A 125,525-nucleotide genomic window follows, 5' to 3' on the forward strand; every position below is an offset into this window, starting at 1 on the left:
CAGCCCTTCCCTGCACGCTATGAAGGACCAGGTCATTGTGTTGGAACTGCAGATCATTTCCTTCCCAAACCTGAGACAGGAAACAGGAGCACAAGGAAACAAAAGAAGAAAGAAAAGTCCAGAGATAGTTCCATTATAATCACATGACATTGCAAAATATTTCTCTTCCTCCATAAAAACATCTAAATTAAACTAACCTATCAACCTGGACAAGAAGTGGTCTTCAGCATTACTTGAAGTAGGCCTCTTTTACTTCTTGTTCAAACTTTTGTCATACGAGTGGTATTACTTTTCTCCTTTCCTGCCCAGTTAAGACTGAAGTCCCTGAGTATCCAGCCAGGATAAAAACATAGAGAGGCTGGTAAGTTACAAAAAAAACCTCCTGATTTTTTTCCCTCTCATTTAAAAGGGGATTGAACTGATTTATTAATTAAAAATATAGTTGTTTTTTAAATTGCTTTTCCTTTTTTTCCCCTGAGCAAAGCATTTGTGCTCATTCTTTTCCTGGAAAGATATCCACCCAAGTGTAGCAACTTAAGATTAATAAGTCACTGTTACTGCTTAACCAAAGGCACTGGAAGAATGCTTGCACTCCAAGTGTCCATTGACTCCAGTAGGCTTCTTTGTACTGAGGCCTCCAGGGGAAACATAATATGAGAGTAAACAGGTTTTCCAGTAATCTCATGTATTCATTCCTGGTGCAATAAGACAGAGCAAAGATCACTCATTTCTATCAAGAGCCTTTCCAGATCTCCAAATATATTTTCCCCAGTTAAATCCATATATAAACAGCTTGAGGATACAGTTCAATCATTCCCCCAGTATTAATCATCAAAACACATACCAAAACAAATTAATTCACATATCAAATGAAATAGTTAAATGTTGAAATTGAAAAAGGATCTTTCCATAACAGGACTAGAAGTATTAGCTCTGGGCTAATGCATGTAGTAAAGGAAGTTGAAAGAGACTGCACAGCAAAAGTAAAAGTAGAGCTGAAGTCAATTGCAAATTCCTCTAAACTGCAGTAAGACAAGACCAAGCCCTGGCAGCCTGGATTCACTACAGAGCCCAGAGGGATTTTAAAATATATAGAATAAAATAAGGAAAAAAACCCAATTATTAATACTAGGAATTTAGAAATTACACCTATTAATATTTAAAATAACTTTCCAAATGTGTATTTTAATTTGTTTCTAGATTTATTATGCATGTTACTAATACTAAGGAGGGATCTATTTTCTTAGTGTAATTGGTTCTTTTTTTCTTTCCAGTATACAAGCAACATAAATGTGTTCATATTTGCATTTATCTTTACCATGTGTGCCTGAGGAGAGGGAAGAACCTTACTTACATGTGCAGGAAACAGAAAATGTTCCATTTTCCAAGCTTATATTTGCCTTCAAATCATTGCAATGCCAGATTTTATCAGGAACCTTGTTTTAAAAAAATTAAAGGGAATTTTAGTTCCAGATGGAGTCTACAGTGATGCTACAAAGATAATATAAGGAACAGAAAGTGGAAACAGATGTGTCATTTTTGCAGAGATGGATTACATTAGTGTAAAACTCTCCAAATGTTATGTGAGTTGTGACATCTGCAGCAATATTTTCAGCCCTGGGTAGATCTCTCCTCCTTCCCCTGCAGATTTTCTGATTTTGAGGGTCATTTTGTTTCTTTACAGCTTCGTAGATTGTAAGGGACCATCTAGCCCATCCCTCTCACAGACTGCAGAGATGCCCAGAATTAATTATCAAAACAAGCTTGCCTCGAATTGCAGAAGTGGATAACCCATGATTTTACTTGCTCACCATATTAAAGAGTTTTCTGTTGCTCGTCTGAAAAGCATGGACCAGACTTCTCAGAATACCCATCCTCTGAGCCTCCTCACAGGATTGCCACTGTTTTTGTGCAGTCATCAGGTCCTCTACTGCATTGCTGTAACTTAGTTTTCTTGGATGAATTATCTTCCTGTAAGAAAATAAATTATTTGCTTTCATACTATATCAGTACTCTCTGAGCCCATTTTGTATGGTTTCCTTCACACCCAGTCTTGGTGTCCTCTGAAAACCCTATCAGAAATAATTTTCATATTGTATTTTGCATCAGTGATGAAAATGTTACCCATGTCATGGCTAAAAACCACCTGTCTGTTTCTTAGTAGCAACTCCCTGAGATGCTTATAATTTGAGACCTCATGCTGAGATTTTAATCTGTGTTATATCATTGATTGTCCCTTTCATGTCTTGACCAGAATTCTAAATGCCAAAGCACTTTGGTGCCCTTGTATTTATCAGCCAATCTTACATCATTTTTAAAAACATATAAGATAATACAATCTGTTTTGTTTGAACTTATGTCAGTTGATGCTGACACTAGAACATTCCCTTCATTCTTGATGTAAAAGTTCTTCAGCACCTTCCCACAATGCCCCCAGCTATTGGGGTCATCCTCTTGATCTTCTAAAATATTGCTATGGGATTATTTTTCCCCATCTCTAGATGAAAACAAATACTTAGAGGAAGGATTATCAAGGTAGCTGATTTTGTGTGAAAGTGATAGTGTGAATGTGATCTGTTCTATGTCCTTCTTAAATACTGGATGCCTAGTGTTGAAAATATCTCTTGGCTCTTCCTCTGTATTCAGGACATGACTACTTACTGAGCAGTTCTGGCCATTTGTGTCAGTACAGACAATTCTACTACATTCTTTTAGCAATGGAACAATGCAACTGCAGGATTTCTTAAGATACTTTAAAACCTCTTACACTATAGAAACTACATGGAGTTCTGTCTGTGCTTTTTTTTTCCACCTTAGCAAGTGATGAATAATTCCTATCTTCTGACTCATATCACAATCAAGTTTACCTTTCCTCCACTTTTATATAAATCTGGATTGTTACTGTTGTGAATTTTGTGTGTGTGTTTTTCATATCTGCTTCCACTTTCCCTTTGAGCCAGGGTTTTGTTTTGTTTGGGTGGTATTTTTTTTATTTTTAACCAATATGGCCTTCTTCCTCAATTGTGGCTTTTGGAAAATTTGGTAAAATATTCCCAAGCAGCTCCCAATTATCTATTCACATTTTTCTGTTTAAATTCTGTCTCCCAAATGATTTGGCTCTTAATTGTTTTCAGCTTGGAGAAACTGTTATTTCAAAGTACTAAGAGAGTGGGTGTGTGAAATTTTTTGTACAATTTTTCCTAGTTTGAACACAGCTTTGTACTTATGTCCCTACTGTAATAGATATAATAGCCAAGAATTTCAGATTTCCTGTCACCTACCAAGGTGAAGTGCAGTAGCAGGCTTGATCTTCCAGAAACATTTTCAGAACTAAGAATTGGGTAAAAAGAAAATCCTACAACTTTCATAACTTTGAAAGGAGGTGTTTAAAGCACTAATCATCTTGGTCTATCCTGTCTCCTGGTGCTGCAGTATTCTGCCAAGAAGAGCAAAATTTGATTTAGAATTTGTTACCAGATATATAGAAAAATCTACTTCCTGCAAGACTAGTCAGATCTTTTTCAGCATACACTCATCTGCCATGCCTCTGACATTTTCCTCAAGTATCTTGACTTCTGCTTATTTAATTTTCTTGACTTTTGCTGGACTCTTAATGAAAGGGCAGGCTGGTTTTCCATGGTTTTCCATGGTTGTCCAAAGGAGGGCAACCAGGCTGGTGAAGGGACTCGAGTACATATCCTATGAGGAGAGGCTGAGAGGGCTGGAGCTGTTCAGCCTGGAGAAGAAAAGGCTCCGAGGAGACCTCATCACTCTCTACAACTCCCTGAAAGGAGGTTGGAGCCAAGTGGGGGTTGGTCTCTTTTCCCAGGCAACTCTCAGCAAGACAAGAGGACACGGTCTTAAGTTGTGCTGGGGGAGGTTTAGGTTGGATATTAGAAAGAATTTCTTTACGGAGAGGGTGATGAGACATTGGAATGGGCTGCCCAGGGATTCTCCATCCCTGGAGATATTTAAAAAGAGACTGGATGTGGCACTGAGTGCCATGGTCTGGTAACTGCAATGGTAGTGGATCAAGGGTTGGACTTGATGATCTCTGAGGTCCCTTCCAACCCAGTCAATTCTATGAGTCTAAAATTCTATGATTCTATGATTCTAACTGATCTCTGTAGGTAGCTGAGGGGAATGGAGTTTGAGAAAGCAATGATACATCATTTTCTATATTCAAAAGCCATAAAGTTTACACATGAAAAAGACAATAAAAAGTTTGACTTTTCAAATGCACTGGATGCTTGACTGCATCTGATCAGCAGGTTAATAGTTAAGTTGTGTCACCAGGCTGAGCTGACAGATGCTTCAGTTTGCTCAGAAAAAATTACAACTGGATGACAGGGGTTTTGTGTAGAATTCATCTAGTCCCAAATTTTAAATCAATTTAGTGGCAATAGGAGGAAAAATTAAAAACACTGAAAAATAATAACATCCTTCTTTGTGCCTGTAGTCAAAGTTAAATACATTTGAAACTGATATTCACTGCTGACCTGCTGAAAGAAGAATAGTAATTTCTCCCAAGTGTTGCATAATTTAATTATGAACTTTGTTTAATGATTCAGAGCACACTTCAGATCATTTTTCCAGTGAGCTCCTTAACTAAATAATCACTGTTCTCCTCTTAACAGGATTAAAAGTTATGCAGTAACACATGAACTACAAGAGAATTAGTTGAAGTAGCCACTTCAAGAGATCCAGTGTGGAATAGGCAGAAGTAATTTGGATGCCAAGATCAGTTTCCTTATTATGATAAGGGAGCTGGTGCTTCTGAAAGTAATGACATTGAACTGAAAGATTGTGAGAATGATACTGCCAAATAGTTTAAATAAGTTAGCTGGAAGAAGTGAGGGATGGTCACTTGTGGCAGATGTGCCAAAACAAGGAGCCCTCAGTTTTAGTGACATATCAAAAGTGTTTCCAGACAAATTTTAGGTATGAAGTTTGGATCCCTCTTTTGACATTATCAACTGCATAATCAACAGTGCTGGTGTGTTTTCTCCATGCCTGGTCAGTAACGATGCTCAGGAGGGAACCTGGGCAGCTGGGGGAGGGAGAACAGCTTGTTATACAGCATAGGCACACAGATATCCATTCTTACACACATTGACACACCAACCACTTTTCAGAATGTTCCCAGTCAAGAACTATTTCAAGAATAAGAGCAGAATTATTCTGGTCAGCCACTTCCATTTTGTCTCGCAGAAGAAAGACAAGAAATCTTTCAAAGTAATAAATTTTTCAAGTTTCACTTCTCATGAAAAGAAATGAATGATTTAAACAGGTAAGCAGAAAAGGATGGTTTTTTTCAGTTTGATGACTGATTTGAAGGGGAAAAAGTGGTGTGGAGTGGAGTGGAGTGGTTAGAAATCAAAATACTCCTTTGCATGAAAGAAAAAAGAAAAAAAAAGGCTTTTAAAGCAATGTATCACAGACTGAAAGAAATGTTCATCTCAAGTGACTGAGAATGCCTTTTTGCCAGCCATCACTGGCAGCTGTTCCATCAGGTATGCCCAGGGGCTGGGTCAGATTTCGAGCTCTCCCTCTCTTACATGTGTACCAAAATTGCATCTTACTTACCACTGGAAATATTACCTGCCAAGCATTTATCTAAACCTTTGCAGGTAAATGAAGCAAATTACCAGTTCTGCATAGACAGATGTGTAAAGACAGACCCAGTAAAACCATGCACTATTCTCCCAGGCTTCTGCTGGATTTCCACACACCAGCTGTCCACTGGAGCTCCAGCTTAAGCTCAGCCTCTCCACTACTAAGGCCAGACTGAAAACAGAATGAAGATTCAAAGAAATGGTAGTGGAAAAGAAAAACAAACAAACAAACAAACAACATTATAAAAAAAAAACAAAACAAAAATCCAAAAAAACCCCAGACCAACAGGAGACCCTTTAACCAATAACATTATAGAAGTAAAAAAAAAAAAACAAACCGAACAAAACAAAACAAAACAAAACAACGAACCAAACAAGGAAACAAAAAGAAAAACCTGTCTTGAATTAAAACCTTCTGTTTAGAAAATGCTTTTTTCAGGGAGAAAAAATGACATCATGAAGCTATTTTTATTTCCTTTAAATGTTACAAGTGTTTTCTTCAATTTTTTAAATTTTACAAAAAAATAGTATTGTCAAAGGAGTAAGATTTTTCTGCTGATGCAGAAGAAATTACTTAGCTCCACTAAAGTAGCTGGCAAAACTGGTTATGGCCATTTCCATACAGGAATGCCATCCATGAATTTAAAAAAAGCAGAACATTTCTAACCTGATGATACCACCAAAACTTGGGAATTTATAACCGAAGGGGAAAAAATATAACAGATTAAATTAGAAGCTCCTGATGGATTCTGTCAGATTTCCTTCTCTTAAGCTTTGGCTGCGGTGTGATTCTGAAGCTGATGTGGATAGAGTAATAATGATTAGGAGAAAATACAGAGCACATGCCCTTCTCATTTCATACTCATTTGTGTATTGTTGTATGAGTCAGTTGCTCCCAAACAAATTAGGCAGTGGGAGAGATTTAAGAGAAGCAGGAACTCATCTGAATGGAAGCAGTTTTCCAGAATAGAGAGAAAAATGCATTTTATTTACAAAAACTCAGCTGCTTCAAAGTGGCAGAAAATGTCTGCAAGAAAAAAACATCTATGGTGAATATAGTTAAGAGATTGAAGCTTTACAATTGAAAAAGCCTCCCCTCTAAATGAGTAAGACATATAGGAGATCTCTTTCCTCCTCTGGTAATGGGCACAGACATCAATGCAGTGTCAGAGCTGCCCCTTCCCTGTGCCAGTGACAGCAGAGATGCTGATGATGAAAATGAGATTTCCTGGGGTGTACATAATGTCTGAAAACCAAATAGGAGAGGACAGTGTCAATGAGGTTTTTAATAATCACAGAAATGCTGAGAAAGTTGTCAGGGAAATGGGAGTTGTAGGGACACAGGCTGCTTTGAAGACTGAAGGTGATGTCTTGAAATTCTGGAGTCACAGGCTCAGTGAATGCAAAATTTATTAAAGGGACCAAATAATTTCCACGTCAGGAAGAATTACGTCAAAAACAGCTGTCCCGGATAAACCTGCTATGATGATTTAAAAGCAAATCTTCTCATTGCTTGCAAAAGCTGATGTAAATGAAGCTTAAAATCACCATGAGAAAGAAGCTTCTGAAATTATGGGATGTTTGATATGGCAGCATGTTAAGTGCTGACAGGAGTCATAAGATTTCTCCCAAAGCTGAATAATTTGAAATTAATTGCAGAGTACAACAGAGGTATGTCAATTCTGATATGTCAAAGGAGTGACTGTAGAAGAATTCCCTATGCACCCAGGGACAAATGTGGATGAGGGTCTTCCTATGATCTAACACAATTTAATAACATATCTGTAGCTGACCTTGGTCAGAATAAATACATTAAGCATCCTTCTTTACCTAAGAACAGGAGCAAAGCTACCGCTAAAATAAAATTTGTGAGAAGGCAGTTAGGAACACTAGCAACCCAGAAGAGAATTAGGCTGGATGAAAACTTACATCCCAGTTTCCAAAAGCTAAAATCTAAAAGCTAAAGTCAGCTTCTTTTCTCTCCACTCATTTTCCTCTGCTGAAAAGTGACAGTGATTGATGTCTTCTCCCACCCAAAGTATGCTGCGGTTATTGCTCCTTATGGTTGGAATTAAGCTAACAGCCCAGCTCAAACACTCACCCGTTTAGATGAAGTATTTATTAGCCCCAAATCCCTCTGTTCTTACACCACCTCAAAGTTCTTCTGTACGTCACTGAGGAACACAAAGGGAAGGACTCTGGTGTTCTGTCGGAGGCTCCAGCATCAAACCCTCTAACAAGGCAAGCAGGCATGGAACTGCTCTGAAGGTCCAGATGTTTAAACCATATGAAGCAGCAGAAGAAAATAAAGAGCAGCTGAATTACAAAGGAGGGAAGGATACAATGTTTGTCTATGGTTAAACTACTGTAAACTTTGAAATCTGTATTATGGAATCCATTAGAAAACCCATAACTTTGATTTTAAAGCAATAGTCATAAGATTCTTACTCTGCCATTATTTATGGCATAATAAGAAGGTAACTTACTAGAATCACACAAAGTGAAGAGATGGATTTCATTAAAACTGTCCTGATGAAAAATAAAATTGAAGGGAAAAGGAAATAACAATTTTTATTTGATGCCAATTTATTTTCATAGAGTGCTTTGCACAGCAGAAACCTAAGAAGATGAAAAGACAGGGAAACCTTTTCCTTTTCTTCCATAGCTTAGTGGAGCTTTTTAATGGTATTTGAAGGGCGGAAATGACCTACTTCCAGTTGCTTCTATATTAAGAATCTGGCTACATATCCAAGACTTGCCTGAAGAATCAAAGCAATGTACAAATTCAGATCAGGATTGATTTGTCAACACATTGGTTAAATAGAAAATTTGTTGCTAAGAATGTGCTGTAAAACTGAGTACTTGAAAGTCTGCCCTGGTAGGGTCCTTCAGGGACATACCTCAGATGCTTGCCTTGCTTCCTTCCCTGTTCTCTTCTGCTCACCCCTCCTCTCTCCACCCTCATGGCTGTCCTGGGGAAGCAGATATCACAAGACCATTGTAGTCTTATGCCCCTCTTGAAGGTTGGCTGTTTGCTCTAAAGGGCCCACAAACCAAGTCTGTGGAAAGAGGAACCAGGACTGCCGTGGACACTTTACTTTTTTGCAGGGATCTCTCCCCCTGCAGGGCTCAAAAGAGCCCCACAAGTCCACCCACTCACCCCGTCCCTAAACTGCTCCTGCCAGAGTGGTTTCTCACAGGACAGAGCTCTTATAGGAAAGCCACCATCACCACAGCACAGAGGATGTCCTATCTTACAGATTCAACTACAAAATGAGCATTGGCTAAAGTCTTCTAGACTGGCAGAAGCCCAGAGATCCTCCTTTCTTGTTGGTAAACTAGCACCACGCCAATGCCTGCCCAAGGCTTCTCTTCCCCCCCTCCTCCACAAGGATATTACATGGTGGTTTGTAGTCTTGTTATGGAGATGGATGGTATGTCTGTCATCTAGCATCATCTCTGGGATCCCCAGAGTGCAGCTGGGAGAAGAATGAATGTCCAGCATTTGCACATGACTGTCTCATGGAGGCATAGGAGGTCACAGGCTCTCCTGAACTGTTAACTCCTCCTTTGTGTTACAATTAAGGACATGGAATAACCTATAGTCAGTTTTACAGCAAATAGAAGGGGTTCTGACCCCAAACTTCATTTCTCTAATTTCCAGCTCAAATTACTGCTTCCCCCCTCCTAGTTCTGTGTTGCCACTTTCCTGACCCTTATATCATGCTTCTGGCATGCTACAGCTTCCCTAGGCATGTTTGAGCTTTCTTACTTCCAAACCACACTCACCATCTCCCAAGGCAAAGAAGCTTTCCATGCAAATACTCATCCAGCCTCAGGTCAGAGGTGCTGAAGCTCTTCTGGCTTCACTGGGAGCAACTTCTCTGTTTTATTCTAAGTCAATCTTAGATATTTGAACTACAGATTATATCACCAGCTCATTAGTAACCAATATAACTCAAGTTTTCTTCTCTGCTGCCTGCCAATGCACTTCTGGCATCCTGTTCCCCAGTATGAGCCTTTTCATTTCAGTTCGATACATAAATCCCCTTTGGAGCCCTCATGCTCATCCACCTTCACAGTACTACACTCCAGTTCTCACCCACATCAGCCACATCTCCCAAATCTGTGTCACCCAATCTTTACATAAGGGCCTCCTTACATGTTGTGCTGAGATCTACAGCCCAGTGGAAGATGAAGTCTGCAAACTAACCACATCTCACTGAATACCTGCAAAATTAAATATTTCTCTTTGCAGCTTTTCATTGTGAAGTTGAATACACTGGGGTGCACATGTGCTCCTCAGATGTACCCTCTGCACACGCAGAGTTGGAAGATTAAAAGACTAGGCTTTAAAACTCCTCTGTCATTTTGACAATTTCACACTCTCAGCTATTAAACTACTGTCCTGAGCAGCTGAATTTTTGGGGGATGACATGTTCTCAGACAGACTGTAGATTCCACTTATGAAGAAACTGATGCTTCTATTCCTTGTTCCTATTCTAATGCTTTAAACTGTTGATGATGATTTAGTAGGAGTCAGATAATCATTGCAAGAAAATTAAAGCCATGAAGTTCTTTTCACTCATTTCTTTTTAAATCTACAGACTTTTCAACCATCACTGCCTTACAGTGACACCTTCTGGAAAAAGCTACAAGATGGGAAAGTCCACTCCATAGAGGAATATGTGTGGGATGAGCATGAATCAGCACAGATCAGCTTTGGAGCGTTCATTCCTGGCAGACTTCCAGCGTTAAGGTATCTACACAGTACTATTATAGCCATCCTATGGCTTCAGCTTTTTGGAAGAGAATTAACCTATTGCTAAGTAATTGATCTGGTCATATTTGCTTTCTTCCATAAAAGAGTACTCAAAGGTAGGATGGCAGCTGTATCATGCTCTGGTTAATATTTCAGAGGTAAAAGAAAAAGAAAACCAGAATAATGTCCATTTGCTGGATAAAATTTTCTGCTGCTTCAAATCCTCTCTAAAAATAATACCAGAAGTTAATACCAGAAGTCTTTAAGGAAGAATAGTAGTCAGCGTGCACAGACTTCTAGCTTGATCAGGCAGGCAAAACAACAGGGAAAAAAAAACCTCAAAATCCACTAGAGGAGAATAGCAAATGATGTGAAAACACATTTTCCATTTCTAGAGAGCAGTTCAGCTGCTGACAATCCACTGTCATGGCACTGCTCCCAATTTCATCTGCTGCTCCCTGAGTGTTTAACTCAGAAAGGAGTTATGGCAGCATCCTTGGCAGTTTCTGGGGCCACTCACAGCACCCTGTCCCAAAAGTGGCTCTGCTGTGTCTCACTAGGCTTACAAATGAGAAGGGCTCAAATGTTGGTTGCCATTTAAGAAAATGCAGGTTTTTACAAGTCATGTCTGGGGCTGACCACATTTGGTTCCTTAGCAACACTAGGCTGAAGAATTGCTTGTGCAGGAATGGTGTAGGAGTCAAGAGAGTTTACTACAAAAAAGCTGATATCTGACTGAAAGCAGAGCCCTAGGCCCCCACAAAGAGTACAGCGGGGTGATTTTCCGGATTCTCAGCTATGGACGTCATGAGTAGGAACTCCAGAATGTCTCAACATCCTTACTCATGTTGTTGCTGATGACCCGAGTGCCAGGAGTCTCCATCCATTTGTGCAACAGTGCTTGCTGTAAATTTCCAGCTCATTAGTTAGTAGACGTAAGCATGAAATCAGCACAGCCATCCTGATTTAAACCAGATGAGGGTCTGACCTTTAGTTTGGACACCGGACCATGTGGGAAAGGAAATCAAAGCATTAGTCAGGTGAGCTTGGCTGTACTCAAAGGGACTGAAACTTACGCCCAAGCCCACTGGGCTGGCACTGACTTGAGCCAAAGCACAACACACTGAGTGCTGCTGCCACCAAGTCCTCACCACAGGCAGATGGGGTGGCAGGCTGGCACCACAGGGTAGAAAACCCAGATCTGCCATCTGTACAGATTGGTTGTGCCACTCCCTGACATGGTGACATCCCAAATTTCAAATCTCCAGAGCAGTTCAGGCTGCACTATTGGCCCATCTGGTCCCAACGTGGAACCACTGCATGACCAAAAACCTTCATTCATTCTCAAGAAACTGAAAATCTTCCCAGTGGTTCCAGCAAGAGAGGACTTCAGTTTTCAAGAGTTTGCTAGATACACAACAGATCTTCTTACCGATGACGATCAGAGCATTTACTAACTTATTTCCAAAAGTTTCTTTTATCCTCTGTGTTTTGGTAGTTCACTTTTCTGATTCCATCCAAAAGAGAACTCTACCAGTCCCTTGAAAAAATTGTGCTTATTTCACAAAAAGGAGTTGGAGAGACTTTGTTAAGCAGACACACTTTCCAGAAGGCAAGAGGAGAAAAATCCTAGGGGCAAAAAAAGAGGCTTCATATATTGACAGATTTAGTCTAAAACCTCTGACATTTACAGATTTGTGATTTGCATCCTTTAGAACTGATTTAGTTAAGTCCTCCAATCCCACCCAGAAAGTGAGGTCTTCAGGTGGCAAACCCCCAGCAGCTGGGGCTTTCAGAAATACCAAATTGTGTCTGATTTCCAGTAAAGCAAAAACCGGGAAACCCTGATTTTATTTCTATATAAATCTAATCTCATTACGTCTTCATTGTTATTCTCAAGGCTCTGCCCTCTTGTAGCAATTCACTGCGAAGAAGGTGACAAGGCTGGGTGTCACAGGGGTGTTATGGAGAGTGTCAGGTGGAACGAGGATCAGTATGTGCTCACTTGAACTCATAGGAGCAAAAAAGGAAAGAAGCAGAAGTAGCAGGAATGATCTGAGACTAGTGAGGAGAAACTAGCACAGTGATTTAAAGGAAAGGGCCTTAGAGCTGGAATGCAAGCAGAAGGCTATCTTAGAATTAGTTTCTTTTTTAATAAAAATGATAATCAGATTTGTCAGTAAGCTCAGGCCATTTTTTTGAGACTTGCAATAGTGCCCTTGCTGAGACTCTAGAAACACTACGGCAGTGGAAGGTTAGAGAAACTGAAAGAAAAAAGGGGTTTTGTCAGAACAGATTCTGACAGTGACAATGAGGCTTTCTTTTTTCCTTGAGATCTGCTGAGCTTCAAGCAAAAATCATGCAAGCTACAAGAGGTATATACAGTTTTCACTGGCAACTATGGGAGCCACATGGCTCTAACAAGAAGTTTGTTTCTGCCTACATGTAAACCACTGGTCCTGAATCCCCAACATTAGAAAGAGAGGGAGACTAAGACACAAAGAGAAGGAGAGAGAATATGTTTATTTGCAAGAGGACATAATGTGCTGGCTGTTGTCAGCAAAGGACCGGGAGCCTTCTATACTTTATATGTAGTTATGAGAAACTGCCCCTCATACAATATTTGAATGCAAGTTTCTTTTCAATTCAAGTAGCCATCTTCAAAAAGGATCCTTCTACTGTACTGGTAATCTATATTAATTTATTACAACAATAACAGAAATCAGTTTACCAGTTGATGGTTTCCTTTATTACAACGCTTGAAATGGAAACTGTGGCCTTGATGAAAACTGTAAAATTCCAGTAAAAGGAATTACTCATCCTTTTGTGTGCCCCAGTTCCACATATCAAATAACAAGCAGTGACACTCTCAGCTACCAAGTGGAAGCAAACATACTTCAAAAAGGGGAAAAAAAGCCACACAGAGGATGAGTAACATTTGACATTTTGATGTCCGGAATTTCTGTAAATGTCTCTCTCCCAGAGGAGAAATATCTTCCAAAATATTTAGTTCATTGTGGTATTTCTCTTTGATAGAGCACTGTGAAATCGGGAAGGGGGGGCTGGAGGGGAGGAATACCCTTAATGAAAACATCTTCATATTTAATTAACTCTTTGCAGTCTGGGACAGTTTAAAGCATTTAAAATCGAGACTAGTGCAGCAGAGGGAAAAGGGGAATGGATTTCCATCTAAAAGATTCCTGACAGTTGTGAACAACCTCACTGCCTGCTCTCTCCCTATCCAATGGTGCCTGAGAGAGTTAATTTCATCCTCAAGAGGCAAATTTCATCGAACAAGAAGCTATTAATCACCCAAATACCATATGCCTAATCACTTTGGTTATGATGGCATATGACAACCTATAGAAATGGATTAGTATTTCCATCCTAAAGCCCAACGTCCCCAGGGGAAAGCCTGTATGTCCATTTTCTGCACATGTTGGTGTCACAGTATATTGAGCCACAGCCTGATGCATTCTGCCACTTGTGCAATCCCTAGCAAGGCAAATGGATGGAAAAGTTGGCCTACATAAGTTTCTGAGTTAACTGTCTGTTGTTATTGAGGAAAACCTGCAACTTCCATAAGATTTCAGCATACTGAATGGATCTTAAACAGATTTCTAGTGCAAACATACTGCCAAGCATGTTATAGAACAGAGTTTTATTATTATGATCTGTGGTCAAATTACAGGACAATAAAAATGCATTTTTAAAATGTAGTTAAAAATTTCATCAATTGGCTCAAAATGAAATCAACTGTAGCAAACTCAAACCCTTGTGAATGCTTAGTGCTTTTGTTATTCTAACTTCGTGCCATGGATCAGAAATAAAAATTGCAACATAATACCTCACTAACATGAGTTGAATCCTCACGAACACTGGTAACTATACAGTACTGAAAACATCCTCAGTTATTTCTCTCCATCTTGCAAGAAAACCATACTCCATCCACAGCAATCTCCTTCTTTAGCCTGACGAGGGGCCTGGTCTGCTCCCAGAAACTGAACCCTGGATGCCTTCTCTTGACAGTATTGGTAAAAAAGCCAGAATGGGAGAGCTCTAAACTCCAGGATACACATGGCCCATTTCTAAGTGGACAATTGAACTTCAGAGAGTGGTACCTCCTGTGATGGTAGTATACAGCCATAAAGGAGTAGTAAGACATTCAGACATCCCACTCTGACCAACTAGCCCAACAGAACGTTGTTCAGGTCAGAAATGGACTAAAGCCCTCATAAAAACTGTCATATATGTTTCTCCAGGGCACCTTCAGCCATGGCAACAAGTTTGCACCTCAAAATGCTTTGTTCTAGATAATGATCACAGAATGGAGACAATATTGTCCTTGTAGCTGATATAGACATTAGTTGCACTGCATTTCTAGGAGGAAGGATTAAAATATATTTTGCTTTTTGAGATGAAAGGGAGAATCCATACTACATAATGAAGTAATTCTTTGCAAATTCCATAAAAACATTTTGTGGGCATCAGGTTGACATCCTCAATACATCACTGTTTGGTTTTCACAGCTTTATGTCCTCTCTTCCAAAGAAGCAATAAGCTAAATTATGAAAATTAGGTATCCTTCACTGCATTCTCTCACAGATCGTGTCAGACAGTGCCTGTGGATAAAAAGACAGCTCACAGAGGCTGGTCAAGGTATTTTATACAACAGTAGGAACAGCCTGTTTTCTCTAGACTCACAGTAATTACAGCAGAGAGGGGAGAGAGAACACACATGTGCTGCACAAAGCTCAGCAAACCCAAGAGGGGCTGCAAGCAGAACTGGCAGTGATGCCAGCAGAAAATCCCAAACACCCTCAGAGTTCTCCTTTTAAGCTACAGCTGGCTGCCAACTGTTCAACAGTTGCAGAGAAGAGGAGGAGGAACAAGGGAAACTTTATAATTTAACAGTATATAACTTCAGTTGGAATAATTTCAAGGATAAATACAGGAAGTAAGAAAATACACGAAACATATTGCCCTCCTCCTCTATTTTTAAAGGAAAAATGAAACGGCCACTTACAAAAATCAGGTTTCTGTACCAACTGAAAGACCAACAAGAACAGAACAACACAGACTATACTGTTTGCTAGGCAGGACAAGTACCAGACTTTAAGTGCCCTATAAAAATCCAAAGGACACTCTTCAAAGTCCACCAAATACAAACACACAAACCCTGAAATGTTGACATTTAAAGAAAGCAAAAGCATATGACTAAGGACACCTGAATCAGAGAATGATTACCAAAAGTGACACAAGACCCATTGGTACACTGCCTTAGCATCCGCTGACAGAAGATGCATCACCAGTTAAGCTAAATTAAGATACACAGAGGAAAAGTGGCTTCTAGAAAAGAATTTCCAGTAAAGCCACACTGGCTTGAGTAGCAAAGACCTTGTAGTCTGACAAAGACCAGAGCCACCACAGAATAAAAATTTTTGTCAGAGCTTCATGGCTCCCCAGGCAGCCTGCTAAAGGAGGCCAATAGGTATGCCACAGAAAAGAAAACCCGGAGCAGCACGTTGCTGCTTTTCTAAACATACTGATGTGGGAGATTTAAACTCATATGCTGATAATTTCCTCATTAGAACAGCACTATTGCTCTATTTGCAGACTAAGTTACTGCTCAACATGTGCACCGTGTCCCTAATCTGGCCCTTAATAGGAACATACACACTCCACCACATGGAATCCATTAGATATTAAATATAAAAGTTGTTTTTGTTTTTAGAAATCTATGTAACTTCACACACACACACAAAAATATCCCCTAGTCTATATATTAATCATGTTTACTGATCTCTGGAGAGTATTAGTACGCTTTGAAGAAAGTCTACTGTGCCAAGCCTCTGTCAGCTGAAGGTATAAATTTTCTTCTTTGCTCCTTGTGTAACTTTTTCTTTCTCTCCCCATCCCCCAGTGAAACGAGGTTAGTATGGAACTAGATGTGCTTTCATATTAGCCTGCAAGTGCTTACTAGATATGTAAATGGATGACTTCACTTGGAAGACAAGTGTTCTGGTACCCAAGCCATCTTTTCCACCCATTAAACTTTTCATACAGGCATCTTTTTTGAATGTTTCTGTAACAGAATGAAAAATTCTCAGTCTAACTCTACCCTTAGCACATCTTTAGATAGCCAAGCTTCAAACCTAGGGCTGCAAATTCCCTTCCTAAAGCAGCGATTATAAATAAAGCATCTGAGATATGGTCTCCCCCTACACTGTGAGGCACAGTAATAACACATCTTCACCTGAATAGATGTTTTGCATCAGAATATGAAAAACTACGAGTTCCAGTTGAAAAAAGCCTGTCTGCTAGAACATAATGAAAAAACATGCTGGTAAAACTGAGCAGTCATACATGAGGAAGCATTTCCTTCCTTAAGACACAATGCCATCTACCAGTGGCAGAAGGGTTATGCTTCAGCCATCAGCCAGTTTAGGTCTTCAAGGACATGGCATCAGCATGGACATGGCATCAGCCTGCCAGCTAATGGCCAATATTCCCAGCATCTTTCTGCAAAGTAGGAATACCTCTTGGCAGTCTCTTAGAAAGAGTAACTGAGAATTCTTAGAAATGTTGTATATGAAAGCACTTACTGGATGTCAACAGTATAAGCACTGCTCTTAATAAGAGTAGTTAAGTAAAGTCAGTCTAAAGTATAAGTTGCAAACACTAACACCATTTACAGCAGAGGAAAGTAGTAAATTCAATACTACAAAATACATAATCCTGTTCCTTCACTCAGAAAGAAGCACACACAGCCCAGAAAATAGTAAGGCACACAGAAATCTCAGCTGCAGCTACCATACAAGTTGAAGTTATGGAAGCAAGATAGATTTTCCTTGCAGTCACACCAACATAAATGATTATTTGTGGTTATGCGTTGTTATTATCTACATCCATCTGCAATGCTTTTAAACTTAATATTCTGATTTTGACCCTCTGAACTGTACTGAAGCAGTAGCCTGAAATCAGTGATTTTTGATCAGCATATTTTTCATAGCAAAGAATTACTTCAGTCACTAGTTGCCATTTAAATAAAGTTGTTTAAGATCAAAGACAGCTATCTCAGTTGGAAAGGACAACAATCAAATGGCCTTGATAAAGAATATTGAGTCTGTTTTGGAAGAGTTTTCTCTGCCTTCCAAAAAAAATAAAACAAACCAACACCATCCAAGCTTCAGCTAATCAACAAAAATTTTAAAAGTACACAGAAAGCCAAAGTGCCTCTGAAGCAAAATAGCAAAACTGGCAAAACACACTAAAGTATTTCAAACATATTTACAGTTAACTTTATATATTTGATTATTTATTTTGGGGTGAAGAGGTATTTCTTTGCAGAGCTAGTGGCAAAAGTCAACCTGCAATAAGTCTTGCTGACTGACCTTTCTCCTTCATGATGGACCCAGACCACCAAGCAGAGGAAAGAAGAGCCAACCCTCTGGATGAGGCAGTCATTAAGGGGCTCATACTTGCCACACAATATCTTCTCTACACAGCCATGGTGGGAAACTGCTCAAACACTACTTTTCTCAACTGCTAGTAGGTTGGGAATGTATAACAGACAAGAACCGAGCATAATTGGGGCATTTAGGACAGGGATGTGATTGCCTCCTCAGTCCCAGGAAACTATCATTAATTCAACAATACCTGGAAAGTCATTGGTCTGACTCACCAGTGGGCAAGTAAATGTTTTTTATCTGACCATGCAACCAAATAAATATGGTCTTTCTGAGCACCTGATATGTGATACCTTGCCAAGACCTGTGTTGGCTCTCAGAAAGAACATATTTTAAAGGTATTTCTCTCCATTGCCTTGGAGCTGCCTGTGCTGTGGCTGTAAGCATTGTGCCAAAATATTACCCCAGTATTGGATCCTCACCAGTTTCTACTTTGCTTTTTTCCGCCATTTTCTGGTGGAGCCTGATTGTTAAATTCTTATAATAATTGTTAAATTATTAAAGAACAATGTTACTTTTTTTTTTTTTTAATTCTGAATCAACCTTAAGACTTTCTATCTCACTGTCTTCCTACTATAACCTAATGGCACACACACAAGGAGCACACCCATAAAATGTCTTAGTAGGTCAGACTATTCGGAGTTGCACAATTGTGTTGTGAAAGGTCCTGCTGTCAAAACAAGGGAGTTATTGACACGGGAGTATTAATAAGGTAACAGCAAGCCACCTGAACTCTAAATTCCCATTTTTCAAATTTACACCAGACACTTAAGCTAATGGGAGCACAATTTAGTGCAGTAAACAGAACAGCTTCTTGGAAAAACACACCCACAAGCACGCTTGTTGCTGCATCAACACAAGCTCTTTCTCCCTATTCTTAGCACAACCCGGATAGAGATAAAAGATCAGAAATCCTTTTGAAGGCTTTAGAATTTGTTTCTACTTTGAACAGGTCACTTATCACTGCTATGACTCAATTCAGAGGTCTTTATCTCATGCAGCTGAAGTGGCCGCTCTCCTGGGCTGCCAAAGGATGTTACTTAAAGGCTCCATTAGTCACCAAAGCATTTTTCTCTTAAATGTGCAAGATTTTGACCTTGGAGGTCAGCAAAAGACCATGCATCTGCTGTTGGTTGGTTTTCCTGAAGACTCACATCTAAGTGGCCAATATTCTCCTAATTACATTTCCTTTCTACAACAGCTTGGCACAGCCCCACACAAGAAAGGGTTCATCCAGCCTGGAAGTGCTTCTTAAGGCACTCAGGACAGACTAACCAGAAGGATCCATTCAGAACAGGGGACAGAAAAAAGACCACAAGACTAAAATACAATTAGATATCCAACAACAGGGCCCAGTCATCATGTGCCAGGCCAGAGGTGAGATTGCATTTGCACTCAGCTCCAGGCAGGGAGTTTCCAGCATATGAGAAATGATATAAGAAAAAGGAATGACAAATTTCTATCAAAATCAACCAAAACTGCAAGAAAAAAAAAAAGAATTTTTTTTCCTAAATAATTCAAACAAAGGGAGTAAAACTACAAAGAAAAAAAATTGTCTTTAAGAGTCTCTCTTCTGGCAAAAGTCAATACAGGAAGCAAGCAGTGTGATGCATCAAGGTTATTGATGGTAAGTGTTATTTCCAGTAACTATTTTGATCTAAAATGTGTGTTTCAGATGGCCTAAATAAAAAGAAAAAAATAAATAAAAAGAATTACTGAAAACACTTCTAACAAATTCAAAGAGAAGCAATTTGGGATTTTTTCCTTGCTTTTTTTCTCTCATGTTTCTTGAATTGTCCTTTTTTTGTGTGTGTGCATATTTCAAAGCAAATACCTTTAAATATCTATTTGTATTCACTAAGTTGTGATACACAAGGAAAGCAAAACACTGAGTATCCTGTATGTATTTTCCACAGGTATTTAAGATCCAATGCTTTACAGTGCACATCTCAGTGCAAAGTCCTACAATTGGGCTAAAATGGCTCAGTTTCTGTTCACCAGCTGAGCATATCATTAGTAGAGAAGACAATGCCTGAAATCACTCAGGATTTCATCATGTTAAAAGCAGTTCCACAATGAACAGAAAGCAGTTTTCCCCGACCATTTTGGAGATGACAGATACAACACATGGATTAATATTTCAAATCAAAACCTGATATTTCATAGTTCCTTTCTATAAAAAAGAAAAAGAAAAAAAAAAAAGAAAAGAGAAAAAAAGAAAAAAAAAATCCAGCTGTACTTCATTTCCTGTTGTCATCTCCTTAAGCCCTGCCAGGGAAAATGTCACTCAGGAACCACATTAAATGCACACACTACCCCTATGTGCACACTTGAGCATAAAACAAGTTTATACAGACACAGAATGAGAAACTTTTCAAAGCGGTCATTAAAAAGAACTCACACAGCTTTTATGAGAAATAACATAATTATTTTAAAAACAGGCTGTGATATGATGCATATCACCTTGGAGCAGGAGTTTGCCAAATAGCAAGCCTTTTACCAGTAGCATAAATAGAGTCTGTTATTCAAAGTCCAAGAATTTCAGGCTTGAAATCCAAGGAAAATATATTTATTTCTTAAAGCTACTCTTTTTACACTTTATAGTATAGCTGTAGAAGCTGTAAATTAATTTGGTAGAGGGTTGTAGAAATTTGCTAATTCTTCCTTATTCACTAGGTGGCACGATTAGTCCATCGGTCTTAGGCTAATGAATTTAAAGTAGTTTCTCCCATAGCTGCTGCACACAACAGTCTGAAAAGAAATGTTATGTTTTTAAGCCTTTCATAAGAGCTCTTCTGGGTTTTAACTTGACATGTTTTTTCATCTTGAGCAGGAGAGCAATTTTTCAAAAAGACTGTAGAAATTAAAGCCACAAAATGCAGCATGCACATATATCACTTTATAGTTATACCCTTCCGAATAGAGATTTAACCACATAAAGCAAAAGATCCAGCACAGGTGGTGGAAAGGAATGACTAAAGTGCGTCTGAAGCTTCACTTTAAGTGGTTATACTTTGAAGAAAATATTTGAAGAAGGGAAAAAAACCAACTCTGAGGCAGCAGAAAATGTTATCCATCTCTAAGTGATCCTTTGTGGAGCCTTAGCTATATTAATAGTAATATATCATATTTTTTTTCTGTTTGTAGTCATCTGGTTATTGATTACTAAACTAAACTCAAAGCATTGGGCCATGTAGTAGAGATTTTCTGACCTTTATTGAGAAAAGCATGTGAAAATGAGGGAAACTTAGGTTAGAATTTGACTTTCCTCAGTCTGAAGTGTTCATAATGCAGGACACAGTACCCAGTACAGGGGCTCATACACTAACAGGGAGGGCAGAGGCAGCTGTGCCAGCCCAAGGGTTTCTCACTAAAGAGTGCAGGAAAACTGAGCATGCAGTAAAACACTGTGAAAGCTAGTTTGAGCTCAAAGATTGGTTTGGTCAGTAAGTCAACAACTGATTAGAAGGAGAAAGGTGGAAAGAAAAAGCTGATTTTACTTTGATGGCAAAGGAAGACAGCAGCCCCTGCTGTTTGCCTGTCCTGTTTCTTCAGTACATTTGGTGGGTTCCTTTTCCTGGGTTCCTGTTCCTTTTCCCTGCAGCTTGTCCACTGGCTGTGAACATGGTGGGCATAGCCAGGAGCTGGTTTGTCTCCAGGACCAGCCCAAAGAGAAGGAAAAAGCAAGAAAAGCCCCCCCCCAAAAAAATAGTTGGAGCACTGTTCAGTCCAAGTGAAGACACAGTGGTTGGCTGCTAAAGAGCAGTGCCTGGTCTTTTTAAGAATCATCTCCTAGATGGAAAAGTCACAGACAGGTTCTGCTGGAGAGCGTCTTTCCATTTCCACAGAAGAAAGAGGCTTTACACACAAGGAATAGTTTTTCAGTGGTCTGTGGTCTAGCCACCAAGTAGAGCTAATGCCAGAGTCTGCTGTAGGTGAGACCTGAAGAGGAGAGGCCAGAGTGCCAGTGTCGATCTGATGGGTATCCTGTACCTAGGGAAGAGGTGCATAAGTTCTTGCAAGGGCCTATGAAGGCCACAATTCATGTCTAACTGGTGTGTCACAGAAAAAAAAGGTCCATTCACACAGGTGTCCCAGACCTCCCACAGGACAAACTCCAGCCTTGCTCAGAGAGTAAATCACACACCAAGTTTCCAAATGACCAAGAGGCCTTGAGGATCATGTTTTCAGAGACACTTAGTAGTTTGGCTACTGCTGAAAACCTGGATCTCAGGTGATGAAAAAGGAGATGATATAAACCTGACTGTTAGAAGGTGTCAGAATCATAAATATTAGAGATTAAAATCCCTGTTAAATCACCCTTTCCTTCTTCCATGTAGTTCTGGAGGATTTTTTTAAAAAACATGTATCAATATTCTCAGGAACGGGTGCTTCCGAGTAATTCCTGAGGTCCTTTAAAAGTATTTCTTTGAATGTTCTTCTTCTTCCAGTTTGTCACTTACTCACATATCACAAGTTTAGAAAAAGTCACAGAGCACCACTGTGCTCAGAACCAGCTCCCTGAATAGTCCCTCTGCAGCTGTAACTCAGCAGGAAAGCCAAGCTGCTTGGATGTGTTAATTAGCTGGCAGCTCTCCTCAAATTTTCAGCAGCAATGCTTAGTGTTATAGGCCTGTCTGCAGGCATACACTTTGATTTCACTGTTTCACCAAGAAAACCCTGTGAAAGAAAGAAGCAGTGCCAAGTTTCATAGGAGTTAACGTATCACTTTGCAAGTTCTTCATGGTGGAGAGTCTGAAGTCTTCTTTTTGGTGATGTAACTGAGACAGCTGCAGAACCCTGGTGATGACCTGCCCTGGATGAATCACTTGGCTCACTCCAATTCCCAGCAGATAAATAATGTCAGATATATCTACCTTTCAGCTATTTGGCCCAGCCTTGGAAGGAAACCCTCATCCTGCTGAAGCTGCACATAAGCAACTGTGGTTGCAAACTGTGAGCAAAGCTTGAGGTTAACCCTGCAACAGAGACCCTGCAGCCACAGTGGCACTGGTGGTCCCTGTCACACAACCAGCCACAGAGCTGTAACAGCCTCTGGCACAGCACTCAATCCATTAAACACGGAAACTTTCCAACTTTTCTTCTGTTTGGTGCTGTTAGGGCCTCATTGCATCATCTCAGCCAAATCTATAATCACCTAAAACTGTAAGATGGCAATTTTTGTTTTCTTTTGTTTATTATTTCAAAGTAGTATCAGCAATGAGCATTAGCAACTATCTTCATTTGCTTATTTGATACATTTACTGCATTAGTTTTAACACATTTGAGAGTATCATGCTCAATCACTTCAACACTGAGGGACTTTCCCAACAGCTCATTGCCCCTACAGCTTCCTCATGTTCTGTGCACTGGAGGAGCTCATCTATGTTTTCAGAAAAAAATTCTGACATAACCAGAGTCACCTCTGAGCACAGGAAGGGACCAGTTTCCAAAAGTTTGGGATTTGACATTTTCTCCATTCCATCAATAAACAGTTAGTAATTAGCACCCTCAGTATTATTTCTTCCTCTGTTTTCTGGACTCCATCAATAAAGTACACACCAGAAAGGTTTCTTTCATAAGTTGGTTTTCTTCTGCATCTTGTCATTACTGCAGGCCAACATTATAAGAGAACTTCAATTAATTGTATGTTGTAGACACAGGCTTAGTTCACTTGAGATGGTGTATTATAACCTAAAATAATATATAATTATTTTTACTAGTGCAAAATAAATGGGTGAGGTAAAAATAAAATTCAATGCCCTAGCATATTTAGAGGTCAGATAAGGTAAACAAAGTCTACCTAGAATTGTTTGGACAATACAGAATTTACTCACTTCTCATATGCTTAGAATAAGTGGGTTTATTCTCAGTTTGAATGTATGTCTATGCAACTTCCATATAACCTGTCTGTTTTTCCTTTATGGTTGAAAACATCAGTCTTCATAAATAATTTTGCATTACGACGGCACAGCAGAAGTGGATGGCAGAAAACAGCTGACAGTAAGAATGAAAGAATTTATGTTTTCATGCAAATTGTGCAAAAAAGTGCAAAGTGCCAAACATGTTGCTTAACTCTGTTATTAGTTTTCCAGGGGACAGAGCACAGTCACAGCCTGAACAAGCAAACCCATGATGTGGCCAAGGCAGAGGCAGCCACACAGCCAGAGGACCTGCAAGGGACTTTCCACCCACAGTGGTTCCAGCCAAGCAGCTTTGAAAAGTATCTCTTGAAAATTATTAGGGATATAGTTTGTTTATAAAATACAGTGTCATAAGGTTGTTAGCCTCACTTTCTTCAGACTGACTGCTAAATAAATGCCAGCTGTTAAATATATGTCTTTAAAGAGTATCTTCAGTAGGAGAGTAAACGTGGCATTGCTTACTCCACTGGAAAAATACAGGACTACCTGATCAGAGAAGTGATTCAGTTCTGCTATTGTACCTTCCACTTTTTAAGGAAGTCACCTTTGGTTTGGAGTTCAATAGGACTGCGACAGTTTACCCATACAGCCATACTTTAAATATTGAGAGATTATCACAGTGCTTAAAACAATATTTGCTAAGCGTTTTGAAGCATTAATTGAGAATCTAAAATGAAATTCTGAAAACAAAGTCTTACTGGTAAACATCCGTGTTGTTCACCATTGTATTATCCAAGAGACAATTTAAAGAGATCCAATATGAAATATTTGTCCTCATCCCCACAGGAATATTTGAAGCACTGCAATCCTTTTTCATTTTTTAAGGTGGAAATGACAGCTCTAACTGGTTGCACTTCCCACACCTATAAATTCTTACCATCTTTAAACTGTTCATGTATGCTCCTCTGTATTCTAGGGCATTCCAGGGGGGGAGCAGAGTTGACTAAAGGCCACGAACACCACACCCTCGCTGTGAATGCAGCAAGCTCCCTTTGCTCCCATCCCCAGAATATCATGGACTTGTCATGGGAACTCAGTTTGTGACCAGCCATGCAGCTGACTAGCACATAGCTGAAAGAGAAGGTATTAATACCTAACATTGCCTTATATCTGTTAAAAAAATAAATTAAATTAAGCCCTCAATTACAATGCATCCCACTGAGGTCAGTTTCCAGAATCAATCCAGAAGGTGGCAATCTTGTTTCATGTTTGTGCCATTTCCAGGCAGACTCCTGCAGTGGGGACTATGACCTGTGGCCCACAGAATAAAGAAAAAAGAATTCTATTTTAAACTGACAGTTACAGGCGTATTATAGGCACAAATCAAAAAAGTAAAGGGAAAAAAATCCCTCTTATCTCTGCAGATAAAAATCTTAAGGTTGAGCATTTTTACTGAAAATAATATAATTTTAAAACTGTTCTTCTTGGTACATAGAATTATTTGCAAATGTCCTTTTCCTTATAACAACTTCTTAGCATTAAGAAACTGATCACAGGCCTATTTTTACAGACACAACTTTTTTAATGGGATTGCGTGCAAAACAAAGCTTTTGTTTCTTTACTGGAGGTGTGATTTGCCTGCCTCACAAGATGAGCACATCACTCTGAGCTCCATAAAGGATCACCAGTGGCACATTCAGTCCCATTGTGCTTTGACAGGAGAAGAATTATGCCAAGTCTTGGAGCAGATGACCTCCTGTATTGGAGTGAGATAGCTGTCCCTAATACTTTAAGCATCCATATTTTAAAGGAAATAAGAGAACACAAAAGTAAAATATTTTAGTTCTTTGAGTTGTCGTTTATTCGAGCCATGCTGTGGCTGCTGAGCCACAGAGGTTCTCATCCCTCTGGCCCTGGAAATGCTGCATTAATTGCTGACATGCAGAGGACATGCTCGTGTCAGTGTCTGCAAGAACATCAATCTCTCCCATCCCCTGTGCCTGGCTGTTGCTCTGGGCATCAGTACAGCACAGTAACTCTAATGGACAGAAAGAAAGAATTAAGACAATGGATTATATGTTCCAAAGCACAGAAATCATTATCTTGTGCACAGACATTTGCAGTTAGCTTAATGAAGTGAGAGTGAAGGCCCCAAGACCAAAGGGTGTGGAAACATTCAATCTCCTGCAGACACGTAAGAGTAGCAACAACCCAAGTCAACATAAGGCAAAAATAAATCACTAAGATAAGAGGAAATTTCTACAGGAGACTGAAAAATATTGCAACATCTGGAGGGGAAAAAAATAGTTGAATATGTGTTTTGGATGCTTTGTAGGAAAAATATCTGCAAAAGACTGTCTTGTCTTTAACCACTGAACATTGAGACCCAGGATGTTTCCTGGGGATTAATAACTACCAAGGAGAGTTAATGACCCAGAGAAAAGCTGAGGGTCATTAAAACCAGTCAGTCAACAGCTCATTGGGAAATGTCCTTTGCTGAAGTTTGTTATGGTTGTTGCTAACACCCTTCCTTCTTGATAAATATAAGAAAAGAAAAAAAAAAAGTGGCAGCGTAACTTCTTCCTGCATAGCCAGAAAGCCCTGCAGCCATCCATGCCTCTGTGAGGGGAAGTGCTGGGGGGCATCTTCAACCTGTTAAGCATTTCCAAAAAAAAAAAAATAAATATTCACCCTTTGAATTTAAATTACGCAACACAGACAAATAATGTTTCGATGTCTCACTTAATAAACAGGTTGGCACTTTAACAATAATGAGGGACAGAGGCACAGACTTTCCTTCCCGTTAGGAAAGTCACAGGCTACAAGGAAGGGATGGTGAAAAATTCCTGCCAGTTTTCTCTGTGTCCTTGAAAGTGAATGCAGCACAACTCTAACTATAGAGGAGGTAGAAATGGACTACATAAATGTTTCTAGACCTGAAAACAGCTCCTCCTTTGCTTATTTTTCTTTTGCAAGCCCCTGCCTCATTCACACTTCAAAGAACTCCCTGTGTTTAGGTGTGCTGCCCATCAGCCCATGTATGAGGGATCAAAGGGACTCTCAAAGCCCAGGTCACCCCCACTGGCTCCATCTCACCTCAGGATTACAGAACATGTGTGACCTGCCAGGGCACAGCGGGTACAGCACAGGCTGGGGCATCTCCAGGAATGCATCCAGCCCCCAGCAGAGCCTTAGGAAAAGCAGCAAGAAGGAAGAGTAAAAGCATGATGTCAAATTTATGGTGGCAGTGTACATTGCTTGCAAAAAAATGTGTATTCATTGCTTTCTTCTCAGTTGCATTTACTCTGAAGTGTGGAGATCTATGAGAGGAAAGGTAACATAACAGAGTGAGAGAGAGAACACTCCAAGTGAGGCACCAGGCAAATGTCTGCAAAATCAAGTATTTAATCTATAAAATGAGGTATGTGTTGTTATTAAGGCATTTGCTAGCTTGCAGATTGGGATACATTCAGAATCTGCACATTTCAAAAATGAAAATTTGTATTGTTATAGCCTATTTCAGTGCCCTTGGATTCAGTATAGTTGCTTCTGGAAAGCCTCAGACATCTTTCAGTAAATGCTAGATATCTCTTAGGTTAAGTATTACTTATTTAAGAGGTTCATTATATAAAATATTAACTTTATTAATAAGTGCACTTAAAGTTACAAATAGCACTTTTAGCTGAACAAGGACAGAACAGGTTTTTGTCTTAAGGCACAAAAATATTATCAGTTACTTGAACTGTCTGATTTGGCAATGAACTTGTGGGAGAAACTTGCTTATCTGAACATTTCATTTGTCTGAGAGTTTGCCAGCAACAAAGGGAAGTACAAGACAGGCAGCAACTACAGTCCTAAGTACAATCCTACCTTAGTGATATGCCATGATACTGCTGCAGGACCCAGTAGCCAAAAGCAAAGCCATGGTTGCTCTGGAAAAGGCTTTCTTTCAGGGAAATCTGCATGTGTGTTTAAGTTAAGGTAGCTGACTATAAAAACTTAGGGCAGCAAGGTTTCCTTTAACAAGTATATCTTGTAGCAAAGCCTGCCTAATCTAAAAATGCATTCTTATAAAACCTGAACAGCAAGAGGCAAGGCAGATGTTTAACAAGAGAGCTTGGAGAAATAGAAGTTATCAGGTAGAGCCATCAAAAGACCTCAAATAGCATTTTTAATTTTCAGCCATACAGAAAGATCCAAGTGGGCATAGAGGGTCGAGGCAGGCACTACATGACTGAGGTTCTCATTGTTGTTAAGGCAGGTAGTAGGGCAAGAACAAACAGGGACTGCCAGGCCCTCTCCTTCCGCAGCAGCAATGTCAAATAATTTTCAGAGAATCCCAGAATTATTTAGGTTTTAAAAGATCCTCAAGATAATTGAGTCACACCATTAACTTGACACTGCCAAGCCCACCACTAAACCATGTCCCTAAGCACCACATCTACTTGCCTTTTAAATATCTCTGGCAATGATGACTCCACTGCCTCCCTAGACAACCTGTTCTAGTGCCTGACAACACTTTTATCCTAATATGCAATCTAAACCTCCCCTGGGATTGGGAGGGGAATGACCCTGAGGCCATTTCTTCTTATCATTTGGTATTTGGGAAAACAGACCAACACCCACCTGGCTACCAACCTCCTTTCACGTAGCTTTAGATAGCAATAAGGTCCTCCTTTTCTCCAGACTAAACAACCTCAGTTCCCTCAGCTGGTCCTCAGAGGACTTGCCCTTTAAGCTCTCACCAGCTTCATTGCTCTTCTTTTGCTGCATGGTAGAAGGTCTGCTGCATTCTTCCTCCACCATGCCAGGGTGGGCAGTGGGACTATGTATGAGGAATTTAAGAAAGACAGGGCAAGAGTTGTTCATCTCAGACACAAACATTTATATACTCACTACCCATTATGGTATCTATGAAGTAGGGACCTTCTGGTACAGAGAGGCAATTCTTTTAGAAGTCTCATTTTATGGATTTATTTGGGTGAACTATTCAGAGATGATAAAATAAATCTCTGCTCTGTACAGAATCTTGCCGCACTTTCAACTGGGAAACCTTACTTCTCTTGACTGAACATTTGGCTCCACTCAAGGCAAGCGTTCCACCAAATTTCTCTTCCTCCCCATCCCTCACAGGAAAAGGATGCACCACTTCTCCTTGCAGACTTTGTTTGAATGTTACTCATGACTTTTCAAGATGTGCTGGGGCTGAAATACACAGGATAGCAACTTCCCTTTTACTGCAGGAGAGGGAGAAGACCTATTTTTAAGTAGTCCTACTTTTGAGCCAAGTGCTCATTTAGGAAAATCAGGAGACAGAAGGCTCTTGGGAAGTTCAATCCAGCCTACTCTCACAAGCTGGAGATATATTTCCCCAGTGTTTACTTCCCTTCAAAGCTTCATTTTATTTTCTGTCTCAGTGTGGTCATCTTGGGCAGCTGCATCCTTCATCACAGTGACAGGAAGAGAAATTCTGCAGCCTCCACAGCTGAACTCTCACATGCTGGAGTTTTACCCGACCTTTCTGTCATGAGTAGACAGATGAGGAAGATTATTTGCCCTATCAGCCCTGTTTTAACAGAGCAGGGTTCAATGTAAGGCTTAAAATAAACATGGGAAAAGCGAGGCAAGGGAAAAGAAAGACTTCCAGCATATCAGAATTCTCTTCAAAAATTTTATACAAACTTTTCACTCTCTGAATTTAGGAGGAAATCTGTCAAAACATGGCCTTACTGTCCACACATTTTTTGACTCAAAATAGTGCCAGTCAGAATGAGATACAGCAAATAAATGTAAATAAACAAACAAACAATAAATAGCCAAATTATTAGTTCTCTTCTGGTAAACCTGCAAGACTAGGAGAGAGGAAAAAGAATATATGGAAATTCAAAACAAAGATGGAAAACAGAAAAGCCTCCAATTTCCCTGGTATAACCTTGTCAAGTATCAGAGGCTACATGGAAAGCCAATGTTAGCAAAATGAACCTTTAGAAACCAAGAAGTCCATGTGCTCTGAAAACAGCTACTTTCAGAAATCAGAAAATTATAACAGCCGAATTTAAAAATATGGTCTTTGAGACATCACTCTGGAGAGGTAAGCTCACACTTGCCAAGGCTAGAGAAAAAAGAATCCTGCACTGTATGACAGTGATAGCCTTGATATGCCTTAAGTTTCAAGTTTTAAGCAGTAACCGGATGTGACAGGAGTGACTCTTCTAAAAATTCTTGTCATCATATACAAGCAGAGTCTTACTAAATATCAAAACCTGAAGACTGAGATGTTTTTTTTTCTTCTCAAATATCCATTCTACATCCATGAAATACATGCAGAGTGAGGGTAACATTTTAGTGAATGTCTGTTCTTTTGCCCCTCAGAAGCTTTTACAGATACATGGAAGCAAGAGACTAACAGGGAAGGCTAACAGAGAACAATCTGCTGAAGCTAAGTTGGCTATAAGGCCATCCTTAATACAAACAGGCAATCGTTTGGGGTTAGGGAAAATAAGAAAGAGTTTCTAGAGCTTTCTTACATGGTCCCTGTGAGATGGCAGGGCTGAGCACGGATCTTTGCCCTTTCCACCTGCAAGATCTTGTGCCTGATGCCTGCTCTGACAATATTTGCAACCACAGACTGTGTTGACCAAAATTGCTTCTAAATTAAATGTTTTTTCCATTTTTCCCCAAGAAGCCACAAAAAAACTAATAGATTTCTTCGTGCAGCTCCTCGGTGTCCTGGTTTTGGCTGGGATAGAGCTAATTTTCTTTATTAGCAGCCATTTTCTTAAATATGCTTTAAATCTAAATTATTATTCAGAGACAACTGTTAACATATTCACTCTCAGGAAAAAATTATGGAGAGAAAAAGAAGTATCATTTAACATAGGTAATTATTACTATAAGGGCTTTTCTAATTAAAACAGCAAAACTTGAAAGCAGCAGTCATATTCTCACAACAAAAAAAGCAAATTATTAATAGCAATGTTGAGTTTTGCAAGACAATTAGGTTATAAAGATAGAAATACTCTGAGCTGACCCATTTCAGTCAGATCTGGTAACTCAAGTTAGCTTCTTTAGAGCAAATTAAAGTCTATTTAATAATTTGTACCATCACATACAAACACTGAGATTTTTAGAAATTCTCAGAGCTGACAGGAGACAAGAAACACTTGCTCAGAAAGAACAGTGCTGGGCAATTTTCCTTTTTCTTGACCTGGAACACTGAGATCCTCTACAAAGAGAAGCTCTGGAGATAACACTGGCATCTGTATCACGCAAATTCATAATCTTTCAGTCTGTCTGTTAATTTTGCCAGACATCCATGCCTCTTAATTTTGAAGATAGCTGTTCTGGAGAGAAAGGATTAAGCTATCACAGCCTGAGGTCCAAGAAATTCAAATTGCTACTTCATTGAATGTCACTTTGGGACTGCCTTAAACTTTTCTGGGGCACGGGGGTGGGATGTTGGATTTCTCAAGCCCTGCTGCTTTTTTCTGTGCTTGCACATGGGAGGGAAAGATAACGCAGCCCTTACCCGTGACACACTCGCAGTGCAACTACCAGGCACCCTACCCTTCTGCAAATACCATTAGGAACTTTTCTGTTGAAAAAAACAAGCTTAAATCAACATTAGCACCATAATTACTGCAAAGCCGCTGAATGGGTCACTCTGTTACCTAAAGTCCATTATAATCCCAAAACAACATAGTTAGGATGGGAATGACTTCTTAAAGGTATTTGAAATATGCATATTCCATTTCAGATTCAGGGAATCAAATTACCAGCCTGCAAGTGAGATAAGGCAGGGAGAGAGGAGCGAGGCCCCGGGCGGCTGTTCAGCTCAGTCCCTGGGCAGGGCAAAGCCCCAGGTCACACCAGCTGCAACTTGTGCACTGCAGCCCCGGACAGCTGGGAGGAGAAAAGCCCAGTCACAAATTAAATTAAGAGGTGTAATATGCTGTGAGAAGAAAAACAAATTGAGATTGTGAAAACAGGTGCCAACTGACATTTACTCAGTACTCAGTCACACTTTCCTTTCTCTATATGTGATTAGCAGCTAAGCTGAATTAGGATAGATTTCATGCTTTGGTGACCTTCCAGAATCCCCCTATGGAAAAAGAAAAACACCTGTAGCTCGAAGAGTTTTTTTAATTGTGGGGGTAAACTTGCCCAACTACAGTAGAGCTGGGTTGGCCAGACTGATAACACTAAAATGTGAGTATGTTGTGTAACTATCAGATTAATTTTTTTTCTTTTAATTTTGTAATTAGTCCAGCTAAGTAGTGCTGAAGACAGGGCTTTAAAGCAGCACCAGACTGGCAAACTAATGGCTTTAGTTATCTGCATCACTGAAGGCTGTATTAATAGTTGTCTGAAAAATAAGCTAAAAGAGGTGGGGACTATCCTGGATCTTCTGAAATTAAGTGCAGTATATGGCTTCCTCAAGAGGGGATGAGACAGTACTGGTACTGATTTCTTCACTCCTGTGATTGAAGACAGGACTCAGGGAAATGGTAGAAAGCTGAATCAGGGGAGGTTTAGGTTAGGTATTGGGAAAAGGTTTTTCACTCAGAGAGCAGCTGAGCAGTGGAACAAGCTCCCCAGGGAAGTGGTCACAGCACCCAGGCTGCCTGAGTTCAAGAAGAGTTTGGATGATGCTGTCAGGCCCATAGTGTGATTCTGGGGCTGCCCTACACAGGGGCAGGAGTTGGACTGGATGATCCTTATGGGTCCCTTCCAACTTGGCATATTCTATGATTCTATACTATGCAGTGAGCCCAGTTGTTTCCCACAGTGACTTAACGCTGTCTCTGTGCCTCTGAGCTTGTATCAGCTCCTTTTGGGGGTCCTTGAAAGAGAGGGTTTAGCTGGGAGGATGCAGGAGATACCCCCAATGTCACTACACCAGACCATTCCTCCACTGGAGCTATAGCTGGTCATACCTCATGTTAGGACACAAAACTCTTCTTCCAGTGCCTGGACAGCCTCTCCTGCTTGAGCACAGAGGCTCCTTTGGGCTCAGTACTTAGCCCAGAAGCTCTTGGCTGGAGGGCTCAGGGGAAGTTTTCTCAAGGCTTCATCTGGTTCCATCCAGGCTCCACGCAAATGAGTCCTCCTCTGAGCTTCTCTCCTAGCAGGAAAGCTACTACAGATTTTCAGCAAATTGACCTGCCAACAAACTGGTCATTTGTTTTGAGCATGTTCAGGTGCCAAGGTCTCTGACATGAATGAAACCTTCTGGTAAGGGAATGTTAAGTGTCAGGTCTAACTGCTAAATCCAAGACAACCTTCTTGTACGTTCCCAGCCCCAATAACCACAGAGAAGCCTTGTTTGAGAGAAAAGAATCTGCAGGTCTATTGAGTAGGGTCTGTAGCCACAGAGCAGGCATTTCTGTTCTTACCCAAGCCACCAGAATTAGCAGAAAAAATTATTTTGGTGTTGCATACAACCAGTTCTGTAAGGATATACCCATCCTGATCATGCTTGGCTGCAACAAATATGCAGCCTGTCTTGGGGGCTCAGAAACACTCCTGTCCCCCCAAGCCTAACTGCAAACCACAAACCACTCTCAAACCCCCCCAAACATGCTATGATGAAGGATCCAAATGCTACAGGGGAAAGTGCTTCAAGCTACACCTTCCACTCATTTTTAAGCTTAGGGACTTTATGTGATAAATTGAAACTTTGGGTCTCTGAGAAAAAAATGTTAATTCAACGCTGCTGTGTTTAACAAAACCCTCCCCAGCTGAACAGATGATGGCAAGCGTGTACCATAAGACAACTTGATGAAAATGTCAGGGGCCTTAGAAATAGTTCACATTCTCTGGCCTTCAGTTTCATGATCATTATCATAATAAAATGTTTTTGCTTATTCCTTGCACACCTGCTGTGTGTCAGTTTTCCCCCACTGCAGCTCCCTTCCTGCATGCACTGCTCATACTGACATACACAATCCCTTTCTTTATACCAACCAGATCTGAAGCAATATTGGCCCATCACATGCTGATAAAAAGCACGGCACATAACTGCTTTGTAAAGAGAGAGGAATGTAGACCGGGAACGTGGTTCAGGGTTAGATTAAATGCGAACAGAGTTCTGGAACCTGCTGTCATTACGTTTTGGATCAAAATTCACAGAAGTTTCTGAATTATTTGTTTTCATCTCATATGACCAACTATCCTTGTAAAAAATTCAGCAGCAAATCAAGCCAAGAGGTGGACTCCTTGAATTTTGAAGCCATAAACCATAACCAAAACACTCCACAGGGAGCGGGAAGGATGGATGAAAAGGGTAGAGATCCAAGAACTCCACTGCCTGACTTCTTTTTAACCTCTATAATTCAAAGGTGTGTGTGTGGGAGGGGTGTTTCACATTTGGCATCTCAGCTCCTCTACCCCTTCTTTCTAATTGCTCAGTAACCTCCTTTCCAGTCCACAAGTACCTTATCACACGTGTCATTCAGGGTGCATTTGCAGCATGCAATCTCCTTCAAAATGAATTTTAGAGGCATACTACTCTGGTTGTGGGATTCCAATCCAAGGAATAAAAATTGGATAAATACCGACTATATAATTGAAACAGATCATGTTTTAAACAGTGTTTTATCTGGTTTAAATCTAATTGGAACTGGGTTAGATTTTTCATAAGTTTAGTTAGTTTAATAAAAAACAGCCTCTCATTCCTACACTGAGTAAACAGTAACTGCTGCAGCAAAACCTACAAAGCACAAACATAACCAGAAGTGTCTGGTTTGCTTCAAACACATTAAAAAAAAAATAGCAGATTTTTTTTTAAACTTGACATACACTAAGCAAATGTTGAAAAACTCACGTAGTTATCCTTACAAGATTCTCTTCTTAGGTGTTGTGAATTGAAATGACCTAAAAGATGCAGGAGGCTATTAGTATTAAGCAAAGGAATTTATCTTGCATGTGGAATTGTTACTAGTAAAGAGAAGTTTTGTTTTATTTAAATTATTCCAGGCCCATAAGAGAGAGGCCTAGAAATAAAAGTCCTAAATGCAATTTCTTTCTCAATTAACTAAAGAAAATGCTGCTATGTAGAATGCAAAGCATACATAGTTGAAAAGCTCACAGTGAACTTAATTGATTTAGCACTTGTTATCAGCTTTTGTTAGCCATGAGTTCATTCTGTGTCCTCACCTGTATTTATACTGAAACAGCATTTTTAACAGCTTGGGTATTTCCATGTTCTAAACATCCACAATTCAATATTTCAAGAGCAACTTCATGAAAAACATTCCAAGTATCAGAAAATACTCAGTGTCACTGAAAAAGACATGGGAATGTATACCAGTCTTTTTTAGCCACTTCTGATGTAAGAGCTAGTTGCAAATATGCTGAGATTTAAAAAAAAACACTTAAGAAAGCAATCGCCCCCAAAGGTCTTTCAAACAGACATGAACATTGTCCTGTTTATTTTTAAATGAAAAACATAAAAAGCATAAATGTTTGCCCATATTTAATTTTTAAATTTCAAAGTTCCTCAAAACAGGACTAAAGGATCTGTTTGTACTTAATACTTTGCATTGCAAAGTATTTGTATTACATATAAAATATGTATTTTTCTTAATATGAAGTATAGAAGACCGAATTTTATAAGAAGTGCTATGGGGTGCATATTTTGGAACTTCTTGTTTTACTTTTCATTGGAAATAGGAAGATGGGACTTGCTGAATGGGGAAAAAAAAAAGTATTAATGGAAAACTGTAGTTACCTTAGGCAATTTTTTGTTTTTAAACAAAAAGACAACTATTAACGGGTTGATTTACCAAAATAAATGTAAATAATTTTTTTTACGTGGACAACAAAAGCAGTTTATAAAGACTATGCAATTTATTTGGAGAGTAATTCTGTGGCAATACAGTTTATGGGAAAAGAAGATAACTTCTTGTGAAATAGTATTTCTCTGATATCAAATGCTTAATGTGAAATGTTTGTACCAGAACACACACACATTAAGCATTAGAGATGCACACAAGTATAATAATTACTAGACCAGGAAAGAAACTGCCAAGAAGAGCCTGCAGAGTTTAATTATTTACAATCTAATTGGAGTAAACAGTGTTAAAGCTTGAAGAGTTGCAGTGGGAAGGGAAGCTGATGGATTTTTTTTAAGCTTCCAAACGAATTCCGTAGTTGAGGGTTATTTCTAACCCATCTTAATTTTTCTACTACAGTGCTTTCTCTTCAGTTTATTCAATTCTCTAAGTTAAGGAAAACACTGAGAATATTGTACTTCACATGCTGTTACAAAATAGATGGGTCTGAAGAAACTGGTTAATGGACCTGTTATGAGGGCACAGCTCTTTCAGTTCAGTAAGCTACCACTTGACTCAGCATAAAGTAAATCATCAGCACAATACCTTTCCATTAAAATAATTTTAAACTTTAAAAGGTAGTTTCCTATGGATTAACTCTCAGCCACAATACTAGAAGAAAGGTGTTATGGTGGCCACAGAAGTGCACATTTTTATTATATGCATTGATGGAACTCAGGTGAAGGATTTCTTCTCAAAATGGATTGCTGAAGTTGTAACACTCATTTCAGGACTAGAGGAAATGTCTTGAAGTTGCACCAGGAGATGTTTAGGCTGGATTTTAGGAAGAATTTCTTCACTGAAAGAGTAGTCATGCACTGGAATGGGCTGCCCAAGGTGGTGCAGTCAGCATCCCTGGAAGTGTAGACGTGGAACTTCAGGACATGCTCTAGTGGGCATGGTAATTTTTTTTCTGGGTTGACAGCTGGACTCTGATCTAAGAAGCCTTTGGTTTATTTGTAAAGAAGACCACAAAATATCCTCATCACCCATGAATTTTACTTCTGTCCCTAATACTGTCAAGCCAAAAGAGCCCACCTACGCAAAGAGCTGGCTACTGAATGTTACTACACTTCACGTGGCTCAGGACTACACATTCTCTCAAGACTACATCTTTGGAAACATCAGTAAAATTGGAAAAAATAAATAAGACAGATTCTAAAGCAGTGAAATAGCACAAATGTTTATATGTGGAATAACTTTGGGTAATTCAGTAAATTCTTTCACTGGTGAGAGCCTGTGTCTTGATTCTAAATAACACTCGTCAATCAAACCCACACTGTTGCAGGCTACATTTATCTTATTAGCAGAATAAATGGGCTACAGCACGTTTAAAGACATTTAGCACAACTGTTAACTGGCAGCCTCAGTAGCACTTAGAACTTAGACATAAGAAAAACAGGAAAACCTTGAGCTATGTTACTGCTACATGGCACTGCACAAAGTCAGCAAAATTCATGAGTTCCCAATTCCATGACACTCCAGGTTCTCTTTGCACTGATATGATTACCCGAGACAATAGAATATTGAATTAAGCTTCTATTTATTTTGTCCTCAAAGAACATCTTATTTTTTAAAATTAGGTCTTGTTTGTTTGCAAAAAAATGTAGGGATTGCTGGCAAGGCAGTGATTCAAAAGAACAAACAATAAAAATTTGAGCAGGTAAAATGAAAAAATACTTCTTTTTAAACAGACTACAAAGGAACATTTTGCACAGATTCCTTGAAAACAAAAAAAAGGAGAACTTTGCCTTAGACAAACCAAAAAATAAGACACAAGCTACAATAACTTTAGCTTGTTAACATGACATGACTTGTGCATAGAAATTTTTGTAAGTGCCACAGTACTGGGGAAAATAAAAAAAATTAAGAAATCTTTTTAAGTAACAATTTCTTTCAAATTTTAGCTATTCTGTGCATGGTAACTTGCACTAACATCTTCCACATTCTAAATAAAGAACATTCCCAGTTCTGGCAATTTTATCAGGAAATCTTGCCTAAAACTCCAGTCAACTGGTATCTGAAAATTCCCTAATCAGCTCTCGACTTGATTCAGAATTAGTTTGGTTTCACAATTGGTTTGGGTTTGGATCTTAAGCTGAAAAAATTCAGAACACAGACTCAGACTACCTGGGACTTGCTTTGAAACTCTTATGGAAAGAAAGGGCAAGCCTGATTTTGAAACCTACACTCCCTACTCCCCATAAGTAGCTCTTGATTGCCAACAAATTCAATATAATCTATTGTCATACTTAAGCCCACCCTCAAAATTAATTTATATAAAACATCAAACAAGAATTCTACAGCAGGTATGAAAATAACTGAACTGACACATGCACATTACCCCAACCCCAACATGCCCCAGTAATACAAGAGAGACATGGCATGGGAAAAAGTTATTTGAGACACTTAAATACAAAAGTATTCAAACATATTGCTGTATGCATGGCAGGGAAACTGCAGTGGCACAGATGTTTCAAAGTGTAAAATAAAGCTTAATTTCTTCAGAAATACTTTACAAAAACGAACTCATTGCTTCAATTCTATGATTACCTTTCTTTTGAAACATAAACCATTATATTTGTGGTTATATAAATTATTGCAGAGTGATGCTGTTCTATTGAAATTTAGAGAAGCTTTAACAATCCTCATGTATCCATTAGAGATCAAAACAAATGCAAGCCAGGTAATGTAATAGACTGGAGAGTTAAATAAACCACAGGCACGTAATTACTCTCACTTAGCAAATGGCAGGTATTTGAATTTCTAAAAATGTTTATAGCTGAATCTCTCTCCATGAAATTATCCAAGGATAACAACCTCAACAAATAAGAACTTGCAATCAGCTAGTGAAATTCCTGAGATGTGTCTATATCCTGTAGCAAAAGTGTGTAATTTAGTGAAAGTGCTAAACACTTTACCCTAGGGTCAAAGAACCAACAGCTCTATAGCTCAGGACATCTTTTTGATGAATGTGAAACAGCTGGAATAAATATATCAAGGGTAACAATTGTGCTCCCATGGTAGATCCAGCTGCTGCAAAAATAAACCCAGGGGTGAAAAAATGAGAGTAAAAAGAACTCAAAAATATAGAAAAACCTCCCACACCATACACCAGCACAGCTTTTGCATATGTCCTTTTAAAATGTAAGATACTCCACATTGTTAAAAACAAATCCAGTTCATAAACTGTTTAAAAATCAAGGAACGACTGATGTTTTAAATAGCACTTGAGTATTATTTTCTTAGTGATTTATTTCCAGACTTGAGGAACATGTGCACCTGATAATGAGAAAGTTATTTGAAAAATAAACAGTTGAAGACTCGTAATAATCCTGTTAATACTTTATTAGTGTAATTTTTTTTTTAGCCTTCTATTGGACAGAACATAAATGCAAACTCCAAAAAAAAAAAAATATTCAGAGTCCTCTGCCATTGAGTAGAAGTGGCCATGGCAGCCTGCTTCATGTTCATTCTTTGTTAGGGGAACGAGAGAGAGGAGGGGGAGGGGTGGGAAAAAGCATCAATAGAACAATTAGGCACACAGCTGACACTTCTGTACAATGATATGCACAAGGAATTTATAACAGCTATATTCATGAGATGTGCTCTTCAGATTTGTCCCTTGCAATATATGAGCTTTGCTCAGATGAGCAAGGATCATTGAGAACAAGGGAATTAACAAAGGATTAACAAAGAAGACTTTTAAAACAAGTCCTTAAATAAACTAATGCGACAACAGAATGCAAAACTGTTCAGCTGAGAAGACGTTTTTAACCTAGACTTCAAAACATTAAAAATTCATTTATTTTACAGTTATTCAAATACACATGCATTAAATGAAAATATTGCACAAAATTAAAATTTAGATTGTGGAATTCGTATCTTATTTTGGTACACATTCTGGTAGCACTTAAATTTACTTTTTAGTTCTAGCAAACACCAGCAGCACAAGCTTGAGGATGAACCAAATAAAAAATTCAATTGCTATTTCTCTCTTAAAAATAATTAAGGCTAAAACAAGTGCATTTGTTGACAATGGCACAATTTTCAGCGGCCAGTCACAGCACCCAAAGGCCAGAAGATACACCCAGACACATAAGTGCTGTATATTAACAACATTCAGTTTTGGAGACTTTTTAGAATAGGCTGCACGGATTGACAGGGCGGGTATTTTAAATTATCAACAGGAAAACCATTTAAATAAAGATACACACAAATGCTTTTTAACAAAAAGTATTATTTTCTGATGATTTTTGCCAGTCAACAGGCACCACTGAATTAGGAAGCCACATTCTGCAATTAAATACAGAAGACAAAATTTCAATACATATATACATATGCACACAAAATATATAAGTGTGTGTATAGGTATATATATATATATTTAATAAATTCATGAAGTAAAATGACTAATAAACGTGGTGTATTATGTTCAGTTCACATTCCTAGAGATATTATTTTATTTTAGTACAGAAATGTACCAGATAATTAAAAAAAACAAACAAACCCCAAATTTGCAAATGATCATTATTATCTTGAAATTTTTCATGGTACCTACAGATAGATAAAAGGTTCCACAGGTCTGACAAAACAGTATTTGAACTTCCCACTTTCATACTGAGTAACAAATTCAGTGATTTAAAAGACATAAAAGAGATTTGCTAGGATCAATGATATATTTACTGTATCACCAAGAACAATTGCTGAACTATCTTTCATCAGTCAGATGCCAAGTATGCTTGAGCACCCTGACATCAGAGGAAGATACAAGCATGTAAACAATAGGAGCTGGCTATGTTGATTACTTCACACAGACTCAAGAATTTTGTTATATTCAACAGCACTTAAATCATCACGGCTTCTACAGAACCTGCAGAGAGGAAGGGGGAAGGGTTTTTACATATTTACCAACTTGCCTTCCTAGGGATTACAAAAGAAAGGGATTTCATTTACAGTATTTAGTTCTGCAATAAAGAAAAAACAAGTGCACTTGAGCCCATGCATACTGTATGAGAATGTTAACAGTACAATATGATCATCATTAAATAGTATGATAAAAGGCTACATTGCATTAATAGAGTCCATGAGAAAAAATGATCTATATAGAGGCTTCAGTCAATTTAAATAGGTCCTCTGAGAGCCTTCTATCTTCTCTTAAAACCCTTTCATAAACGGTCTGTGTTCCGCCCTCACGTAAAAGGATCATTTGTTCCCATTAATACACAAATTACTATAAGGATCCTCGATAATAGCTGCATCTTAAACTGTGTTTATAGTTCAGAAAAAAATGGACTCTATACAATTACTTTCTGTTCACCTGGATAATGGTGTTTAAAACAGTTGGGGACTATGAAAAAGAAAGCACAAACTGAAATATGCTGTGGCCAAACAGGACTAATCAGTTGTTACTTTTTTTTTATTTGAAAATAAATTCTTCAATGAAATTAAGCAGATGGATGTGGGGCCTTGGCGTCAAATTTTTATTAAAATTTTACACTATGCAAAAAATAAAAAAAATATTTAAAAAAATATTGTTGTTTTATCTCCTTTTTATTTTCATATATACAATGAGATGCATTCAGGAATTTCCAAGTGTTTGCATGTGACTAATGAAATCCTTTACCGGTGAGGAACCAACTGATTCTTAATATTTTTTCACATGAGGCTTACACACTTAAAAGATAAGGAATCTTTCAATTTAGTTAGACATAGTCTTTTACACCGAAAAAAGTTTCAAATTTTAATGGGGAGTTGTGTGTAAACTGTGTCTTAGTGCAATTTCCTCATCTCCTAACATGTTTTCTGTCCTCTTCAAAACATGTACCCCCTTCCTCCTACAACTATCAACTTGACATATGTTCAAATACACCAAATGAACATAAATATGATGCCCTCCCTCCACTGAAGTTATATGCAATATGTATGCCAGATGCTATAAGAGCAGATTATGGCCCTTAAAGCTACAGAATAATCAGAATAAAGGGTTTCTTTTTACTGCACCTCTGCCTTTACTAAAACTCCCCTTCAGATCTAATGTTAGTTTATTTTTCAAACCATGAAAGGTGAAGTAAGTATGGCATAAAAGCCACATTACTTCAAGTTTCCTTTAATAAATGTACTTTATGCTGGGGCTGTATTTCTCCCCGCTCCTATGAACTTGCTGTTCTTTGGACTGCTTTTCCTATTAGCTCAGCCTTTACAGGAATGTTAAGAGAGCCCTACAGAGCCTCAACACTCATAACATAGAACAATTCCACCTGATTATCACACATCTCCCAGTGCCAAAACATCTTTTTCTTCCGTTGATTCACAATAGTTGTGCTTTACTTGAACAGTCTGGCACTTTTCATTGCTGCCAAAACATTGACTCAGGAACAGAAGGAATCAGCATTCTGATATATTGGGCCAGTATTCTTCTCAATGTTGCATGAAGACGCACCAAATCATTTAAGACACACAAACCCTTCTGGTAGTGGTTGAATTACAACTGAAGATGAGAAGATCCACAGGTCTTACAGATGCATTATTAACCTAATATGTGACACTAGAGGACTGGTGCAGAAATAACAGCATGTGAGTTTGAAGCCCCAGAGAATCTGCCCAAGTAATTAGTCCTGGACAAACATACACCAGCATAATAGGTTTGAAGTGTCACCTTTTCTGCTAGGAAGGCGCTTGAGTAGAATGTAGTCTCTGCTTATACCTCTGCATCTGCTTTGACCGTGAATGCAGTTTGTTGAAGAGCTCATGGAACTTATTTTGTGGAAATAAGGTTTCTAGGAAGCTCTCCAGAAACACATACACCATTCTCTTATTCAGTTGAGTGTGCTGGAACATTTCAAAGACACGAAGAATACCTTTCCGTGTTGTCTCAGCGCCTAAGATGTGCTTCAGCTCGTCTACCAAATGAAAGTTAGAGAGATTTAAGCAGATAGAATTTCTGAAAATTAATTCATTTTTGCACTATATATATAAAGGGAACTGAAATTTCATGTGAAATCGTGGTATATTGGAATATTGGAGTATTTCATGCACTAAGCTGAATGAAACTAACGAAACTAAACATGGGGTTGGGTAGAGTTGCAAAGTCACAGTACATGTGAAAATGCTCAGTGCTTTAATAATTTTAAATTATTTATTTAAATACATTTCATATATAACTTTTTCTTTTTAACATTTAAATTATTAACAAGAATACCAACATTAATTACAGTAACAACATATAGTAAGGAATATTATTAGACTTTAACCCCAGACTCACTTGGCATTACCTCCAGCAATTTGGTCTTCCCTGCCACTCTTGTTCTCATTCTAATAGCTTTGTCCCTCCGTGGAGCAGCTTCTGCTAAAATGCCATTGGGCCAAAAAGCATCTCTGTAACAAAAGCAAATCTGTCAAAATACATTAAAATTTTATCAAGTGAAAGGCTCTTTTTAAACCTTCAAAGCTACCTCATTAAATAAATACAAGAAAGTAATTTGCACACAACCTAACACCAACTTCAAATATTGGAAAAAGTAAAAAAAGAAATCAAAAGCAAAAAGTGCAGCATATTCAACCTACTAGAAGCTGCCATTTGCATTTTCTAGCGCAAGAAGAGATGGAAAAAAATTTAAGAAAATAGTGCACACCAAAAACATTCAAATACCACATAACTGTTACATAAAATATACCAAAGATTTGCTTTTACCAATGAGTCTCTATTGCCAATGAGAGACTCGAGGTCTAGGGCTCCTAATTGCTTCATTAGATCTGTGACAGTAGTTAACCTATCAATAAGCTAAAGCCGAGATGAAATATCCATTGGTATAAAGCCCAATGCAAAAGATGTGTCTCTCTTAAAAAGTATTCTGCCTTAGTAAATTACATTCTTTTTCTGAGTAAAAAGCACATATTCCGACTTTGTTTAATTGAAATAACAGGGCATCTATAAAGTATGACCTTTTGGCTAAAACTTTATCCTACTTTATATCTTTCAGCCCATAAAAAAAAAAAAAAAAAAAGCATGAAGAAGCGTGGCTGTCATTCAACAGCACTGCAGCAGTCATTGAGATTGTAAGACTTAAGGAAACAGAATGACAGAGCCTTCGATAATTTCGCACTGAGACTTCAGTTACATTGTACCTGCCCACATATTAGTTTAGAAACAGGATTTTTTTAGTAATTATTGTTTGCATTTTAAGGCAAGGCCTGCACATGCCTTCATTAAGGTAAACAAGTTAATTCATCCAGTAATATGAAATTCTTAAGTACACTTATACTCTAGCTCTTCTATACTGTTTAACACAGAACTTCTAAGGCAGAAGAGAAAACTCAAATATTCTTCTTTATGACAACTACTTTCTCTCACCTAACACATATAAAAAGGCTCCAACTGGAATTCTATACAGTAATAATTTCCTCTCAAAAAATATGAAGGATACACAGACATTAGACATCAATTGGCAAATGCTCCATATTTAACATCTAGCATAAAAGACATACCTGAAGCGTTTCACTGCATCTGCTACTTGCTCGGGAGATGTCATCCAATCAACATGATCAACTATTTTTCTAAAATCAAAGCAACAAATCTCATTTAATTTTTAAAAGATAAACCAAATATATATATTGTTTCAGAGAGCGACCTGGTGCAAAACAAACGCAATTTCAGCTTTCTCCAATGCCATAAGTAGGTTCTATAAAACTGCATACTTGGAAAGTGAATTCTGATTCTGAAGATAAAATCTAAACTCACTAAACACTCCTAAAACTGAAGCCTTTTCCTATTTGTGTAAAAGTGCAATGGCCAGGCAGGCTGGAAAATTTATGTTGTATCTCCCATCAGTATTAGATAGATGTTCTGCTCTTCTTCATTAGGCACCCTTCAAGTTCTGCTTCTGAACACAAAGGACATACTTAAAATCTCAAATTACCATACTTATGTATGAATTTACTTCATAATCATTAACATGAGATGCAGATTGATCATAAACTTTACTGCTATTCATCAACACATACACATAGCTAAACATCCAATACATTTATAGAAATTATATACATATCTGTATTTCACCATAATCCCAGGATTATTTCCCTAAACATAATTTGGATTTCCTAAGAAATAGAAAAATATGATTTATCTGCAGATTGCCATTAAACCCCAATAATCTGCTAGGACATGGTATTACTGCTGAATCAGAGGGAGCTGCGTGTATCTGGAATAGCTTCCAATGTAGAAGCAAAATAATTCTGCACGTCTACAGTAAGAAAGCAGCAGCCTGTGCACAAACTCAGCTACTGACAGTACAATCTCAAAATAGCAAGCAGTATTCAGAGTTGTTAAACAGGCAAGCATGTTTTTGGAAGCACAGGTCTCAAGTAAGGATACAGTGAGGAATGTCCCAGTAAAGTAACAGGAAACTACTTATCACCTGCCAGAAATTGTACTTTTCATTCACATGGCACTAATCCAGAGTGACAGTTTAATGCGAGTCTTGTTTCTAGAAATTTTTTTTTTCTGTATTTTCGTTTACATGTCAGAAACAAATTATTAGAAGGGAAATCTTAAAACCCACAGATTCCTTAAAACTCCTAAGAATCCTAAGATTTCTTACCCTAAGCTGAGGGTAAGAAACACTACTTATTCAGTACTTAGTAATATGCTTTGCATTTATATGAAAACAAAAAGTATGTGAATTACAGACAATATGGGGGAGTATGGGTAGAACAAACCCTCCAAGTCCTTTCCCTTCTCTCTTCCTCTACCTTTAAAGTGTAAGGGTGAAAAATGAACATAGTATCTTGGTGCAGTCAAACATAATTTGATAATGCCAGTGTATTATTTGTGCCAAAGAGATGAAAACAGAAATAGTACAAAAAGTAATAAATAGCATTAACTAGAAGTATAGTGTAAAACAACAAGAAAAAATCAGACTGAGTTAGTCCCAGGTGTGAATTTTTTTGATATGTCAAAACTCTTTTGGACATTTTCTGGCATGTAAGAGTTACCAGAATTTGTGTTTCAGTAATGTTTTGTGTTTATCTTCATTTTACACATTCATGGTTTATTGATCCTCCTCAAACAGGAATGCATGCAGATCTTATCAACAATAATTTAGTAATACCAAAGAGGATTTACAGACACAGTCTACATCATCTGACTCACGTGATTGCTCTATGTAAGAAAAGTAGTACCTATTAATTGTGTCACCATATGTTGCTCTAATAAGTTGCTGAAGCAGATTTTTTATATTTCTTCTTAACCACTGATTTCTTTCCTTTAAATCAAAAACTTCATCCATAAGGAGGAGCATTACCCTCAACGGAATATTGTCATCCACCTGATCAAGAAAGCAAAAGTATTAGCATTAAATTTTTATTTCTGTGCAAGAAAGCTACAGTTCTAGTAGCTTCTTCACATGTCAAATGCTTTATTATAAGCAGAAAAATAGCAAACACTTTGCTCTGTATTTTACTTTAATAAAGATTATTCCATAAATAACATCACTAACAGCAAAGAAAGATTTAATACCAAAGGTAAAGATTAAAGATCTAATCCTAAACTAGGATTAGATAAATTGAATTTTTAAAATAAAACTCAAAAAGAAGTGCTATTTCACCCAAGTTAATACAAGTAAACATGTCCTAAAGAAAAAGCTTCTTTCTGGCTTCTTTCTATTGTAGCTCTGCTGCCAGCTGCATTAACATCAGAACTCTGGAAGGGGCCTTTCTTTGGCATCTTTTTCTTGTGGATACACTGCACCAAACTTAGAACCTCTTAAGAACTATGACACTTCACTGCAATGAACTGCCTTTTATTTAGATATTGTTCTAACATGCATGGATATTAAGTACTTTTACACTTGCAGATTGAGGAAAGAATAATTTTACTCTTTAAGAGAAGATGTTATGTAGACCGGCTTACAAAAAAACAACTATGAAAATTCTAAAACAGAGGATTCAATAACTGAAAGTTTTGGGAGATAGATGGCATGCACTTACAGGAACTACCCACACTTTTTGCAATATTCAATCAGTTATGTTAACATTTTTGGTGAACTACAACAGCACTTCCGTGTACACAACTGAACACAGTGGATTCATAAACCTCAGTCTTTGCCTCACTTTTACAGTACTGCTTCTCCACATGAAATTCAGAATGGACTGAGTGACTAAGTTGTGAATAATGCATTTTAAAAGAACAGCTGAGAGGTTTTAAAATATCAGAGATCAGCCTTTCAGAAACATTTGGTATGTTAACTTAGAAGCTATCAAGAATTGTAGCATCTATTAATTTTACATTTGCAGAGAAACTGCTAATGCACTTGAATGATATTTTGTTTTGCCCATGTGAAACAGAAGCCTCTGAGTATCAAAGATATATATTTCTTACTACAAATTTATGGATCCAGTGCAACATTGTGAAAATTAACAGGAAAAAAGAAAACCCAGATGAACAAGGCTTTACTATTTGAACAAAAATACATCTAGCAACCCATGGTAGCAGTTATGCACAGGAAGACAAACTGGAATGCTTTGATGTGACCAAAAAACTCAAAACGTGAGTGGAAGAACAGGTGCAGATTTATAACCATAGCAAATTGCATATAATCAGTGGTAATCTTATGGCCTTTGTGTCCTACTTAGAGATAAAAGTTTTTTCCCAGTGCTTTTCACATATATGATCAACGTTTCAATCAAAACAATAGCAAAATACCATAGCTTATAATATCAAGAGCTTAAACTTCACTTTCAAGTTTCTAATATTACCACTTCACACATTTTAGGTTTCTAGATACTAAAAGTTTATTACTTAGGGACACGTTCTGAAGGGTGGTTTTTGTTGTTTTGTAGCTTTTTGTTGTTTTCAGGGTTTTTGTTGTTGTTGTTTTTTTCCTAAAACCATGTGAAACACTATTTCTGATCACTTAATAAATGCCCCCCAAAAAAGGTCACAGCAGAAATCAGAATTCATAAAATGCTAATGCAAATTATGATAGCAGTCTATCTCTCATGCTATCTCTCAACAAACAGAATTGGAGAAGGAAAAAACCTCCAAACAAACCCTTTCCCACAAAACACAGAAACAGTAGCATGTATGTTCTAAGTTATTCCACTGCTGTGCAAAACACAACAGTGCTAACAAAGATGATAATTTTAGTAGGAAGCCAATAAAGCTGCTTTTTGAAAGTGAAGAACTGTTTCTAAGTCCCTGGTATAACATCAGGAAACAATAAATATGTGGTTTAAAATAAAATATGTAAGTTGTTAATTTGGTTTTGCAAGGAGTCAACTTTGAAAGGACTAATGTCAGACTCACATTGTCATCAATTGGTGCTGCAACACGGCAGTGATCAGGATCTGAATATGTTTTCTGGATCAAAGGAGGCACCTACAATGAAAAAAGAGTGTTTATGTAAGAAAAACCACTTCAGAATACCAGTAAAAGAGATCAATTTTCAAAACCAATTTGTTTGTGAAATGAAGACCAAACATTTGGTCGAAAGTCAGTAGCATACTACTGCAGATAAATGCACAGTAGTCCTTTCCCATCCAACAAACCAATCCTGTACATATTCTCCTATAGCTATCCAAGTCATCAACACCTTTAAGACAATCCACATGTATTTTCTCAAGTGCCTAATGATTCAGTTGAAAAACACCTCAAAATTCATACAGGACTAATATCTTCTCTTCACCTCAAATCTCACCTACTCATGGACTTCTGCCATGGACCTAACTGTGGATATGCTGTTAGTTAACAGCAGGGAAGTTACAAGCAAAGCCCAGAGGCAGTGATTTCATGAAAAAAAACCCAAACAAAACCAACCAACCAAACAAAACCAACCAAAACCCCCCTGCACACTACAGATTTATCATTCCCTTTCATGGTTTAAGAGTTAACTCATCTCAGTTGCTGTTCTACATCTGCCACATATAACAGTTTTGGTAACACAAAATGGAAAAAACCCTGATTACAGACCTTACAGTTACACACAGAAAGAGAAGGGCTAGGAAAAGGAAGGCAAGACTTAACATTTTAGGAGTATTACTACTTTTGCAGGACTTCTAGATTATCTAACATTCCATGCTACTGTTTCCTACCTCTAAGGTATTACACATTAGGAATATAAGAGATGAGGAAAGATGGCAGAAAAAACAAAGAAATTTTCATTAAAAAAGGTGTTGGCAAGGAATAAGCAGAAAAGAGGCTAAGTTTCAAAATATATTTTTTTCTAATGAAAGCAGCAAACTAGCTTTATAAGAATGGTTGGTAAAATAATAATCAAAACCAATGGCTTGTTCTTCTCAAGTGGCTGCACGAAACTAAGTGAAGGATTGCTTCAAGTCTGTAGATGCCATCTTAAAACGTGCTATTTATTTGCAAAGAGAAGTTCATGTCTCTGTAATATGACTGTTGGACCTTATTACAAGGGTGTATGTATAAACCAGATTGCCCTCCTGTCTAATGACTCGACTCTTCATTATAGTATACAACATAAGTTTAAATGGCTTTATGGCTAATCTCTTACTAATTCACTAGTATGTATTAACTACTAATATTTTCTTACCTTGAAAAATGATTGCTTTATGTCTTGTCCCAATCTCTCTGACATTTTACCCATGTTGTCTGACATTTTAGTCATTCCCTCTGCCAGGCTGTCAGGGAGAGCCTTGACTGCATTTGACATATTTCTCATAGAGTTACGCAGTGGGTTTACAAATGTGTCCATCTGAAGGGGAAGATGTTTAACCAGAATGCATAATCTATGAGGACACCAGTCTATTAACACACTATGAGAAGTATCATACTGTTCCAGAGAATAATACAAAGAAAAAGTCAAATTGCTTACGTTCATTACAGAATGCAGAATAAAGTTTTGGCTTCACTTTCTTTTATGTTTCTCATTCCTTCCAGCCCAACTATAGCTATTTACATCTTGCAACAGTTCCTTTTGCCTGAGTCATTTCCATTTCCCATCCCTCAGCTTTTCTTAGTTTGAATTTATTTTCCTGTTGTTCTCCATTCAATGCCATTTCTCCCTTCCAAGTTTCCTACTTCCAGATGTTTCACTTCTGCTTTCAACTCTTTATCTTTAAAACATGTCTCTTCTAAACAGCACTGGAGTAATATGCTTTAATATCATGGCAAGTATAATTAAAACCAAAGTAGTTCCAAAGAAAATGTTACAATTTTCCTGTGAGTACATATTCTGAATTCAGTCCAAACTGAGGCACAAATACTAGTGGGATGCCCTCAAAAAGTTAAGTTTATGAAGAACTTGATAAGCTAGAAATCAAATCTTACTCAATCATTACATAAACCTCAATAAATATTTAACTGTTTCACTGTTAAATATTTAAGGAATAGAGGCAGTACAACAACTTGAAGTGACAATACAGTTGCAGATGCTTTTTATAGCAAAATCACTAAAAGTATAAAACCAGCTATATTTGCAAAGCAGATGCCCACAGAATCTGGTCAACTAAACAAAGAATCTCTTCTCTGAAGAGTTCTGGTGGGCTGACAAAAACGATGCTGATCTCCAAATCTGACCAATGGCTCTGAATGGTTACAACTAAATATCTAACATCTGCTTTTGAAGGGAAATGCATTTCATCTTTTGGGCTGAAGAGCAGAGAGCACGGTTACAGCAGCAAATACAGAGTAAAGAACTGAAAAAGAAATTAGAAGGAATGAGACTTCGAAAAATAATCACAAATGTCTGACAGAAAGTACCTTAAAACAAACACTTTTAATGCAGTCTTGGTGTGCACACTATGTCTAATATAAAAATTTTTTTTCCTACTCATACAAATACATTTACCTGTCACAAAAATGTTAAACTTTTTGTTCTATTTGTCATCAGATATTTTGCCACTCACAAAGTACTAAAGCAACTCACTTTCACGTTGTTTTGAAAGTGCTATATAGCCACTTAATACCAGTTCAACATCTCTGTTTAATGCACTCACTGCACTAATGAATGCTCTAAGGTTCCCTCAACAGTGCAAAACGTTCTTACCTTCCGTGCAAAGTCTCCCTTCCCTTTGTTGTAGGCTTTATTTTCCAGGAAGTCATATACATAATGGGCTAAAGCTGGAGAAGCTTTTATCATTTCAGGATTTAGCAAGAGCTGAGTAAAACAATTTTTAAAAGGTGGTGTTTAAATAAATAATGAAAAGGGTCACACAATTCAGTTTAGTAAGAGTTTACCATGCCCCATTTAAAAAGCAACATCTTGCAATGTATTCTCATTCATTTTCTAAATTTTATTACAATGTTACACTATTTTCAATATGGAAATAACATGCTTCTTGGTACTTCCCATAGCTATCACATTTACTATAGCATTTAACAAAAAAAAAAAAGATAAGCATTCATCACCACTCAAACTGATACTGAAGCTCCAAGAAAAAAATATAAAGCTGTGACTGAAAAAAAAAATGCTGTTAAAATTGGGCACATATCTTACATAAAGGAGAAAGAAAAATAGCACTCTAAACAGAACAATCAGATTTCACATTGTTTTATTCATCATCATTATTTGTTAATGTGTCCATTGAGTTGGTCAACATATTTCAATACTAAATGACCCAAAAGTCCCTACAAAGAAACAGAACTGAATTCCTTTAGTTGGGCTGACACGGGCTTTATCTGAATGAAGAAGCTGTGTGGTTTGTTATGTCAATGCTTATGCCACAGCCCAAGAGAAAGTAACCACAAACATGAGTGTAATGGAAGAAAGCTAAGTGGCACAGAGCTCAAAATGAACACAGCTGGGAACCTCATCTGCTCCAATGAGCTGGGACAGAACCAGATTAAAATAAACAAAACAGCAAAGAAAAATTGAAATTATTAGATAATATGAAGTTCTAATATACTAATTATGATTTTATACCACCTGCAACACAGCTTTTTGCCGTTTAAAAAAACAACCCCCCCCCCCAAAAAACCACCACAACAAAAAAGTGTGCTAGCAAAGTTTGCCCCTCAGAAAACAATTCCAACCTAGAACACAATCAAAAAAACTAACATCTTACCTGCAAATATGCATTTAAATCTTTTTTCCTCTTTTCCAAAAATTCTCTGTCCATATTGTTAAATGTCTTTTTACCAGGAAGCTTCAGTATATTTGCTAGGTTCTCAAACTAGAAAAAAAGAGACTTTTGTTCCATTTTCAAGAGTTTAAAATCACTATATACACTCAAAAATAACAAGTATCATTATATTCACCTATTCTTATCTAACATAAAACACATGACAAAAAAATTTCTGCATTAAGCTCAGAACTCAGAATCTTTGGAGAAGCCAAAGTGAAAGGCAGGCTGTCAAGAACAAATGCATGAAATTCTCACTGGACTGTTGAGGGCAGAAATTAATTTTTGAAAAACACCTATTACTCACTTTTGAAATAGACTAGCATGCTGTGCAAATTAAGCCTGTCAACACACTTGTTCAGAAAGGTTTAGGCTCAAAACTTTATTTTTTGTGCAGAAGTTACTAGGGGTATGAGGCTACATCAAGAGATATAGCAGGTATTTCTAAAACATCTTCCCCTTCCTCTCCTTATCAAACCTACTAAGAAATTATTTATAAACTCCGGAGGGGATGGCAGAACCCAGTTTACACAAAGGTTACCATGCCATGCTTGGTATGCCACCACTTTTCCCAAAAGGTTAAGTTACCAGTGCCAATCACTGTCATTGTCTTCCATTGTCCCAATTTCACAGAAAGAACTGGTGTTCCAGTGAAGCAGTGGGGGAAAGAAGAGGCTCTAACACTTAATAAGGTTGAACATATCTGCTACTGTGCATAAAAATTAAAAATTACATGAATAAAACTCACAGAAGTAGGATTATTCATATATACAGAATGCAGATTCCATGTAAATAATACTCAGTATAAGGTCAGGAAACCCATACCTATTTGAACAGGGCAGGGATTCTTCAGAGCAGTGACAAAATAATTTTGAAGAGCATTAATAAATTTGTAATACCAGTTTTTGTAACTGCACACTAAGATAATCAGAGATTCAAATGAAAGTCAGACGTTGTTTATAACCAATACAAATAATCAATACAATGCTCTTTTTAATAAAGCCTTTTCAATTTTTACTACCACTGCAACTTTACATTGCTAACCTACCTGCACAGAATTTGTTCTCTATGCCTCACTATTAATAAAAGAGTAAAGGGATGTAATCCAACACTTTTGACTAGTTCAAAGGTTATGCAGTCAAACTGGTACCCTCCAAAGGCTTGGTTTAAAAGCATTTCAGCCTCCTCTTTTAAAAGCATTGCATTTTTGACACTGTTTCATGTCAGCAGGTCCTACTTCACCCAGCTGGTGAATTAGTCTCTATTTTTTCTTGTCTTTTTAGAAGGCTTAAGAGTCTGAGAATAAAGTAGAGCAATAAATGGCAGATTGTCTATCAATCACTGAACTGCCAACAGGTGTCCCTTTTGAGACTCCACTGATCCTTTACATTTCACTTAAAACCTAAATACCTGTTTCCCAAGCTCAGTCTTCATTTCTTCTTAATCTCTGTGACAAGCAAATGAAATACACTATTGTTCAAGACCAATAGCACTTCCATACAAATGTTTTAAAGTAAATTTAAGCAAAGCAGGGAGAAAAGCTTTTGAAGTTTCATTTTGTTAGAGCAGTTATATAGCCACTCTGTACTAAACTATATAAACAAGCACTTGTAAACTGCTCAGTACAGAAAATTACAGAGCAGTACAAAAAATTACACTCTAAGGGAAAATAAGATGCAGAGTTACAGCACTATGTCAACTCACTTTGAGAACATCAATACTCATATTGCCATAACAGCAAACAGGAAAAGCACCCTTTAAAAGAAGCTTTAGAAGACTCTCCTGACTTGAATTACCTGCTCAGTGATCCTCATGTGGAAGTCATGGAAGTCGCTGTAGCGCCGATATGTCTTCCATGTCTCTTCACTGTTTGCGTTTCGCCGATGGACTGTGATAGCATACAGTGCATATGTCTTGCCGTGGTCATTGCACACTCCTGCCACAGCATATGGGTCATAGTCAGCATAGACTAGTAGTTTAAAAACAAAATAAAAAAGGAACAAACAGAAAGAAGGAAGACGGAAGGACACAAACATGAAGTGAAGAAATGTCTGGAATGACAGACTTGAGAGAACAAAAATGGACATGCAAGCAGAAGACCAAGCCATCCTTCTATCCAAAGCACTTTATGATACCCTCCAGAAACTTATGACATAAACTTAAATGGATTAAGCAGCCATAAAGTTAAAGTTTCACTGACATGCAAAACATAAAGAATAGAAAAGGTTTCAAAATTTAATAACAGTACTAAGTATTTTAAAAAATAACTTTAACCTAAAGAACTCAAGATAGGAGTGGAAAGACAACTGTGAAACCAAAAGAAATTCCAATCTGCAAACTACTCTAGTCATATTGCAAAAGTTTGTCCACCAAAAGAATAATCTGGAAATACAAGACAGTGCTAGAAAGCTATAAGCAAAACTGAAGTTTTGCTATTAACATGAGCAACTATTAACCATAAAATAATAAATACAACACACCCCTTCTACTTAAGTCAACAGGAACTCTACACATGCACATGTGTAGGTAACCCCTATGTGTGTTTATACATATAATGTATTCTGTGTGCATACATACATACACGTGCATTTTATGGAGAACCCAATTAATACATGAAAAACACCACAATGGATACCAAACAATTTCCTTTTTTCAATTGAATAAAGTCTTCCTGGACATTATACCGTCACCAACTTCACCTGGTATAGAGTTTGTTTCATACACTTTTATTTGAAGTGTAGAATAACCTAGAACTAATATTGTTTACACTGCACATTGTTTAACATGCTGTACCTATAAGTACTGAGCCAATAGGCAGTAACCACAATTTTGCAGTGGCTACATGAAAATACTTTTGAATCAAGTTCTGTGAATTTTTCAATGCAATCACCTTCCATAAAATATACTTTTACTGACAAATCACCATCTCCAACACTTTTGTGCTTCCAGCCTAGACTTCTCTCAAGTAGGTCTGCCTACTTGAGACCTCTGCCAAGGTCTAAGCAGTCAGGGAGCACCCCTAGGATCTGGGGCAGGGGCTGACAGTGTTAAGAATGACTTGCTAGCAAGGGGCACAGTGGACACAAAACATCTTCTCTTTGCCATCTACCCTCCAGCAAAAGAACGTTGAGCCCTGAACCCCAAGAGAAAAGAATGGGCAGTCAGAATGCTGCCAACAGATTTCCCAGAGAATGGAGCCAAGAAACCCCCCAGCCCCATGCATGCTGAGCAGGCCCTATTCCTTAAGCTCAGGCTGACCACTCTGTGCAGTCACTGTATCACATCTCAGAGGCACTGCAAAGCTGCATCTTTAGGAACAGCAGTTCAGGATGGGAAGAGCAGAAAAACAAAGAAGTTGTCCTCATCACCCCATATGTCATTGTCTACTAATCAAGATTGATTTTGCAACACAAGACAAGCTGAATCCATAAAGATTATGGAGAAGATCTTGTATAGACTCCACCAGCACAGTAAAGGGTAGTAATCAGCAGAGGAAAGCAGCCTGCACACAGACGCAAGATGCACCTCCTGCCTGTAGAACCCAGAAAGCAGGGACTTATATTTCCTGTTCAGATATGAGGTGAAGAGGAAGATGTCCAGCTTAACTGTGTCTTACAATATGAGCCTGTACATATCCCCTGGTTCAACTGGAGTATTTTTATGGATTTGGAGCTAAGCTGATAGTTATCAACACATTCCGCCACCAAGTTCATAAACGGAGCATAATTGGTGCCATTCTAACTTTACCTTTTTGCTTAGATCAAAACAATGAAACTTCCAAGTTTAAATGAGAAAAAAGTATCACATGTCATTTTTAAAAAAAGCAAAACTGTGATTCTTAACTTCTAAGAATTTTTCCCCTTTTCTGAGGACTGAATACATGAGACTTGAGTTGCACCATGTTCTTGCACTAGGTTGAAGTAATCACTCACTCATGGCTTGGCTTCGCAAACAAAGATTTCAGAAGGGCTCTCTGTCCCCACGCTTGCCGCAAGCACGCTGATGGCCGATAAGGCCCATGTGGCACAGGCAGCGCGGCTGCAAAAGGCCCAGCAGAAAGTGTCCTGTGAGGGGACAGCCAAGGCACGGCTCCTTCTGTGCTGTCTTTTCTCCTCCAAACTGATTCTGCTTGCATTCTCAAAGGAGGTAGCAGCGTTATGGATGGTGTCTCCGTGTCTCCCGACCTGAGGCCAGAGTGGGGCACTGGTGGCAGTCAGTATGGCCAAAGCTGAGGGATTGTTTCTGGGAGTCCTTGTGTCTCCTCTTGGGGCTCTGTTGCGGCAGCCGGTGGCAAGTTCACCATAGAGCACAATCTTAGGGAGATGGTGATCCTCCATCCTGGAGATGTGCCCTGCCCAGCACAGCTGCATCCTCAGCAGCATGGCCTCAATACTGATGACCCCTGCCTGTTCAAGGACAGGAACATTGGTCACATAGTCATCCAGTGGATGCTTAAGATTGTACGGAGGCAGCACTGATGGAAGCATTCAAGGAGTTGCAGGTGGTGGCAGTAGATGACCCATGATTCAGACCCATCTAAAACAGTAGACAGTACAATGGCTCTGTAGACACTAATCTTTGTACTTTTCAAGTGTTTATTGCTCCAGATTCTTTTATGAAGTCTTCCGAATGTACTGTGTGCCCTTGCTAATCTGTTGTCTTTGTTGATCTTGGTGTCCGAGGAAATAATGCATCCCAGAGAGCTGAACTTCTGGACTGACTTTAACTCTGATTTACCTATGGTGATGTGGGGATGATGGAAGTCCTCCTGTGGTGCAGGCTGGTAAAGAACTTCTGTCTTCTTCAAGCTGACTTTCAGCCTAAAAAGATCTGCAGCCTCTGCAAAGCAGGATGCTATGCTCTGTAGAGCTGCTTCTGTGTGAGCCATGAGGGTGGCATTGTCAGCAAAAAGCAACTTTGGGACATGGGGATTTAGGGTCTTAGTGTGGGCCTTCAGTCATCTTAGGCTGAACAGGCTCCCATCTGTACCATGTCAGAAGTAAATGCCATTTTCTTCATCGAGGTCTGCTGAGGCCCTTTGGAGCATCATGCTGAAGACGACTGAATAGAGTGGGTGTGAGAATGCAGCCTTGTTTTGCACCATTGATTATTGGGAAGGATTCAGAGAGTGCATCGCCATATCTGACTTGGCCCGACTGATCCTTATGTAGCAGGATGATCATTCTGAGGAACTTGAGGGGACATCCTAATCATTCCAAGATTTGCCACAGGCCCTTTCTACTCACAGTGTCAAAAGCTTTAGTGAGGTCAATGAATGTCACCTTTGTACTGTTCCCTACACTTCTCTTACAGTTGTCTGAGATCAAATATCATGTCTGTGGTACTCCTATTGGCTCTAAAACCACATTGGCTTTCAGGTAGAACTTCCTCTGCTACAGCAGGTACTTATTTATTCAAAAGTATTCTTGCAAGGATTTTTCCAGCAATGGAGAGCAGAGTTATACCTCGGTAGTTGGAGCAGTGTTGATGCAGACATCATCACAGAGATGTGGCAGTAGCATGCCTTGTTCCCAACAACTCACAAGGAGCTCGTGAAATAGAGTGCTTGGCCTCCATGCTTCCAGACTTCAGATGGGATTCCATCAACCCCAGCTGCCTTGCCAGTTTTCAGCTGCTGTATGGCCTTAAGTCTCTCCCAAAGTAGCTGCAGCATGCATGGAACTGGCCCCACCCTTTACTCCTAAGGTTCATCTGCCCCAGCCTAGCAAGCTTGCATGGTGGCAGCAAAGTCCTCAGGTTGCAGGTTTAGTTAGTGTCCTTCTCTTAGATGGATGGCCTTACAGGGCTAAACAAGCTCCATCTGCCCGGGTTTGGAGTTAGAGTTCTCCTTCTCCTAGGATGGTTGCCTGAAGGCTAGTGAGCCCATCCTGCCCATGGACACACTCTGTCTGACCCTTCAGTAGTGACCTGTCTGGCATGGGAGACCCTACTGGAGGCATATGACACCACCAGCAGAGCTTGCACACTCACAAGGGCACACAAGCTCCTCCCCCACAATAAGGGGGTGCCCGTGAAGGGAGCTAGAAGCAATAAAAGTTTCATTAAAATGTCAAGTTGAATTCTTGCTCACAGCTCATGTCTGCCGTGTAGATGCATAGATTTAAAAGTCTATTGCATAGTAGACTCTACCAAAAAAAATCTGAAGATCAATTTGCAAGTTAATTACCCAGTGCAATCTCATCTAACTAGAATATTTGCAAATAATATCTGAGAAGTTTCTAACTTACTCTCAAGTAATCATTTTTATTTCATTATTACTAGGAAATTTTTTTCAGAAGTGTGCTAGTTTTGGCTGGAAGAGAGTTAATTTGGCTATATTTTGGATTTGTGCTGAAACCAGTGTTCATAACAGGGGCTTTCTTATTGCTGAGGAGTGCTTATACACAGTCAAGGGTTTTTCTGCTTCTCACATCCTGTCACCTGCCAGGACAGAGCCAGGATGGTTGTCTCCAAGCAGCCAATGGGATATTCCACACCATATGAAATCATGATCATATAAAGCTGGAGGAAGGAGGAAGGACATTCGTACTGATGACATCTGTCTTCCCAAATAAGCAAGACATGTGATGGAGCCTTGGAGATGGTTGAACATGATTTGGAGCAGTTAATGAACTCCTTGCTTTGCTTTACTAGAATGAGTGGGTTTTGCTTTACCTATTAAACTGTCTTTATCTCAAACCATAAATTTTCTCACTTTTAACTCTTACAATTCTCTTCCCTGCTGTAAGGAAGCAAGTGGCTGTGTGGTATTTAGTTGCCAGCTGGAGTTAAAGTCATGACAAAAAGATAAACAAAAGGCCACCACTGTTAAGACTTAAGACACTACCTTAAATTACCTTAAGTCAATAAGGAAGCCCAAAATATAGGGTAAAAATATTATAGTAAGTGCAGTAGTCAAAATTAAGAATCATATGACTAGAAAAAAAGATGATTTTTCAAATTTTTTTCTTTAAATACTTGTTAAAATAAATGTTATTCAGTATTACATTTAATGGATTATTTTCCAGATAAAAGAAAAATAATAATACTGTAAAAAATAATATTTAAGTATAGATATTTAGTCTATGGTCTACAGCACCCATTCTGTAACAATTTCTAACACAAGGACTTCATGGGAAACATGAATTTGAATGTTTTATGGCACTAAAAAAAATGAAAGTATTAAGATTTCAAGGGCTTGTAATATCGAAAACTCAAAATAAATGGTAGAAATCAAGCAAGCAGCCATCATAACACTTACCAGTATCTGAGATGTATGCATGGATTTGAATTGTCTCATCTACAGGGACATTGGAAAGGTCATCGAAGGACTGCAGGAATGGGGAGAGAGTGAAGAAAGAAGATTAATAAGGTATTTTTGCAAAATAACTTTCCAAAATAATTTTAATCCTCTCTTCCAAATAATCTTAAAATACATTCTTAGAATTAAAGTATGAACTGCAGTTGATGTATTTTATAATATAAACCTTAGGAAACACTCAATTGCTGTGGCAAATGACTATGCAGCAACAATTAATACAAGTAAATGAAATGGTTAAACTTGAACAGATAACAGGAAGTTTGTATTGAGTATGACCTAATATCTTGACATTAGGTACATTCACAGAACACAAATTAATTAAAAAAGGAGAAGTGTCACACCACAACCCAATCTTGTTTAATACACTGTCATTAGCTAAAAGTACAGAAATTCCCTGATCTTTGAAGTAACATTTCCAAATTCTATTTTTCTTCATGTAACTGACTAACACAAGGGGGCTAAACTATGTGTACAGAAAGCTACTCTTGACATAGAATTCAGCCAGGAAAAACTAATCTACTAGTTTTCAAACACCTGTTTGTTAAAAACCCTGAATAGCCCTGAACAGCAAGGGCTACAGAAAGCAGAAGTTCTTTCTGATACACATTTCTGCTAGAATATTGTTCACAATTTATAAAAATAGTAAATATTATGTAAATATACTTTTCACAATAACAGCTAAAATCAAGACTTGGAAGAGGTCCACGAAAATATGTTTGTCTGGCAACAGTGCTTGATAAAGGCTTTAAGACCCTTCTAGCTTAGTTTGGAAAGGCCATATGAAATTAAGCAGCTGACAAACACTAGCCTGAAGAGCCACTGCAATGACAAGTCCCCATCCATAAAGGATTCCTTTGGTGTTTCAGAATATTCTTAGAAAGAGTACTTAGAGACATCTGAAGTATCTTTTTAAGATATTTTTTATGCAAATTTATTAAAAATATGGTTAAATTAAGTTTGTATCTAGCAGGAGTTTGTGTAAACTGCATAAACTGAAAACCTCTTTTCTTCGCATTTCAAAATGTAAATAGGAGATAAATGAGAGGAAAAACATCCCCAGCTTTAAAGAAAACAAACAAAAAGCAAAATCGAAAATCCCAAACAATGAAACCCAAACCAACCAAATAAAAAACAAACAAAAAAACCCCAACACAGCAACAAAAAACACACTTCCACACCAATCATGTTTACTTTTATGTTAAATGTATTCATTTACAATCATGAACTTTCAAGAATGAATAAGACAGGTCTATGAATCACATAGCATATTGCATGCTGGTTGCAAATTTTTATAAGCTGTTTTCTCCTGTTATTACCTCACTCTAACTTTGTCTATTTAAAAAGCAGGGATAAGAAAGTATGCTTTGCATAACTATAGATTATTACCATTTGCATGAGAGAAAAAAATGCAAAATTTCATTAAATACAGTGGAAAGCACAAGAGGGACATTTTTATCTTGGAGATTAATTGATACCTTATGTGGTTTCAACTTGATTCAATAATATTTTTAGAATTAAAATTGCAATGAAGCAAAACCTCTATCTTGCATAATTTAAACTATTTTATAGCACTTTCCCTACTGTTGGAGAGGAAAAATTATAATTATAATAATTAAAAAAAATAAAATACAAGCACTTACCAGATTTATACTGCTAGTAGGGGACCCATTAAAAGATTCTGGGAGCAGTGCAGAAGAAGGAAAAAAACAGGTTAGAAAACACTGTCCAATGTAGATACACCCACAAGAAATAAAAATGCAAAGACAAAACATTATGGGAAATAAAGGACAGCTATGGCACTGGGCAGACATGTAAGTAACATGTAAGTATTTCAAGTTTCCAATATAGACACAAAGGAAAACATGTAAGTTTATACTGCTATAGATACAAAATAAATACTTCAAAGAGCATTCCTTTTTGAGCTTGTATCACCTCACGCAATTGCTTCATTAAGGAGTCAGTCTAATAGTTAAACAAATTTCATTACACTTGCATGAGAAGAATTATTCTGCTTTAAATAGCCATATTGCCTATGTAATTTCAATTTCTATTTACAGAAGAAATATTTTCAGAAGAATAAAGTCAAGTATTAGAACAATCCAACATGAAGAACCCCAAATATTTTTTAATAAAATGAGAACTGGAAAGTCAGGTACTTATTTTAGTAAAATACGTATTACTAAGATTTGACAGAAAATTTCCATGAGATTGTTATAAAGTTACTAAATAAAAAAAACCCCTATTTGACTCCTAAAACAACATACAAAAAAACCACAAGGAGGAAACATCAATTTAAAAAGCAAACCTAGTACAGGCACTTTCTAATTTCTCAGAAACTGTGCGGAAATTTTCATTTTCTTTTTAAAGCAGAGAAAAGAATGTTCCTAGGAAATCCCCCTTACAGATTATACAGCTCACCTCCTTCACCATCATCTGACCCTCTGAAACTGGGATCCTTCAGCATATCCAGCTCAGCTAACATACGCACATACAACACGTTCTGTTTGAACGAAGGGTAGAACCTTTCATCTCGGAGCATCAATTCATACACCTTATTGAAATAAAAATGCCAACCTTAGCAAAAGTTATTTTTTTATTTCATCAGACAAGTTGCCATGCATTCTACTAGACTGCACATTCCAATCTGTGTCTCTGTTTCCTTTAAAATCCTAATGTAAGCCTCTATTCAGGCTTAGTCTTAACAAAAAGGTTAATGAGAACTAATTGTGCTAGAACTATACCAAAATCTCAAAGTATCTAACCAGTGACATATACATCTAAAGGAAGGGAAATAGGACATTAAATGAAAAACATTTCCTTCCTCTCAGTGTTTACCCATTTTACAATAGGTTCTGTCTCTGAGTCCTTCTTTGCTGGTAAACTTAAAAGCAGTGCAAACACCTAGGTAGGAAAGGTGAGAGGGAGGAAAGGAATGGAGTGAAAACAACCCGTATCATTTTCCTGAAAATTTCCAGTTAAGCCAGTGCAATATAACCCTATGTCAGGAAGACCACCTCAGAAAGTTATCTATGTAGCCTATTCAATAACAATATACACACACACACACACACATATATATCTATATGTAGCAGGAATAAATCCATAATGTTTGCATGTTCAGTAAACCCTAGAATAGTTCAGTGATGATTCTTTTTTTCCGTGGAACATTTTGTGCAAGCTCTATCACCTGGTTAAGCATAGAAAAAAAAAATTCATGCAGGCCTGAGGAAGTCAAATTTCTTTTGTAATACATGAGAAATTTATGCTTTTCAATCACATACAAGGCCCTTGTAACCTACTCTGGACAATAAAGATTTCACAAGGTCTTTTCATTAGTCTTAAATGTGGGTCTGAAGCACAACAGTGTGATTCTAACTAAGTTCTACAGCTCATATTGCTAATTTTTAGCATTAATGTGAACATGAAGTTAATAACCTAAAATAAAATCTCTAAGACTGGGTATATAATTTACTGTCAGAATACTAATAATGCATTAAAATAAATAAATATATAAAATATATACATATATATGTTAGACTTGAGTGATAAAGTCTACATATGCAGGTAGACAAAACAGTCTTATCTTCACTACTTGCTGCTTCTGAGTGCTACCCTGCACAGGCTTGCAGAAACGGCACAGTTAAATGAAATTCTGGAAAGAGATAGGGAATTTAATATGGTAACATGCTTACATCCACCTTTGAAAAAGAGAGCTAAAGCCAGAGCCAAATTGTACCACTTAGTTATTCAGCACAGGCATGATTTCTGAGATCGGTGCATAAAGAGAAATAATAACCCCATAAGTCCAAATTCATAATTGAACACCTACCCTTTCTCTGGCTATTGCTTTGAAACCCAAGGGGTATGTATGGCTGTGCAGAAGTCAGCAATTTAGACTATGATTCCTTAAGAACAGGAAAATGTCAAAACAAGTTTCAGGTTTTAGATATTTTGAGTTCCTTCCTCCATTTCAGTGGCTATAGTGGCATTTAATACTCTATAGCTTTAACAGTTCTTATGAAACACCACATGAAAAGAGTATACCTTTCTCTGGATGTCATCAAAAATTTCAGGTGTTGGATCCTCATGGTTCAGTGTTTCTGCCAGTTTTGCTACTAAGTTGTCATCAATATTAACTCTTGGAGATGCCTGTTGTAGAGATTTAAAACCGCATATGTATTTTTGCAGCATAAGAATAAGAAAGCTTCCATTATCACAAATAAAATCCAAGACAATTCTGAAATTATCTATGCAAACTAAATTTCTTCTTTATGACTATTTTCTAGCTCTAGAACTATCTACAGAATTGTACACAAACAGGAGTCAGACCCCTCCTCTTTCCAAAACTAAGTTCAGAGTTTATATTAAAACCTTAAAGCATCAGGATTAAATATTAAGAATTGCCTCAAAAACATTTTTTTAAAGAAATATCTGAACCAGATTTACTCAGACAAAAATAGATTTTTTTGAATTTATGAAAGGCAAAAGGACAGCACACACAAAGGCACAGAATTTCTTATTCTGTCTTCATATTTACTTCGTTGTTCTTTATTCTGGAAAATCAGCTTCAGAGGAACATAGAAGCAGATACAGTTGACAGGACAGTACCACTGTGAGTCTTTTTACATGGAAAGGAGAAAAAAATTAAGAGCATTTTCTTACTGCTTGACAAGGAGATACACAAGGAATAGCTTCAAAGTCACCCTGTGCATTTGTGCTACATCACATCCTTTTCATATTAATGTAGTCATAACCACCAAAGAAGCATATGCATAAAGAATAAATTTTTTAAAACTCCAAACAATGCAGAAAAAAAATATTTCTACCTTTTCTGATAAATATTGCTCATAAACTCCAAATGCAGCTGCTCGTAATAGACCTTTGGTTTGATTAGTCTGATGTTTTCCATCTTTCTGCTTGCTTTGAAGTACCTCCAGCTGTTGCTGTGCCGTAACCCTGTATCCTTCCACTGTCATCCAGAAAAACAGATGTGCTTGGCCACCAGTCTGCTGCATGTAATCTACAGGAAACAGCCACCACACAACCACAGTTATTGTGCATCCCAGAATATGAATTCTCTGTGATGTTAACTACATATGGAACTCCAGAAACTGGGTACTCATCTGGAATATTTGCCATCTAGAGTCAAAAAATAAGAAGTACTATACACACAGTAGTGATATGCAGTAAACAAAATGGAGAGTAAATAAGAACTAAGCATTCAGTCCTAAAATGCACATGTAAAAAGTTAATACACCATTACCTATGTGGATGTAACAGGCTTGAAAGAAAATGCAACAAGCTGAGATGAAGTTTAAACTGGAATTCTAACAAATCATGTGCAGCTACTGCATTGAAAGGACTATCATCACCATCAAAACTGACATTCTTAGTAATGGCCATGAGCAGTCTAATGAGATTCAAAGAGAATCAAATATTAGAATGTAGTAAAAATTAATTACAGAAGTTGAATTCACCTATTTCTTGATAATAGGTTAAATCTAAAATAGTGCATAAATCATTGCTGTATTATAGCTTCTCAAATAGACAACCTTCTGTAGCCTTTTAATCTTCGAAACTTCAATCTAACATCTGCAGTCATTAGTTCCATTAGTTTCAGTGAGACCAGTAAAAATAAGACTAGCAATTGTGCTAAGTTTCAGATTAATTTAATTTATAAACCTCTACACAATTCTTGCAATAATTCTGTTCTAATCAGAAAAAACATACTAAGTGACAGACCGAGGAACACTGCAAGAACAATCCTAGAGAGATCAGGATTGAAATAAGCTTAATACAAGCTTTTGGAACTAATGAGTATGGTGTTCTGAAGAGCTGATTAGACTGATTTGCAAAAGGGGTTTTGGTTCCCTCTAGCAAGGGATTTACACTTAGTTAGCTCTCAGCAGACACCTATATTTAGCAATTTCAAGTGCACAGTCCTGTATGTTAGCATATTCTTTATAAATAAAAGAGATCAGATAAATTAGTACTTACCCATAAAAAATTGTAGTGCAACATTGTCTACCAGAATATGGTCCAGAGGGACTGTGCAAAGTTTTCCAAAGTTTGCTGCCAGTTTCACAGTATCTATTTCCTGTAAGACACAGTTCAGTGTGTTCATAGGCTTCATTTTTTTTAAATTAGCATTTAAAATTTCTGTGTAACACAAAGCAGATGTAATAAAAAATAAATGACATTACAGATAATAAAACAGCCTCTCAATGGTTATTTTCAAACAACAACTAGTAAGTAAAGACCTAGACCACAAGGTCACGTTCTCACAATTATTTGCCTTCAACTTCAATTGTTTCTGCTATGGGAAACTGTTTTGTAACACTGCCATTCATGTAATACTATACAGATCAAATTAACCCGAAATCCCTCACCAGCAGTGACAGTAGCATGAAAATGAATTAAGATGATGAACTAATTTCAGAATTTGATGGGCTGCAGGTGACCAAAACTTAAATTCATCTCTGCCCAACTTTTGTTAATATGACATTTCTTGGTATTACAGCAACATGGCTGGGTGGAGCTGTAGGATACTTAAACCCTTTCAACATTCAAAGATCACGTTATCCGAAAAAAAAAATAATCTAAAACTGTGAACATTTAGAAATTCTCTCCATATGTAAACTGCAAATACAAGCCTAACTGCAGCTGTGTGAAGTATTCCTATAAGTGCAGACTACAATTTGTGTTTCAAAATGAAAGAATCAAAAAGCTGGATCAAACCAGTAAGTAATTTGTGGCTTCAATCTTTTGGAAAGGAAAAAATTCAAAGCTACTTACTTTTCCTGACTGCAATCTCTGAATTCTTGAATCACATACTTTAATAACATATAATAAACTGTTTATTTGATTTTTTATCATGTTGATATCTACAAGCAAAACAAAGAGGATTAAGCAATGCAAATGAGTAAATAAGCTCTTGCTCTGAAATGCTCTAAAAATATCATACAAAAAGTGCCCTGCAGCCTAAAAAACAGATCAGTTTTCAAGATTTGTTGTTGTTGTTTTTTAAATACCTTACTGATAGAAGTCAACAAGAAGAGATACTTTTTTCTTTGTCAGATTAACTGCTAATTGACTATTCACCATTACCTAAAATTTTAGTAAAATAAAGAACCACTAGTCAGGCAAGTTTTGATTCAGTGGAACTATACACACCTGACCAATTAATCTATATTAAAAGCATATATATATTGAAAATACATATATATATTAAATATATGTAAAATCAGGTTTTAACACTTCACATAAATTTTTTTAAATTATGACATATTGTATATTATGCTCTACTAGAGTTTTTCTTTTCTGAATTTCTGGAATATTCTTCAGAGATCATGCTGCCAAATTCATTTAATATTTGTGTTACAGTATAACACTAACCATCTCCTGCTGTATCTAGAGATCGAAGATATTGCAGTTCTTCACTTGCTTTATCTTTCACTGCTTCCAACTCTCCTATATTATCACTTAATTTAATAATATTCATAAAGGCCTCATAGTTACAGTTGGAATCACGAATCTGAAAAAGAAATTTTACAGTGTGAATAATGCAAAACAGGTAAAAGCTGATGACATGATTTTTCATTAAATGAATTATTTTGATCCAGCTCTGCAAAGTGGCATTTTGAAAACACATTGATGCTTCTAAACCTTCCACTTGATACTAAAATTTGACATGGATCATGCAAGAGAAAGCATGCACTGTCAATGCCTATTTTGCAACATCGTTTTTGTTATCAAGAATTCTAAAGACACATAGAAAGTGGATCAGCTTCATTAATTAAGATCTTGTCCAAAAGCCAATCAACCCTCTTCAGCTATTACCCATCTCATTAGCTAAGTAGGCAGACACAGTAGCTAAGTAGACAGTTTTGCCACAGTCCCCTGCACGTTTACATGGTCTTAAGGTAATGTAATGTTCTTCAGATAAACAATTACAAAAAGAATATGTTCTAAAAGGTAACCATAACCTGCTCTGAGGACTCAAAGGAACTTGTGAGAGTGAAGGAAGCCTGCTGTGTGAACACAAGCAGTTTCACTGGAAACTGCTATAAATGCAGCACAGAGATCAGGGGAAGGCTGACAGCTTTACACCATGTGCATGCAGGTGCAGAGGGTTGAGCTGTGGTGCTGTCTTTACCACCTGAAGCTGAAAAAAGTCACTTCAACCTGCATCTTTTATAAATGCTCACTTTGATATGGAAATGTGGTGCTTGGTTTGTACTCCAGAAGTGCACTGACATGAGTTGCATGGAGCAAAGATAATGAAGACTGGATTGACCTTTGATCAAAGTTAATGGAAAACCTTCCTTGAAACATAAAACTAATAGCATAAGCGAAAACTTCAAACATTTTATAAAAATGTGAATTTCACAGTGAAGAGACACTAAACATTGGTATTTTACATTGGAACTTTCTATTTTATTGCAAGAGAATTAGTATTGAACAGTGGTGTTTCTAGAAATATGGAATTAAACTTCTCATTTTCAGAATTGATTTTTTTTCAATGATTTTATGTCAACAGTTCCTAAAGGAGCCAGAACATGTTTCAGTTGTCTCTACTTCTGACCTTAATTTCTGCTATAATCTTCATTTCATAAAACTTGTATTACATTTTTTAAAGCATTTATTCTTCTTTATCTTTCCCTCAGCACATTTACTTACTCATCTCAGAAAGCAATTACGAAAATTAATATTTGGGCCATCAAGATCATAACAGAAAACTTTATCAAAACCTCAGAATTCTATCTTTGGATGCAGCTGGGGGCAGTGCTCAGTAAATAATGAACGAGGCCAAGTTACAAATAAAGAACATGCGTAGGAGGAAAGAGGAAACAAAAATTGAAAGGCTTGGTCCATAAAAGCAGCAGTATTATTTCTTATTAAAATCAGGTTTCTGTAGAAAAGCAGTGTGCAAAGTTTTACATGAAATGCAGACAGCTGAAGTGAAAGAAACTGTGTACATTATTGAATTTTATCATACATATTTCTACTGTGAAATCTAAAGGGTGTTTGGAGCACAGTATTTGAATGCACACTGTAAGACTAAAATATATTAATAAAAGTAGAAAGAACTCTGTGAAAGGCAAAAATATAAAACTTGATTTATGAACTTTAAGGGACCATAATCTGTAAGAGCAAGTTTTAAATTGCCTTTCAAAAAATTTAGTAACATTAGTTAAAGTGTGATATTCTATTTATCCTAATTTTCACTATATGTTACTACTTTAAAAAGCTTGGAACTTATTTTTGTTGCAGGTGCACTAGAAAAGTGTCAAAGAAAAGGCTTTGTTTCTTCCAATTCCCATAAATTATTAAGGATTACCACAAATACCCCTAAAACAATCACCCTGAGATTCCTTAGCACAAACACAAAGCACTCTTACTACTTTTCATTCTGGAGGCCTCTGAAGTTTTAGAGGACACATCATAAAAAAGAGTCCAGGAAAAAAAAATAATCTTCCAAGGTTACTCCTATACTTTCTTAAGAGCAAAGCAAAAGAGAAGTCAACAATGTCATGCATCTGTCCTCAGTTAGGTTATTGTTGCCAAACAATCACAAAACATAGTACAGATAATGCAGAGTGTGATATGTGTGTGTATAGATGTAAATGCTATATGTATATACACAGAGATGGAAAATATTTTATAAATACACACATATAATATTGTATTTAAATTATATAAATTTAATAAGGCAGCCAGAAGTTCGCTACCTCTACCAATAGATCAATTTGGTAACTTTTCTACCAGATATCTCTCTGCCATGATACAGGAAACACAAATAAAATATAAACATTTTCTGTAAATATAATTTATTTTAATATTGCATATCTTACCATCCATATGACATACTGATTAATATAATCAGGATCACTAAGCTGGTTTATTAATGGAAGAAGAATTCCTCGGGAGAGGATTTCCTGAAGAACAAAATATAAATTATTGTATACATTTACTCATGAAGCTAACAGAACATCAACTATTAAAAAGTCACTGTAGGGGCTAAATAAAAGGACAATTACAGAAAATATTCAATACCCATTAGCATATTACCTTCCAATAAACATTAAAAGATGTTAATATCTCAAGAAAAACAATTTCTATTTTATTATGCTTTTCTAATGCTGCTAGAGGTAAAAGAAATTTTAAAAACATTTCACACAAGCTGTTCTCTGCTATTAAATACTTACCAAGACTGTACAGCATTTTAAATGACCTAAAATTAAATTAGATAAATTGTACAAAATAAAAAGAGCAGTTCAGATCTAAAATGTTTTATGACATTAAACCAAAGATCTGGATATGGCTTTTACAGTCTGCACTTACCCTGACAAAGTATCGCATGATCTTGTTCTGGAAGTCTCCAGGAGGTAGCAATATATACAGTAAAACCTCACACAGATCCCTTAGGAATCCTAAGGGGGGGGGGGAGAAACAAAACCTTCAGCACAATCTTTGCATTATGCTTTTTCACATATTATCTGATATCATAAAAATCAACAGCTAAATCCTTAAAATCAAATTCAAATATACAGCCATATATATTCTTATAGTCCAAGCATCACAGTAACACCTTTCCGACTGAATACAAGCAGTACCAATGTAAACCTGAGACACATCTCAGGTCTCAAAACCAAGACAAACAGAGGCTAAATTCTAAGAACCAAAAATGTAACTGCAATCAATCCAATTTTTAAATTCCAATTTCACTTATTTAACATATAAATGTTTTTTTCTCTCCTTCGCTATTTACCAAAAAAAAAAAAGATAAATTGATTTTTTAAATTAAGAATATGGAATAATAATCATCATCATCATCACAATTATAAGAAAGGCAGATCTAACAAAAAGCAGTAAAAATCTGCAAATCCATCTCCTGCCTCCCAGAAAACATTTATCTCAAAATTCTTCCACTGAAAAGAGTAGATACATACGTACATACTTCATTATAATGAAAATATTAATATATACAAAGTAGAGGAAATATACATTTATAGCAGATAATCACAGCTTGAAAATGACAAATGGCATACTACGATTTCAGTACATTTCATACTGTAAGCACACTTGTTAGTGTTTTAATTTAGTCTGTGATATTAATATAACTTCAGAATACTGAGACCTTCTTCATCTTTGGGAGAAGTGCAGACTAGATCACGACAGACTTCTTTTTCCATTTCAACTTCAACCTCAAAAAATGTATCTACAAGTTCCTCAGCTTGGTCTACATAAAAAAAAAAGAAAAAGAAAAAGAAACATATTTTTTTGTTAAGGTCAGAAACTTGACAGTAAGGCTGAATTATAAAATAAAACTAACTATATTTTAAACATTACAATATCTCCCTACTCATACTCAAAACAATATTTAAATCATTGCATTACCTTTCATCTGATCACCTTTCTCTGCTATTCTTTGCTGAGCTTTTCTAAAAACTCGAAGATGAGTGCCAAAGTCATCAACAAGTCGTGTAGTGAAATAAGGCTGCCAGTCTGTTTCCTTTGACCTATGAAAAGAACACCCGTGAAAATCAATTCTTTTATCCTGAACACAAAGAACAGTAATACATTTCTACTTCTCCTTCCTCCCTGCCAAGAGCCACACTGGTAGTAAACATGGAAAAGCAAATAAATATATCAGTCTCCTAATTGCCTATCCACTGAAAACAAATCAAGTACTGTAACATACCAGTCTCACACAAAGTTTATGCCTCTTTTTACTTTAAGGTCAGCATTAGTATCTGGAATAGGATTCTGATTCATGACACTATCAAGTATCTGTGAAAACCATTGACTTATATGTGTGTATATATATATCCGTATATATATATATATATGTATAGTTTACAATCTAAAACTAAAAATACTACATGGGTCTTTTACACGTGTACCTTCTACAATTTTGGAAAGCACCAAAACAAAACCTAAACAAAGTTATTTCAGTATACACATGAGTGAGACAACACACATTTCACTTGAAGCTACAAGTGACCTCATATTATCATCAATTACACAGGTGATATGAGAGGCAATTAGCATGAATCTCCGGCCATGCACACGGGTTAGCATCAGAAAATAGCTAGATTTGCATAAAACTGTGGTGGTATGAAAAAGCTGCAGAGATATTCTTATGATGTCCATGCCTTAATAGCTAAACTAAAAAGACACTTGTGGGTTGTAGGTTTAATGAAGCTCGATGTCAGCGATGGCTTTTCCTTTTTACTAAGTATTCTACTACCTGAATTTTCTCAGATAGAGACAGACAGGTACCTCAGAATCCTCCTAAAACACTTTCTTATAGGTGTCTGTTCCCTCACCTGCTCTTTTTTCCCCTCGAAGAGGAAAGGAATTCCCAGAAAGGGATAAGGAACTGTGGAAGAGAGAGAAGCCTACTGCAAATCTAGATGTAGAAATACGAAGCAGAGCTGTCTCAAAGGGCAGTCAATCAAAACCGTCTATAATTTAGATCCACCATCTGCACAATCAACAAACCATAAAGACACTAGGTGGCAGCCTTACATCATTCTATCCAGACGCTCACAGGGTACATGCAAGTAGAGATGATGCTACTAATCTAAGACCACTACTTATATCAAGCTACAGTAAAAAATATACTGGACCATTTCCTCTTAATAATAATGACTGCTACAGATCTGTGAAACCAATTCCATTTGAACAGAACAGCACAGAATTGGTGGCTACTTTTGAAGAGCTATAGTACTGAAGAAAAAAAAATATTATAAGCTTGACCTGCTTTGACACATACCCAATACTTGACACTGTTCAATGAAGTAACTTTGCCAAACCCACAAAAACACTGAAGTTGGGTAGCCAGGTCCATTTCATTTAAGCGCAGGATTGCTTGTTGTAACATAATTTACCTTATTCACTATTTATTTATTCACTATTTCCAACACTGTTTCCTATGATTTCTATTATTTCATAATCAGTAAGGAAAAAATCATTAAAATATCTATCTCCATCTCTCTCCATCTTTGACCCTTCTTGTGAGAAATGCACACCGATCAACCTTTTCATATCAACAGAGGGAGGATATAAAACCACCTCAAAATTGCTTAGAAATGTTTATACTTAGGTGACCCTTTCTCTAAAGGCAAAATAGGTAAATAAAGAGAAAAATCAGCAGAGTAGGATGAACACCTGAAACCATTACTTAAATAAGAAGTAGATGGGTATAAAGGCATTTGGTACCAGGCCTGAGAATTCAGCTGTACTAAAGAGAAACAATTCCCCAAACAAGTTCCTCCATTGACTTCATGCTACTTGCTTACAACAGGAAAGAAAAAACCCAGGACAATTAAAAAGCTATTCATTTATTCTGAACCAATCCTATTTTAAAAGAAGATTTACATATGTGACATACAATTTTATTCCCTAGAATACTATTCCTTTAAAAATACTCATTGTTCTTACATATTTAAGAGCAATACCACTTTTTAAGTTATCTGAGCAGATACATACATTTGAATGAAAAGCTTTTAAGACAGACCTATCTTAGGAATAACCCTGTTTAGATGAAACAGACCTGCTTATAAAAAGGCAATGATTCATTTAAGTCTATGTTTATGTTACAGAAGAAAAACAATTCGGTGATTTTAGTCAAAAATCTAACTTTTTCAAGAGACCACAACTATAAACATCATCTCCATCCCCCTTAAGGGATCAGAGAAAGACTGGAGTTCTTGCATTACAATCTTGAAATTTTAGGTGCTCTTTCTGTAACATGGACTGAACTATGCCAATAGATAAACCTCATTATGTCTCTCCCATCATACAACCCACAGAGGTATTTTCCACTTGCTCAGAGTATACTGATGTAAATACAAAGAATCTTACCTGGCAGAAAACTGAACAAGTGCATACTGAAGAGCTTGCCTGATTTCCAGAAGAAATGATTCATCATCACTTAGTGTGTAATACCAATACTGCACATAGTCTCTCAGGGAAAACTGGATTACCTGAAATTGGAAAGAAAAAAAAATAAAGAATAAACAAAAGGCAACAAAACATAAGCAGCTTTTTGAGCCCAGTAATGCAACAGAGGTCATTTTGAAAGGTTAACATGCCCCTTTACCGTTATGAAACTGTGAATCAAACAACACGATTCACACACTGAAACCTCTTTTTTCACAGAATGTCTTTGGTTGGAAGAGACCAAGATCATCCAGTTCTCCTTTGACCAACACTGTAAGCTCAAAACTAACTATATCCCTAAGAACCAGGTCCACACACCATTCATATTGGCTTATGCATTCATCACTGCAATGCTGAGAAGCTACAATATACAGAAAACACTCAAATATTACCAAATATCCTGAGTCCTCCCTCAAAGTTTTTTCACTTACCCCTCCCAAGTATTAAAATATTTCTCAACTTGTATATGTCTCTGAACTATTTAGATATTACATAGTCATTTTCTGCAAAAATAAAAATAGATAAAATAGTCCTGGTTAGAACTTACCTGTTGTAAAGGCTCATCAATGATATTTGCACCCGTTAGTCTTCTGTCAATCTTAATAGGTCTGGCTTCACGTTTCATTTCTTCTACGCACTTAAGAGAGATTAGAAAATGTAACTTGGCAAGTTTTAGCTGTAATTAAATGTCACTCTACTGCACAGAATATGCATACTTCCAGTAATGACTTTATACAACATTTTCCCTATTATTGTAATTTTTAGAGTAAGGAAGATATAACCATAAAATCACAGAATGATTTGGGTTGGAAGGGACCATTAACAGTCATTTAGTCCAATGACCCCTGCAGAGGGCAGGGACATCTTCAACTAGATTAGGTTGCTCAGAGCCCCATCCAACCTGGCCTTGAATGTTTCCAAGGATTCACAACCTCTCCGGGCAACAATCTAATCTCTGTTTTTCACCATATAGTAATTAATGCTGGAACTAATCTGAAAAACCACTTCTTGCTTACTGTAAAGGAGCAAGTTTGTTAAAAAACAGATCAGAAGGAAACAAAACTGAAATAATTATAAAAAGTGGGATAGGGGGACACTACAGCAGCACAAGTTTGTTTGTGGGGAAGATCTGAGTTCCATACTTTATTATAAACTTCCTGTTGCAACCTCAGGTCGCTATTCAGCTTTACTTCTGTTCCCTCTCAGTTTCTTTGTCCATCTGAGTCCATGCTATGTGCCCGAAGAGAAATAATGATTTTGAACCATCACTATTTGATAACAAATCTTTAAAAAGTAACTGAAGATGGAGTAAAAAAAATATTTTATAGAAGGACTCAGAGCAGTTAACTCCAAGTCTCCAGAGAAGACTTTTGTTAGGTGACACTGAAAAAATCCACCCTCTATTATTGCTTCTTTGAGAGGACTAACAGTGTCTTTCTACAAACTCCAGATGAAACGTGCAATAAAACCCTTTATTTTTTCTAGAAATAACTTAACAACCTACACCATTTTTAAGATCACATTATTTTATTCTCCATCTAGAGAGAAAATTATGACTGTACTGGAAACAGAAGAACTGCCAAAAACTATAAATGAAAAATAATAAACCATATGTCCAGTATTTCCATTCTATGAAACTCTCCCTAAGTATTTTTCATTCAAACCAGTTAACAGAGAATGGCAGTGAAATATGAAAGGCCAGAAAACATTCCTCCTCTTATTTAACCAACACTATCACAACACAAAAATATTTCATTGTAAAAATCCATGTAATGTTTACCTTTTAAGACAAGAGAAGAGTTCAATGCTACTTTATTCTGAGTAAATTAGACTCATTCAAACAGCACATCAACAATATGCTAATGAACGGGCAATATATTTGTCTTGATGGTGTGAAAAATACAAAAAAAAATTAAGAATGAAACAGACAAATATTTTTAATAATCACAGCACAGCTTTAGATTGCAAAAAAAAAAAATTATTGAGAGTTTTGAAGTTTGAGGATTGCAAACCAAACAGCAGCCACAAGAAAAAGAAGTCTAATCCCAATTTTTAAACTTCCCTGTGTGCAAGTAAATGAAAACCAAAAAAAACCATAAAGGTATATAATCTTCAAATTTACATAACTGTTTCTCCTTAATGTGAGGTGTTTGTTATGTATTTGTTAATAGGCAGCAACCAAGGAACCTTCTGGCACTAAATCCTATGCTGTTATTTAAGTCTTCTCATTATTTCCATCCACAATTTTGGTGCACTGGGCCTATAACTGATTTTTCTAAAAGGATGCACTTGAACATACATCTTAGCCTAAAATATCCCCAAATAATTAAAAAAAAAAGACAAAAAAAGACAAAAAACCCAACAAAAACAAAAAACACCAGACCCTTAAAACAACTGATAGAACTCTGTCTGTCTTTGGGGAAAAGAGCTTCTTCTGAAGAACATGTATCATCAGATTACTTCCCAAAAAACAGTACCACAAATTTCATACTGAGGTGAATTCCATCTGTACTTGGTTCATGGAAGAAGTATAACCTATACAGTAGCTATCTGAAAGAATATTGATAATTCTAGACCAATTAGGGCCACAATGGTTTTAAACATGAAAATGATATCATGTTGAAACAATTACTTTCCAATAAAGATAAATCAGCAGAAATTTAATACAGAAAATGGCAAATAGGAATCTCAAGCAAACCACATATTTGGTTTCTGATTAGGAGTCATCCCTTCTTCTATTGCTACTGAAGAGCTCAGTTAAACTAACTAATGCTATTTTCATACAGTGGCAAAAAAAGAAATTGAAAACACTATCGTAAAAGACAAACATTTTAGTTGGAGAACAACTTCAAACAGAATTCTATATGCCACCTCAAATTAATAAATTAATACTATAAAAATTAAAATTGATTGACTAGTTACTACAGGTCAGTTGAGGAAAGTGATGTGTCAATCATATACACGACAACCAGAAGTCAAACTACTGAATTTGGAAGGACTACACAAAAAAACCTCACATCATTTTATAAAGTAACAAGAGTATCAAAGGAAGTGAGCTCAAAAAAGTAACATTAACACAAAAAGTTTCAATCATGTAGAAGAAATTTAAAAGACTGGAAAACCTCTTGTAAATCTGCTCTCAAAACACTCCACAATCCATATAATCTAAATAATAAAGTCTATCTAGAACCAAGAACTTTAATCATCTAAAATGAGGTTTCATGAATGGAACAGAATTATTTGTTGATTAATGACTCACCCTTTTTCAGCCTTAAACAGTTTATTTTCATTTGGACCAGTGATACCAGTTTATGGGTTAGAATACACATAAGTTTCAGATTTATCTCAACAGATTCAAAGACTTAAGTGAAAAAGCCACTTACCAGCTGAGCTATGAACCAGGTCTATGTTTAGAAAACACACTGCTGAATCACAAAATACTCAGATTGCTACTCAGAGTTAAACACATACCCCTTTTCACAGACAATATTAAGTGTAGTAACGTGACGGCTAAGAAAGGGCAAGCTCCTTCAGTCAAAACAGCTGTCAGATAAAACGTACCTAGTGATCTTTGGGTTAAATTGTCTTCTCTACTCTGATGAATGCAAACAAAAACTTCTGTGCTGTCAAGATGTATTAGTTCATAAACCAGGAATTCCTATAAATTCTACCTCTTGACTACTAAGAGTTTATTCTGTTCTGAACAGATACAATTATATGCAATTAGGAACCCTGAATTTAGGTCCACCAAAATGTGTCTGTTAGGGGTTCGGGAAAAAAAAAAAAAAAAAAAAAAAAAAGAAGTAAACATATGAAAAGGGGATCCCACTGCTGCCAAGGACAGCCAAAAGTAACAATATCCACATCCCTGTAGTACTGTAAGTCTAAACTTTATTACATCTTCATCTTTTTTATTAGGCAACTTTCTCACAACAAACAATCATAAGACTCAAAACTGGAGAGACTACAGATCCAGTGACGGAAGACTCCTGAATAGTCATGACAGTCTCCCAAGAAAAAGCAAGGAGACTCCTGACAAAAAAGAACACCACAAGAAACAAAAAACCAACATAACACACACAGGCAGTAGAAAGTAACGGTTTACTAACTTTCACAGATAATATGAGCATCTTACTCATTTCTCATAATGAAGCCAGAAAAAATATCTGAAACAAACTTTCCATAGATGCTTAAAAAGGTTTGATCTCAAAAAGGAAAAAAAAACTTGCAAATCACTTGCATACAGATGACTCAAAACATAAAAGCAGGCTCTTTTACCTTGGGAAACAGGTACAATTCTTAGGTTAAAATTAAGTATTCATGTCATTCTAAATTTCAGAGTTATAAAATTTGATATAAAAATTAAGACCAGTAAACTCTCCTTACCTTAGGGATCCCAACTGATGTACAAGGAAGAAATGAATGTTCACACTGTTCAAGGTATTTTTCTGAGTTGTTTTTTCCAAATAAGAGAGTAACCACAAACCCCCTAAAATGGAAAAAGACCAGACAGAACTGTCACCATTTCCCCCCCTCTTTAAAAAAAATCTCACAGCACTTTATAAAGACAATATATGACAACCCTGTTTACTCTCCTAGCACAGTGCTCTTTCACAGTACAGAGTGCCACTCAAAGTAACTGAGATAGTATGACATTTCCCTGTCCTGTATTACTAGTCTTGATATATTCTTACCATCCTGCAGATACATAGCACGGTATGTGCTACACAGTCTGCTGCACAAGAAGAACCTGTGATGGCATCTTACCTACACTCACAAGTGTTAGTACACAGAAAGGGGGGCTGATATATAAGCTGCTCTGGTTGTATTTATACAAAGATTCTTCTACTTTACCATTATGAAGAAATAAAGTATTTAGAGGCATATTTAGGTCGCTGCATTGTCACATAAGCCATAAAAGCATGAAGCAGGAAAAAACTGATGTAGAAAGTGTAGTAACTGAGTATTGACTGCATATGCTCAAACAAGAAGTTTTTCAACTGAGGATTTATTGTAAGCTGCATGGGAAAAAAACCAAACCAACCAACCAAAAACAAAAATCCAAAACCAAAACAGTACTCCTGTCAAGCTGCATAAGAACAAAGGAAAATGTCTAAAGCATAATGCAGGTCAAACGAGGTATTGGGCTTTTTGGGGGTTGAGAGATTTTTGGGAGCTGTCTTTTGGGACTTTTGCTGTTTTGTTTTTACAAAGCCTATATAAACGCATTCCTGAGCCATTTAGAATTTCAGATCAGAAATTAACTACCTTCTTCCCTCACAATTCTACAATGCTATTTAAATTATGACTTAAAGTTAAGCAGTACAGCAGTTAATTTTATTACCATTCTCTATATGATATAATGAAGGCATAAGGGAAAAAGCAATCATTACAAGTTCAGCCTTGCCACAACAGCAGTAATTTATTTACAGCTTATGACACTAGGGCACAAAAATACATAAATATAAATTTGGTTTTACTAAGCAACAAATGAAAACAAAGAATGTGCCAATTATATCACAATCAAACTATGCAGCCTTTGAAAATTCAAGTAAAAAAATAAAAAATAAAAAAAAGACAACACAAAGTTACTGCTGATCCAACAAGCCTTGGGATGGCAAAACACGCAAAGCTTTTTAAGCCTAATTTCAAAGCATTCAATTTAAAGGCCAGCTGACCAACATCTGTGACCACAGGAATTCACAAAGTTATTCCAGGCCTGAAACATGCTGAAATAATACATTCTATTATATTGGTAACTTGATATTGCATAAGAAAATTTCACTTGATACTGAGTTTCTCACAGCCATCTTTATCTGCCAAACATGCACACTTCAGACATAGGAGGCTAAAAAAAAAAAAAAAAAAAAAAAAAAAAAAGGTCTCAGTAGCATAATTCAGTTCAAGGACAAAAATTCTCTTACAAAAATCTCAATATTAGTTTTATTATACTAAAAGTTAATGGTTTAGGCTTGGGGATGGAGGCTTTTTGCTGCTTTCATTTTAATTATTAAAAAGGTTGGGTTTTCTTCTTTATTTTCTACCACTTTCTATTAGGAAATTCAGTCTTCCTTAAAGAAAACAGTATACCTGAAAAGGTGGCTTTTTGGCCTATAATCAGTTTTAACTTCAAATATGTACCAGTAATTCAACAGGTAGAAGGTAAGAAAGGGAAATAACTAGCTACAGGTTATACATCTGTTTGCTGTCAAATGTTATGACATTCCTAAAGTTAATCACTGATTAAAAATTACTAACATGCTACCAAAGTAATTTAATGATATGCTCATTTTCTTAGACTGTTAGTATTTTCATTTTTAAGCTAGAAATGCTGGGAGCTTCTGCCTCTACAGCATAAATTAATACATTTAATAGTCTAATTTAAAATCTTGTGTGCATTAGAGAAGTATAAATTGCCTGACCATTCATTGTAAATATCCATCTAATTCATCAAGAGGATATTCAAAGCAGTAAATTAAGAAAAAAATTTAGTCTTTTCTCTAAATAGAGCAGAAAAAGGAAAAGATATTTATTAATTTTTTGTTTTAACACAGGTTATTGGAAGACTAGCTTTTCACAAGGAGAGATCAATGACAGAACAAAGGTGACAGAAAATTCAAGTCCACAGATTTATCATTTTCCAAACAAGTCTGAAAAGTAGCAGCCTTAGCTGAATTCTTCTGAAAGCCAAAAAGCCTCTTCAGAATCGTTCCTGATTTTGTCAGCAGTTGGAATCATGAACATAAGATGCCAGTCACATGACTATGAATGTGATTAAGTATCAATATTTATATTTTATGACACAGCAGATTTCTTTAAATGACCAAGTAACTGGTGGTCCAAAAAATTTCTTAGAACAGTGGAAGCCTATGGCTGTTTGCAGATCAGCTCCAGATGAGCCTATGGTAAGTATTAAGGAAAATACTGTAATCATGAAACAAAACTAGATTTTTATTTTCTTAATTTATATGCATAGTTATGCTATACAATTGTTAATTATAAGTGAAAAAGTAGTTTAATTAGTTTCTGTTTGTTTCTAAGAGAAACAGAACCAAGTACTTTGCACAACTTCATGAGAATCAATTAAAAAAGGAAAAGCAAGGAAGAATAATTGAGACATAAATCTATTTGACCTAGTTAGCACTCATGGATCTGAATGCTAAAATTTAAAGTAGTTGTGTCACTTTGAAAACGATGAACAGTGTGAAAAAGGGCCAAAACACAGCCTTAGCCAAGAAGATTTGTATGCTGAAGTAAGGAAGCAATGACATTCTGCTGGAAGGCCTCAAACTTTGTATGTATCTACGTAAGTAAACACATAACACAAAGATGAGATACAAAATCCGATTTAGCAGATACCCTGCCACAAGATTAATTTATTCCTAAAATGATAAATGTTAATCGACTAGTTAAAAAAAGTGAACCAAAGCAGCAAAAGAATCACAGGAAAGAGATGTTAGAGCTGGCTTGAGAATGAGTGAGCTCAGGCACCAGAGCCAGTCTCATGGAGGTAAAATGTAGCTGACTTCAGATATCCTGGAGTATTCTGCTTTGACTGTTAGCTTTGAAAAGCCAAGCAACTGAAATGAAGCAAGAAGAAGGGATAAGGTTTTAGGAAATCAAAATAATGTTTCCACAGTACTTTCCATACTGCTGAAGTGATAATACAAAACAGTAAATGGATGAACTGTTGCTCCTTGAACAAACTTTGCCTTTTGCCCTGGATAAGCAGCCAGTAAAACTCACCAGTTTAACATGTATCAAGACAAAAGCATTTACTTAAAAGTTAGTTTTATTTTAACTAAATCCTCACTCTAGTAGACCAGCTCTTCTGATTTCCCAGAGACAGAATTCTAAATTTAATATAGTTGAAACCTGTAGCAGCTCTAGTTCCAGATTTTTTGATGACACATAAAGAAATATACACACATTCTGAACGGCATCCAGTAAGGTTAAAAGCTTTCACAGAGAGAAAAAGAAAAATTACAGCTAGCCCAAACATCTCATTAGAAATCAAGGAGATCTTGGAGAGCCTAGAAATGTTACTGTCCTGCAAATTAGTCTTATGAGGACTATTGCCAGAAGACATTTAGACTTAGAATTAAAAGTTTAAATCGCTACAATGTAGAAGCCATCATATACAATGTAATAATGGTGCAAAAGACTATAAAAATTATGACCTACTTGCTCCCTGCTCATCTATAGATAAAAGTATGAAATGTCTACAGCTGCTAAACTTAACTTGGTCAAGATGTAGCAAGATGCAGCATCATTACACCCATACACACATTATTCTCATGAATTAAGTATCTTAGGTTGGAAAATCAGACTGTGATAAGGAAAGGGGGCATAATACCTTAGTAAGAAGATGGGAAAAGACTAACATGGTAATAGCATGAGCTGAAGTTAACACGGGTTTTATGGGAGTACTTGTCCTCCCACTGTAGGCAGAAATTGGGGGTTTTTTGTTTGTTTGTTTTGGGGCAGTTTTGTTTGTCTGCTTTTTGGTTTGTTTTCGTTTAAAATCAGATATTTTTTTCTCCCAGACAAAGGTTACTTAAGCACTATTCAGCAGCAGAGAAACTTGGCTCATAAACAGCTGCTCAGGCATGGAAATATTAATAACATATAAGTCACTTAAGATTTTCATAGCCAACTGCTTCTATACATATTAAAACTTTACTTTCATAATAAATTATTAATAACAATTTACACAAAACATTAAGCAGCATACTTACCCACCCACAAAGCAGAGGATATAAAATGCAAAGTAAAATACAGCAAAGGGTCCAAAAGTTACTAGAAAAAGCACAACGCCAAGACTTCCCCATACCCATATGGGAAGACTGATCTGTAAGCAAGAACACATGAAAAAAAGAATAATTAATAAGATATTCATACAGCTTTAAGTATCTGAAGCAGTATTTGTAGTCTCTCTTGATTCATTTTAACAAGAAATAAAATGTTTTACCTCATGAAATAAAAAGTGTATCTTAAAAACATGTTGCTATCAAATTATTTTCTTGACTAGTAGTCCAGATTAGCTAACAGTACAGGATTCTTCTTTCAAATATTATTACTCAAGATCACTGAATCATTAAGGCTTGCAAAGACCTCTAAGATCACAAAATCCAACCATCAACCCAACACCAGCAGCCAACTAATCCATGTCCTCAAGTGCTACACCCACATTTTCTGAATGCCTCCAGGTTCTGTGATTATCACCTCTCCAGGCAGCCTGTTCCAATGCCTGACCATTCTTTCAGTATATAAATTTTTCCTAATATCCATATCAACTCTATCCCTTCAGATGCAGCTATCACCATTTAAAGCATCCCTTTTTGAAAATCTTTACTCTCATTTTGTGCACTTTTGTTTTCTTTAGGTCCCTTACAACCCTTCTGAAATTCTCCACTGCTTCTCAGAAAAATATAGACTTTGTACAGAACAGGGAGAAATTAATACAACCTCATTTTATACAACTAAACATGTCATTTCCCACAGCTATGCCACATTATTTCTTCACTAGATCAAAGCAGATGCAAAACCAAAAAAGGCATCCTTTTCTCCAGTCATATGACACAAGAGTCAGCAGGTACAGTGAACATTTAGTGCAAGTTTATTTTTACTCTTTCCTTCGAATAAAAGAGAGCGAAAATTAGGAAACTGATCACTACCTCTAATGATTTTTACCAAGGAAATTAAGGGAATTCAAAAAATATTGGATATATCCAAATAGAGATATGTTTTAAAATCAGGAAATGTTATATATTTGTCTGTGTATACATATATATATATATATATGAAGATCCCAGATGAATATTTTCTTCAGGCACACAGAATCACCTTTCTAGAAGATTGATCTCACTTTCTAGAGTCTTAGCAGGCAGGTCTGATACCGTGGCAGTGGCAGAGACAAGAGCTGTTTGAAAAGCCTGTGGTGCAGCCAAACTCAAGCACAAGAGCACCTGTGGGGCTGGTGGGATTTTGGCACTGATGTCTGGCATAAAACAGCAGGCAAAGCTTCACCTGCACTGGCAGATTCACCAGGAATATGAAAAGAAACAGCACAATTCAGGTTATTGTACCAACACAGGTTACAGAGCAAGTGCATTCATATACACATATGTATATGTGCATATATAAATGTATATCTATCTAGACATACGTAGATATATAAATATATCTAGATAGACAGATGTGTTATGCACCTGTACCGACATGTATGGAGGGTAATGAAAAAAGCAACGTAGTGAAAACCTGCCTGAACTGAGCTACAGTACTTTTAGACCTTCACAATACTGCAATGCAGTCAACAAAGTTTATATAAATTTAATTCAATCTAGTCTCTAGTTCAATATGGAAACAGGTTTCAGCCAACTCCCCAGCGTGTGAATTCAATGATGGCAAGTATTTATAGGCCACCAAAACTGTTCCAGTTCCCAGGTTCTCAACTTTTCTTTTTTTGTTGTCTAATTTACACCTTTCCTAACAGTGATCAAATGGCACCCTGACGAGAACTCAGACAACTGCTATGTCAACAAGTAACACTAAGAAAGTATATTTAAATAAACTCGTCTTGCAGTTTGACATTTATAAAACAAGCAGAGATTGAACACCATATTTGCAGAGAGCCCTTTTTTAGCTTTTAATTTGAAGAACTAGGGAAGCTTACCTACAGATCACATTTCTCTAAAGGGAACAATTAAATTTCATCTGTCTTAGGCATTGGATTCAAAAAATCAACTTTCTAATGAAAAAGTCTTTAAAAATTCATGAAAAATAATATTAAAAAACTGTTTGATAGATGTAAATTGTAATCAAAGAGTTGGTACTTCCTATTTTCTTATAAGTTTAATGCAAAATTAAGATGAAATTCTATTTTCTTTCTCTTTAAAGATTCTTAGCAAGAGATGGAGAAGCTATACTGGCTTTTTCCTTAGTATTTAAGGCTGGAAAAAATTACACTTGTCTACGTATTTATGTGTTCAAATAAAACTGTAATTCAAAAACTGGATTGTAAGCAATTCAATTCTCTTTAAGCTGAAAAAGTGCTGTATTAGATGATAGCTAAAATGCTGGAGATTGGTGGTACAAAAAATAAAATAAAAAACCTTGGCCACACCTCAGTATTTTCTTGACTAAGTAAATGCAGTAGTTAAACTGGTTGGGGGCTGTGGAGAAGAGAGGCAAGGAGGACACCAACCTAAAAAACCCTGGAAAATACAATGATTACCTGAGACATGACCTCTCATTCATCTACATTTCAACACACAAAGATGACTGCTTATATAGGTACCCTCAGAAACATATTTTAACACTGCTGCAGAGCACTACAAGCAACAGGACGATATGCACACAAAAGATAATATTCAATTTTGGTCTATTTTTGTTAAAAAAACCAGTATGATTTATGGAATTTTAAAAAAAGTTTAAGTTCTAAATATGGGATAAACACTCTAAATGATGTAATAAAATTTAGTTACACGAGACAGTAGGATGCATATTCAGATTTAGATGAATAAATAATTAATAATGAAAGTTCTCTAGTAGATAAAATAGTGACCATTTGTCCTATGATTTAGTTTTGTAATTTAGCATATGGCTACAGAGATCCAAATCTCTTTTGGCATTTTAATAGGATTTCTTAAAACTTGCATAACTAGGTACACTGCAATAAGTACAAGAGATACTGGTTCAATTCTTACATACTTCAGATGAGTGGTTCTTAAGTCTTATGGATTTTGAGACATCCAAAAGGATCCAGTCACTCGCATGGTTCCATTTAGGTTGACTGTAAGTAAAACTGCCTGTAACTTCACACTTCTTAAAGGGACTTCAGCAGTGTAACTCCCAGAAAAAAATGAGAACTTTAAACAAAGATCCTTTAACACGTCAAAGTCAGCTATTAAAAGCAAAAAGAGTTCAAACACGACACAAATATGACTACGCATCTGGTCAGCATGGAAACAGCTCAACTGCTTAAATACAAATCCCACTTTTTACAATTTACTTCCAAATAAGCTTTATTTATAATGTCAGCTTTTAGAAGATTCACAGATTTACTGAAGCTCTGCCTAGATTTACTAAAGTTAACTTGAGAGTGAATGCTTGTCACTCTTGACAGAAAGAGCAAGCCAGACTTCTGAAGAGATGGTACAATGCTGGCATTTAAGTAGCAGCTATCCAGACCTTATGAAAGAAGCTGACATGCCCAGTGCTGGAAGGGCAAACTCCCAAGGATAAATTGCCATACTGTCTGAACACACACACACGCGCACACAGGCAACTGTTCCACTTCCTAAGTTCTATCCCCTTTTCCTTACCATCACTACAAATACTGTGTTAGCCCCACCAGCACCATTTCTTATCTTTCATGTCTACAGTCTTAAAAAGATTTCTGCAGTGTATTAGTAAGCTATAATATATATATATAAACAAAGAGATAACGTAGCATCGTATTCTCAATAATTTTCTTCACATGACATGGAACTGCTTTAGCGAACTACACCATGACTGAACCAAAAGGCTGGCTGTAAGCCCAAACAGAGCACTGAAGAGCCTCATCAGGTAGAAAAGACATCAAGGTGAGTATTCACATGAGCTTGATTCAGCTGTTACAGCTAACAAGTCTATCACCTCTCAGCAACACCTACTTGGATTTTTTTGGCTAGACATTGAATTTTTCCCACTGAATGTTCTTTCCAGAGTATACAGTCAACTACTAGAAGTAATAAGAACTTGCTTTCTTGTACACATCTCCTTTTCCCTTCATTGCCTTCTGTTTTCTAATAAATGCAGCCTTTTGATGATTCCTGTTGCACACTGTCATGGCTGATAGTGCTAAGATTATGCAGCCTTACATGACCATTCACACACAAGGTTTATGTAAATCCACAAGATTCACTGCTTATAAAATGTGTGCTAAGGCCAGTCTGAAAACAACAGTTTAAGAGAAGAAAAAAATCCTATAATTCAGTATGTGTAGTTACACATAACAATTTCCAAATTATGAATTAGCTGAAGAGTTTTGCAGGCAAATCAATGGCAGAGTGGCACAGATGTAATCACAGAACACTTCCAGGTACCAACCACAACAGCAATGAGTTAATTCCAGTAACAAACACAACTGTCTTACCACAAAGTAGCTTCTATAGGTTTCTTATTTGCTTAATCCATCTGACAAGCCTTCACAGCCCTGCCTCTATCCCATCTTTAAGCAAAATCTACAGCCTTGATACAGCTTTCCCTAATATGATTCACTAAGTAAAGGTATGTTGTTTGGATTCAAACCAATGCTGTCAATTTTTTAACTGCTGCCAGTAAGATTCATAAGTGTTTCCAGTTTACTGCAAAAAGACAGCTATGCCACAAGCCCAGCCAATAGGCAGACCTTTTCTTCCTACCATCCTCTCTGCCACTGAACAGTGGGTCAGCGTGTTCCTACTCAAAAGGCTCCTAATGCCACTGTCCTCCCACTCCAGCCAGGAGGAACTCAAGGCACTTAGATTTCTTCATTATTTCCCCACTTGCTCAGAGTAACCTCTGGTTTCAAGTTTGGAGACAGGGGAGGAGCAGAAACAAAAAATATCCACACGGGAAGGATGGGCTCTGGAATCATACACCTGTCAATCTCAAAGCTTCAGCAAAATACTGATTAAGTCTTACATATGTCCCATCCAAAAGTTCCAAACCACTTCCAAAAATTGCCATTTATGATTTTAAGTTGAATGTTTGCAATAATCTGACCATTAAAAAAACAGGATCATTAAAAAAAAAAAACCAAAAACACCAAAAAACCCAAACACCACAACATGCTTCTTTGCCTACAATTCTTCTACTGGGTATATTCAACTACGTTTGTCCATTAATACTTTTACAAGGGCAGCAGCTAACCTGTCCCTAACTAGGCATTCATAAGCAAACTGTTCTTGCCATTTGGAGCAACATTTTTGTTTGGGTTTTTTTTTTTTTTTTAAGTATGACATTCTGCCAAACATACTTAATGCAACCTCTGGGCTCATCTTAAAAAAAAAAAATCAAAATTTCAAGGATTGCATATACAGTTGATGTCAAGTTTAATTTTGTTAATTCTACACATCTGCCTTTTGACTCCCATTTTTAAATGGAACATGTTCATGCATAAACCTTTCTATAATTAAGGTGAGTGTCATTTTTGTCAGGTGATTAAAAACATTATTTTAGGATACAGATTACTGTCTCTTCACTAGAATGACAAGTAAAATTGGAAAGCTGAAGCAACCAGAGTGCCAATTTCACCTGCAGACTAATTGTTATGTTACTCTACTAGGAGAAATATTTGAAAATGGTGAAATAAGCCATTAACATCTTTGTAGTAACATCCTCCTATCTGCCAAAGTTACAGAAATCAAGTAAAAGGCATGTCAAGCGGGGTTTTGAAAAGAGGTCTGCATATCACTGTTTCCAACCTCTCCCTTCTTATCTCTTTGCCTTTGTCCTTTCTTAGTCCAAAAACACAAAGTACAACAAAATCCTAAGCTCCATTCCTACTTCCAAACAAGCAGAAATAAGTGTAGTGAATGTACACAAAATTTACTGCAGTACTTGCAGGAAAACTCTTGGGATTATTTTTTAAAGGAAATTTCTGTAGGCTATTTTAATTCTGGTTTTCGAAGTTCAAATATATTTTTCCATAGCAAGCCTTAAATATTGAAGCACACAGTAATTGTCTTTCCAATAAAAAAATTACACATATACTGCTAAGAACGAAGAAGTTAGGCCAATGAAGTTTCTTAGAAACACAGAATGGTTTTGATAAGAAGGGACCTTAAAGATCATCTAGTTCCAACCCCCCTACATGAGCAGGAACACCTCCCACTAGACCAGGTTGCTCAAAGCCCCACCTAACCTGACCTTGAACACTTCCAGGGATGACGCATCCACAATCTCCGTAGGCAACCTGTGCCAGTGTTTCACCACCCTCACAATAAAGAATTTCTTTCTAATGTCTAACCTAAATCTACTCTCTCCTGGGAGCCTTCCCTTCTTCAGGCTGAACAAGACCAATTCCTTCAGCCTGTCCTCATGAGAGAGGTGCACCAGGCCTCTGACCAGCTTCATGGCCCTCTGAACTTGCTCCAGCTCACTCTTCTGAATAAATGCAGTATTCCTGCTGATCCCTCCTTGGTAAAGAGGCTGGAAACGCTCCTCTGCTATTCAAGAGTCCATTAGTACCCTCTCTACCTCACCTCCTCTTCACTCAGTGCACACTTTGTATGGCAAATGGCTTAACTAGTTAACAGCTGGATTAATTCAGGTGGAATCCCACCTATTTAGTTTGGCTTTTCCAGCTGCTTCTCAGATTGCACAAGACAGAATAGTTTTTGAGATCATTTACCCTCTTGCACTGTTGCACAAAGTAGTCTAACAAAGCTCTTAAAGAGACGCAATAATCTTTCAGCTATTTTCTAAAACCACAATTACTGCACTGTTTTGAAAATTCATGGAGTTCATTTTTAAAAGTGCAAACCTGTAACTGAAAATACATGCTAAGATTTTCTTCAAGTACATAACATTAAAGTACAGTATATACCTGAAAAGTTTAAAAGCTGCTGTGCACCTTAGTTCAATTTCACTGTTTGTCCAGAGAAACAAATTCCTTTACTAAAATAAAACCTGTTTGCTATAGTCAGAGTACTACTCTCAGTATAAAATAAAAATAGAAAAATTATGTTCTGTATTTTGATACAATTGGTTTGTGTGATAAAGCTGATAAAGAAAAAGAATAGTCTTCTGATTAACACTGATGACTGTTCCACCAGAAACAGTAAATATTTGCGACACCAAACTTTCTTGTCAAGTGATTAAATCACAAATTCAGTCTGGATTCAGGAGTCAAGATTTTTTTTTCCTCCCTCACAGCTGCTCTACCAGCTGATCACAACATGAAAGTAGGAAGTGGATTTTTTAATTTTAAACTGACTTTCATTTTACTAACCTTTATTTTCAGTGCTAGCAGCTACTTCACAGCAGAACCATCAGCAAGGGACAGAATTTATTTCATGTAACCTTATTCTGAAAGTAAGGTAAGTATTTATCTTACTATGAAAAACAAGAGGACACCTTCACAGACACACATACTCTTTCTGGTAACATGCCTGCACTAACACGCACACTGAATCATATTCTAGTTTAAAAGTATATGCTGGTTTTGGTCAAATTTAGAAAAATAACTGGAGCATCTTAGGTAACAATGGGACACAGGAGATGCAAGCTCCCTTTCAGCTAATTCCTTAACTATAGATGTGACATACTCAAACTCACTTTTAATATAATTTCAAAGACAGTGATCATCTGCCTTGCATCTAAGCTATTTTAGCCATGTGGACAGAAAACAGACAAACAGGAGCAAAGAATTCTTGATCACCTTAGGTGATCCAAATAGGGCCCAAGCTTTTTGCTTGACAGGATCATCTAAGGTGATCCAAAGTGAGAAATAAAGTAATCCCTTTAAGTCTAGCTTGAATTCAAGCCAACAAGATAATCAGGACTCTTCTACGCACAGCCTCTGGATAAAAAGATTACATCTAAACACTGGAGAAGAGCAGAGAGGAAGAAAATCCCTGAACCTTCATAAAAAAAGAAAAAAAGAAAAAAAAACCAAATAAAAAACCCTATTCCTATTCTAAATGGCTAAAAATAATGCCCACATGTTAGTTAGACAACTAAATGTTATTGCAAACTTCACTTGTGATGGCTACTCAAGAAGAATTTTAAACTTTGTATGTTCTTGCCTAAAACTGCAGCAACGACTTAAAAGTTACTTACACCAATGGCTTCTTTCTTTCACTGGGTAAAGAAATCTGATCCCAATAAATAAATTTAAACAATCAGCAACTTTGCTTTTAGAACAATTCCTACTAGACAAAATGGCCACTATTTATCTTGGCAGAAATGCATTATACCAGTCCCTCTGTGGAAGAGTCACTCCTAGGAGGCTGTATCTACATTCTCCATCAAATCACAAACTTGTGAGCAGAGCTGAGGAATACTACAGAAACAGCAGCAAAAGACATTTTTTAAAAAGTTTCTTGGTGCTCTAACAGCCATACTTTTAATGGTAGAAATGCCCTCAGTTTTAATGTCATGTTCCATGTTAATGCTAACTTCAGCTGAGCAGCTTTTCTATAAAGCAACTCCACAAGTGCTATAATTAGCTTTTAAAACAAAACAAACAAACAAAAAAAATCCTGATAAAGCATATACTTGAGGAAATCGCAAACTTCAAACAATAACAGCCCCACAAAAGCAGAAAGTGAAGCAGAGTGTAAGTGCTTAATTTTTGCGAACAGAAAGCTGTCAAAGTAATTAAGGTATAAATAAAATTCCATAAAATTATGAAGATTTTAGAACTCCACACTGCAGCAAGACATTGTGCGTTTCTTTTTTTTTTTTTTTGCTTTTTCCTATACATGTGAAGCAGTCAACAGTATCTTCAATTATACCAAAAAATAATAAAATTTGCTACCACTTAATAACTTGCTGAGAAGCATCTACAAACATTACTCCCAAAATCCTCAAAACCAGTAGACAGATAAACCACTTTTCAGTGATGTATCTGCAAGATGTATATACTTTGCTGAGAATTAAACTCAGAATATATATTTCATATATATATGAAATATGCATATATATATGAAATGTGTATACATATATATGAAATATATATGAAATACATATATGAAATATATGTATATATGAAATATATATATATTACACATGCACACAAAATCCAGGCTCAGAAAACTGCATTGAGTTTCTCAGCTGTAATGCCAAATGGCAGCATGACTACAGGCAGCACTGCAAATGGTACTTTTGAATCCAGAATACCAAAGCTTAACAGAAGGCCAATATAAATGATTTCTCAAATTATACCAGCAGCAGCAGATCTGCAAGAAGGAAGATCCAGGCCAGGAAGAAAGAAAAGTACATGCCAATCAGCACCACCTCGGCTCCTAAGATGGTGGAGAGCAACCAAAATGTGTTTACCAAGTAAAAATCATGTCTGATCAACCTGATTGCTTTCTACAATGAGGAGACTGATACCAAGGACAAGGAGGAGGGCTTACATGTTGCTCACCTTGCCTTTAGCAAGGCCTTTGATACAATATCCGACAGTCTTCTTGTCACAAAGCCAGTGAGGTATAGGCTGGATATGTAAATAATAAGGTAAATAAAAATTGACTGGACTGCTGGACACAGAGACACATGATCAGTGTTGCAAAATTCAGCAGGAATCTGAAGAAACAGCTACCATTATATTAATTGATTTTACTGCCTCAGAGAGTTGTTCTGTTTTTTTAATTCCAATTCCTCATTCAGTACCAGCAATATGAATTTAGTTTGGACCACCACTGCACTGCATCTAATGTCACTTCTCAAATATTTACTGATAATTGTCCTATATTTTTTAAACGTATGTAGTGTTTTTAGCTAGAATCATAATTAAAAAACTACAAAATTAAGTGGTGCAAAACCAGAGCAACCTCAAAGATCAGGGTATGCAACAAAGAAGCATTTTTCACAAGCCAAATATGAAATAGTTCCATAATTGTCAATACAGTGCATTTTCAAGAAATTTTTGTCCACTGACAGGGTAACAGCAACCACCCTCTCAAGATTATGATGTTACCCCACTGATTCCTCCTTAAGTTTAAACTAGTTGCATTCAAGTGCCATAAGTTTTCACAACTTACAAAACACAGAAGTTCTCATAGAACCCTATTTCACTACAATTCCAGAGAATACTGTTTCTGAGAGTACATATGAACTACAAGGCCAAATTTCCAATGAAGAACACTTACTGGATGAAGACAAAATAGCCATAAAAAGAGATATGGCACTAAATTATGAAAAACCTTACAAAGCTAGAGTAAGCCTCAAAACTTCCAGTTTCTAAAAACTGCTGGTTTGGATAGAGTATCATTCAGTTGTATGAAATGAAGCAAGAGAAAGAGATTGGTTCAGTGTCTCTAAATCTCTAAGAAGACTAACTTCTTTAATGAGTGGCTGATGCCTTGCTCCTGGCAGAACAGGAAGTGCCAACAAAAAAAGCAGCGTTTTAAGGGTATTACAAAAAAATGCTTTTACTTAAGAGGGAAAAAAAAAGCCCTGTTTAAATATTACTGTATTTTTCCAGTGGAATAAAGTAATGGATTTATTAATAAAAACATTCCCACTCTTCACCTTTCATGTGTTTAATATCCCTTTTCCCAACCCCTCCTTAAGTCCTTATTCCTTGTCTGCTTCATCTACTTGCTTCCTCGATACCTTGGGATTACTATCCCTTTTGGGAATGCATGGGTAATTTATGCACCTCTTTCATGGTCCTCTGTGCTCTTTTGCCTTTTCCTGAGTACTCTTACTGAGAAAACCATGCTGCCTGCTGCCTCCACAACCCATAAACAACTTCACAGGTATTATTCAAGAGATCTGCTGCACAACATTGCTGAGAGTGACTGCAGTGTGTAGCTCAGAAGCAAACAGGTAAATGTAATTAGAGTGAAGCCTCCTCTGTAGATCTTGGCCTCTCTATGGACGCCAAGAGCTTGTTGAGTCCCTAGATGGATCTTTTAGCATTGAGTAGTTTTCCTCCCTTCCTCACAAATAAACTGGGCCCGCAGCCACTGTGCCAACTACTCCCTGGATATCTCCCAGGTGCATATACTACTTCCAGCCTACCGTGACACTAAAGAGTTTCCCTCTTTAGGGAACATCTGCAATTAAAGTTCACATAGAGGGACAGTTTTATCAGCTTGGTGGAACATTTCACTCTCAAACATCATGGCATGGAATGTTTCCAACAATTTTCAATTAATTTGGAAGAGGAGTGGGGAAGGAAAACCACAGAAATGCTGCATCAACTAATACCTGAAGATTATAGACTGAAACTAATTATAGATGAAACTAATTAAGCCATTTGAGTGTCCAGCTCTCAGGGCAAGTTTACAGGAGATATCTAAAAACCTCAATCACTGCCACTTGACTCAAAACATCAAGTACAAAAAAGAAGCCTAAGAAGGTGGAGTTACCTAATTTTAGCACTCTCTGCTTTCCTCACACCAGACCCAGCAGCTGTTTCTGTAGCAATTTCACCTGCAAAGGTTGGTTCATCAAGATGAAACAATTGCTAATGCAGTTGCTACTTAGCTGCTAGATGTCACACCAGCTTTCTTATGCATGCGGGGTAACTAAATAAAACTATATGGTCAGCCCAGTTAAAGCAAAAAGAAAACAAAGGAGAAGTGTGTATATATACATAAGGAAGAAAAATAAAGAGGAAGTAAACACAAATAAACAGAACAGAACCATACAGGCAGCAAAGTGGAAGCCTTTGTAGACTAAACTAGGTGTACTACTCCACAAAGTAGCAACCCAGTTACTGTAACCATTGGAAAACAGAAACATGTTTCGCAACAATACATCAAAAAATAGAGACTAGTTATGGGAAAACATCTAGAAATTGCGAAAGAAAAATTAAGATGTATGGAAGCATAACATTAAAATTATTTTACCAATACACTTGTTTGTTTTCTATTTGAAATTATTTTTCTGTTTCAATAAAACACAAAAGAAACAGTAACAGGAAAGTGCAGGCCATCCTTAATTGAAATTCAGTAAAGGAAAATAGCCAATAAAGTAATGAAAGTGCTTGCTTGGAAACTTTCATAAAACAGGAAGTTAGCCTTTGGTCTCACTGTTGCCAACTCCATCTTCTCAAGAACTCGTTATAAAGTTGTAGTAGGGCAACTGCCAATTGAAAGACACAGGACTAATTCTATGTCAGGCCCAGACCTTAAAACCAATGTAAAGAAATAAGTAAGACTTCATTTCAAAGTTCTGCTCACACATGCACGTCTAATGCTCTCATGAAGGATGAAAGAGAATGCTAATTTATATAGTCACAAGGGCATGAGGCAAGGCACTGGTACGAAATGCTTATACACATATAGTGAGAGTAAGTTATGTTTAATGCAACTACTGCAGAGCAATCAATTTAGAAAAAAAAGTGTCAACTGTGAAACAGAACACTGAATTAAGAGCAAAATTCAAAATAGAACCTTGTTGTCCTAGTCTAGAGCTATAAAGTGTCATCTCTTTAAAATAATTATTATATTCACACAAAACAATTTGTTTTCCACAAGAATTTAAAGTTATATGTAAGCAACTACGTAACTGTAAGAAGTAATTCCCATTTCATTAGATTTAACATCAGATTAAACCCATACCCAAGACATTAAATCACAAAATGTAAGATTCCCATAGTACGTGATTTTACTTTACAAAGTTAATGACACTTCAGTTTTTTAAATCAGAAATACTAATTTGAGTATATAAACTATAAAATTTTTTTTTTAAAGTATGTTAAAAGAGGATAGCTACCTCAATCAGTTTTCACTACAAATTAAGCTGTTACATCAGTTACTATTACACCAGTAACAAATATGTCCCGAAATACTAGGGTGGAGGGGAAACACTCAGCACAGCATTTCAGGGGGAAAAAAAGAGAGAAAAAAAAGGCACAGCACAATACAGATGTGATTTCAAACACAGATAACTATTTCAGTAGATAAGGAATACATATCACAATTACTGATCCTATTATTTTCAAGATATAAAAAAATATTACATATGCTCCAGAAAATAAAGAATACAATGTTATAAAAAGCTACAGCATTTAGGAAAACTGAAAATAAACAAAATTTTGAGTTAATAAAAAGGACACAGAATGCAAATGTTTAAGTGAAGAGTAGCCAGGTCTTACACAGAAGAAAGGGCCCAAGACTCACCCTCAGTCTGCACTAGCAGTCGTATCAGCAGCACAGCTATGAGCAAGGCTTCATTATGGCTCCAAGTCAAACTGTTCCAAGATCATTTTGATGATAATCAAAACTTTAAAGCAATCACTCCTTCTACAGTTACACACACTGGATACTTATTTCTTAAAGGATGTACACTAGCAGATTTTTAACTCATCCACACAGTCTGGAATGCCAACTGCTGAATACAGGAGGACTGAGAACATCAGGCATGTTCCTTCCCACTGCTTTCAGTACCGATTAAGAGCTCTGAGTGACATTACCCGAAGTCTGAAGCACTGTTTCATAATCAGTTGGTTAGCTGGAGCAAGAATTTCAGGGCAAACTTCTAGAGTATTTTCTACTTGACCTTGTCTCTAAGCACCAACAGGAAGAGTGGAAATTCAGAGCATCCTACAGGATAAATAGTAATTCCAACTTCCTGCTCAAATTCATTCCCTTACATCACAAGATACAGCCTAACCTCCACTGCCTCAGAGGCATCAGCCTGCCTAATGAAGTAATTTCTTAGAATTGAAAAGACATACTGAAGAACTGGAATTCATGTACTTAAAATAGGGGTATTTATGAAATAACAGCATTCTCAGACAAACAGATTAAAACAGAACTGGGATCACCTCAATCCTACCAGAACCATGGGATTAAGGATAGAAAGGCAGAAGAACATAAATAAATAAAAAATAAAAATCACATTGTAACAAAAGCAAAAACTGCATTGATATACATTAATGCTCTTCAAAGTCAGCCCTCAAATTTATGAACATTCTTGGAAAGAAAATGTGTAGAAATCATCTTCCTATCCAGAACTCCAATTGCAATGAAACTGAACTAAGCATTTTAGAAATCAATGTTCTAGAGAACAGGTACCTGAGAACTTCTAACTAGGCCATATTACCCCTCACTTCAATAAACACAGCACGACTTCCACCTGTGAAATAAAAAGCAATTTTCAATATGTAATATTCCTGATTATCAAAAATTCTTCTAAACCTTGTCAAGGCAGGGAAAGGAGATCATATGAGTCATTTGATGCAGGAAGGGATGTACCAGAAAGTAATCAAGCAGAGATGAGTTTATCACCTTCTGATGGCAAGGTTCAAATCACGTCAGTCTTGCACTTACTGTCCAAGAAAATACACAGAGAAGAGCAGTAAGACTCAAAAAGTTTAAGGGTTACTGGTAAAATAGCTTCAAATTAAACTACTGAATTAATTGCTATGGGCAAACTCTTAAATCTGTTCTGGGAAATCCCTGGGTTTTTTAGAGAACCCCACTTGAACAAAACTATTTAAAAATCTGTGGCTTTTAAAATATTTGTAAAATGCAAATGGTAAAATACAAGAATAAATTTGACTCATGCTGTTTCAACTGCAACATTGAGATCTCATCCCTTTCCACACAGCAAACATAAAGCAAATCAACACCATAACTTCAGAAATCAACCTCCCCTCTGAGGATTTTACAGCTATCACTGCCTCAGTGCAAGAATTATTTTTTTAACAGATAATCTCAAACTCTGACAGGACAGGGGTTGGCCACTTTTTCCAAAAGAAATGGCAGGTATAAAAGGAGTTCCCTCTCTAAGCATACCTATCATCTGAGTTTCCTCACATTAAAAATAAATGCCTGTTTAACCTCATATCTATAATCACAATGGCAGAATAATAATTTTAAGGTGTACACCTACAGAAGTTCTGTAAAGAGGGCTAGAGCACTCTAACTGAAACATTTTGTTTACCTCACTAAGTAATGCCTCATTTTTTCAATTCAGAAATCACATACAACTTACTGTTGGAGGAACGAGAACAAGCAATTAAACCCAAGATCACGATGCCTTGTACTGCTTGAAGCTTCTCTCTTGTGTAACTGGAACTGCCAATAGCAATTGATTTTTATATTATTCCAGCCTCAGTACTCTCAGCCAAGCAATGGTGAAAAGTGCTAATTTGACTTCAAAATATTAATTCTTTAAGTGTTGCCAATAAGACACATACAACATCAATGGTTTCTTGTTTCTCACAATAGAAGCTCTCCTAATGCTAGTTCAAGTGCTTTGTCATCTTTGTAAGGGTGGGGAGAAAGGGACAAACACATTTTAAACAGAGATAATTCCCTAGAGTGATACTAGACAGAGGAAAACAACATTTGGAGCTCTTTCAGCTATCTAACCAGAGAACCTTTCATTATTTTTAGTTCAATAAAGACATTTATACTTTTCCTCTTCCACACACTTTTTGGGAATATTCCAGACTGACATTTTATAGTTGTTGCAGAACTCTACATTCAGCTTCAGCAGTTTAGTCAATAACTGTACACTCCAAGAATAGTCTTGAGAGTTTAAACACTAGCTTTTACTAATAGCCAGCAAAATATTTAAAAGCAAATACTAGGAATACATGACATCCATCTTCGTAAAAGGCTAATTTTTCTAATTTTTCCATTCCTCACGTAGGTTTAACTGAAACTCCACAGAATATGAAATTATTAAAAGAGCTGTCATAGCAACAATGAAGGACACAAAGACACCAGAGGTAGTGTGGACTTCATTTATATAATATACCAAAGGAGAAAGAAAGGCTTTTCATGTCTCCAAGGGCTTGCAACTGATCCTGCAGCTAGATCTCATCTGACAAAACACTGGCACTAAGGCAAAGCTCCAGTATACAAGTTCTACACAAGAAGACAAAACTAATTTCTTTCCACACCCTGGCTAATTTTCTACACGCTTTAAGCTGTCCCTACCAGCAAAACATAGTTTAGTCACATGAAGCATTAACAGTAATCTTCCACAGCCATGTATCAAAGAACAGAAAAAATGAACAGTGCTGTAGTATACCAAGCAGTTAACTGTGTCCTGCATCTTTCAGTTAGACTAACATATATACATTATAATGTGCTACTGTCAGTAAGGCTAACTCACTAGTATTAAAAAACAATTTAAAAAAACCTACTGAAAAACCTACTTGGTTCCTAATGAACAGGCTAATTTGCATAGCTTTGCTCAAAACCAGTTCTGAATGATTAGTTGCTATTGAAGTTTAGAAAAAAATGTTTTTACATATCTCTCATAAAAAAAAAACCTAGATTGTGTAATGGAAATTAAATACTACATGTAGTTAGTGAATTATCTTGACCAGTTGAAATAACAAGAAATATTTACAGAGCTCAACTTGGACAACTAAAAAGTCTTCCTACTTTGCCCAATTTCAAAAACCTTCTCAATTGTCACTAATACTGCAACGAAGTACTCCTGCCAAGCTGAGAATGAAGTTGTCAAAAATTAGGTGCTGATAAACTTAGAAGGAAGGCCTCAGCATCTCAAAGCAGTTTAATGAACTGGAGGGGGGAAAAAACTGGAAAAAGAAATCTGCCCCTCAGACTTTCTAAAGTACCTTTGGAAACAATATGGGTTGCAAATGCAGAAAGCACAGGACATCAATTTGAAAGACATTCTAAACCTTGTTGTAAACTAAGTCTCAAAATCCCATTAAATGTTTGATCCTATCAGAATTTAAGACCCTATTGATCAGCAAGAGTTAGAGTTGTAAAATACTCACTGCCTTGCTGTGGTCAGGGCAGTACAACTGCTACCACACAAGAGTTTAGAATGGTGAAGACAGCTGACGGCAAATACAAGAAAAGGACCTTTGCAACCTGTGTCCACCATGGCCTCATCAGAAAAAAGTGCTGAAACAGTCACATGGGAACAGGCAGCTCTAGGTCTTGAAATGCAAAGCAGACATCTGATGAAGGAGAAAAGGGGAACAAGTGAAAAGACACAGAAAGGCCAACCCAACAGACTAGGGAAATGATCACAGCAGCAGGACTCTGAACTCATGCAGGCAGAATGTATTCAACGTGACAGCAGAAATGAGTTCTGATGATCAAGATGATGAAACGCTGGGGAACAGTGTTTGCTAAATAGGTAAAAAAGTGTATGTGCTTGGCATTCAAACAACACAAGTTCTGTTGCAACTAAAATAAGACGACCTGCAGTAAGAGCAAAATAAAAAGCACAAGCAGTATTTTCCTGACAGGAAGTGCGATCTTCCCCTGAAATTACTGATTACAAGGCCCAAATCCTAACTGCATCCACACAAAACTGGACTGAATCTGCTGGGGTCAGCATCTATGGATATAGTCAAAGGATATAGGAAACTGATACTGAGAAACTGTAAGTTATGTTTTAACTGCATGATAACAATACATGTAGAACCAGACTCTGCCTTTCCTTTGTGCTCTAAATATATTTAAGAAAAAATGTTGTCTACCTAGTTAAACAATTACAGTGTGAGGAATGTTTCTAAATTTTTAATGGCTAAAAAAAAAAACAAAACTGAGAGTGACCTTGGGTATGCCAGGCAAGCTACTCAGCTTCACAAATATGCATCAAATCTTTTTATCTCATTTCACTGTATATTCTCAAATAAAGGAGTTATTTTGAGAGAGGAGAAAAAAAAAACAAACCAGACTTACTGGCTGTCCAGTGGTTCTGTTCCTCAAAGTTATAAGCTTACGTAGCCCACAGACATGCAATTTTCACTACTGCCCTACTCTAATGTCTACCTCAATTTTCACATATAAAGGAAAAAAAAAAAAAAAAAAAAAAAGAGAGACAGATTTAGTTGTTTATAGAATATTACATGTATCAGTAGCCTTGAAGCAACCTGCATCTTGCTGCAGAATGTGGAAAGTGTTAATGGGTGTGACTGCATGCAATTTTCACAAGGTGTTTTAGCTACCGAGTCATCATTGGCACACTCAAAAAAGCATGCTGAAAAGGACTCCCTGCAGTTCACATGTCAGGTGGGTCCTCTGACAGCCAGGAGCTGTCTGGTTGTTAGAACTCTCCACAACCGCTTTTAGGCTGGTAAGCAAAGCCTGCAACTTTGCCAGGTCCCCCAAAATTTGAAGTCGCCTCCTTGCCAGAGACCAAGCCTGGAATACTTTGCCCTGAAACATTTTGTGTACGAGTATTTTATGTACAGGAACTAGAAATAAAGGACACCAGAACACAGTCCTTCATACACCAAGACCAATATCATAACTGATTATCACATGTATGTGAACTAGGTTTAACTTTGCAAATCTAATGGAGGAAGTGTCACCCATGATGCTGCACCAGTGGTATTAGAAAAAGATGTTCAATTCCAAGACAATTAAGTGTCTTGGACTGATGCACACACTATCAAACAGAACAAACAGTCCAGTATGAAGCACTGACCCAGAACATTCTATAGCACCCTTAAAATAATAGAAATTACTGTTGTTAATGCTTACTCATTGCACTCACCAACAGTATTTAATGCAGACTATTAACCCTGATCACTCACCAAATACCCTTCACACAAAAATAGGTCACATATTTTTACAGGTTTAACTCAGTTAGCAAATTCTAGCCTCACAGGAAAGTCCAAGAGCTCACGGCAGTCCGGAACTACTTTCCTAATCACCTGGAACTTTTAATTGATGCAAACTGAAAGCTTAAGGATACTTTTTGACCTATCATTCAGGAAAGCAAAGATAATTCTTTCAGGTGTCAGAAAGCAGTCCTTGACCTTTCAGGATGCTTAAAATTTAAGAAAATTCAGTTTTGGACAAATAACCTTCATGGCAGGATGAAATGACAAGTTATAAAACACGCATCACAAATAACACAGTCATCATGCTGGAAAATATCTGTATGCCAGACACCCTTGCTGACATATTTAAAATAGAAAAGCAATCAGTCTTTGTAGAGAAAAATTAGTATGGGGAAAAGTCTCATTTCCAGCAATTTCTACAAAACAACTGCAGATCTTCCCTTTGAGAGCACCTCCGGACACAGTAGCCATTTCTTGCCCACGCTGGTCCTGAAATACCTGCTTGCCTCGCAGCTTAGCTGTCCTGATGCTTTGGGACAGAAATCCTACCCAGGGAGAAGCCAACCACGGCAGCTGACTTCTACCAATTACTCACAACCAAAAACTCCTGCAACAGCAAAACTGTTCGGTTTAAGCTGTTTAAATGGAAAGACAACACGGAGCCTTCACGAAGCTACCGCAGAGCAGGAGGCCAGAGGAGCTGAAGTCGGAACCGGCGTTGGGGGCCCGGGCGGGGACATCTCTCCGGCGAGGCCTAAGGCCGAGGCAGGCCTCCCTCCTCACCAGAAGTGCTCTCCCAGAAACGGGGCCACCGCGGAGGAGCGGCCCCGCCGCCCCTTGCCGGGCGGGAAAGCCTCGCCGCCGGCGGATCACGGGGGAGGGGGGGCCCGCCCCGGCAGACCGGCGGGCCGGGCTCGGCCGCGGCGCTGGAGCGTCCCTCTTCGCGCCCCAACCTGCCAGCCTCTGGCAGGGAAAAAGCGCCCAGCCTGGGAGAAGGGAAGGGTGATAAGAGGGGCCCGGCGCTGGTCTGGGCGAGCCGGCCGGCGCTTGTCCTCCTCGCAAAGGGGGAGCCTGCCTGCTACCTCGGCATGTCGGAGGCCCCCGGCGGCGGGCAGAACGCTCTCTCCGCCCTGGGTCGCGGCGCGCAGCGGCCCGCTCGGGCGAACGGAGAGCCGCTCCCTCCCTCACGCACCCCGCCGGCCGCAGCAGGGCTCTTACCTCTGCTAACATTATTACCCCGCTGCGCTGCGGCGCCTCGGCGGCTCTAGCCCCGCAGCATGGTGAAGCCTGACGGCCGCACGAAAAGCTCCCCCCAACCTTGCGGGGAGGGGAGGCGAGGCGAACGCCGCCAGCCCCCTGCCTCCTCCCTCAGCGGCCGCCCGCCGCCCCCAGCCCCACGGCCGCCCTCGCAGCTCGGTCCGGAGACGCCGCCATCTTGAGAAAGCTACGTGCACCTCCGCCGCTCCCCTCCCGGCGCGCCCGCCCATTGGGTCTGCGGGGCTCGGGGCCGCCCCTGCCGGGGCCGGATCTCTCCTCTCCCTGCTCCGCCCAACCGCGGCCCAGATCGCAGGTCTTTCGTTGCGCCGATGCTTACCTGGGCCGCCGGAGCCATAGCCAGAAAAGGTGGCTGGCTGCTATGATCTGGCCCCAGGTCAGGGGTGTGGCGGCCGGGGAGGTGTCGGAGCCCCGCGGTCTGGTAAATTCAGGTCGGGTATGGCCCGAGGGTCAGTGCTGAAGCCTGAGCCTGAGCCCGTCCCGCGGTGCAGCTGCCCTGAAACGCTGCTCAGCCCGAAAGGGAGAAGTTGAGGGCAGCAGAACTGGTTTTTGTTACTGCCCCGTCTCCCCTGAGACGCCAGTGTGCCTTGTCACAGAGCTCTTCGGTGCCAGGCAGCTGTCCTGAGGACGCTAATAGAAATATTTCCTTAAATTTCTGACCGAGCAACATGCCTGTGGTTCACCAGTAACATGTGCAGCACTGCTTATCATTCCCTGGTCTAGATCTTTGGAAGGAGATATCTATAAACCTGTTGCCTACACTGATTTTAAGTAATGGCGAAGTTGTGGAACTGAAACTCATCTGAGAACAGGAGCCTTGTCAGCCCCAGGCCAGCGAGCCCTGCTCAGGAAGCGAGGTACCCCCATAGCTCAGTGTTTTAATACACAGTAGGATTCCTATCTGATATTTGTTGTTTTTAACACTCTTCTGTGGGCTTTTGCTTGCTTTTTAAGTAGACTTCAAAGTCATAAGGTTAACCTGGGGTGCATAAGGGCAGTAGAAAAAAAGATGGGCCTTTTTTTTTGCATACCCAACAACACAAAGTTTACACCGAAGAAGTAGTAACAGTTACAGCTGGAGGAGAAGCAACACTACTATTGTAACATGAAGAAACCCAGACTTCTTCACTTCCAGGGTTTTTTCTGCTCATGTAAAAGCAAAGTGCCTCTTTTGTTGCAGAGGTACTAAGTGTATTGGCAGCTCTTAAAACTGGTGGGGTTTGTAGAAGTTCTCTAACTTTCCCAAAGATTGTTAAATACTTAGCACTTCAAGGTTGCCCACTTCTTAGTCCTGTTTGTATTACTGAGTTTTGGTTTTACTCACACAACTGGTTTTCCCTCTCGGAGACCCAGCTGTGAGTTATACGAATCAAAAAAAGCAGAGCCTCAATATCCAGAATAGTTTATTATTAGTATTATAAAGTATCTAATAAATAAGCTTTGTACTTTGCCTGTTCCAGTCCTTGGAATAAACTGAAGCAATGTAGTAACAATTTTTTGGGGGAAGGAGGGTGTTTCTGAGCACCTCCTTTCCTAGTACAAGGAAATCTGGAAACAATGCTTCAGCTGGGGTTGAAAGTTGTCTACCAAGGGTAGACCAGCAGCACTTGAGCATTTGTTTCCCTGAACCCATCTTCAAATGACAATAAAGCTCTTAGGCTTGAATCTTGAGTTATCCAAGAGAGTCATGTTCCTCACATTTTATCCCTGTGCAGCTGATACCCGTACAGCTGGGTACTGGTGGTGCAATGAGCTCATGTACTTCACGGAAGCACTGCAGCCTCATCAGCACCTGGATCAGTACCAGGCTCAGTACCAGGCTCATCCAGGCAGAGCAGCATGCTTGTTATTTTACTTGCCACTTCCACAAATCTGCAACCACTTTGCACAGAACTGTGTGAGGGCAAGTATATGTGTCTGTAGTCAAATGAAACCCTGGCAGAAAGTGTTTGCACCCAGTCCTTAAAATACTCAGAGATTAATATCTAACAAGATATTGATGGCTGCAAATACCTTCCTATTTATAAGACAGCTCCTATTCGTTGCTAAATGTCTTAGTGTTCTTTAGTTATTACAGTTTTCTTGTACTGACTACAAGATAAGGAAGTTGTCTGATGGCCTCCATCCACATTCTGGAACCCTGCTGGAGACACTGGAAGCTGTAGTGGGGAGGAGGATGAGGGTTATCTATTATTATCTATCATTATATATTATCTATTGAAATTATGGGTGACCACAGCATTAAAATCTGAAATAGAGCAGGAGGCGATAGGGATAGCTCTGACAGGCACTCTGTCCAGAAGTTTATAAAGTTTTTTACTAAAGTGAAGCTTAGTGAGCCCACTAATTTGGTACACAGGCTCTGAGACAAAAATGTAGGTGTGAGGGAGAAGATGCAGCACAGGTAAGATTTAGCAGTAAAAAAGCAACTGTGCCAACTTGCAGCAGAGTACAAAAGAGTGCAAATTATTTTCCAGCACTGAAAGGAGGGCAACCCCACAACCTAAATAGCTGCTAGCTTACCAGCTTATGAAAAATTTAATTTATGACCTAATTGCCATCCAGATAGCCTCTGAAACAACAGTAATTTGCACTTGGAAGGCAGAAAGATGTGTTCTCTTGGCATAAAGAAAATAAGTGAGGACTGAGGAAAGGGGAAACAACAGTCAGGGCTGGGGGAGGGACACACTGGGAAAACAAAAGAACAATTTTGCTTTACTAAGCACTTTCGAATGGCTACTGGACTGTTTCTAACATCATCAACAAGCCTAAATTTTTGTGTCTTTCTTTACAACCTAGAAAAGATCTATTATAAAATAATTTTTATACACTATAAATTAGCTCTGATTCTCCACAACCAATTCACATAAACCAAAGTTTGGCTTTTGTCCTCTTGGTTTTAGTTGTTTGTAACTCAGGGTGGCTGCATGGCTGGAGTTTGCTGAAGGTTTTTTGGTTTGGGATTGTGGTTTAATTTGGCGGGGAGAGGGTGGGGTCGGGAGGTCTGAAAAGTGTGTAGTCATTCAATGTTCAGTCTCACTGTTTAAAAGCAGTTCTCTGACTTTATGGCTGAATTCTATGGCATTTCAGATGACCCCAAAAATCTGTGTAGCAACACGATTGAAAGGGGAACTCAATGTGTCTTCTTTGTGTGAAATCTGAATATTCTGTTATTTCAGGATGTTGTTCTAAGTTCTTTGGTATGAACTGCCTGATCGGGTTTTGCTTCTGATCAGGATCACAGCTCCATCGTTTCCAATTAAAGACCTCATTCAGTTTCTGATTTCTCAGCATTTATATGAGATGCAACACAGACAGAAAATGCAAGAGTGTATCTGAAAGGACTGCTCTAGATGATATGGTGTAAAGGTTGGGCATAAGATAAATAACTACTGAAGAAGTATCGTGTTTATAGTGCCTACTTCATACTTTGCAATAAGGATGCAATATCTGCCCATTGTTCATATTCTTAAAATTGTTTATTGAAGGCTGAAATTTCTTTCAAAGCTTTTGCCAGTTTACATTTCTTCACAGTAGTGAACTTTCTGCCATTCAAACAGCTTTCTCCAGCTGGGACAGACACTGTTTGCTTTAGGGGCTCAATCCTAGTTGTCTAAGCAATTGTTAGAATAAAGATAAACTGTTTTTCTTAATATAAGGAAAACTGTCTCAAAATTATAGTAGTGTCTCTTTCAGAAGTCTATAATGGCATGACTAGAGTAATCCTCAGAATTGTAAGATAGATGTTATTCATCAGCTGCTTAGCTTTTGGCTGTGGAATTTTTGTGAAAATAATGCACACAAACAGAGGGCTTCCTATGCTATTTGCACACTGCTGCTGCAGAGGGGAGCAAGACAGGATAAAAAATTCTGCTGAAGAGTCACTTTAATGCACAAAATTCATCTGGGGGCAACCAATGCAATTCTTTATCTGAATGATACACTAACTTGAAGGCAAAACTGTCAAATGGAATGCTTATTCTGCAGTACGAATGATCCCATTCTCTCCTTCCAAGTGGGTCAGGAGTCATGAGCATGTTTCTCTGTGGTTTGAAGATATTTCTGGTGTTCTCCAAAACATTTGCTGTTGCCCAAGCTTGATGGAAAGACAGCAACTGTCTGTTGCAAAAGCATTTGGATGTTTTCACTTCTGAGATTTGAACTCCTGAATGTGTCTGGCAGGTAGAACAGCCAAAGCAATGGGCCCACAGGTCTGAAAAGTGCCTCCTTTTGCTATCTTCTCAATCATACATATGGCCATTTTTAGAACATATTGCAAACAATTTGTATACCTGAGTTTTACTTGTCAGCTGGAGACCCAGTTGACTCTTCTGATAAGAAGAATTTGTTTGCATCATTATATCATGTTAATCTTCCCAGGCAATTAGATACATGTGACAAAGAGATGAAGTGTGGGCCTGAATTGTCAGGTTATGTGCTGCCTTAATCGTGATTACAGTGATACTGATAGTGTGATAAGGTGTTACAGTGATACTGAATTTTGCCAGTGGCTTAGGACCAGAATGAAGATATCCAGTGGCATGGAGAATACCAAATGGGATATACTCAAAACACTTTGGTGGAAAATACCCACTTAAAAAGACTGATAGAAAAAGAAAGACAAGCAGGAAACAAAGCATTATGCATTAAAAAATTTAGCTCCATTTTCCATACTTGTATTCTGAAAAATTAGGATTGATGGTGTCCTCTTTACATAAACCCAGATAAAGATGTAATTCTCAGAAGCCTAAGGAATCTGACATGTTCTACTGCAGTTAACATGATACGTTAAGTTCTTTAGTTAAGAAATATATTTAAAAACCAAAAGCTGAGCATAGGATAAATACTTTTGTAGTTTAATGCATTATCATGAGGAAGGCCAGGGGAATAGGAAGTGATTCTAAAACTTTTGTTTGTTAGTTTTTTGTTTTTAAATTATGTTTTCCACTGATTCCTTTAAGAAAGAAGTTAAATATTGTAAATTATAATAAATTTCTAGGACTTGGAAAAAGCTGTGAAGATGCTGGAGGGCTTATACTTCTTCTGTTGTGTGTCACTGCTGTTTGCGTTTTCTCTGTGGGTGAAGGAGTTTATTGGAATTGTACATGCTCTCAGAGCTAGAGCTCTCACTGCTTGGACATTTGAGGTAATTTCATTTTTCTGTTTGTTTGTTTTGCTGCCCACTTACCGTAGTTTGTTCATAACAAAAGCTGATAGAAAAAAAACAACCAAAAAACAACCTACAAAATGTAGAGATATCATATAATAATTGAAAAGAGCCACGGAAATCCAAATTCCTGAAGTGGAATGCCACTTGGAGTGCATTGGGAAGGGGACAACAGTTACTGCTTATTCAAATGAACATATTTCCCCTGGTTTTATTAAAAACAGACCCAGAATAATCTCTCCTATGTACTTCACAAGTCAGTTGCTATTCCTCTGAAGGAGGGTTAAAAACCAGTCCAGTGTCAACTCCAAATTGTTTTTCATGTAGTACAAGGACTACCAGGTGCCTCCTCCGCTAGAAAAACCAGTTCCTCAGACACTCCTCTTCCTCATAGTTAGGCATATAGTCAGAGAGGACATTAGGAAGAATCTTTATCTGGATGGATTCTATATACCAAATATGTCCTTCACTAAAGAATTTAATACTTTTAATGATTTCTGTGGTTTGATTGGGTTGTCAATTAGATCTTGGGTTTTTTTCTCAAGTTTTTCACAAGATTTTTTAAAGTTATTTTTTGAAAAAAAAAATTCTGAGTGTAACACTCCCTCTACAAGGTAAGAGACCTTCTGCAAAACCACTGCAAGCCATTTAGAATTAAATTAAGGATCATTAGACTCTTAATTTCAATTCCTACTCATGTGATGTCAGTACTCTCCTTATCCTTAAAGCACAAGAACTTCTTATCTATCCTCCTTTGAGACCTAGACAGGGAAGTGTGAGGTGGAACACAGTTTTTCTGTGTGGGTTCTTCCTTCACTTTACCAGGAGGACTAATTGCCACTTTTCCATTCTCATAATTTACATCCAGTTCCCAGAGGACAGACAGGTTTCTCCAGAGTTTATTGTGGAAGAAGTGGAATGTTTGCTACTGCTGCTGACATGGGAATATCAGAAACACATCTAAAGGTCATGAAGGATCAGCAAAGGCATACTCTTGGGTAGGCTTTTGCAGAGTGACTCAAATACCTGAGTATTAATTCTTGAAGCAAAGTAGGATGGTGAAATTCTCCATATAAAATCCCATAGTTTTCTGACAATTCCTGTTCTGTCTTGAAACAGTCCCACTTAAAAAAGGATCTGGAAGCCTAAAATGCATTTTTCTTCTTTCCTTTCCTCCATGATATCAGTGGATTTAACAGGCTTATTTGTACCTAATGCTACAAGCAGTACTTATGCTGCAGTCAAATTATATCCTCACCTTAAACCAACATTTGAGTCACATAGATTTGGAAACATTGAATATAAACATCACTTCACCCAGACTACCCTGGAGTCAAAGTTGACATTGCTAAGTTGCAGACTAAGCTAAATTCTCTTAAGCAGCTATGCACAGGACTCTGCAATACAGTTTTGAGTTGAAATTCAGATTTGCTAAGTCATCATATTGATGAGAGATTTTGGATTTAAGCAGATTCATCAGCAGTCTTTTATAAACCTGTTCTTGCTGGAGTCCCAGAGGGATCACCATGTCACTTTTGATATATGAAATAACTGCCAGAAAAACTCTGATTGACTCCAAATTCACCACTGCTTTAGAGGTGAAAAAGGAGAAAAGATGCGTTCTGCCCAACTCAGACTACTTTTAACATTGTTACTTTGAATTTTTATTCATCTATTAAATCAAACACTTGCCAGTTAAGAAAAGCAGTAGCTACATCAGTTCTTCCTTATACAAGATGAAATAAAAAACTTATTCCATATCTTCAAGTGTTTCCAGAGTTAAAACCCAGAGAAAAGATAATTTTCTAATTTAAGCTCTAAATTATCTGGCAACTGTGACAAAGAGCAAGGCCGGGAGATTTTCTAGCTACAAAACATATATCAACTGCACTAGATCTTTCTTACACCTTTCTGAAGAAGTCCAATAAATATACAGTTAGAAAATATGTAAGGGGAAAGAGAAAACCAAGCTATAAAATATACTCAGTGTGCAATTTTAAGATTATTTTTTGAAAAAAACACAGTCCTATCTACATCCAACTGTGGAAAATAAACATCTGCCCTGCAAAGTCAACTAGTACACCCTTTCATCCATCTGTACTCTTTCTGCTTACTCAGTGTAATTTTTCTTTTGTCCCTCACCCTGCAATATCTGGGCTTAGTATTTCTTTGGTTCTGTTCCTCCTTTTTCATGCTGGGAATATGCTTTCCTCCTCCTTTCTGCTCCTAGGACCCTAGTGAGGCAACATCTCCACATTCCTTACAGAAATGCCTGATCATGAATATGAGCTGATGTCTTCTGCTTTGCATTTGGGGATGGGATGGTCTCAGGGAGCAGGCAAGCTGCTTGGCTTCACTTCACCCATCTTCTGCACCTCCATCAAGCCAAAGAGCTTTTGTCTCTGAGAGGAAAAGTGCTCTGAGCTGAGGCTGATGGCATCTACCAGAAGCACATCTGCATCTAATATACCAGTTATTCTCAGTAGTGGAGAAAGGAACTGTCTGCTCTGTAACTTTAAACTGTATAGCTTTTCAATAAATATGAAATAGTTTTAGGCATATCAAATGTACCTTGCAGTTCATCATTACAGCAGGTCCTGTGGTTGGTTTTGTTGTTTCACCTAAAGCCACTGTCTGGGGAGTCATGTGTCTGAGCCATATGATGATGAAAAACTGCTCTAGGCAAGCAAGTTTTTGTCCTTCCTCTTGACACAGAATTGCTTACATATGTGAATCTTAAAGCATTAGAAAACCAAGGAAGTACAATAGATTAATTTCTGTTTCCTGATACATATATTCCTTGATTCAAACCCCTCATTCTGTACCCAAAAATAATTCTAAAGAGCCAGAGCTTTGTTTCCCAAGGACATGGGATGCACACAGCTTGGATTGGACTAGTTACGCACAAACTGTCATAGCTTTGTAAACTCCTTAATTCTTTATACTATGTCCAGAGAAAGTTCAGTGTGGAAAGAATTGCAATGAACTGGAATGAATATAGAGTTAATTGTATTGCTGCATTGAAGCTAGAGAAAGCAAAGTTACATATATTTCCACAGCATATTTCCTTTATTTTACTCCTTTGTAGTAATCATTCTCATAATGTATGTAAAGCACACAGCTGCTGATTAAAAGATTGCAAAAGGGATATGGAAAAAAAACTCTTTTTAAACATACAGAATGAAATTGAGTGGCACTTTGTGATTTGTTTTCCAATTAGGAATGACATTTAATTTTCAGAGTTGAGCTCTTTTTAAGATAACGTTTTGTTGGTTCAGGTGCACATGCCTACTACTTTCATTACCAACTATAATTTTCAAGATTTTAGGCACAGGGTAGACTCCCTTGCATATTTTCTGATAGTCTCAGCTTTGATGTGTAAGACTATACTTACTGTTGCAAGTAACAAAACCTCCAAATTGTTTATGGTTCCAGTTTTTATGTATCTCTATGTTATTAAATAAGCTGTAGGTTTTAGCTTTTCACCAATTTTAGAAATATTTGGATTACGCCTTTCTATCCAAGAACAAGGGAAAACACAGCTTATTATGCAGATCATCAATTTTCCTAAGGTCAGTTTTTTGAGGTACTTAGGCATGTGTATTGTTTTGACAGGTTCCCTGTAAAAATCCAACGGTCGAACTAGAAAAATGTACTTTCTTCATAGTAAATATTTGCAAGTTGTTTAGTTCAAAATGACAACTGTTACAAGAGAAACACTTTTTTAATATTATTTTTTAGTACCTCGGGTATGTGAAATGCTTCATAGAAATAAGTAAACCTACATCTCTGCTGCACACTTGCAAGTAAGAGGCCAGCAGTGACGGCTTCACATTAACCTGGCACAAATTGAAAGTCTTCCTCTGCACCCAGTTGCTCACTCCCATCCTCTTCCTTGTGCTGGTACAAGCACTGAGGCTTTCAAATGAGTGCAGTCAGGCAAGTTCAGGAGCACATTTAGCAGCAGCATTTAATCAGCAGGGTTTAATCACATTAAACTGACTGTATAATCATGACCTGATTCTGCAAAACTGTAAGTTCAAGTTTTGCATCTTAAAAGACTTCACATTTTAATGACATTATAACTTATTTGACACTATGCACAAAGCAGGAGACCTATGGAAAAGAAATGTATTTCTACTTCAGTCAGATATAGCTGACAGTAGTAATGAAGGAAAACTGTGGTGAGGGAGTTAGTAGGTTGGGTATGTGCTTTTTATATAATATAAAAAAATAGGTGTGCCACAAAAAAGAGGAAGGACTGTGAACCAGATTATTTCCTGTTTTGCTTTCAGAAAATTGTTTACTTTCGTATGGTTGCATCTCTTTAAAATGCTTTAAACAAACTGCCTGGTTTAAATCAAAACATTAATTATTATTCCATGAGTTTTTCTGTGTTGTTCAGGACTGAGACTTTTATCTCTGACATGCTATATCATATTAGTGTTTATTACAGACCAATGTGCTGTTACTTGACAAATAGGGAATCCTTCATTACACTAGGACTTAGACATAGTTAATGTATCTTGCTGGGACTATAAAAATATTCTTTTTTCCTATATATCCTTAATGCTGTATGTCAATTTGGTTTCTCATAAGTGGCAGGGAAAATTTCCAAACCAAGTAGTCAGCTGTTCTTTATGTATCTGCTGTTGTATAGCATGCATATTACTACTGAAGATTTCTTTCAAATTGTATTTTCAGAGTGATTTTTTATAACATGAAAAATTTGCATATGTGGGCACATATGTATGCCTGTGACTGTGCATGCATACACAAATGCTTATTTATCTCTGTCTGTTTTCCATTAATACCTTTGAACCCTTTGGCTAATTCCAACCAAATTAACTTGGGAACAGATTTCTAAAAATAAGTATGTTCCTACAAGGCTTGGAAAATGGCCAAGTAAAACAAGGAAATCTTATCAGTGTTCTGATTAGAGGAAAGGTTGTAGTGTAAGAACATACAGTCTAAGACACTAGAGAACCTACCTTGACGACAGCCTGTATAAACATCTCCGAGAAAAGAGACTTTCTTGGCCTATGCCATAACTGTCTGGTAATGATAGAAAAGAAGTGTTCTTGATGCTTTTAAGTTAAAAAATACTTTCAAGCCCTAATTTTCACAGAATCACAGAGTCACTGGAGTTGGATGGGACCTCTAGAAATCATCTAGTTGAATTCCCCAGATGAAGTTGGATTGCACATTACACATGATTTCATCCAGGCAGGTTTTGAATGTCTCCACAGAAGGAGAATCCACAACCTCCCTGGGCAGCCTGTTCTAGTGCTTTGTTGCCCTCACAGTACATATGTTTTTTCTTATGTTTAAATTGAACTTTCTGCGTTCCACTTTGTGCCCATTTCCCCTTGTCCTATTGCTGGGTGCTACTGAAAATAGTCTGTATGATAAGGAGAAAACTAAGTGGCCTTAAAAACTGGAAAATAAAGTTTGGCTTTGTCTGGATTTATGACCTAATTGTGCATATACACTGTCAATAATCCCATTATTGGGATTGCCCTGTGTCCACATAGCACACCCACTGCAGAGCTCTGGTATTCTGCAAGACCTTTGCTGACCTTTTCTATAGCAATATCTCCAGTGTCCATCATGATCTGCAAAAATAGCCCAAATACTCCAGCACCCAGCATGTCCTAAATCAATCTTGTTTCACCTGCTGGTTTTACAAGACAAAGCACCTGGTATGATGAGCTCAGTTTAGCATGGATCCATGTATGCCAGCAGCTGGACCACTGTATGTCAGCCAAGTACTTCTGTTAAATAGGATGCAGAATGTATGTATTCTTCATCTCTTTCTTTTAATAAACATCAGTAGCAGATCTCTTCTCTCCCTAGGTCTTGGGTGGTTTTGCTGAACTTGAGGGTGTATTATTGTGAAAGCTCAGTGCTTTTGTTGTCACTGATGCTACTAGATTCCAAGTTAGCATAAGGTGAACTTGGAGAAGCAGAACTATTTCATAACCCTAATTTTCTGAGCACACAAAAGAGCCAAATGCAAGTTTAAAAAAATCGCATCATCTTCTGACTATCTTCCACATTTTTTTATAGTGTTACAATGTAAAAACATGAGCAATTATGATACAAGTAATTCTGAGCATGTTCCTTTTGTAGCCCATGCACTTCAGCACAGTGCATTGGCTTCCAAAGTGATATTGTGTTAATTATATGATTTGGAGTGACTACAAAAGTGGAAAACCAACAAATACTGAAAAAGAATTAGCCTCTGAATCAGTAAGTATAATGTGAAGTCAGAGCATATTCCCTGGATATGTATTCAGGGATGACCCTGTAATGTATGGCTCCAAGGGTATAATGCACCAAGCCTGCCATTTCCACAGTAGTTTTGTGGTCCCTGGATTTTGACTGCATGGTGTCACTGATGAGTATGTTGAGTGTGAGGCTCATTCTACATTGTGTCTGTCAATCCAATTATAATTATATTTATTCATGAAAATCTGTAGTAGTTTCTGATTCTCTTTCAAGCTTCTAACATTAGTGCAGGAGTACCTTAAGATTCATTATTTTGCCAACTTTATAACAATCTGTCTGAATTTCCTCCTAATCATATGATCTTTTTCTTTCCATACAAGCCCCAGGAGACCTAATTTAGTGCATTATGTCTTCCACATTGGTAGTTCTACCTTTATGCTCAGATGAAGAACTGACTAAAAAATAAAAATAAAAAACTCTAGAATTAAATGAGCAAGCTAGTGCTAGGTTTATAAAATCACAAAACTATTTAAAAGTCAGAAAGTTTATTTAATACAGTTGCTGTCTGTTAAACAGACAACAATGCCAGAAAGCATACTTATAAAATTCATGACAAAATGTTTTCAAGAATTACCATCTTTTGTTCATCACCAGAATTGCTTGGTACACTAAAAATTGTATTCTCTTCTGCCATGCAGATCATAACTAATGGAAATAGGTGAGTATTTTCTCCCCAGACTTTGTATCCTCTGGTGCTGTTAATGTTTATAAGCATGTACCTACATTCAATCATCTTTTTAGGATATCTGAGAGGATGTCAGAGGTGGTATGGTTGTTTAATTTTATCAGCTGAGCCATTCAACGCAACATTTTTGAGTTGGTTCTGTCTTTTGTTTGTTTGTTTGTTTTGTTGTTTTTGGATTTTTTCCCCTAGTAGAATAACTGTAATCTTATGATTAGAGGAACTCTTCTGGTAAAGGAAGAGAGAGGGAGGATGTCAGGCCCCAGATGCATGAAGAGGTTGCAATTGCTGTGAGAGGCCTTACCTGGGACAGTCACACAGTCTGGACCTCTAGGAGTCTAGGACCTCTGCTGGTTAAGCTTTGGCCCAGGTCATCAATCTCTGAGCTCTGCAGACAGATGTACACGTTTTCAGCCCTATTTATTGGAGTGTGGTTTTGTTTCGATTTTGTGGTTTAAACTTGGAGTTGCTACTTTGCCTTTGCCTGATGATGGCTGGCTGGTTGGTGGCACCTGCTGCCACCACTGTCCCTGCTCTGCTTCCCTTGCTTTGGGGTGGTGGGACCATGATCTCTTGGTGAGGTTCTGCCCATGGTGTGCTCATCATTAACTTCCCTTTCCTTTTGTGACAGCCCTGCTCTTGTTACTCCAACTTCTGACTTGAACTGCTGGCTACCTTAACTTCCTGGCTTGGATTTTCTTTCATTTCTTCAAATACAAAGTCCATCTATAAAAGGAGAGGTGTTCATCTTAGAATTCATTGTACTGATTTAAAATGGAAAGAGGGACATGCTCCCAATTATGAAAGAGCATTGGGAGATCTCTGCTAATCTGAAAAGCTGTTGTTACATACATATTAACAGACCTTGCCAGTTACTTTTCTTTCCTGGCTGTAACTAATAGTAATTTTTTTATTTAATTGTCAGCTTTATATACTCTGAGCATTGTATTAAGCCTATTGCAGAAAGAACTGTTTCTGAACTGAAGTTCATTTTGGTCTGCTGAGTTTTATTAGGGTTAATTATACCAGCAAAGAATAAATTGACATAACCTTGTCTCTTATTTGAAACCAAAGTCTGACTGCAATAGATGTAGAACTGTGCCCAAATTGTCATTTTCCCCGGCATGTTATCAGCTTATTTCTTCTGAAGCCCTCTTGCTTGACACCTCAGAACACAGCAAATGAAACAAGTTTTCTGTCTGGGAAGTCTGCAACTAATTTGTTGAATGAGCTAAGTTTTTAGAGTAGCATGTCAGAAAATGGGTGAAAGAGGGGTGGGGAAAGCAGTCTGACTAACATAAGCAAGATGATGCTTTGCTAGGAGAATCAAAGGTATAGGATACTTCCTTGTATTTCAGAAGGTCTTGGGTGATTTCTCACTCATCTGACAGAAGATACTGGTTTTACACAGGGGCTATGGAATTGTCATGTTTATTGTGTAATTCTCCAAGAAGTATTAAAAAATCTAGTGACATGCTTTGTTTTGAAGTGTGCTGGAATGTAAGATGAATTTTCCTTTTCAGCAGAGCTGGTCAGATGGTGAAACCTAATTACCTATTCCAAGAGTAGAGCTCTGCTTCTTGCAGAATTGCTTTGTAGGTGCCAAAGGTACATTGACTTAGCAAAACTAATTCCAGCCAATGAAGGATCATTTCAGCATGAAACCTAAAGGTTACAAGACAAGTGTGGAAGGAAGGCTTTCTTGAGTAGCAGCAGAGAACTGTGGCTGCATAACCCAAGAAGTACAATGTAGTTTACACATCACTTCTCCACTGATAACTGTGACTCCAGAAAAATGCTTTGGTTTTGTTTGCTTTGTGACAGTTTCAGACAGCAAGCCTGAACCTATGAAATGCCAGACAAGGGCAGGAAACCACAGTTGCTGTTTCTAAGACATCTAGTTGAAATTATTGATAAGGACTCTTTCCAAAAGTGGTGTCCCCTCCTGCTGCATGTGCTGGTGCTGTGCCCTCCGCTAGCACCCAGTGGTGAAGCTGGCCCGGGCTGGCAGTGCCCAAGTGAGGCTGTGGGGTGGGCAACAGGGCTGTGACTCAGCCTAATCCTTCCTGTCCTCTTTTACCCTGATCAGTTCAGGAATGCTTTATCAAGATTGCTTATTAGCCTTGTTTTCTCTTTGTTCAGAAAATAAATTTTTTACTGAACAAACCCAACAGCTATTGGCTGGTAACATTTTACTGATCCATGCTTGAAGAAACGGGATTTGATTTAGCTTGTGAAATTTAGATGTAAAGAGTTTTTTTTCTTCAAGCATCCAAATTCATCCTCCATCTCTATCAGTGTTTGCTGTATGAATAAAACCACTAGAATTTCTGAAGAAAGAATCTAAGACACTGGGTACATTTCATACATGTTTGGTTACTTTGTGTTCTCCTCTGTGAACTTAACCTTTCTTTGTCTGTGACAACAGAAATAAGAGTAGGTCATTAACTGCTGCTATTAGATAAGCTCTGCAATTTGGCTTCCAAACTGCACTATGAAGGGCTTCTGCATATTCAGAGTGAAGGAGCATCTCTCTTGAGTGCAGCACAGTCTCCAAAGTCATTGGTGTGATTTCCACGGTCCTATTAGAAGTTGTCAAAGCATGTGGCTTGTGCATAAACTCAACTGCAGCAAAGCAGATAGTGTTTGGCAGGCAGAGACATGGATACTTCACTTCTTTAGTCTCCCAGGATGGGACCGAGGTTCAAAATTCCAGAATGTGGAGGTCATAGGTTGTGTTTGTTCACACTAGAACTATGCCATCAAGGTTTTATTTTTATGCCTCTTATTTCTTATCTTGCAAGTATTCAGGTTGCTTATTAAACAAAGGCTGCCTAGGCTACTAATGGACTTAGAATCCAGCCTCTGCACAGATTTTTAAAATAAAAAGCTGAAAACCTAGATTTTTAATTAATTCAATTGTCTGTAGAAAACTAATATGCTTTTCCATAATGCTTGGAAAAGCGTTATGTCCATCACTGAACTTAAGTAGAGAAGTGCACAAGTATTCGAAGAAACTTGGCTGTAAATACTGTAGATGGAAACAGTTCTGCAGCTGAGAACTATATGATCTGCTTATAGGGAAGAGTCACGCAATTATGGATAGTCCAAGTATCCTTTAATAATAATTCATTGCTGTATAACTATAGCTTGATTAAAAAAATTACTTGACATAAGGTATACTGCACAGTTTCCATCAGTACTTCAGTAGTCGGTACTTGAACTGCAGGAACAGATTAAATCTAACAGCTTTTAATGAACTTTGTGCAAACCTTTTTACTACTTCAGTGTTTTTGATGTGGCAAGCCTTCACAAACTGTGATGCTGGTATAGCAACAATAACAGCATGGCTTCTACAAATGCTTCTGAAGTGCTGGTGACAGACAATGCTGCACAACAGCTATGGAATGGGAAGTAACACGGTTATAACATGTCAGCTACTGTTTGAAGTAAAATTTACTGGTGGATTTGAGGCTTCCTGTAAGCTACTACAGAGGAGAGAGACATTCTGCTTCCAGCATATAGTGACAATACAGTGAATATGCACAAATAACCTTTTTTAAAGCAGTTAATAGCTACTGCTATACAACTACAGAAACAAACCTCTTGTGCTTTAATTTCCACTTTTGGGAGATGGAGTATATAATTTTGGTCAGGATGATAGACAGGCATTAAGGAGAGCAGCACAGACAGTCAAACAGAATTCATCATTCTTTCAGGAGAAGCCAAAGGAAAAAGAAAATCTGATGTATTTGAGAAAGGGATTATATTATCCTGTCTACATATCCTATGCCTAGTGGCAATTTAGAGAGAAACTGCTAGGTGCTTCTGAAATACAAACATGAAAACTTCTAAATGCATATATGTCACTGAACTTTTTGAAGGAAGAATAAATGTATTCTAGAGCAATACATTCAACATATATTTTTATACATGGAAAAGGTACTTTCACTGACATGAAAGTTTCTTGCATTTCACATTGAATGGTGGACAATCAGGCAGAATTTCAAAGACAGTAACTTTGAATATTTTCATTCTTGAATATTCATTCCAGAGTGGTCAATTCCAGAAGAACTTAAGTATTGCCACTGAAACTAAGAAAACCTTGAACCCTTATTTTTGAGTGAGATGTGCAAGCCTGCTGCTTTACCATATGATTACTTGCTCAGAAGTGTTTTTTGAGAAAGAAAGACAAACAATGAGAAAATTCAAGAAGGTAAAATTTACTGAATAGGAGAGAATTACATAATTGATTTGGATGCTTTCTATCTGGCCATTATCTTGTATACTAGACAAATTTATTGATGGAATAGTTATTAAAATTAATATGGTAGATTATCTTTACCAATAAGATAGGTCAACCCCCTCAAAACTAACATTTCTTCACTATAATTCCAAAACAGCTTTGTCTCTGCACAGCACTAATCATTTCTATGTCAGTTAACACCTTAGACTTCTACCTTTTCAAGAGTCAGATGTATTTAACTGGGATGGTAATTCTTTCCATTAAACAGGAGTACATGCTGATAAGATACCCCTGAGCTTTCTCTTCTCCAGGTTAAACAGTGACACCTCTCTGTTTCTCATATAAAAGGTATTCCATTCCCTTCATTTCTGTGGCCCTTCACTGGGCTTGCTCCACAGTGTCCATGTCTCTCTGTTAGTGGGAAGCTTAATCGCCAGAACTGGATAGCAAATGTATCTGCATCACCAGTGCAGAGCAGAGGGTAAGAATCACCTCCCTCAGCACTCCTGAGTGCACCCTGTCAGCTGTGTATGTGTGCCCATTTTGCTTAAGTGTTCACTAACCTGTTCCTCTATGGATAATCAGTCCTCATTACTCTAGACTTTCCCCCTGGCCTTGGAGGGATAAGGGATTTCTGTGAACAAGTGAATAAGGTATTTAGTACCTTGGCCTTTTTCATGTCCTTCAATACTAGGTCCCCATTCCATTCAGCAAGAGGCATGCATTTCTTCAAATCTCCCTTTTGTGGCTGATATATTGGAAAGGGTCTTCTGGTTATTAATTTGGAAAGACAGTGTGTGCACTAGATTCTTCAGGGTGCATATATTTTCTAATAGATTTCAGCTAAGTGTTTTCTTGATTTGATTTCAGTTTAATAAAGTCATTGAATGGTCACACTTTTAATTGAAAAGAAGGGAAGGATTAGGAAATAATTAGCACACAAATTTCCATCAAGGGCAGAAGTAATGATCTCTAGTTTGTTACAGATTTTCCTTTTATTTCTAATGCCTTCCCCCACTGCAATAGCACTTATCTGCTATATATACTGCTTTGAACCTTACCTTTGCAAATCAGGCAAAAGCTACTCTGTTGTTTTTATAATGTGGAGTTATTCACAAGCTTAGCAGTTGGCTGCAAAAGAGTGGGGAAGGTAAAATGACTTATTTTTGTTGTTCTTTCCTTTATAGGTGGCTATTAGTTTAGGCTTATCATCTCTACTCAATCATCTCTACTCAATCAATTCAGTAGGAATTGAAACCTTTCCAGTTTGATTTGTAGGGGGTGAAGCATTCAAATCCCATTGGGATAGGCTTCCAAATCTGTGGGCATCCAGCGTGATTTGGTCAAGCTCATTGCATCAGCAAACAAGCCTAAATAAAAGCATGAAATAACCCTGTTGTACCTGAGAGGCTGCTGTGGTACGGAAGTGCTCCAAGTTCCATTTCCCTTTCTGTGATAGACTGCAAAGCTGTGGTATGCATCTGTAATGTACTCCTTGCATCTCCTAAAACAGAGATTCTTTTAAACATAAAATCTGCTTAAACTGCTACAGGAAGAGAGGTTACTGAAAGTATCAGTGTCTGGGGTAGGTATTCACAGGACTCTGGGCAGTGACCACCTGCAGGATTCACTGCTGTCCTCTACTGTCACAACTGCTGTAATGCAGAGATTACTTTTCCATGGGAACAACATATGATTTCATAGAATCACAAAATCATAGAATAGTTTGGGTTAGAAGGGACCTGTCATCTAGTTCCAATGCCCCTGCATGGCCAGGGACACCCCCCCCACTATATCAGGCTGCTCAAAGCTCCATCCAACCCCCCACTATATCAGTTTGCTCAAAGCCCCATCCAACCTGGCCTTGAACTCTTCCAGGGCACCCTGTGCCAGTGTCTCACCACCCTCACAGTAAAGAATTTCTTCCTAATATCCAACTTAAATCTCCCCTCTTCTACCTTAAAGCCATTGCCGCTTGTCCTATCACTACATGCTCTTGTGAAAAGTCCTTCTCCAGCTTTCCTGTAGGGCTCAGTCAAGTACTGGAATGCTGCTACGAGGTCTCCCTGGAGCCTCCTCTTCTCCAGGCTGAACCACCCCAACTTTCTCAGCTGTTTTCATAGGAGAGGTGCTTCAGCCTTCTGATCATCTTTGTGGCCTTCCTCTGGACTGCTCCAAGAGCTCTATGTCCTTCTCATGATGGAGGCTCCAAAACTGGACATAGTACTCCAGGTGGGGTCTCATGAGTGCAGAGCACAGAGGGAGAATCACCTCCCTTGACCTGTTGGCCGGTCTTCTTTTGATGCAGCAAAGGATATGGCTCCCTGGGCTGCAAGTGCACATTGCTGGCTCATGTTGAGCTTCTCATCAACCATCACCTCCAAGCCCTTCCATAACACCCAAGCTCCTTCAGAGCTGTTTTCAATCCATTTTCCACCCAGCCTGTATTTGTGTTTGGGACTGCCCAGACCCAGGCACAGGACCTTGCACTTGGCGTTGTTGAACTCCATGCAGTTTGCCCTAGCCCACTTCTCAAGCCTATCAAAGTCTCTGGATGGCCTCCCTTCCCTCCCTTTCAGTGTTTTGACCTCACCATACGGTTCAATATCATCAGCAAATTTGCCCAGGGTGCACTCAGTTCCACTGTCCATGTCACTGACAAAGATGTTAAACAGCACTAGTCCGAGTACTAACCCTTGAGGAACACCACTCAAGACTGGTGTCCATTTTGACATCAAGCTGTTGATGTCAGCATTGAATTTCTCGGGATTTTCAAGTTACAGGGTCTGGTAGGGTGGCATTAAGTTCCCAGTATCTGACCCTGAAGTGCTTTGTGTTAGCAAAACAGTGGTGTTGATAACACAGCAGTGCAAGCAGAGCATCGAGGCAGTCTCTTCAACCCCCCCCTGACAGAAGGCCAGCAGGCTAAGGATGGACAAGTAGTTGGACATAAAAAGGACAGCTGTCCCAAACTGACCAAAGGGATTTATTCCATATTGTATGACATCATGCTCAGAAGTAAAACCTAAGGGCAGGGGGGAGGAAGGAGACCACAGAATGGAGCACATGTTATTAAGCTCTTTCTCTTCTGAAGCAACTGCTATGCATACTGAGACCCTGCTTCCCAGGAACTGACCTGCAGATAGGAAATAAAGAATAAATCTTCTCTTTTTGCCTTTCTTCTATGTGCAGCCTTTGGGTCTTTCATTGAACTGTCTTTATCTTGACCTACAAGTTTTGACTCTTTTCTTTATCTCCCCTGCTGAAGTGAGGTGAAGTGAGAGCAGCTTGGTGAGCACCCAGCAAGCAGCTAAGGTCATTTCACCACACTAATTTAATATGATTACTAATACTTTAGCTCAAATACAAAGTGAAAATAAATTCAGAATTCTTACAGCCACTGTAGAGAATAGGAGATACTTGTTAACTTTAAAATGTGCCTATAATGAAACAACTCAGCTACTGAATATTTAGACACTTGCTAATACATATGCAGTCCCAGTGGACTGAAAGTAACTGTCAAGAAAAAAAGTACAGCACCTTGTTTTCAGGAATGCTTGCCCAGTCATTAATAGGGTGAGAATAACATATACTAGTAATAATCTCTATTGCTTAGTGATTTTTAACTAGATTGATACCTATCAAGAAGTTCATCACACCACCAGATTAAATTTGTAATCTACGACAGGTCTGTGCTTACTTTACCAGTGTTCAAAGACTGTGCTCACTAGTGGCACCTGGATCCTGACTATTGTAATACTAAAGCTGTCTATCCTCACTACAAATGTAACCAACATTAACACTAAGGATTTAACTCTAGGTGGCAGTTTATTCCATTTATTTTATTTTTAATGGAAGCTTAGCAGCTGCATATTGTTCAGCAAGCTATTGTAAATGCAGCATTATAAAAGCTGAAAGAGACAGCAAATCAAGCTGTAATAACAGGTATTTTGATTTTTTTTTTTTTTTTTAGTATACTTTAGTGTATTTCTTCCTATAGCTGGGTCTTAGAGCATATGACTCAAATTTTACTTTCCTAGAGATTAGTCTTTTCTATAAATTTGAGATGGCTGGGAAGGGCCCGATGCTGATTTCTCAAATCCTCTGTCAGTTCTTTTTTTTTTTCGCTAAATTTGGGGTCAAACCAATGACTACCTACAGTCTGTCTTGTTTCTGCTATTGCTACTTCAAGTACTTGGTGTAGGCAGCTGCTCCTGAGCAGCCTTCCTTGTGTTTGCAGCCCCTTGCTGGGCTGTTTACTGTTTCAAAGTCACCTTTTGTTTTGGCTTTCCTTAAGTCGTTTGCAACAACATTGGGAGTTCACAGCAAACTGTTTTGTTTGGTTACAGTTGCTGAACTCTTAGTAAAAGTGCTTCCTTTTTAAGACACAGGAATTATAAACAATTAATTTAGGGCAAATCAGAAATCACTGACAGAAGTAACGGTGTAATAACATTGATTCAGAACCAGATTCAGGCAGTGCAGTTCTGAAGGGGACCTGCTCAGGTTGCTGACAAGTTGAAGCAAAAATTTATAAAAATAAATAAAAATTGGAGTAATTATGAGTGGTCCAATATATAGGCACTATGATGAAAAGCTATTTGCAGACCTCTCTGCTGCTAGAATTGCAAAATATAATGAGCTTTCAGCAACATTTTTAGCTCTTTCAATTTTGCTCTTTGCCTTTTGCAATAGTGAACATTTGTCTTGTAACAGGCAGAGTCCTCACAGCCCATTACACCCACCTTGACAGTGATATAATTAGATAAGCAATACTACTACACTGACATAGTAAAAAAAGAAAAAAAGAAAAAAGGAAAAAAAGAAAGCTGTGCTCCAGTATATTTTAGAGGGCAGGCTTACTGCAGATACCACTAATTGTATTTTGTATTTGGGGAGGCAGTCTTCACACAGATTGCCATGCTCAGCTTATTTCCATCGAGGTTTGTGACCAAAGGTTTGGTTTCAGATGGGCCTGACAAGATGAAAACACACCAGTGGATTAATGGTTATAGCAAGGACCTTTACACGTGAAATGGAAAATCATAGGATTTATAACATAAATAACATAATTCAGGCTGGAAGGGAAGAGTCCTAGAGGCTTCTAGTCCCACCTCCTACTCTAAGCAGAGCCAGTTGGGAATTGGGCCAGTTTACTTTGCTCTCTGCTAAGAGGTTCATTTTGTGGACTGGTGACTCATGTTGGTTCACCAAAGGAAATAACCTAAATATATCTGAGGAAAAATAAGAAATGTATGGAGCTCAGAAAGAAGAATGATTAAGGAAGTAAAGAAGCAGAATTAAAAGAAAATGTTTGAAATTGGGTTGAAGAGTATTAACTTGGTGTACTTTGGAAGTAGAAAAGAAGGAATTAAAAAATTCAAGAAAGAAACTGTGAGTAAATTGTAAAATTTTGGGTTTAATTGAGTCAATAGCATAGAAATCCATCCTTCTGTATTTGATGCAAGTGACAAAACATTCAGTGGCTTCAGCTGTGGCCAGACTGGTCTAGGTAACTTTCAGCACCTTCAGCTAAGGTTGGAACAAATGTGTATGTATTCTATCTAATCCATATGCAAGGTATACAACATGCTGGTTGGTTTAGAGCAGACTGGGGGAAGTCCCCAGCTTAGACTGTAATATTATTTTCTTTCTTGTGGGACAGTAATTCAGACTTAATATACTTTGGATGGTGCTCAGTATTGCTAAAATTAGCTCAATATCCAAAAGTGTATTCAGCTTTCAAAATCAACTAAACATTTAGGGGTTAGTGGTGAGTCTAAGGAACTTTGTCCCTGTATGTATTTCACCTTATCGAATCCTGTTACATAACATGAGATTTGCTGATAAGACTGGCAGTTTCTGATTTTTAATTTAAAAAGCTTTTTGAAGATAATTTAAGTTTTAGAGAAGCTATTGTTTCATATTCATAGAAATCCAACCCCAAACTCTTGCCTAATTAAGAGGAGTGTGATGGCTAAGGAATATAATAGATTGCTGTAGGAGAATATGGGAAGTAGTTCTAGCATCTTACATGGTTTTCATTTTACAAGTCAGAAACTCTGGATAAACACTACAATCTTTGTATCTCAGACACAAAAGCTAAGTTCTTTAAATAAAGTCAGGAAAATTTTTATTTAATACGTTTTTACAGCAGTATGTGTTTTAAGTATTAGTCTACTTGAGAAAGACATTAGATTGTATCCAGTCTAGGTGGATGAGAGAGATATAGGCACCAAAGTGACACAATGGGTACCTAAAATCTAAACTAATTTCCAGTGTTTCTGCAACTCTTGATTAGATGAATGCGGACACTGAAGGCCAGAAAGTGGGGGGTTGTTAACTAAATCCCAATGGATTAGTAAAGTTTGATTTATTCTCCCAAAGACAACCTAAGAAATCAACTTCAGATTTTTACAGAATATTCTTTATACTACCTTCTTTCTCTGAAGGCTGTCACCCCCACAGCAGATGGGAACGTGCTTGGCTGCCCTGGGTGACACTGCTGACTCTGGCAGTTCAAGCAGCAGAGCCCCATGGGCGTGTGTTGCACTCCGACACTTCCACTGTGGGGGCAGAGTGGCAGGACACAAGGCTGTAAGAGACACCTGGAGAAACAGTGATGCCTCTGTTTTCACAAGCCATTTGCTAAGCAAAACTGTCACTGTTTAAATTATAGCTGTAAACGCTTAAGTCTCTGTATAAGCACATATCAGGTCTTGAGGATTCATGTAACTGGTCTTGGTCTGAAACAGGACAGCTAAGTAAAAAGACATCCTTCAAGAGATGAGGTCCTTCCATCAGTTTTGCCTAAACCAAGATCTAACAAACCTAAACCAAGCTTTCCTATCCTATCTTTTTTCCTCACTTAAGGGAAGGCAGCATATACAATCTACTTCTATCACTGACTCCTTTAGTGGAATCATTAATTATTTCAGAATCCCCATCCTATTACAACCAATGGAAATACCAGATGTTGCAAGTGATAAGTGTGGCCATGGAAGCCTGCTCTCATGCCTACTGAGCACTAAGAGCACCATGGGCTCTCTTAATGGTGTCATTAAAGGTTGGCAGTTTGGTTCCAATACTTTTAAAAGCCTTCCATATGGTACAGCTCTCTCCTGAGGCTCAGTAACTGCTCCTTTTTTGTTCTCTTATTTTTGTTGTGAAAATATCAAAATCCTGAACTCACAGGGTCCTGGCTCAAAAGGGCTTAATTACCAGGGTGCCTTCTATCTCTTTTGCCAGATTCAGAAATTCAGTTAACTCCCTTCAGTGATGCCTTCTTACATGTGTATATATACTGTCACCTATTTTTTTTCTCAAAGACATATTGTGAAAAAGATTATGGGCCAAATTAGTCTGTCAAGTGCAAGCTCAAGGTACCTCTTCAGTGTTGGCAGGTGAGTGTCTATATGGAATGTCCTAGAAACTTCATCCCCATAGCAACAGCATGATGGTAAATCAAGCTTTTAGCATGGACTATATTTCTCTGCAATTATCTTCATAGATAGAGGTCAAGGGCCTCAGAGCTGGTTTAATTTAATGAGTGCACTCTCATATGAATGCACTTTAAGTTACAGTCACAACTACTCTAAAGGATTATTATTCATTGTAATTATTTTGTTGCTTTATCACTGCTGTGACTTCTCAAAGCAATGTGAAAATCTACTGATTCCAATACTGGAGTTGTAATATTTCCATTGTTACATGAAGAACAAAGTGATAGTTTGTTGGTTT

At 37.6% G+C, this 125,525-nt stretch overlaps 1 protein-coding gene across 6 annotated transcripts; it reads right to left on the minus strand.

Moving 5' to 3' along the window:
• Window positions 1-38,877: 38,877 nt before the first annotated feature.
• SNX13 (sorting nexin 13) lies at window positions 38,878-101,581 on the minus strand. Of its 6 annotated transcripts, none has more exons than XM_030444775.1 (26): window positions 101,343-101,581; window positions 81,640-81,752; window positions 77,288-77,390; window positions 73,449-73,538; window positions 72,824-72,945; window positions 70,352-70,473; window positions 70,092-70,193; window positions 69,296-69,384; window positions 68,806-68,889; window positions 66,347-66,485; window positions 65,747-65,835; window positions 64,949-65,048; window positions 63,778-63,971; window positions 62,996-63,100; window positions 61,370-61,502; window positions 60,592-60,629; window positions 58,892-58,961; window positions 53,427-53,566; window positions 51,574-51,681; window positions 50,556-50,666; window positions 49,101-49,262; window positions 47,849-47,920; window positions 45,724-45,869; window positions 44,032-44,100; window positions 42,819-42,921; window positions 38,878-42,446 (listed from the first exon to the last, which is right to left on the minus strand). In XM_030444775.1, exons 1-26 carry the CDS (start codon window positions 101,352-101,354, stop codon window positions 42,438-42,440), a joined length of 2,625 nt encoding a protein of 874 aa, XP_030300635.1. In that variant the 5' UTR covers window positions 101,355-101,581; the 3' UTR covers window positions 38,878-42,437. The 6 variants fall into 6 exon arrangements, with proteins under 6 accessions (XP_030300635.1, XP_030300632.1, XP_030300630.1 ...); XM_030444772.1 differs by having other exon boundaries at window positions 42,809-42,921; window positions 101,343-101,570; XM_030444770.1 differs by lacking the exon at window positions 101,343-101,581 and adding an exon at window positions 100,802-100,929 and having other exon boundaries at window positions 42,809-42,921; window positions 53,427-53,599.
• Between the last annotated feature and the right edge of the window lie 23,944 nt (window positions 101,582-125,525).

The sequence above is a fragment of the Calypte anna genome, chromosome 2, assembly GCF_003957555.1.
Source record: "Calypte anna isolate BGI_N300 chromosome 2, bCalAnn1_v1.p, whole genome shotgun sequence".
NCBI lineage: Eukaryota > Metazoa > Chordata > Aves > Apodiformes > Trochilidae > Calypte > Calypte anna.

Excerpts from the sequence above, each read along its gene's own strand:
- SNX13 (XM_030444770.1), bottom strand. The coding sequence starts at position 100,864 with ATGTCCCCGCCCGGGCCCCCAACGCCGGTTCCGACTTCAGCTCCTCTG. Across the intron at positions 63,972-64,948 it reads TGCACTACAATTTTTTATGG|ATTACATGCAGCAGACTGGT; the intron begins GTAAGTACTAAT and ends TGTTTCCTGTAG. Across the intron at positions 49,263-50,555 it reads AGGGAGACTTTGCACGGAAG|ATGGACACATTTGTAAACCC; the intron begins GTAAGAACGTTT and ends CTTCCCCTTCAG.